At 41.7% G+C, this 110239-nt stretch overlaps 3 protein-coding genes across 5 annotated transcripts; 2 read left to right on the top strand and 1 right to left on the bottom strand.

Annotated features, from left to right (window-relative positions):
- Window positions 1-18080: 18080 nt before the first annotated feature.
- On the top strand, window positions 18081-22300 carry LOC108718728 (gamma-crystallin N). Its single transcript, XM_018267120.2, has 4 exons — window positions 18081-18302; window positions 20367-20615; window positions 21096-21241; window positions 22084-22300. Exons 1-4 carry the CDS (start codon window positions 18282-18284, stop codon window positions 22217-22219), a joined length of 552 nt encoding a protein of 183 aa, XP_018122609.1. The 5' UTR covers window positions 18081-18281; the 3' UTR covers window positions 22220-22300.
- A 15265-nt stretch (window positions 22301-37565) lies between these two features.
- On the top strand, window positions 37566-59619 carry wdr86.L (WD repeat domain 86 L homeolog). The gene is made up of 7 exons (XM_018267118.2): window positions 37566-38765; window positions 40662-40987; window positions 41253-41394; window positions 43045-43465; window positions 55104-55239; window positions 58218-58321; window positions 59140-59619. The coding sequence occupies exons 2-7, from the start codon at window positions 40759-40761 to the stop codon at window positions 59353-59355; spliced, it is 1248 nt and encodes a 415-aa protein (XP_018122607.1). The 5' UTR covers window positions 37566-38765; window positions 40662-40758; the 3' UTR covers window positions 59356-59619.
- A 5179-nt stretch (window positions 59620-64798) lies between these two features.
- On the bottom strand, window positions 64799-106919 carry nub1.L (negative regulator of ubiquitin-like proteins 1 L homeolog). 3 transcript variants are annotated; one of them, XM_018267116.2, is made up of 15 exons: window positions 106772-106919; window positions 103851-103968; window positions 99955-100122; window positions 99762-99820; window positions 98340-98410; window positions 90586-90780; window positions 86250-86338; window positions 84736-84842; window positions 83772-83958; window positions 79746-79853; window positions 76688-76840; window positions 75504-75650; window positions 74091-74180; window positions 66261-66429; window positions 64799-65444 (listed from the first exon to the last, which is right to left on the bottom strand). In XM_018267116.2, the coding sequence occupies exons 2-15, from the start codon at window positions 103965-103967 to the stop codon at window positions 65287-65289; spliced, it is 1818 nt and encodes a 605-aa protein (XP_018122605.1). In that variant the 5' UTR covers window position 103968; window positions 106772-106919; the 3' UTR covers window positions 64799-65286. The 3 variants fall into 3 exon arrangements, with proteins under 3 accessions (XP_018122605.1, XP_018122606.1, XP_041421716.1); XM_018267117.2 differs by having other exon boundaries at window positions 106697-106786; XM_041565782.1 differs by lacking the exon at window positions 106772-106919 and adding an exon at window positions 104044-104174.
- Between the last annotated feature and the right edge of the window lie 3320 nt (window positions 106920-110239).

The following is a 110239-nucleotide window of genomic DNA, read 5'->3' as shown; positions in this document are numbered from 1 at the left end:
AATGTCACATACACGACAGGCTCACGTAGGATCAGGGGGGCACAGGGGGTACAAGTGTACCGGGTCCGGGCCTGAAGGGGGGCTCTGCAGTACTGAACTTTTCGAAATAGCTACGCCCCCCGAAGCCGCACCGCCTCCTTCTGAAGTCCCGAACAGCCGAAATGCGGAAGCGCTGAAAAAGCCGGAGTCCCGAAGCCACAAAAATAGCCAAAATTGAAGTCCTAAAATGCCAAAAAGACCCAAAATAACAGAAACAGCCAAAATTGAAGTCCTAAAATGCCAAAAAGACCCGAAGTAACAGAAACAGCCAAACTTGAAGTCCTGAAGTGGCGAAAAGACCCAAACTCACAAAAGGAGGTCGAAGTTGAAGTCCTGAAGCCACGAGTTCAATTCCTCTGAACACCAATGTGTATTTTTTTTTTTAATCCCCTGGCCACCAATGTATTATTTTAATACTCTAAAGGCCCCTGCCACCAATGTTTTTTTTAAAAAAGATTCTTTGGTGCCCCCAATTGTTTTCTAACTTGTAAGGGCTCCCTGGCACCAATGCTTTTAAAAAAACTTTTATGGGGTGCCCTGGTACCAATGTATTTATTTTAACTTATAGGGGGGCCCTAGTCCCCAATAGCTTTTTATAACTTGTGTGTGGGGGGGGATTACCTTTTTTAGCACTGATGTCTGCGTGGTCTTTTAACTGTGGTGTGGAGTGAGCAGGGTCTGAGGTGGGGCTTGGGGGGCGGGTGGGTTGTAAGGGGCCCCATGATTTCTAACGTCAGCCCTGCGTAGGATCACTAATTGTTGCCATTTGGGGAAAGTCCATGTATTTGCGGGCCAAACAGCATCTGTGTAACTCCCAGTACTGACACATATTCATACAGGTATGGGTCCTGTGATACAGAATGCTCGGGACCTGGGGCTTTACGGATAAGGGATCTTTTCAAAATATGGATCTACACACCTTAAATCTACTAAAAATCATGTAAACATTAAATAAACTCAATAGGCTGGTTTTGCTTCCAATAAGGATTAATTATATATTAGTTGGGATCAAGTACAAAGTATTGTTTTATTATTACACAGAAAAAGGAAATAATTATTAAAAAATATGGATTACTTGGATAAAATGGAGTCTATGGGAGACAGCCTTTCCATAATTCAGAGCTTTCTGGATAACAGCTTTGTGGATAACGGATCCCATATCTGTACAAGGAGGCAGGGTAGAGAAGAATGTGTGGATAATAATGACGGGCATCATGGAGGGTTTGTGGGTTTATGGAGAACTGGACTGTGCTGTAGGCATAAGCTTCACCCAGGCCTGGATTGTGGGCTGGCAATAAAGGCCCAGGCTTGGGGTGGCAGAAGTCCGTGGGTGGCATGCCACTGGCCACAACTGTAATATGGACTGGAAGAGAGATTCTGACAGACATTTACATTTCCTGCTTGCCCAGTTCCTAGTGAAGAAGATCATGTAGGAGTGAGTGGCAGCAGTGGTGGTTGGAGGGTGGTGCGAGCAGTGGAATTGGGGGGTAAGGTTGCAACCTTTTAGTTCTGGCCCTACCAGCCAGTGATGTAGAGGGTGGAGGCGGGCCAGAGAGGGGTGGGGTTCTGACGTTTTGGGGGTAGAGTCAAGAAGTTTTGATGCCGATTTGGCCAAAAAAGGGACTGCAGCGCTTGGATAAGGTGAGTAGCGGAGCTGAGAGGGGCAGATCTGAGGCAGTCCAGGGGCGGAACAATAGGGATTACAAATTTACTGGCTAATACATTGATGGTGAAACACCGGCCCCAGCCTTGGCTGCTATTGTACCAGCTAGGCCAGTGAAATACTGGCCAGGTGGCAACCCTAGGTGGCAAATAACAAAGATACCGGCACACAAGGCTTATTTGCAGGGGAAACCCTTGCTTTAATTCAAAGTGCGGATGTGCAACGTTTCGGGGCCACGCCCCAAGGGACTGCAGACGCACTAAATAATCTGCACTTAGAGACAGAATGTTTGTTCTACCTGCTCTCACTTCCCCGTCTCATGGAGGATCATCTGCCAGGCCTGGGCTCAGACACCATCATACGGCATAGGAAATAATGAGTCAGAGTTTCCCAAAGTATCAGCCTGAGGGGTATCTGCCTCCCCTCATACACTCACTTATACACACTCACTTATACACACTCACTTATACTCACTCACACTCACTTATACACACTCATTTATACACACTCACTTATACACACTCACACTCACTTATACACACTCACACTCACTTATACACACTCACTTATACACACTCACTTATACACACTCACTTATACTCACTCACACTCACTTATACACACTCATTTATACACACTCACTTATACACACTCACACTCACTTATACACACTCACTTATACTCACTCACTTATACTCACTCACACTCACTTATACACACTCATTTATACACACTCACTTATACACACTCACACTCACTTATACACACTCACTTATACACACTCACTTATACTCACTCACACTCACTTATACACACTCACTTACTTATACACACTCACACTCACTTATACACATTCACACTCATGTATACACACTCACTTATACACACTCACTTATACACACTCACTTATACTCACTCACTTATACTCACTCACTTATTCATTTATACACACTCACACTCACTTATACTCACTTGTACAGTTGTACACACTCACTTATACACACTCACACTCACTTATACACACTCACTTATACTCACTCACTTATACTCACTCACTTATACACACTCACTTATACACACTCACACTCACTTATACACACTCACTTACTTATACACACTCACTTAAACACACTCACACTCACTTATACACACTCACTTATACACACTCACACTCACTTATACACACTCACTTATACACACTCACTTATACACACTCACTTATACACACTCACTTATACTCACTTATACTCACTCACTTATACTCACTCACACTCACTTATACACACTCATTTATACACACTCACACTCACTTATACACACTCACTTATACTCACTCACACTCACTTATACAGACTCATTTATACACACTCACACTCACTTATACTCACTTGTACACACTCACTTATACACACTCACACTCACTTATACACACTCACTTATACACACTCACTCACTTATACTCACTCACTTATACACACTCACTTATACACACTCACACTCACTTATACACACTCACTTATACACACTCACTTACTTATACACACTCACACTCATGTATACACATTCACACTCACTTATACACACTCACTTATACACACTCACACTCACTTATACACACTCACTTATACACACTCACTTATACACACTCACATTCACTTATACACACTCACTTATACACACTCACTTATACACACTCACACTCACTTATACTCACTCACTTATACACACTCACACTCACTTATACGCACTGACTTATACACACTCACTTATACACACTCACACTCACTTATACACACTCACTTATACACAATCACTTATACACACTCACTTATACACACTCACTTATACACACTCACTTATACTCACTCACACTCACTTATACACACTCATTTATACACACTCACTTATACACACTCACACTCACTTATACACACTCACTTATACACACTCACTTATACTCACTCACACTCACTTATACACACTCACTTATACACACTCACTTATACACACTCACTTATACACACTCACTTATACACACTCACTTATACTCACTCACTTATACACACTCACTTATACACACTCACTTATACTCACTCACACTCACTTATACACACTCACTTATACACACTCACTTATACACACTCACTTATACACACTCACTTATACTCACTCACTTATACACACTCACTTATACACACTCACTTATACACACTCACACTCACTTATACACACTCACTTATACATACTCACACTCACTTATACACACTCACTTATACACACTCACACTCACTTATACACACTCACTTATACACACTCACTTATACTCACTCACACTCACGTATACACAATCACTTATACACACTCACTTATACACACTCACTTACTTATACACACTTACTTATACACACTCACTTATACACACTCACACTCAATCACACATATTCACACTGGCTTCATTTGCCTATGCACACACTGATCTTCCACTCATTCACCAGAAAGGAAAAGGCTTTTATTCTGTTTATTAACACAACATACATTTGCCAGTTAGACACAGACATTGCAGCTTCGGTAATGACAAGAAGTGGGATTGGCAGGTACACAGTGATGGTAGTTGCATGTTTCAGGGGGTATAGGAATGCAATTTTGGGCACACTGCAGGCAATAGTCATAGTCACAGTGACTTCTAATATCCTTATCATTTACAGTAGGGGGTACATTATCCCTTATAATACATGAGTGATACTCAGAGTTCCCTGTATAACTCAGCCTGCAGCCTTGTGCCTTTATATGGTCACAGAATAACCCCTCAGTGACTTCTAATATCCTTATCAATTACAGTAGGGGTACATTATCCCTTATAATACATGAGTGATAATCAGAGTTCCCTTTATAACTCAGCCTGCAGCCTTGTGCCTTTATATGGTCACAGAACAACCCCTCAGTGACTTCTAATATCCTTATCATTTACAGTAGGGGGTACATTATCCCTTATAATACATGAGTGAAACTCAGAGTTCCCTGTATAACTCAGCCTGCAGCCTTGTGTCTTTATATGGTCACAGAACAACCCCTCAGTGACTTCTAATATCCTTATCATTTACAGTAGGGGGTACATTATCCCTTATAATACATGAGTGATACTCAGAGTTCCCTGTATAACTCAGCCTGCAGCCTTGTGCCTTTATATGGTCACAGGACCCCTCAGTGACTTCTAATATCCTTATCATTTACAGTAGGGGGTACATTATCCCTTATAGATAACCTCTCAGTGACTTCCAATATCTTAGTCCTGAGACATTAGACCCTATTACAAGGTACGAGGAGCAGTGAAGAATTCCGGGGAAGGGAAGACAATAGGTTAATATCTGGACACAGTCTCAGGCCTGAAATCTTGTGGCTCAGCACAAAAATGCTTTATTATGTCAGATGAACGGCAGCTTTGTTGGCGGCTGTTCCAAAGCAGCACAGGGGTTGGCAGCTAAATAGGAGATTGTAGAGATTGCTGGTAAATGTTTGGAAGGGTGGGCAGGTTTTGGAATCGGTTTCCTTTTCTACTAAAACACTTTTAAAGGTGAATACATGAAAAAGACCAACTTCCCTTACTCTGACATGAAGGTTCCATTTATTACTGACATGTTCCAGAGTTCCACAGCGCTGTCCCTTTAATCACAGGCCTGTTATACAGAGGGATATATATATAGTTGCAAAATGGACTGGCTCCAATTTTGTGCAATTTTATCTTTTATTTATCTTTTTCTGTGCATCACAGTGTATCCAACGTTTCGTTCAGGTCCATCTTGCAACTATATACTCACAATTGACCGAGCACCCTGAAACAAATTTATCGTTGAGTCACATTGAGTGTGAATAATTGGGGCTGTTTTATATACACAGTAAATATATATATGGTGCAGGCTGGACTGTTTATAGAACACATTTCTGATCTGTACAAATATGGGGTGACACTCACTGTCGCATGTTGTTGCCTTTACACATGACAAAAGGGCGAATCGCGTGCCAAAAGCCATTATGTTCTATGGTAGAGATAATGCAGAGAGCTGCAGTGTATATATTGTACTGTATATAGTGAATAAAGTACCCCCTATTGTAAAATGTAAGGATATTATAAGTCACCGAGGAGTTTCAGCTGTTTTTATACAGGTCATGGAACTCCGAGGTGACTTCTAATTTCCTCATACTTTGCAACAAGGGGAACTTTATTTATTATAATACACAAGTTTCAGCGAGACAATGTGACAAAAATGACATCACTACTCACCGTTTATAAGGATATAATTTATAGGATATTTCTGGCTTTTGTGTATTATATAGTGAATAAAGTACCCCCTTTTGTAAAATATAAGGATATTATACGTTTCCGAGGGGTTTCATGACCTTGTTTTTATACAGGTCATGGAACTCTGAGGTAACTTCTAATATCCTCATATTTTGCAACTGGGGCTACTTTATTTATTATAATACACAAATTTCAGTGAGTCATGTGACAGAAATGACATCAGAACTCACCGTTTATAACTGATGACATCAGAACTCACCGTTTATAAGGATATAATTTACAAGATATTCGTGACTTTTGTGTATTTAATATATATCCTCTCCCACCAGATTCCTTGCTAATGGGGGGTCTCTTTCAGGGTCAGATTGGGGGGGGCCCACGGCCCACTGGGACTGCTGCCTTGGGCCCCTTTGCCCCCCCCGACCACAAAGCCCCCTCTGGGCCCCTTGCCTGCCTCCCCCTACGCCCATACCTTTTTTCTTTCATGACTGGTCCAGGAGAGGGAGGTTCAGGGCAGGGGTGACAGGTTTGAGCAGGGAGCGGGTCTGGGCCCACGGGTTTTTTTCCTGGTGTCCTTCTGGCTCAGTCTGACCCTGGTCTCTTCTTCCCATCAGGGGATTAGTATTGCAACACTTTAATTATCTTTATTTGGTAACAAACCATAGGATAGAGCATAATTCCTTGAGATGTCTAATATCTGCTAGTAATACTATTGGAACGTCTCATTATTTCCATTAAAGGGGTAGTTCACTAACTTTTAGTATGTTATAGGATGGCTAATACTATGCAACTTTTCAATTGCTCTTCATTTTTTTTTATAGTTTTTGTATTATTAGCCTTCTTCTGACTCTTTGTAACTTTCAAATGGGGGTCACTGATCCCATTGCTAAACATTTATTGTTATTGCTCCTTTTTATTACTCATCTTTCTATTCAGGCCTCACCTATTCATATTCCACTCTCTTATTCATATCAATGCATGGTTGCTAGGGTAATGTGGACCTTAGCAACTAGCTGAAATTGTAAACCAGAGATGAATAAAAAGCTATGTATCCACAAATAATAAAAAATGAAAACCAATTGCAAATTGTCTCAGAATACCTCTCACTACACCATACTAAAAGTTAATTTAAAGGTGAACAACCCCGTTCATTTTTTTTTGCATATTTCTCACTGCTACTAAAATGAATGTGAAACAACAGCGCCACCTCCTGTTCGTTGTGGCCAGCTGGATACAGTGGGTAGAAAATTAAGTTCGCTAGAAAAGGTAAGTTATGTCGCTCTGCACACACAATAACACGTGACTTTAGATCGACTGCATTCAGACAGCCAAAATGAACAGCAGGTGGCGCCGTTGTTTCAAATTCATTAAATTAGCAGTGAAAAAACTGCTCATATCTTGAAACCGTTTTACCTACAGCAAATTGAGAAAAAATGCTATGCAGGACACGCTGGGTGATTTCTCCTTTGTTAATATTGAGGGTTTATATATTAGTGAGCTCTGATCTCAGCACCTAATTCCAAGCTCACCCAAACAAGACCAATGACTTGTGGCCAGACGCAGGACAGGGGGTGAGTCAGATACATTTGTGTGTTTCCATACACCCCTATTGCTTGGGATTTATTTCCCTAATGACACAGAGGTGTTTAACGTGTCTTGGTTGTTATGTGGGTGATGATGCTTCGGTTACTCCGGCTGCAGCCACATTTCCTGCTGGCCCAGCTTCATTTATTAACATTTCTCCTGCCTCATTGCTTTATTGACTCCCCACCAGATAAGCCGTAGAACTTAATGGAACAGAACGTAATGCAATATGTTAATAGTTTTATTGTGCCAAGCAGCTCCCTGCTGGATGAACCTCAAGCCATTGCTCCCCAGATTGCGCCATTCTCCCTAGAAACGCACACAGATAGCCTAAAGCACCCCACTTCAACTGTAACGAAGGAGGTTTCTATTAGGGCACGAGAGATGGATTTTGTTGGCAAGAAGCAGTTTGTTTGTAAGAAAGATTGGCAGGCTTTGTGCTCTTTGCAGCTGATTAAAGGGTAAATAAAATACATGCTTCCCAACAATTCACATTGAAAATACAGGCATGGGGCCTGGGCCTTTCTGGATAATGGATCTTTCCATAATTTGAATCTTCACAACTAGAAGATAAATAAAGCCAATAGGCTGGTTTTGCTTCCAATAAGGATTAATTATATCTTAGTTGGGATCAAGTACAAGCTACTGTTTTATTATTACAGGGAAAAAGGCAATTGTTTTTGACAATTTGAATTATTTGGATAAAAAAAGAGTCTATGGCAAACTTTTCCATAATTTGGAGCTTTCTGGATAACAGGTTTCCTGGACATTTTAGGGCTCATTCCAGAACCAGTCAAGAATTAAATGGACGAGGCTTATGAATACATTATACTAAATGACAGGCTCCTACAAGGCAGGCAGTGCCAGCTAATTAATATGGGGCCCCATCATTTCCAGTGGCAGATGTTATTCTAATATACAGCAGTACATAGAATGCAGCTTTAGCCTGGGTCATTGGGGGCCCACAGGGGCTGCAAAAGAAAGGGCCCTCCTCATAGCCATCAGGGCCCATCCTCTCAACTTCCAAACTGCCGCTGCATGAGCATACCTTCCAACTGTCCCGATTTTCATGGGAAATGTGTTCGAACTTTCATAACCTGCCAAATTTTGCAAAATGAACATGGTAGTTAGGGGTGTGGCTACAAAATGAGCGTGGTAACACCCCCTAATGCTACGCGCGCCAAATGTTTTTGTCCCTCTTTCTATTTCCAATATGTTGGGAGGTAGGTATGTAAGTATACTCTGCATCATGATGCAACACCTTGGGTACCGCTCAAACCTTCTGTATAACAAGGGGCAGCCGATTGGGGGGAGTGGGCCTGGGGCCCACTGGGTTTATGCCAATGTTTTTCCAATTTTCCAACCCCATTAGAATTTATATATATACCAGTGTTGGATCAGGGTGGCCAGGCACCCTAAGAAACCCAGCTGCCAGCATCGCCCCCCCACCCCCTCGAACACGCACAAAGGACCGTGCAAACAGGCACTTGCTTGGACTATGGGGCAGTGAGGGGACATGGGCCGAGACTAGGGGTAGGAGACAGAGAAGGTACATGCCTGGTGTCCTCCCAGCTTTGCACCGTGGCACATCCCTGTTCTGCCTTCCCCTAGTTTTGGCTCTGTATCTATGTTTGTTTGACATGTAACCCTTTCAACGACCCTTTTTCGGTGTTACCCTCCACATGTGGCGCTTACCTGATGGCACGGGACAAATCTGAGCCAGTGGTATTGGGAGAGACTGGGTACCTGGTACTTACCAGCACAGTGCCTCCACCTAGTGGGATCCAGGAATGCACCTACGGATGGCCCCACTAGGAACAAAATAGTAATAATGCCCACACAGTATTGGTTAAACTGAATAACTCTATATCTAAAACAAATGGCCAACTAATACATGCAGCACTACTAACCAGTGGCAATAGGGCCTCACTAACTAACTTAGCTAGTCCAGCACATTCAGACATACAGTGCGACAATTGCTAATAAATAAATACACAAAAAACATATCACTAGAGTAGATCATTGTTCCTCACCAGGTGAGGCGTAAGTCTGCCTGTAGGTGGCAGCAGAGTGCAACCTGAACACCATCATCTCATTGTCCCTTTATTTTCCGAGTCTTTTGCTGCCAGAATCAATAGACTAATGAAGCAAAAAAGACACTGTCCAATGCTCACCAAACTCTAAGGGACTTTATAGGCCTTCAGCCATAGAGAACAGTGATATTGGAACCAACAGTTCTATTGAAGAGATGAGATTTGGTTCTAGTGCCGCAGGGGTTAATAAATTAACACTCGAGCACCAGGTTCGGATTCAGCTAGTTTCCATGGAGATGCAGTTTATCCCTCCTGAGAACCGAAAAAAAAGGAAGGCAATAAGTACAGGGAAGCAGTAAAATTGGGTGCTATTCATACACACTGCAGATGCCTAAATTTCTATCCTTTTCCCTATTAAAGGGCAAGTCAACCCCAAAATAAAAATTTGCCTATTATAAGAAAGCATTATTCTAAGCAACTTTACAATATAAATTCATTACATATTTTCTATGGTTTTTAATTTATTTGTATATGTATTGCTGTTGAAAGCAGTGTTTGTCTCTTTCTATTCTCTGCACTGGTGGCTCAGACTGTTGATACAATGTAAGACAAGGCAGCAGATTAACAGACCTGACTTTGCTGGGGAACCAAGACGTTTGCAACATTGTTTAAAAGTAACAAGCAGGAGTTAAGCAAATGCTGCTTTTAATAGCAAACGTTTTTACAAATTACTTTGAAAGCACTGAAAATTTTTAATGAATGTATATGGGAAAGTTACTTAGAATTATGCTTTCTTTTATTAGGCAAATTTTTATTTTGGGGTTGACATGCCCTTTAATAACATAGGCATCAAGCATCATTTCGGATCAGGTGGCAGGGGTGTGAACTATAAAAAAAAATTGGTGCTCGATATTTTTGCCCACTATGCACCCTGCCCCCACTTTTTCTCTGCAAAGTGGTGATGTGTGTGCCGGCCCGATACCCGCAGGACCCATGGGTCGGTCAGGTTTGGGCCAACCTCGCATCGCCATTTGCGGGTGTCGTGCAGGTCCGGGTCAAGCTCCTCTTCCTGCTCTCCCCACCCGGCACATTACACTGCCGGCTCCCAACTTCCGGGTTCCGGTTTTTATAGCCACACGCCTGCTTGCCCCGCTCCTTTTGTAACATCATCGGTGGGTCGGCGTGGGTCCATTTTTTGGGACCCGACCCGTACCCGCAATCCGCAACCTGGACCCCCAACCCGCATTCTTACCTGCTTGGACCCGCTACCCGACCCTACCCGCAAGTACCTTATCCGCAACCCGGACCCGTTGACCATCAAGGATCAGGAAGTGCTGTCATTGTAAACCGGAAGTGACATCATCGGAAGTAGACGTGATCAGATAAAGAAAACGTAAAATAGGAAGTGCTGTCATTGTAAACTGGAAATTATGTCATCGGAAGTAGACGTGACCAGAAGAAAGGAGTGAATATCAATATTGAGAAGGCCCACGGCCCGACCCACAACCCGCAGAACCGCCGACCCGCGGGTATACCCGCACCTGGAACTTCTAAACGCAACCCGCAGGTTTTTGCGGATATCCCGCGTGTACCCGACCCGCTGCAGGACTCTACGGCGTGGGTCCCGGAAGTTGGGCTCGGACGGGATTGGTGGTGGGAGGGCGGATATAGGGCGGGTGTGGGGTCGAGAAAAACCAGACCAGCACATCACTACTGCCCAGTAAGGAGTTGCACCCAATTGTAAATGCCACGTTGGAAGGTGCAAGTTGTTCATGGAAGCAGCACAAGAGGACACCAGGTGCAGCACAAACCTTGCTCAAGGCAGTTGTGTTGGAGCCAATATTGAGACAGGAGAGAAAGGAGTGAAAGCATCAAGTTCAGCCAATTCCACTTTGTAATGTTCTCAATTAGTTCCACATCCCGACTGTGTGTGATGAAGCAACAGCGACAGTCCCCAAACACAAACGACAACGCAGCAGCTCTAAACAAACACAAGTCACAGCATCATAAGTGAAAGCAGCTGGATCCCTGGGCAGCGGATATTACATAGAAATAAAGGGTGACATTAACCATTGCCTTATATGTATTTCATTAGCTCTTCTAATAGCCTTATATTTCCTACTGATACCAGTGCAAATAAAACATAACTATATAAATACATTTGCATGGCATTCCTGGCAGTGAGAGAGACAAGAGGCTCCTTTACCGCAAAGCTTACAATTTAGGAGGGTGGCTAAGTTAAGGTGTCGGTACCTGGGCTTATTAAAGTTGCCAACTCAACATCACCAGACCAAATTGGCAGTTTATTGGCCTGTGTATAAGGATGCATCTGGACAGCCCCAAACACAGGCCAATAAGCTGCCAAGTTTCTGCTAGTTTCAGTTCTCCCAAGAGACCTGCTTATCTTAAATAGTTACAATTGTTTCTTTGGTTATCTTAAATTGTTACAAATGTATCTAAGTGCAGTTGCTGAGTGTTCCGGTCTCTCTGCCAAGAAGCCTCTTATTTTGATTACGTTTCAGAAACGTTGTTTCCCTCTAGAGCACTGTGGCGATCTCTAACTTCACTCTTTGATAAATATACCCCTAAATGCTGTACTACCCCCCCCAGTGTGTAGGCTGTATTTACCATTTTTGCAGGAGGGATTGGGAAAATGTGAGATTATACACCCCCACTGCAAATACAATGTCCCATTTTTCTGCACAGGGCTCACTGTTTATTTGGTTTATTCTGAGTTCTCTCAATACCATGTGTATTTATTTATAGATATATATGAGGTTTATTGTTCTTGGACATTGTGCTGGTAACTGACCTTGTATATTTTTGTACCTTCATTAGCCGGTAGCCATTCGGCTGTTTCTCAGACATTCTTGTTTCTTGTTGTTTATAGCGAAGAGCGTGAAATTTCCTCCTATTTTCAAGTAAAGGCACTGAAAAACTTTAATGAATGTATATTGGAAAGTTGCTTAGAATTATGCTTTCTTTTATTAGGCAAATTTTTTCAGCTTAAACCTCAAGGGCTAGGGCTTGAGCATGCTCAGTTTGCTCCTCTCTCCCAATTGGCTGGTGGAATTAAAATTTCAGGTTTTTTATTTTGCAGCTTTTTGTTTGTTTAATTGGGGTTGATTTTTACATGCAGTCCCTGGCGTAATAGTCCAACCATTCTTTAAAGTGACCCCAAAGGGACCAGTTTTCTTGTGATTTAGGCCTTGGCCCATATGACATTTAGACATAATTTCCTCTGTCACCCATAAGCCATATAAAAGATCTGCATAGAGGGGCTGTGGAGGGGGGTTGGGGTACTGGAGGGGTTTCATTGGCCACTTTGTGTCAGACCCAGGGGGTAGACATGGCCAAGCACTGACACTACATTTCTCTATTCTTGGTGCATTTAAGGTGGGTTGAGGGGTGATTTATAAAATCCTTATTGGTTCTTCAGACGCCGTATATGAAAAAAGCTCATTCCCTTTGCTCAGTTTAAGGATGCCATGCTAAATCAAATGAAAAGGGGTCCTCTGGGTTCCCCCTGCTCTCACACTGTGTAAAAGGGTGGAACATACCAAGTTCTTGTGGAACCTCTACCCCTTTGCTGGTTGGTTAGGGAGTCATTATTTGTGGTAGTATGGTGTCTCCATAATATTACTCTACGCCAGTTAATACTGAAGGGTGAGGAAGTCATAGAAAGTCACCAGTGACCCCACAAATAACAAAGGTCATGCTGGGCAGGGTTCAAAGGTAGCCTAGATGGGTTTGATGCCATAGGAAGTCACCAGTGACCCCACAAATCACAAAGGCCATGATGGGCAGGGGTCAAAGGTAGCCTAGATGGGTTTAATATCATAGGAAGTCACCAGACACCCAAAAAATCACAAAAGCCATGATGGGCAGGGGTCAAAAGTAGCCTAGATGGGTTTGATGCCATAGAAAGTCACCAGTGACCCCACAAATCACAAAGGCCATGATGGGCAGGGGTCATTGTTAGCCAGTAGCCTAGATGGGTTTGATGTCATAGGAAGTCACCAGTGACCCCACAAATCACAAAGTCCATTATGATTTTGAAAAAGAAAATGATATTTTCTAAAGAAATAAATGATACTTGCTTGATTAACCAAGGACCCCTGGTTTATAGGTGGTGGGCTGGGTGTGGGTCACTTTCTTAAGGATGTGCTCCCCATGCTCCAGTGTGTATATACTGAGCTGAGAGAATGTTGATGTATCTACATACAATGTGCCGGCCATACAGACATATCCAGACATAGCCTTTCTGTTATCATGTATTGTTTGTCTGATGGATTAACTCTGAGGAAATGTACCAAGTTATCCCTTCTTCTGCATCTGGAATTCCCAGAAAAATGCTGTTATCGTCCGCCTGACTGTATATACATTGCTGTGTCGCAATAAAGAAATATTTAAACTATAATCAATTCTAATTCTGATAGAACCCCCCACCCTCACTCCCTCTGAAAATGAAAAAAATAAAAGGGGAATAACAATTGTAGCAAGAAACAAGAATTGCACATATAAAAAAAATCCCCCAAAACCTGAGCCAAGTCCTGGGGGCTCCTGTGCTAGACACAAACAATAGAGGGGCCTCTTTCCCTTGTTTTAAATACACTGTATATAGGAGGCTTTCCAAGGGCCAATCAACCCATAGGACTGCTCCATAAATGGTATGGTCCATCCCTGGCCAGCGCCATGCTCTAACCAGAGTGACTTGGGTGAGGGACTATTGTAAAACCTCCCTTCCCTTGTTGGACTGTGTTGCCCATGTCCTATTGATGGGTGGAAAGTTCTGGAGATGGTTTGAGATAATCAATGAGCAGATCTTCCCCTGGCACTGGCCATTTCTTTAGATCAAAAGCCCTGGTATTATATGGAATTTGGAGTCTTTTACAGTTTCTACAGAAACCCTGGATATATATATGTATTATATTATAAAGAAACCCATGTGCCATTGTACTAATGGTCTCCTGCATCTCCCATACATGATAATCATTGTTTATATTCTGTAGGTCTCCCCTCCTCCTGTACAAGATGATTTCATATTAATGACATTTTACCATTTGGACTATCTCGTGTCAGATACTGAATTCTCTGCTCTGGCTTATTTCATGAGACACTGTTGTGTAACCTGGGGGTGGTTTACAGTTCAGCTGGGCACAACACAACCCTATGGAACTGCACTGAATGGCTGTGGTTTAAAAAAAACACAAAAACGGATGTAATGTAAATTTAAAGGAGAAGAAAGCTATGGAGGCATTTTATTGCCAATAGATTAGCTGCAATAGTGCAAGCTAGAATGCTATATTTATTCTGTAGAATGTTTTACCATACCAGAGTAAAAAGCTCTCTGTTTGTTTAGGATAGCAGCTGCCATATTAGCTTGTGACATCCCTTCCTGCCTGAGTCTCTCCCTGCTCACTCATAGCTCTGGGCTCGGATTACAGCAGAGAAGGGAGGGGAGAGAGAGGAGCAAACTGAGCATGCTCACGCCCTAGCCCTAGAGGTTCAAGCTGAAAACAGGAAGTCTGATACAGAAGCCCATGAGTACACAATAGAAGGAAAGAAATGTGGTGTTTCTTTTGACAGAGGACTCAGAACAGCATTACTTTACTGGTATATTTAGGTGGACCTTTCTGATAAGACTTACTGAGTTTTAACCTTTCCTTCTTCTTTAAAGGAGAAGGAAAGGTTAAAACTAAGTAAGCCTTATCAGAAAGGTCCATCTACATATACCAGTTAACCCCCAAAGTAGTGCTGCTCTGAGTCCCCTGTCAAAAGAAACACTGCATTTCTTTCCTTCTATTGTGTACACATGGGCTTCTGCATCAGACTTCCTGCCATCAGCTTAAACCTCATTGCCCTGGGCAAGAGCATGCTCAGTTTGCTCCTCTTCCCCACCCCTCTCCCTTTTCTACTGTAATCTGAGCCCAGAGCAGGGAGAGACTCAGGCAGGAAGTGATGTCACACCACATTAATACTGCAGCTCCTATCCTAAACAAACAGAGAGTTTCTAGAGCTTTTTACTCAGGTATGGTAAAACATTCTACAGAATAAATATTGCATTCTAGCTTGCACTATTGCAGCTAATCTATTGGCAATAAAATGCCTCCGTAGCTTTCCTTCTCCTTTAAAGAGAATGAAGAAAGTTTATTTTCCAATGCCGTCTATAGTTGTGGAGGAGTCAAATATATTACTGTGCCCCATTCTTCATATAAAGAGGAATAGCACAAGCCTTGCGGAGAGCTACTCTATGACTCCTGGGCTATGGAATGATGAATGAATTTTTATTTAATATACCCCTGGCGTGCAAATCGCAGACTCCTAGAGTCAGTACCAGAACAGATCAGAACCCAGAAGGGTCAGTACTAGTAAATCTCAGAACCCCAAAGGGTCAGTACTAGTAAAGATCAGAACCCCGAAGGGTCAGTACTAGTAAAGTTCAGAACCCCGAAGGGTCAGTACTAGTAAAGTTTAGAACCCCGAAGGGTCAGTACTAGTAAAGATCAGAACCCCGAAGGGTCAGTACTAGTAAAGATCAGAACCCTGAAGGGTCAGTACTAGTAAAGATCAGAACCCCGAAGGGTCAGTACTAGTAAAGATCAGAACCCTGAAGGGTTAGTACTAGTAAAGATCAGAACCCCGAAGGGTCAGTACTAGTAAAGATCAGAACCCAGAAGGGTCAGTACTAGTAAAGATCAGAACCCAGAAGGGTCAGTACTAGTAAAGATTAGAACCCCGAAGGGTCAGTACTAGTAAAGATTAGAACCCAAAAGGGTCAGTACTAATAAAGATCAGAACCCAAAAGGGTTAGTACTAATAAAGATCAGAACCCCGAAGGGTCAGTACTAGTAAAGATCAGAACCCCGAAGGGTCAGTACTAGTAAAGATTAGAACCCCGAAGGGTCAGTACTAGTAAAGATCAGAACCCCGAAGGGTCAGTACTAGTAAAGATCAGAACCCCAAAGGGTCAGTACTAGTAAAGATCAGAACCCCGAAGGGTCAGTACTAGTAAAGATTAGAACCCCGAAGGGTCAGTACTAGTAAAGATCAGAACCCCGAAGGGTCAGTACTAGTAAAGGTCAGAACCCAGAAGGGTCAGTACTAGTAAAGATCAGAACCCCGAAGGGTCAGTACTAGTAAAGATCAGAACCCAGAAGGGTCAGTACTAGTAAAGATTAGAACCCAAAAGGGTCAGTACTAATAAAGATCAGAACCCAAAAGTGTCAGTACTAATAAAGATCAGAACCCCGAAGGGTCAGTACTAGTAAAGTTTAGAACCCAGAAGGGTCAGTACTAGTAAAGATCAGAACCCCGAAGGGTCAGTACTAGTAAAGATTAGAACCCAAAAGGGTCAGTACTAATAAAGATCAGAACCCCGAAGGGTCAGTACTAGTAAAGTTTAGAACCCAGAAGGGTCAGTACTAGTAAAGATCAGAACCCCGAAGGGTCAGTACTAGTAAAGATTAGAACCCAAAAGGGTCAGTACTAATAAAGATCAGAACCCAAAAGGGTCAGTACTAATAAAGATCAGAACCCCGAAGGGTCGGTACTAGTAAAGATCAGAACCCCGAAGGGTCAGTACTAGTAAAGGTCAGAACCCAGAAGGGTCAATACTAGTAAAGATCAGAACCCCGAAAGGTCAGTACTAGTAAAGATCATAGTCCCGTAGGGTCAGTAGCACAATCCCCCTAGGGTCAGTGGCAGTGCGGATCAGAACTAGTGAAGATCATAGTCCCATAGGGTCAGTAGCAGTGCGGATCAGAACCCCCTGGGGTCAGCATGACTGCACAGTGATGACAAGATTTCCCTGAACTGCTTTAAAAAGTTGAAAACGTATATTGCCTCGTTAAAAAAAAAAGAAGAAGCAATTTCAGACAATCTTAGAATGCACAGCCTGGGGCTTACAAAAGCACATCTATGATTTCCATTTGAACAGCCATAAAATAAATTAGTTTTAATGTAAATATCCCCTTTAAGTTGATCATACAAGGGTAGACCCTGCTTGAGGCCACCAGACAAGCAAAGGCCAAGTAAAGGATAACAGACCTTTATCCCTGTGTTTCTATAAAAAATAGAAACACAGGGATAAAGGTCTGTATGTGACATTAACAGGGAGAATATAATGTTTTTTTTTAGCAGACAGTAAAGAAGATTCTATGCCTATCTGCATTTGTATGTGAGAGCGGGACTGCCATGTTGCTTGCCTCAGCTGTTTCACTGGAAAGCCATTGTTGATGGTGATTCCCTGTTGAGACCTATGGATAATGTATATAATGTAGGACATAACGTAGCAAATACATATATAAGGGACCAATACTTGATTCTGTAGATTAATAGCCTCTCCTATGGGCCTAACATTGACTCTCATTTAACAGAGAATTGGCTGATACAAATAGAGCTTCCCCTTGTCAGCCAAATTCCTGCCGTGCAGATCTTTTGTTTCAGGGTCCCACAGTATATGAAAAACCCGGGATCAGCAGTGCCAGATACAGCACATTTTGCCTACCCAGCAGAAATGTTAAAGCCCCTATAGCTGCTGCATTGTCCCGCCGGCCTCGCGAGAGCAGCCCCTGTCTCAACTGTCATATATATGGGGGCATCCAGATTTTCTCCCCTGTCACTTTAGTCCTGGGTTGGATTGGCCACTGTCCAGCAGGAGAAGATGTCTCAGTATTCAGGAAAGGTAAGTACTACTACTACTAGATGCCAAGGTGATATCATGTTCTGTTATGGTCCTACAGAAGATACAGCAACTATAACTATACTATATCTATTACTTTAACTGTATACTGTTCACATAGAGACTGCTCTTATCATTCAGTGGTGTAGGCTGCCCCTGTGTACGCGTTAAAACCTCCATTTATAACTGGCGCTACAAGAGAGGTGCTAATAGGGGATTCTTTGGCTGGGCTTAAAAATAATGTGAACATCTTTAATAGGATAGCTGTAGTTCAATAGAAACTAGGGATGCACCAAGTCCAGGATTCGGTTTGGGATTCGGCCTTTTTCATCAGGATTCGGCCGAATCCTTCTGTCCGGCCGAACTGAATCCGAATTTGCATATGCAAATTAGGGGCAGGGAGGGAAATCGCGTGACTTTTTGTCACAAAACAAGGAAGTAACAATTTTTCCCCTTCCCATATGCAAATTAGGATTCGGATTCTGTTCGGTATTCGGACAAATCTTTCACTTAGGATTCGGGGGTGCGGCCGAATACAAAATAGTGGATTCGGTGTATCCCTAATAAAAACAGAAGCCAGGGCCAGAGGTTGGACATCCTATTGGGCTGTCATGCCTTACTACAGGTATGGGATCCATTATCAGGAAACCAGTTATCTAGAAAGCTCCGAAGTATGGGAAGGTCGTCTCCCATAGACTCAATTTTTTTCTCAAATTTTTTAAAATTATTTCTTTTTCTCTGTAATAATAAAACAGTAGCTTGTACTTGACCCCAACTAGGATATAGTTAATCCTTATTGGAGGCAAAACCAGCCTATTAGGTTTATTTACTGTTTAAATTATGTTTTAGTAGATTTAAGGTATGGGGATCCAAATTTTGTAAACAGTGGCGTAACTAGATGTTGCTGGGCCCCACAGCAAATTAATTTTAGGGCCCCCAACATGTCCAGTGTTTGTCCTGTTTTACCAATATATGTTCAAATTGCTCATCAATGAGAGCCTCATGGGGCCCCCTGTAACTCCTGGGCCCCCCTGCAGCCGCAGGGTCTGCTTCCTCTGTAGTTACGCCCCTGTTTGTAAAGATCCCTTATCTGGAAAAACCCGAGCATTCTGGATAACAGACCCCATACTTGTATTCTAACAGCAATGCACCGCTCTCCCTACTTACCTTTGTTGTTCTGTTGGGCCCCACTACATGCTCAGCCCCAAGCCCCTATTTGCACCCCTTAAAGACAGCCCTGCTAGAACTGATATATTTCAGTATATTCCCCTGCACCAGTTTATAATGGAAGCTGAGCTCACAATGCAGCAGGGTCTCCCTCATTCCCACTAGAGAGCAGTTACTGGGAACGTGATGAAGCAGCAGAGGATATTAGTTGTGCTCCCAGTACAGCCGAATCAGTGAGTTCTGACTTGTAGCAGGCACCGGGGGTAGTTATAATATCCCTCCCCACAATTCCTTACATTACAGCAGGGATACAAAATCTCAAGCACTCTAGCTGCTCTATTCTACAACCTGATTCTTCAGCTGGTTGGCTAAGCATGCTGGGAAATGTGGTTTCCCTACAGCCAGATGAGCTTTTGGGCAGTCCCTTGTTCTTATATCAATATGACATCCCTTGAGACAAACGGTGAGAACTCTGGCTTGCCCTTATATGTGTTTGCATTTAATTTCTTCATAGGGCATAGTGATCCCCCAAACCAATCCCCCCTAGAGTCCCATGTAAATCCCCCAACATGTGCTAATGCAAGATGTCTCAGTATTCCCCTTTGGGTGCTTTGGCTGGTTCAGTAGCCCTATAACAGTAGGCCTTCGAAGTTGCCCCCAAGCAGCTCCCAGAGTTCTCATCTTGGATCTTGTTAGGCCTCTTTTGTGAGTCAGTGGCACCGCACATGCTCAGTGGGCTGCTGTTGACAAGCTAAGCTTAGAGGGCGTGGGAAATCATTAGAACCTTAGAGGCAATAGGATCTGTTCTAGAAGCTGAAGCTACAGGACCTAGTTTAGTTTAATGAGTCACTTTCTTCCCCAACCTCTATGGCATTGATAATTTCCCTTTTTATCTCTCAGATCATTTTCTACGAAGGAAAATGTTTCACGGGGAGGAAGCTGGAGGTGTTCGGAGACTGCGACAACTTCCAGGATCGGGGCTTCATGAACCGAGTGAACTCTATCCGGGTCGAGACCAGCGCCTGGATCTGCTACGACCATCCTGATTTTAAGGGGCAACAGTACATCCTGGAGCGGGGGGAGTACCCCGAATTTCACCGGTGGAATGGGCACAATGATCACATGGGATCCTGCAGGCCTGTCAGAATGGTTGGTATCATCCTGGCTCATCATGTTACCCTAGGGCGGCTCTTGGCACGGGGGTAGTGATTGCCTGCTGTTAGGCAAGAAAGCTCCAGGAAAGTACCCCAAAAAAACTGACCTAAAAGTAATTAATTCCATGGCTGTTTCTGCTGTGCCAATGGTGCTATGCTCTCTTACAATAAAGGAGTTGAACTATTTGGCTCCTCCCATAGAGGAGCTGCTCGGGGGCAGGGCCATGCTTCTCAGAAGCTCCTCTATGGGAGGAGCCAATAGAGGAAGTTCAACTCCTTTAATACTGGGAATTTTGGGTCAGCTGGGAGGACACTGGTTGGATATACTTGATTAATAGACACAATTAGACAGGGTCATCGTTAGACAATGCATTGTCTCTAATTGCAGCTGTGATTTCATCATGTGCACTTGGCACTTGTAGCGTTGGCACTGTAGGTGATTGAAGTAACTCTGGGTTTCATTTGTTTCCACCAGCATGGCGAGCGCTACAGGATGGAGCTGTTTGAGGGTAACAACTTCACTGGCCAGTGCATGGAGTTCTTTGACGACTGCCCCTTCCTGCAGGGACGTGGCTGGAACAAAAACTGTGTAAATGCCTGCAAAGTCTATGGAGATGGAGCGTAAGTACCGCACAGTGGCATGAAGCAGAGATAAAATGCGATTGCTAAATATCGCCAGCATGGTACCCCAGGGTCAATCTCTCTGGTCTGTAGTACCTACCTGACCTAATGCACAGCAATTACACATGTGAGCAACATTAGGATCAGTAGTAGTTAACTGTGCAACATTTGCAGAGTCAATAGTTACCTATCAGTGCTTAAAACTGTAAGCTGCATTATGTCTCCATTACAGTGACAACAAATTTGCTAGCAGCCGCAAAAAAAATGGCTGTGATTCTGTTCCTGACAGCCAGCTGAATAAGTGTGATCCTGTTGCTATCATTCAGCCAATTAGCTGTTCCTGACAGACAGCTGAATGGGCATGACACTGTTGCTTGTAGTCAGCCAATTGACTTTGATTGTGATCCTGACAGCCAGATGAATGGCAGTGACACTGTTACAAGCAGTCAGCCAATTGACTGTGATTCTGTTCCTGACAGCCAGCTGAATGGGCATGACACTATTGCTAACAATCAGCCAATTGACTGTGATTCTGTTCCTGACAGCCAGCTGAATGGAAGTGACACTGTTGCTTGTAGTCAGCCAATTGACTGTGATTACGTTCCTGACAGCCGGCTGAATGGCTATGACACTGTTGCTAACAGGGAGCTGATTGACTATGACACTGCTGCAAAGAGCCAGCCAATTAAAGGATACTTTCCTCCAATTTACAGGTGTTCAGTAGGAGGAAATGGGAAGGAAAGCTTCAGAAAAACCTGAACTAATTATGAAGATTGATTTTATTCCTCACAAATGTTTCTTTCTGTGTTTCTTACCTTTTCTCCCCATTTCACTGGTTTCAGCTGGGTGCTGTACGAGGAGCCAAACTATCGCGGGCGCATGTACATCGTAGAGAGGGGCGATTACCGCAGCTTTAACGAGTGGCAGAGCCAGAGCGCAAACATTCAGTCCATCAGACGAGTAGTTAATTATTACTAAACATGCAGCAGGGACCTCGGCACACACTCATTTTTACCTCATGTGCCTGAAACAGAATGTCCAATAAACTCTTCAACTGTGTCCCGACTGCTGTTCTTGTATCTCCACTTGTGTCTCCTACACCAAGGCCCTGATTTATATTGCCCATAATCCAGACACATCACTATAAAGAAGCCCCTGTGGCAAATGGGGGGCTCCGGAGGTATTACGGTATCTAGTGGGTCCTGACTATTTCCAAAGTATGTACACACATATATATATATATATATATATATATATAATGTGTGGCTACTGCTCATGCACTGTGTATCCCAGCATGCTCTCTGTCTGTCTCAGCATTACTGGGAATTGCTGCACCACAGGCCTCATATAGTAAATGCCTCACTATGTTGTGTATAAGGATCTGGGTACAAAAAATGTCCCATGGGGGCACAACATCTGACCTTCTGGCTTTGCCCCTTGTGCATTAGGCAGAAAACAATCCAAAGCCTCCTAAAGGACAAGTCAGAACCATCAAATAGCTCCCTGTGTCAGCTTTCAGCCTTGTGCCTTTATATGGTCACAGAACAACCACTCAGTGACTTCTAATATCCTTATCATTTACAGTAGGGGGTACATTATCCCTTATAATACATGAATGATACTCAGAGTTCCCTGTATACTCAGCCTGTAGCCTTGTGTCTTTATATGGTCACAGAACAACCCCTCAGTGACTTCTAATATCCTTATCATTTACAGTAGGGGGTACATTATTCCTTATAATACATGAGTGATACTCAGAGTTCCCTGTATAACTCAGCCTGCAGCCTTGTGCCTTTATATGGTCACAGAACCTCTCAGATACAGAACACTAGCTTTGTTTTTGGGGTCATTGTCTTGCTGAAAGATGAACTGCTGATATTATGTATCCATGTGATATTTATACAGCAAATATTTTATTATATGATGTGTGATTGATTTTCCCTTATAGGTGGTATGATGACTGTGCAGCTGCTCCATTAGAAAGGAAAACACTCTATAGAAGCTGCAGACAAGGGCTGGTCACAGTGTGGGGTGTAAGATAAATGGTGTTTTTGCTGAATTCGGCCCAAATAAAATAAACAGAGAGGCAGGGCTATTTCTGTGCAAGCAGCAGCATGACTGTGCACTAATATTACAGGGGTGGTTCACCTTTAAGTTAACTGCTCGAATGTTATAAAACGTACGATTCTAAGCAACTTTTCAATTGGTCTTCATTATTTATTTAATTTTTTTTTTTTAATTATTTGCCTTCTTCTTCTGACTCTTTCCTGGTAGCTTTCAAATGGGGGTCACTGACCCCATCTAAAAAAACAAATGCTCTGTAAGGCTACAAATGTATTGTTATTGCTACTTTTTATTACTCATCTTTCTCTTCAGGCCTCTCCTATATATTCCAGTCTCTTATTCAAATCAGTGCATGGTTGCTAAGGTAATTAGGACCCTAGCAATCAGACTGCTGAAATTGCAAACTGGAGAGCTGCTGAATAAAAAGCCAAATAACTCATAAACCACAAATAATGAAAAATTAAAACCAGTTGTGAATTGCCTTAGAATATCACTCTCTACATTGTACTAAAAGGAACCACCCCTTTAATGGCTAAAACGGCTAAATAACTTGTATATCAGGGATCCCCAACCTTTTTTTTACCTGAGAGCCACTTTCACATGTAAAATAAGTTGGAGAGCTATTTGGTAGCCCCTATATGGACTGGCAGCCTACAGGAGACTCTGTTTGGCAGGACACCTGGTTTTTATACAACCAAAATTGGCTCCAACCCCAAAATTCAAAAGTAAGCACTTTCTTTGGGGCCACTGGGAGTAACCTCCAATGGGTTGGTGAGTAACATGTTGCTCGCAAGCTACTGGTTGGGGATCACTGTTGTATATATTAAATGCTCCCCAGGTGATGGGGGTAAGTGCCCTCTAAGTCCCCAGAGGAGAATCATTTGGTCACACTCTCCCTCCTGGTGGAAGGAGTGATAATAAACTGTTTAGTTGACATGTTAATGAAGGCAGAACAGATTTCTTTATTAGTTACTAGAGTTACTAGATGTTACTGGGCCCCACAGCAAAATAATCTTAGGCCCCCCAGAATATCCAGAGGTTGTCCTGTTTCACCAATATATATTAACATTACTCATTATATTGGGCCTCATGGGTCATTATACCTCCTGGGCTTCTTAAACCCTCGTGGGCACCTTATACCTTGTGGGCCCCCTATACCCTCTGCCCTAAACCTCCTGGGCCCCCTATACCTCCTTGCCTATACCTCCTGGGGGCCCCTATAACTCCTGGCCTATACATACTGGGGCCCCTATAGCTCCTGGCCTATACATCCTGGGGCCCCCTATACCTCCTGGCCTATATCTCCTGGCCTATACTTCCTGGGGCCCCTATACCTCCTGGGCCCCTATACCTCCTGGGCCCCTATATTTCCTGGCCTATACCTCCTGGGGCCCCTATATCTTCTGGCCTATACCTCCTGGACCCCTATACCTCCTGGGGCCCCTATATCTCCTGGCCTATACCTCCTGGGGCCCCTATAACTCCTGGGGCCCCCTATACCTCCTGGGGCCCCAATACCTCCTGGGGCCCCTTATACCTCCTGGGGCCCCTGTAACTTCTGGCCTATACTTCCTGGGGCCCCTTATACCTCCTGGGGGCCCTTACACCTCCTGGGCCCCCTATAACTTCTGGCTTATACCTCTCGGGCCCTCCTGCAGCCACAGGGTCTGCTTCCTCTGTAGTTACGCCCCTGTGTATAGGGGACTTTCAGAATGATCAATAAACTCAGTGGAAGGAGGATATAACTATCAGTAGAAAAGCCCAGATGGGGAATCTGGAAGTAATAAGAGGTGAGAATTGCCGGGCAAACAATAGACAAAGACTTCCCGTGGGAAATGAGTTATGATATACTGATATACTGAACTACTGATATACTGATACACTGATACATTGAAATACTGATATACTGAAATACTGATATACTGATCCAATGATCCACTGATCCACTGATCCACTGATACATTGATATACTGATAAACTAATATACTGATATACTGATACACTGATATACTGATATACTGATACACTGATATACTGATATACTGATATACTGATACACTGATATACTGATATACTGATACACTGATATACATCAGTATATCAGTGTATCAGTGATATACAGTGTATCAGGGTATATACTGATATACTGATAAACTAATATACTGATATACTGATACACTGATACATATACTACTAATATACGGACCAGTTCTAGAAGCAGCAGGATACAGATCTTGGGTTAAGAGGTTCCTTACTTGATAAGCTGCTCATTAATGTTGCTCCTCATCAATGTATTAATATGTTCTGCACAAGGATTAACATGAAAGTGAAGTTATTTATCAGACTGTCAGATGTTTGTCCCCATGTGTGTTCATTGCCCTGAGCCTGGCCCATAGAGCTGGTTTCTATTACATGGGATGAGATATAGAATATTTCCTGTCCCACTGCAAGTCTGCCAGAGATGACAGTGTGTGCAGGGAGGATGCTGGGAGTTGCAGTTTAGCTGCACATGGGATATGCCTTACTAAGGGCAATGGCACATACTATCTGGATATGTCCAGGTAACTATTCTGTGACAAGTCTAGGTGGTTTACTTAAAGGGGTGGTTCCTCTATGCAACTTTTCAAGTGATCTTAATTATTTTTTTTTTTTTATAATGTTTCCATTATTTGCTCTCTTAGTCTGTTTTAGATTCTTTCCAGATTTCACTGACCCCATCTAAAAAAAACAAATGCTCTGTAAGGCTCCAAATGTATTGTTATTGTTACTTTTTATTAGTCATCTTTCTATTCAGGCCTCTCCTATTCATATTCCATAGGGATGTAGCGAACGTCGGAAAAAAAGTTTGCGAACATATTCGCGAACTTGCGTCAAAAATGCGAACGGTTCACGAACGTCGCGAACCCCATAGACTTCAATGGGAAGGCGAATTTTAAAAGCTAGAAAAGACATTTCTGGCCAGAAAAATGATTTTAAAGTTGTTTAAAGGGTGCAAAGAGCTGGACAGTGCCATGCCAGAGGGGGATCAAGGGCAAAAATGTTTCTAAAAAATCCATTGTTGACACAGCGCTGCGTTTTGTGCTGTAAAGGGCAGAAATCACACTACGTCACTCAGGTGATGTTTCTGGAGACGGTATTATTATTGATATTTAGACAGAATGTGAACAAGCTCACACAGCTAGATGGGAGTTGTTTGAAAATGAAGAAGAAGAAGAACACACTGGGCAAACAAGGCCTACAAGGTCAACGTATACACTACTACAGCAGTGGATACGGAATATATTATTGCTGCCTGAAAAACGTCACTCAGGTGGTGTTTCTGGAGACGGTATTATTATTGATATTTAGACAGAATGTGAACAAGCTCACACAGCTAAGTGGCAGTGGTTTGAAAATGAAGAACACACTGGGCAAATAATGCCTACAAGGTCAACGTATACACTACAGCAGTGGTGGATACGGAATATATTATTGCTGCTTGAAAAACGTCACTCAGGTGGTGTTTCTGGAGACGGTATTATTATTGATATTTAGACAGAATGTGAACAAGCTCACACAGCTAAGTGGCAGTGGTTTGAAAATGAAGAACACACTGGGCAAATAATGCCTGCAAGGTCAACGTATACACTACAGCAGTGGTGGATACGGAATATATTATTGCTGCTTGAAAAACGTCACTCAGGTGGTGTTTCTGGAGACGGTATTATTATTGATATTTAGACAGAATGTGAACAAGCTCACACAGCTAAGTGGCAGTGGTTTGAAAATGAAGAACACACTGGGCAAATAATGCCTACAAGGTCAACGTATACACTACAGCAGTGGTGGATACGGAATATATTATTGCTGCTTGAAAAACGTCACTCAGGTGGTGTTTCTGGAGACGGTATTATTATTGATATTTAGACAGAATGTGAACAAGCTCACACAGCTAGATGGCCACTGGGCAAATAATGCCTGCAAGTGCACTACTATTGGTGCACTACTATGAAGAACAGCAAACAGCACTGGACACCTTAAAGAACAGTAAGATAAGTAAAATAAAAAAAAAATTATATGTATATTAAAAAAAAAAAATATTCTCGGGTTGGTGCTGCTGAACTACTAGGAGCAGCACAGTAGCACACCAGTCCCACTCCCCAACACTGCTAGACTAATAGCACTTGGCTGTTAAAGTAGCAAAGTAAAACAACAAAAAAGAAAATAAAAGCAGTCCTTACAAGGACTATTGGGTTATTACAGCAGTCAGCAGATGAGATCAGAAGAGATCAGTGCCCACAGCAGCTACATACAGAGCACTGCAGTAGAAGGTAGATTACTAGCCAGCAAAGCTACCTAACCTAAAATGTCCCTCAAATCCCTGCAGACTTCTGTCCCTCCAATACAGAGCAGTATCAAGTAGATTACTAGCCAGCAAACTTACTATCAACTGTCCCTCAAATCAGTGAAATCACTAGCAGCTCTCTCCCTACACTAGCTCTTCCAAGCACACACAGGCAGAATGAAAAAACGCTGCAGGGCTTCAGTTTATATATGGAAGGGGAGTGGTCCAGGGGGTGTGGGGGTGGTCCAGGAGGGAGAGCTTCCTGATTGGCTGCCATGTATCTGCTGGTCTGGGGTGAGAGGTCAAAAAAAAGCGCCAGGTAAGGCGAACCCAAAATGGCGAACGTCGCGCGACGTTCGCGAACTTGCGGCGGACGCGAACAGCCGATGTTCGCGCGAACAAGTTCGCCGGCGAACAGTCCGCGACATCCCTAATATTCCAGTCTCTTATTCAAATCAATGCATGAAGAGCTGCTGAATAAAAAGCTAAATACCTCAAAAACCACGAATAATAAAAAATGAAAACCAATTGCAAATCATCTCAGAATATCGCTCTCTACATCAAATTAAAACTTAATGCAAAGGTAAATAACCCCTTTAAAATTCCCAAATGTTCCCCTGTGTGCCATTGGCTGTTCCTGCAGAGCTGTGCTCAGTACAGGGGACTACCTAATGGGTGGGATCAGAGCATGACTTGGGGTCTTTGGACCTGGGTGTCACCTCCGAGCAGATTTCCTATCATATACATATATATGTAGAACTTGCACAGTGAGTGGCAGAATTTTTAAGACTTATATTGAATCCTGGCTAAAAAGCAGGATAAAAATTAGAGCCCTGGATAATGGCAAAGATACAGGCCAATGTTTTCTAGGGATTAGACCATAAAGCTGACGCTCAGTCAGTAACGTGCCTGTTGCACAGAAGTGAATAAACCATTAGTACATCCCATCCACCCAGGAGAGGAAATTGCAGCTCGGGGTTAAATCCAGTGACATGGGGTCTGGCTGCAGTTGAGACAAAAAACTTAAAATCATTTCAGTGATCACTAATAGATGGAATAGTTTGTGTGTGTGTCTCACATCCGGACATACCAGAAGGTTGAAGGGAAGAATGAAAGGGGGTCTGGCTTTATTCATGCAGGAACAAGCCAAGCCCCTGGGAGAAATGTACATGGATCAGCCATGGAAGGGGTCAAAGGAAAAGCTGTGCGGTGCATTCCAACACACTTATCTGGAATGGCTCTGTCTGACTCATCAATATGATAGAGCCAAGTTCCCTTGTAAAGTCATTGTCTCTTAGTGCTTGCGTTGTACTCACTACCTACCCATGGCCTGCATGTGTGGCTACTGCCCAGGGCCTTGCAGAGCAGAAGTTTAGGCAGGAAGTTTAGTAGGACACAATGGCAACAGAAGGTTCTGCAGGACAAGATAGAGTAGGTTTGGACTGACCCACCAGGATACTGGGAAGAATCTTGGTAGCCCCAGTTGGGTAGGTACATTTGAGTACTGCCCAGGGCTTTGAAAAGTAAAAGGTAGAAAGTAAAGGGGCATAGAAAGTATAGTGGGACACAAATGTTCTGCAGAACAAGATAGAGCAGGCTTGGACTGGCCCACCAAGATACTGGGAACAATCCTGGTTGGGTTGGTACATGTGGGTACTGACCAGGGCTTGGCAGAGCAGCAGTTTAGGTAGAAAGTAAAGGGGCATACAAAGTATAGTGGGACATGATGGCAACAGAATGTTCTGCAGAACAAGATAGAGCAGGGTTGGACTAGCCCACCAGGATACTGGGAAAAATCCTGGTAGGTCCAGTTGGGTTGGTACATGTGGGTACTGCCCAGGGCCTTGAAGAGCAGAAGTTTAGGTAGAAAGTAAAGGGGCATAGAAAGTATAGTGAGACACAATGGCAACAGAAGGTTCTGCAGAACAAGATAGAGGGGAAAATCCTGGTGGGCCCAGTTAGGCCATGTTAGGCCTTAGCCCTCTAGGCTTGTCCTGGCCTCTGGTGAGCACTGGGATCCACTTCTTATGGCCCATAAGCATTACTATAAGCTTGGGCAGAAGAGCAGATTGATGCTCCATTAGTACAGGAATGCCAGTTGGTTTCCCCTAGTATGTATTAAAGTGAGGGAATGGTAGGGAAGCAATATTTTTTCTTTAGATACCCTACGATGGAGGAGAGTGGATGTGCAATTGGATTATGGGGTGGCAGAAGGTCCCAGTCAACATGTGTTTAATGGGCCACTTTTAGGAGAAGGGCCAATTATAAGAAAGATAGCCAAATGAGGGTTAGATCTTATCTGTAACCATTCTAGCAGTGGATGTTTAGTCACCAATGAGTAGTGGGGTTGTACCACTGATGTGAGTTTCACCAGCCAAGGGAACCGATCAAGAATAAAGGAGAATCCCTTGGTAGATCCACCTTGGAAGGCCTTGATAGTGAGGTTTGCTATAGGCAAAGTTGGATTATGAATGTATAGGCTCATTTGCTGGATATATGAACTCATTGTATTGGTTGGCAGTATCTGAAGGTAGGAAGAGTGGAGGATAGTCAGTTAGGCAGAACAAGATGGCAGCAATATCACTCGTGTGTGTGATTTATGTGTAAGCTGCGGGGCTCTGTGGAGTTGCAAGGCCTTAGGGAGGCAGCCCTATATTTAACAGCACTAAGCACTGGGGATGGGCAATAAAATTGCTGTAAATAGTAACCTGGGGAGGGGGGACTTCAAGCAGGAGATGCGATCAGAGTGTCTAGCCAGGCAGAACAGCAGACACAAGTTACTGATGCAGGAGGCGTCCCCTGATGCTTCTCTTCTCAGCTCTGTTGCTCAATGTGACAGCAGTAGCTTCTACTATTCTGTTTCAGCAGTGTAAGGGTGGTGGCACACGGGGAGATTAGTCTCCAAGCAACAAATCTTCTCAACTACAGGCAACTCTCAATTCTCAACTCTCCGCAAATGCCTTCCTGCCGTCAAGAATGCCAATCCCCAGCGGGATGGCATACTTATCGAATTCTTTTCCAAAGTCGCCCGAAGTTTCCTCATGAGGCAACTTCGGGTAACTTTGGAAAATCAAAACTATAATTTGCCATCCCGTCGGTGATTCACATTCTTGGCAGCGGGAAGGCATTTGGGGAGAGTAGTCGCCCGCAGTTGAGATGATTTGTTGCTTGTGTAAATGAGATTAGGTTGTTTGGGTGGTTATATTGCCTTATAATTGTAAGGTGAAGGACCCATTTAATACGGTCCCCAGCTGCTGTCCTTCTGTGGGTAGGCTTTGAGTGTTTGAGCCTAGGAAGCTAGCGGAACATATTGATCTGTACGCTGCATAAGGAGATAGTTGAAATTCTTTGTGGGAAGCAGAAATCTCTGGGGCCTGTGTTACAGACTGACTTCCTAGACACAGCTCTGATGTGTTCCAGTTATTCTGAATGTTTACTATTATTGATGGAGTCTTGTGTTTAGTCTGTGACCCTGGTAGGGATCAGCTGGCCATACACATAAATGTTGCAACTTGTCAGCCCATGTAGGGGGCGCTGTCAGGCTGAAAATGAGGCAGTTCTTGATCTGGCAGGTCTGAAAGTCCTTCCATGCGAGGACTACATCTTCACGTTGATGTATTCCTCTCCTAAAGGGTTTCGCTAGGTCTCCATTAGAACTGGATTGTTGGCCAAGGGGGAAACTGATCAGATCATCCTGATTTGGCTCACCATCCCAAATTTGGAAAGTATCCTCTCATCAAACAAGTGCAGTTTTCCAGCTTTCCCCGATTACTGTCAACTACTCATTCAACAGCACATTCATTGTTTGGGGGTGTTCTCATTGGCCACAAGATGGACAAAAAGGAAACAATGAACAGCCCACCTAAAATTAGCCATAACCCAATACCCAAATAAACCTGGATATGTCCCTCTGGACCCCTAGTCCACACACTCTTCTAGGTTATTGTAAGGCCATTAAAACACAATAGGAAGGTTATGGGAGCTTAGGCAAGACGGAAACTGCAAGCTGTAGGGATATACTAGTGGTTGAACACACAAAGGCAACAATAGATGTACAATGTTCTCTGACCTACTATTAACCATCTTGGACACTGGAAGAATATGTCTTTGGTGCTCCTTCACTGCTTGGTTACTAACTGGTTACTAACAGGGCAACTGTTATACCTCAGTAGTGAAATCAGGCTGTTATCACTTCACCATTTTTATTTCACATGCAGAGAGACTAGCTCCTCCCACTATTTCCAAGGCTGCAACATTCTAACATCCTTCAAAGGTAATTAACTTTATAAAACTTAACACAGCTTATGCAAATACACAACAGCAACCACCCTTGATATTGGATGAAGATGATCTTTGTGCTCTCATATTACTGTGATGCCAACTTGGTGACCATCTTGTCTACTGGAGAAGTACTTGAGGCTCTATCATTGCTTGGATATTAACTGGGAGGACCATTTTAGATACTGGGAAAACTTGCTCTTGATGCTCTTGCACCACCCTACTTTCAACTAGACGGCACTCATTAGTGGAAGAAGATGCATTAGGTTCTATTTCATTGTTTGGAAATCAACTGGAAAGACCATTCTGGATACCACTGGTTGGCCAACCTGGATACTAAGAAAAGTTGCTCTTGGTGCTCCTTCAATACTCAACATAACATGACCACCATCAGTCCATTCAAGCTGACTTTAGAAGACATCATAGTACTGGTACAAACCTACTAAATTACTAAATTATAGATGGAAATAACACACACATATTCCTGATGCCTGTAGTCATTAATGATTTTCATAAAGGAAATGAATGGGCAATTGTATTATCTTGTGTGGCTGAATGATTCACTTGGCCTCACTCCATCCACTGACCTCCCTCCTTGACTCACCCAACTGTCCTTTAGCTTGATTTGCAGCCATATTTGTCCTGTGTGTTCTTCTTCTGGTAAATTCCTACACACTTATCCATGTCTCACTCAGAGACACTGCCCAAGGCTTTGGGGGTCACGGCTCTCTAGATTTCCCTTCCTCATGCTGTTTATATAGTGAGTCTGAGATGTTCTCAACAGGAAACCAGAAAGGCAAAGTAGGATAATAAACCATCAATCATGTTATTCCCTGTGATAAATGGTTCCCTACAAACTCCTGCTGTCCCTCTCCTCTCATCTCCAGAAGACAAGTCCAGGCAGGTTCTTGTTCACAGCACTGTATAGAGAGGAGCTCCTAATTGATATATTAATGGGAAGATGAATGTTGGCCTTCTGTCCGGAAATGAATGGTGACTGACAACGAGCTACATAAAAAGATACAGTTAGTTAGATATAGATGATAGATACTATAGTATTGTATGTATTATAAGGGATAATGTACCCTATGTACTGTAAATGATAAGGATATTAGAAGTCACTGAGGGGTTGTTCTGTGACCATAGAAAGGCACAAGGCTGCAGGCTGAGTTATACAGGGAACTCTGAGTACCACTCATGTATTATAAGGGATAATGTACCCCCTACTGTAAATGATAAGGATATTATAAGTCACTGACGGTTCTGTGACCATATAAAGGCACAAGGCTGCAGGCTGAGTTATACAAGGAACTCTGAGTACCACTCATGTATTATAAGGGATAATGTACCCCCTACTGTAAATGATAAGGATATTATAAGTCACTGACGGTTCTGTGACCATATAAAGGCACAAGGCTGCAGGCTGAGTTATACAGGGAACTCTGAGTATCTATCACTCATGTATTATAAGGAATAATGTACCCCCTACTGTAAATGATAAGGATATTAGAAGTCACATAAGGGATAATGTACCCCCTACTGTAAATGATAAGGATATTAGAAGTCACTGAGGGGTTGTTCTGTGACCATATAAAGGCACAAGGCTGCAGGCTGAGTTATACAGGGAACTCTGAGTATCACTCATGTATTATAAGGAATAATGTACCCCCTACTGTAAATGATAAGGATATTAGAAGTCACTGAGGGTTCTGTGACCATATAAAGGCACAAGGCTGCAGGCTGAGTTATACAGGGAACTCTGAGTATCACTCATGTATTATAAGGGATAATGTACCCCCTACTGTAAATGATAAGGATATTAGAAGTCACTGAGGGGTTATTCTGTGACCATATAAAGGCACAAGGCTGCAGGCTGAGTTATACAGGGAACTCTGAGTATCACTCATGTATTATAAGGGATAATGTACCCATTCTGTGACCATATAAAGGCACAAGGCAAGATTCACTAGTAAGTTGTTATGTCATGATGGTTTCAATTGATCCTTAAAGATTTTGTAATTTATCATGGAGAATAACGAATCTGATTAAATTACACTGAATGAGAATAACTGCTCCTGAGCTGATCTAATTCTTCTAGGAAGGGATCGATGTGATCAAGATTCAAACTAAATGAAAGAAAAAAAAAACATTGCCCCCGTCCTATAATGGGATTTAATAGCTCAGTCCTTTGAATATTTTAGGGATAGAAATATTAAATATGTGAAGGAGTGGAGGAGAGATAACGAGTAGTTGCTAATGATGTTTTGGGATTGGCTGTTACTGGAGAGGAAGGATCACCCCTTTCCTGAGTGACAGGTGTGAGCTGATTCTGTGACTGGGGTGAGATGCGAGACAGAGAGGTGCTACTTTGTGCCTACAGTATAACGGCAACAGTGCAGTGATAAATGTCTCCTGCCGTGTTATTGCTCTACTCACAGGAAATCATATCAACAAAGAAAATATTTTTACCCCCCCCCCCCATACAACTGAAAGTGTCAGCAGCTTCAGCCTTACCTAAACTCTCATTGTTTCCCAAGGTTTCTGCCTATAACCCTCCCTATCAAACCCCATAGATACTACTGGGATAAGCTTTTTACAATCAACCAGAAGTAAAGGGAAAGTGAGAAACCTTATTTCCTGCTCTCAGAGCATTATGGGTATGTCCAGCACTGTTGTTAGAACTCTCCATAGCCACAATAACTAAACTAATCTCCAACTAATCTCTAAGCTTTTTAAAAGCCTGCACAGAAAACCCTGTACTAAGCACAATTCAGCAGGAACAGTCCCCTAAGTTTGCTCATAGTCTGTACAGAGAGATCCCATAAAACGATGTCAACATAGGTTTCCCTGTACTAAGCACAATTCAGCAGGAACAGCCCCCTAAATTTGCTCATAATCTGTACAGAGAGATCCCATAAAACTATGGCAGCATAGGTATTCCCTGTACTAAGCACAATTCAGCAGGAACAGCCCCCTAAGTTTGCTCATAGTCTGTACAGAGAGATCCCATAAAACGATGGCAGCATAGGTATTCCCCTGTACTAAGCACAATTCAGCAGGAACAGCCCCCTAAGTTTGCTCATAGTCTGTACAGAGAGATCCCATAAAACGATGGCAGCATAGGTATTCCCCTGTACTAAGCACAATTCAGCAGGAACAGCCCCCTAAGTTTGCTCATAGTCGGTACAGAGAGATCCCATAAAACTATGGCAGTATAGGTATTCCCCTGTACTAAGCACAATTCAGCAGGAACAGCCCCCTAAGTTTGCTCATAGTCTGTACAGAGAGATCCCATAAAACGATGGCAACATAGGTATTCCCCTGTACTAAGCACAATTCAGCAGGAACAGCCCCCTAAGTTTGCTCATAGTCTGTACAGAGAGATCCCATAAAACTATGGCAGCATAGGTATTCCCTGTACTAAGCACAATTCAGCAGGAACAGTCCCCTAAGTTTGCTCATAGTCTGTACAGAGAGATCCCATAAAACTATGGCAGCATAGGTATTCCCCTGTGTACTAAGCACAATTCAGCAGGAACAGCCCCCTAAGTTTGCTCATAGTCTGTACAGAGAGATCCCATAAAACTATGGCAGCATAGGTATTCCCCTGTACTAAGCACAATTCAGCAGGACCGGCCCCCTAAATTTGCTCATAGTCTGTACAGAGAGATCCAATAAAACTATGGCAGCATAGGTATTTCCCCTGTACTAAGCACAATTCAGCAGGAACAGCCCATACATTTGCTCAAAGTCTGTACAGAGAGATCCAATAAAACTATATCAGCATAGGTATTCCCTGTACTAAGCACAATTCAGCAGGAACAGCCCCCTAAGTTTGCTCATAGTCTGTACAGAGAGATCCCATAAAACTATGGCAGCATAGGTATTCCTCTGTACTAAGCACAATTCAGCAGGAACAGTCCCCCAAGTTTGCTCATAGTCTGTACAGAGAGATCCCATAAAACTATGGCAGCATAGGTATTCCCTGTACTAAGCACAATTCAGCAGGAACCAGGCCCCGACTGGCAATCTGTGGGTTCTGGCAAAAGCCAAAGGGGCTGCTATAAGGTCCCATAGAAAGTCAGTATTTAGTGGGCTGGTGGGGGCTGTTTGGGCCTCTATGTGGGCTGATTGGGCCTCTGTGTACCTGAAATGCCAGGGCCTATTTTAATTCTCAGTTCGGACCTGGCAGGAACAGTCCCCTAAGTTTGCTCATAGTCTGTACAGAGAGATCCTATAAAACTATGGCAGCATAGGTATTCAGCTGTACTAAGCACAATTCAGCAAGAACAGCCCTTAGGTTTGCTCAAAGTCTCTACAGAAAGATACCATAAAACTATGGCAGCATAGGTATTCCCTGTACTAAGCACAATTCAGCAGGAACAGCCCATACATTTGCTCAAAGTCTGTACAGAGAGATCCAATAAAACTATATCAGCATAGGTATTCCCCTGTACTAAGCACAATTCAGCAGGAACAGTCCCCTAAGTTTGCTCATAGTCTGTACAGAGAGATCCCATAAAACTATGGCAGTATAGGTATTCCTCTGTACTAAGCACAATTCAGCAGGAACAGTCCCCTAAGTTTGCTCATAGTCTGTACAGAGAGATCCCATAAAACTATGGCAGTTAATCCTTCAGTGGATAATAACATACATGGAGGTAGACTGCATGCTCTCACGCTGTCACCCAGGCCTCTGCTTAGTGTCATGGAGACCTGAGTTGTGTATGTGTTTGTCAGTTTGCACTCCTCTGCTGTTCAGATAAATAGCAAGTGACAGAGACACTGTGCAGAGTCCTGAAATAGCAGCCACTTGTGCTGTTAAACTCTTTCCATAGACTCAGATCTGTGATTTACCCAATGGTGACTGCCCCTATATTCTTAATTAACTGTCAGTCATGAGAGTGGACACAGTGACACTAAATTGACATCAACATTGTGTTATCCAGTAACGCAGCAGTCCTGTCCTGCTTTATGGCAGCTGAGATTCTAGATATCTGAATAACAGACATTCTGTCTCAGTGGCTGAACAGATCTTATCTGATCCCCATTGGAAGCAGCAGTCCTGCCCTGCTTTATGGCAGTTGAGATTAAAGTAGATGTTTTCAAACTGGGAAGGGGCTGACCAAAGTTTAACCCTCGAGTTTCAAGGTGGGCTTGAACAGAAAAAGCCAAATGATAGAAGATGCTGCCAGTTACCAGTAAATTCTTTTCGGTAAGCACCAAACATTTCTTACAATTATTAACCAAGAAATATATGCTTTGCTCTTTTTTTAACAATTTTGCACCCAAGGGGCCCTTAAAATTGTAGGGACATAGGGGGAAAAAATCTCTCCCTGCCTTACTCTGAAACCAGCCCTGTATTTATTACTGTTTATGTGACAATGTATTTGTTATTCACTTTCACTCCCAGTGTTTGTTTGGCGCCTCCCTGCACTTCCAGGAGTGATTTATAGTTTGGCGTTACTTCTCCTTTAAGAGCGGAGTTGCAGGTTGGTGTTATATTCCCTAAGAATCCATCATGCAGTGTATATATGTATATATGCCATTGTTCAGCCTGCTGGGGGTCAGCCCATAATGAGGGCTGTGGAATTCTCTCTGGCAGAGTCAGTAATGAGAAGCAGTGTCAGTTTGGGAGAGTGGGGAGGTATTTGCTGGGGGGGGGGGTGAGACTGAGGGGTCATGTTATAGAGCCTGGAGCGCTTGCAGGGATCTCTCCCACTCCTCTGCTCAGGATACAAAGCAGCTCCCAGACACAAGCCCCTACAGCTGCACCAATCCTGCTGCTCCTCAGGGGTAACTCCAGGACTCCCACATTTCTCAACCAAGAAGCCCCCACGTGAACTCAACTTTCTCAGGGGGTGCCAGATGCAGTACAGCACTGCTAGGATACAATATTCCTTCTATATTCCTGATCATCTGGCTGTATTCCTGATCCTCTGGGTGTATTCCTGATCTTCCTGATCCTCTGGGTGTATTCCTGATCCTCTGGGTGTATTCCTGATCTTCCTGATCATCTGGGTGTATTCCTGATCTTCCTGATCATCTGGGTGTATTCCTGATCCTCTGGGTGTATTCCTGATCTTCCTGATCCTCTGGGTGTATTCCTGATCCTCTGGGTGTATTCCTGATCATCTGGGTGTATTCCTGATCCTCTGGGTGTATTCCTGATTTTCCTGATCATCTGGGTGTATTCCTGATCCTCTGGGTTTATTCCTGATCATCTGGGTGTATTCCTGATCATCTGGGGGTATTTCTGATCCTCTGGGTTTATTCCTGATCATCTGGGTGTATTCCTGATCATCTGGGGGTATTCCTGATCCTCTGGGTTTATTCCTGATCATCTGGGTGTATTCCTGATCATTTGGGCATATTCCTGATCACTTGGGTGTAATCCTGATCAACTGAGTGTATTCCTGATCCTCTGGGTGTGTTTCTGATCATTTGTGTGTATTCCTGATCATCTGGGTGTATTTCTGATCCTCTGGGTGTATTCCTGATCTTCCTGATCATCTGGGTGTATCATCTGGGTGTATTCCTGATCAATCATCTGGGTGTATTCCTGATCATCTGGGTGTGCACCAGGAGCCTGGATTCTGGGGGACCTATCACCCCATGACTGGGTCATAGAGGAACCCCTAAAAGTTGCTGCTTTAATGGTGCCAAGAACCAGACTCAGCAGGGCACCCTCTGGATGGTATTTGCAGTGACTTGCCCCCCTGCAGCTGATTAATAGGTCACATGTGGAACTCATCTGAGCAGGGCTGGGGTGGAACCTGAACAAAAGCGAGGATGTTCCCCTCAATAGACTGACTTCAAAGACAACAGGCAGGACGAGCTATTGCTGAGCTGGGCAAGGTAGGCATCTGGGTTCTGTTAGCGCATGATGGAACGAGAGTGGGCAGACTATCATGGCACATGGTTAACTTAACCTTTAACTAGTGAATAGAAAGCCTAGAGTATTCTTCCCGTCTGTAGAAGAATTATGTTCTAGACTACAACTCCCAGCATGCTCTCCTGCAGGGTGGCACAGCCCAAGATTAGCCCTATCTGCCTCTGAAGTGGGGACACATCACTGTCAAATGCCCCTTGTGGGGCCCCTAGGGGACACCTTTGAAAAATAACATGCTATTGTGTGAATTATAGTTCGTTTTGCTGCTGTAAGTATATAATATAGCTTCTCTGTCCAGCAACAATGTCTTAGCCCCCAGCTAATTCATTCATTTATCCTGGAATGCTGCTTCATTTACTGGCTCCTCTTTATCCAATGGCAAAACTGCTGTCAGAGCTGTATATTTTATATATTTATATGTGTTTATATATTTACATGTGTTTATATATTTACATGTGTTTATATATTTATATGTTAAGAGCAGCTCAGTGGCCTCCTAGGTGAGCCCTGTCCCTACTGCTTTATGTACAGGACTATTCATACATAATTGAAATGAAGGAGCTGCCATATCGTGTGCTCCACCATTGTGATTTCCAGGAGCCCAGGGTGCTGTGTGTGTGTCTCCCCCCATTGCTGAGTCTGGAGGAGTGGATGGAATGTTTTGCTGAGCTTGCAGAGGTGCAGAGATATCCCACTGTAGGCCCCCCGCGCTGCATTGTTCAGCTCTGCATGGATTCCCTGTGCTGTGGTGCATTCATCACATGATCAGCGCTGGCCCAAAGAAAACTTGCTGGGGGCTGGTTTAGGGTCCCTAAGGCATATACACCAGGGCCCTCACAGAATCACATATAGAGGATAAACAATCATTGCATTTTCAGTATATTCTGCAGCACTTTTTATTTATTATGAATCTACAACTCCCAGCAGCCTCTGCCAGGTTCTGTATAAAAGAAACACCTTTATGGGACATATAAAGCATGTAATGGTAACGGCACACATGGGCTGCATAAAGCCCTGCCTATGGCACAGCTCACCCACTGACACTACTACTAGTATCTGCCATAGGCAGACCATTTTCCCCATAACTGCCAGTTTGGGGTGATCTGACAGCTGCGGTTCTCCTTAAAGGACAACTAAACCCTAACAATGAATATGGCTGAAAATTTCATATTTTATATAGTGAACTTATTGCACGAGGCTAAAGTTTGAGCTTGTCAATAGCAGCAATGATCCAGGACTTCAAACTTGTCACAGGGGGTCACCATCTTGGAAAGTGTCTGTGACACTCACATGCTCAGTGGGCTCTGATTGGCTGTTGAGAAGCTAAGCTTAGGGCTCGTCACTAATTATCCAGCAGAAAATGAGCTTCCCCTGTAATATAAACTGATGCTACAGGTTTGCTGATTATTAAATTCTGATGCTAATTGCACTGGTTTCTGTGCTGCCATGTAGTAATTATCTGTATTAATTACTAATCAGCCTTATATTGTGACATTTCTATTCTATGTGTACTGTATATTGTGAGTGGGTCCCTAAGCTCAGTAAGTGACAGCAACACAGAGCATGTGCAGTGAATCAGCAGAAAAGAAGATGGGGAGCTACTGGGGCATCTTTGGAGACACATATCTTTACTGCTAAAGGGCTGTGGTTGCCTTGGGCTGGTACAGAAGCACAAAACATAATGTACAACATTTCTAGCTACTACTTTAGTTAGGCTTTACTTCTCCTTTAGGAGCACCATGGTGGTTAAAACAGCATAGGTATCATTAGCCTGATGTAAAGCAATGTAATATAAGAATGTTATGGCAGCACCCACAAAGCACTGTTCTGATTTACTGCTAAATGCACCCTTTGTTTCTAAGGTATCGTAAGGTTATTTGTCAGTGGAGATAATGTGAAGTCCAACAGAGGGTTGTGCCTGGCGTTGCTGAGCTTTCCCACACCTGAGAGGGTGACCCCATGAGTCCAACCCTAACTGAAACTGCCCATGCTGGGCTCCGGAGGATGGGGAGCACTGGCTCCACTTGTGGCACATCCAGTTCTTTGGTAAAAGTCTGCACTGATCACAAGGGAGGAATTAATTGGGTGAGTCTGAGCCCGGACGGGTGCCACCTGCTGACTGCCAGCGAGGACTGTACTGGCCGACTCTGGAGGACATCAGACAACCAGTGCTGCAAGGTGCTGTGTGGTAAGTACTATCCCTTCCATGGGCTTGGTCTTTAGCCCAAGTACCTCTACTCACCCTCTAGGGGCAATATACATACATCTTACCTCTATTCACTTACTAGGGGACATTATACTCATATAGTTAGTATATCATTCTGACCGCTACCATTAGCAGTTAAAAAAAACATTCACACCCTGCCTGATGCGTTTCGCACCTGTACTGGGCATAACATGTGTGCACCTTCTGACCATCTCACTTTCCTTTCCTGGGCAACAATGGTTTCCAGGGCACGGGAGTTACATTACTTTCTGTCACCTGGAGAACGAGGCGGCTTTCACATGCAGTGCCGACCAAACCGTGAGAAAGTGGGAGGTGTCCACAGGCGAGTGTCTGATGGTTTATACGGGACACACCTCTATTGTGAACAGGTGGGTTTCTCTCTGTGTCTCTATGGTAATGGGGTATTCAAGCTTACTTTCTCTGGAGGGGTTCTATGACCATATAAAGGCACAAGGCTGCGGGCTGAGTTATACAGGGAACTCTGAGTATCACTCATGTATTATAAGGGATAATGTACCCCCTACTGTAAATGATAAGGATTTTAGAAGTCACTAAGGGGTTCTGTGACCATATAAAGGCACAAGGCTGCAGGCTGAGTTATACAGGGAACTCTGAGTATCACTCATGTATTATAAGGGATAATGTACCCCCTACTGTAAATGATAAGGATATTAGAAGTCACTGAGGGGTTGTTCTGTGACCATATAAAGACACAAGGCTGCAGGCTGAGTTATACAGGGAACTCTGAGTATCACTCATGTATTATAAGGGATAATGTACCCCCTACTGTAAATGATAAGGATATTAGAAGTCACTGAGGGGTTGTTCTGTGACCATATAAAGACACAAGGCTGCAGGCTGAGTTATACAGGGAACTCTGAGTATCACTCATGTATTATAAGGGATAATGTACCCCCTACTGTAAATGATAAGGATTTTAGAAGTCACTAAGGGGTTCTGTGACCATATAAAGGCACAAGGCTGCAGGCTGAGTTATACAGGGAACTCTGAGTATCACTCATGTATTATAAGGGATAATGTACCCCCTACTGTAAATGATAAGGATATTAGAAGTCACTGAGGGGTTGTTCTGTGACCATATAAAGACACAAGGCTGCAGGCTGAGTTATACAGGGAACTCTGAGTATCACTCATGTATTATAAGGGATAATGTACCCCCTACTGTAAATGATAAGGATATTAGAAGTCACTGAGGGGTTGTTCTGTGACCATATAAAGACACAAGGCTGCAGGCTGAGTTATACAGGGAACTCTGAGTATCACTCATGTATTATAAGGGATAATGTACCCCCTACTGTAAATGATAAGGATATTAGAAGTCGCTAAGGGGGTGACCATGTAAAAGGACTCTCAGTGTCAACAGCAAACTCCGCAGTGTATCTGACGAAGAACAGTTGGGGTAGGAGCAGAAGTTGCAACTCCAGAACTAATTCAGTACAATTTACTTAAATGGGAAGGGGGGGGGGGGCAGGGAAGTGCCGGGACACAGCCGAGTAGATTAGGGGATAGGCAGGAATGGTACTTGGTGTTTGGAAATAAAGTGGTTGGAATGAGCAGATAATGGCACGTGGGTTTGGAATGAGGACTGAATGCACAAGGCTGGGAATCGAGAAGAACATGGGATCTGAGATTTTTTTTTTCATGTGTTATTTTTTTCCTCTTCTGCATTTTACATATTTAAAATCTCCCTGTTTTCACATCTCTATGTTCTATTATTTATATATTTGCCACTTTGCCTTTTACTCCTGGTTCGTCCTCTCTCTGTCTATTGTCCCAGGTATCTGTAATTCTACCATGTTCTGCCTGTGACCTTTATTGTACTTTCCAATTCTGTTTCCATTTTTCTCACGCCTTTAACTTTCTTTTGAGCTTTAGATCTGTTGGAGCATGGTGGTTGTAGTTCAGCAACAGTAGGACGCTGCAGTCTTACAGCTGATGAAGCAGAATAAACGTGTAATTACTTGGGAAGGGCTTTACTATAGACTCTATTCCTACAGGATTCTGGTGTCCAAGGGCTACATCTTCAGTGGATCGTACGACAGAACCGCTCGCAGCTGGAATGTAGACACTGGCCAAAGCCTTCAGGAGTTTCAGGGTCATCGGAACTGCGTCCTGACTCTGTCTCACTTCTCCTCCTACGATGTACTGGAAGCCTTAGACATGGAAGAGAAAGAGGTGAAAGAATTCCTTGTGACTGGAAGCACAGACTGTACCATTAAAATATGGGAGGTGTCCAGTGGGTGCTGCTATCAGACACTGAGGGGCCACGTGGGGGCCATTCTGTGTGTCGTCTTGGATACGTCCAATGGGGAGCTGTATTCTGGCAGCATGGACTGCACCATCCGTCGGTGGAATATGGTCACTGGGGACCAACTCACTGTATTCAGGCACCATCAAGGCTCCATCATCTGCTTAGAGGTAAGGGGTCGTCTTCTTTCCACATCTCTTTGGGCAAAACCAATTCATATTTAATGTTCTTGGTTTATCTATTGAGCTTAAGGAGAAGTTGAACTTCATACTAACCTTTAGTACTTTACAACTTTCCATTGGTCTTCAGTTTACATTTCTTCAAAATTATTTTCTTTTGTGTTTGGCTTTCTTCTAAAGTGAAATGTAAAATGTTATCCAGGGCTTAAACCACGTGCCTTGGGCCAAATGGTGGGAGAGGGCTGGGCATGTATCTCTTTTCCATGTATTCTCTTAGTTTTGAGTGTCTGAATATCCAGGATGAAGTGTGTAGGGAGCTTGCCTTGGGTCCCATAAACCTCAGGCCCGGTGCTAATGGTATGTGGCCCTTAAGCTTTCAATTTATGCCGGGTAGTTGATCTGAAACCCTCGGTGACCTGGGGTTGACCATTTGTTGGGAGGGGTTGGATTGAAATTTGAATTTGAAATTCAAATTTGAAATTTTATATAATAAAAAATGGTAATTGAAATTGTCATCTAACTGGCTCTAACCCAATTTGTGGGTTGCCAACCTATTTGGGTCCCTTGAGACCTGCAAATCGGACAGAGGGGGATAATTAATGACCATACGAGTTAAACTGCATCGGTACAGCTTCCCATAGCAACCAATCAAATATTTGCTTTTGTTTTCTGACTTGTAATAGACTGTTCAAAGCTAATTGCTGATTGGCTGCTGTGCAACAAGCAGAACATGAAGATGAGGAATGGGTATCTGGCACAGATTTATACACAATAATTTACTTTGTCTTTTTGGCAATATGTATATGATTCTCAGCATTATTAGAGGCCCACTAGCTCATAAAACAAGTCATTTAAATTCTTGAGTGCATTATATTAAAAAAAAAAGAATCACACACAATTATTTCCTTAGCCTTGTGCCATAAATCAGTGAGTGAAATGCATCCACCATCTGTTAGTGTTATATAGTGTGTGCAACTTGCTCACTCCATTCTCAGTAAATCCTTTCAACAAGCTCATGTTATAAATACCCGGCTCTATGTTTCCATTGGAAGAAAATACTGGCTTTAAAAGATATTTACAGTAATTAAGGTTTAAATGTTTAAACAGGGTAATAAATATATTTTATATATATATATATATATATATATATATATATATATATATATATATATATATATATATATATATATATAGACTAAAAATAGAGTAAAATGACAAACGAATACTAGAAATAGACAAATACAGGCACAAATAATGTTCTAGAGGCATACGTAGTGCTCCATTTTAAATAAGGGCAATCCCACTTAGCCACGCCCCACCTCTACGGATAGAAAATAAGTTCAGTCTCTGCAACCCCCAGTGGTCCTGAGTCCATCCCCCATTGGGTTGGACCCTGTTGATTCCCATTAGGACCCCCATCTTATCCCAGTGTTGAGCGTTCCTCTCCTAGCAATACAACAAATTCCAATTGGATGTCCAATGGAGGAGCTGAATGATGGGCATATCTGTCAATCAATGGAGCAGGGGAATTGGATAAACAATGCACAGGGACATTTGCAACTTTACAGGATCAGGCAGGGACATTTACAGAGGGCCAAGTTTTTGAAACGGGGATGGTCCCCGGGAAAAGGGGACAGATAGAAATTTGTGTTCATATATTAGTGTGGGAGCTGTCACACTGTTAACCTTGATAGAAAAAAGTTCCTAGATGAAGTAGTTGACAGCCCATTTCTCAGCAGTCTGGGCCCCCTGCATTCACAGGGGTTCTGATACACCCCCCGATAGTGTCTTGAATTAGAAATAAGGGTGGGAGTTGTATAGATTACTGGCTGCATTGCTTGTCCTATCTCTGCTTAGTTGTACAATGAAACCTCAATTTTACATACCATTTACACCATTTTTTGGGTTCCACCAATGTATAATATATAATGTATTTCTTCGAACGTAAATATTCCTGGATTTAGGGTTGTCAGCTGCCCAGTTATGACCCAGACAGCCCAGTTTTTGGGAGGACTGTCTGTTTTTCCAAATTCGGGAAACCAGGCAGGACATGATGTGGCGATTCTCAAATCACCGACCGTCAAGTCATAACCTTGCCCTGACATCATTGGACACACCTCAGTCATCATCTGCCCCACGCTCCGTGATGTCACAGCCCAGCCCAGGTTTCCTACAGTCGGAAGGTGGCAACGCTACCTGGATTTGATGCAATTTTTTTCTAGTCCCTCGAAAAATATAAAATTGGGGTTCTACTGTACTGTATTTTTATGTTCTACTGTGTGTGAGCTGCCATGTTGCTTTTCTCACTGTTTGTTCTATATATCCCCACCATCAAAGGCATGAAATAAATGACCCAAATTGTGCGGCATCCAATAAGTTGCCTGGCTTTATTTTATAACAGCTCAATATATGCAAAAATTAACTATAATGAATTAGTTAAAATAAATATAACAATTAAAAGGAGAACCCTCTGAAAGATAATGATTATTTATTGATTAGAATGAGTAATGAAGCAGTTACTGCACCTCCCAGCAATCCCAACAGACGTGCTGAAATATTGCGGCTATAGTTCCAAGTGAAAAATTCTATTAAAGTATGTTCTACTCTGCTGGTTCCCCCCACATGGACATCCTTAATTAAAAATCGAATTTTTGGATAGTGATAAGTGTCCTGCGTTTCTTGTCCTTTAATCTCCTTGTACAGGAAGTTACAAATCATTAACTCAGAGGCTTCCCGGATTCACTAATATGAATATACATCCCCATTAACTCTTTGTTGTATCTCAGTGGGATGCCATACAGTCTGTTTTTGAATGCTGGGAAGAAACTTTTAGAGAAACCCAAAGACATGGGAAAAACAAACTCACGGTGGGGATCAAATACAAACACCCCTTTTAATTAGCACTAGTTACTATTGCTACTGCGGCAGGTCCCCAATTTCCAAAGTGCGCTTCCCTTGAATACAAGATGGCCGAGAACATCAGTTGTAGGGAATACATGAGCTGAATAACAAGCGTGGAAGTTCCCACATGAATCTTGTGAAATCTGACGAGTTTTGGTAAACTTATCATATACATTGGACTTTATTTGAGTGGAATATACTCAAGTCCAGCTCTTTCTTTAGAGGGCAAATATCTTGTTCTGAATTAATAGCCTAGTCCTGGTGGACCAGGTGCAATATACACTTGCCCAGCTCTTTCGTTAGATGGCAGATGTTTTATTCTGATTTATTTGCCTAGTCCTGTTGGACCTTGTGGAACAGACTTGTGTCCAGCTCCTTCTCTAGAGGCTAAATATCTTGTTCTGAATTAAAAAAAAAAAACCTGACTCTAGTGGACCTGGTGGAATATATTTTTATCCAGCTCTCTCTCTGTAAAGGGCAAATATATTGTTCTGATTTAATAATATTGACTTGGTGGAATAACCTTTAATAGTTTAGTTTCATCAACAAGAATAGAGTGTCTGAACTTTATTGTCCAGCTCCTTCTCAATCCTTGTTCAGGATTAATAACTGAGCTCTGGTGGACCTGATGGAATATCATTTTGTCCAGCTCTTACTGTGAAGGGCAAATATCTTGTTTTGATTTAATAATCTTGTCCTGGTGGACTTGGTGCAATAACCTTAAATAGTTTCATCAACTAGAATAGAGTTTCTGAATTTTATTGTCCAGCTCCTTCTCTAGAGGGTAAATATCTTGTTCTGAATTAATAACCTATCTCTAGTGGACCTGGTAGAATATATTGTTATCCAGCTCCTTCTCTTGAAGCTATAGATCTTGTTTTAAATTAATAACCAACCTCTAGTAGACCAGGTGGAATGTACGCTTGTCCAGCTGTTTCTATAAAAGACAAATATCTTGTTCTGATTTAATAATCTTGTCTTGGTGGATTTAGTGGAATAGTTTCATTTCATCAACTAGAATAGAGTTGTTGAACTTAATTTATTGTCCAGCTCGTTCTCTAGAGGGTAAATATCTTGTTATAAATTAATAATCTACTTCTAGTAGACCTGGTGAAATGTACTATTTTCCAGCTCTGTCTGTAAAGGGCAAATATATTATTGGGATTAAATAACCTAGTCCTGATAGATTTGGTGGATTAATTTTAAATTGTTTGTTTTAATCCACTAGAACAGTGTTTCTGGTTTGTTCTGATTAAATAACAACATATCATATATCTATCTATCTATCTATCTATCTATCTATCTATCTATCTATCTATCTATCTATCTATCTATCTATCTATCTATCTATCATCTATCTATATCTATTCTCTCTCTCTCTCTCTCTCTCTATTATCCATCTATCCATCCATCTCTCTCTCTCTCTCTCTCTCTCTCTCTCTCTCTCTCTCTCTCTCTCTCTCTCTCTCTCTCTCCATACAAATAGCACAGCCTAGAATTACTGTATAATGTATCAGCTACGGCCCCCCCTCCCTCTGTAGTCTATAAGTTTTAGGCATCTGCTCCCCTTCTGGTGCTGCTGGGTCAGCAGAAAGGTTAAAATTTCTAAAACTCTTTGGCCATATCAGTTCCCTGCTAGGCTTTTATGTGCACGGCTGTGTCCCTATTGTATGTGGGGATGTGTTTATTTATATAAAATCTGTATGTAATTCCATCGGCTGTTCCACTCGGCCCATCTGGGACGTAGATACGGGAAGCCCAGGACTTTCTTACTGAAACAAATGATGGTGCTGAGTGACAGCGAGAATGTTGGCACATAATGTGAAATGTTCCCGGGAAGGAAAAAAACACAAAGGTGCATTGAGATTAGTGTGCCCAGTGCCAAAAAGGGAGGGGGGTCATTCCCATTTGTTCCTATGGGGTGAGAGATTGCAAGTGGAAATATAAAGGGAAACTATAAATGTCTCCTTGTCTGTTTAATGCATGTTTATGGACCATATATACCTCTTTTGCTCACTTTTCTCATCAGACAGCAACAAAATAGGCAAATACAAGACACTAGTCCTCAGTTGGCTGTATTGTAGGTGGGATAGTCCTGATTTGCACACCCACCAAACTGGGCAAGGCTTAGCCCAACTGGGCAGGTTGGGGGCATTCCTGGGTCCCCCTGCAACGTATTAAGGTTGAGACCAGCAATCCCTGGATTTAATATTTGCCTGGTTTGAAATGGGCGAGTTGGCCCACTTGGGTCTGAATAAGTTCATTGTTTCTCAATTAATTAAATGAAAACAATGAGAGATGAAAACCTCAGCCTTGACATATCTGGAGTTTGTTTGTGAATGAGACAGTGGTGAGTGGTAGAACTAAACTCGCCTGAGCCGTGGGGTAGGGATATGAGTGAGGCAAATCCCACGTGGATATGTTTGGCAGAACCAGTGCCAGATCAAACATCATTAGGATTACCAGTGCCTAAAATCACATGCTGTACATACTGGAAGCTGCTTCTTGGCTAAACTAACCAAGCAGAACAGCATGTATAGTATATAGTAGTTACCGGCCCAAACCTATAGCTAGTCTGAAGATCAGTTAGGCAACCTCAAACATCTTTTCATTTATGCCCAGTTTTTGGAGGTTATCTTGGGAAGGAACAAGATAAAATTACAAATTATATTTTCAGTTATATATTCAGATACTACGATACAGTCTTGCAGTGGGTTGGGGACCTGCGGTTTACACGCAAAAACCTGTGGTACCCTGCGGGTTGCAGGTAGAAGTTTTGGGAGCAGGTATAGACGCAGGTCGGCGGTTCTACGGGTTTGCGGTCGTGGGTCGGGTCACGGGTCTTCTCAATAGCGAGTTTTACTCCTTTTTTCTGATCACGCCTACTTTTAATGATGTCACTTCCGGTTCACAATGACAACCCTTCCTGTTTCTTGATGGTCAGCAGGTCGCGGATCGGGTTGTGGATAAGGTACTTACGAGTTGAGTCCCGTAGCGGGTAAGTGTACGGGTTGCAGGTCCTGGTGCGGGTCGGGTTTGGGTTTAACAAATTGGTTCTACGCAGGACTCTAGTCTACGAGGGGTTAAAGGGAACATAAACCTGATCTCTTTCTTGTTCTGTCGGCACTGGTAGAACTGTCCTTGAAATTCAACCTCCAGACCATTTTTAAAAAGAAATATTATTTGCCTCCCCCACATGTAAGTGCATCGGGGCCAGGGGTGTAACTACAAGAGGAAGCAGACCCTGCAGCTGCAGGGGGGCCCAGGAGGTATAAGGGCTCCATCAGGCCCTAATTCATATACAATTTTAATAATTATTAGTAAAACAAGTCTAAGCATTTTGGGGGCCTGAAAAATAATTTGCTACTGGGCCCAGTAATAACTAGTTAGGCCACTGATTGGGGCACAGCTGTTATTTAGGGTAAAGAAGGGAAACAAGCTGAAACCAATGACAGCACATCCGGTCGTCTTTGATGGCGGAATATTTACACAAGCCGAGCAGGAATAGCTCTGTGCTGATTGCAGGGAGTTGAAAGATGAACTGAGGATATTTGTATCCATTATACATTCACTAATGGTTTTACTGTGGTGCAGGGGATCAGCAATGGGGTCCCGGGTTCCCACGTGAGCAACAAAATGTTCAGTTTCCATTGCAAACCACGGGAATCGCCATAGATAAAATACTTGAATTGTGTAATAGAAAAGTATTTTTGTCACTTTCCGGCAAGACGACCAAATGTCCCAAGTGATATTCCCCATAAAGGGAAGAAAAGGAACAAAACTAAGGACAGTAAAATGCAATAAAACCCATAGCAACCAATGAATTGCTGAATTGTTTTTTATGAGTTACTAGACCAGCAACTTGGACTGGTTGGCCTATAACTGGCAGGTGGCTAGTGCCTCAAACTGGCAGAGTGATGGATTCAAGGAAAGTGACAGTGAAGTAAAGAATGTGAGAATATAGGGGCGTAGTAATGAAATAATGGGCAGACCCGGGTGGATTCTGGATTGATCAGGGAAGGGAAGTGTAGGAAATGCTATAAAAAGTGGATTTCCCAAACTATATAATAACATATACATAATAACTAACCCAGGGACTCAGTGACTCTCCAAAGAGGAGTATAAAAAGGCAATATATGCCCAATTTAGTTTTCCTTTAAAGGAGAAGGAAAGCTACAGAGGTATTTTATTGCCAATAGATTAACCACAGTGGTGCAAGCTATAACACTATATTTATTCTGTAGAATGTTTTACCATACCTGAGTAAACAGCTCTAGAAGCTGTCTCTGTTGGTTTAGGATAGCGGCTGCCATATTAGCTTGTGACATCACTTCCTGCCTGAGTCTCTCCCTGCTCACTCATAGCTCTGAGCTCAGATTACAACAGGGAGAGGAGCAAACTGAGCATGCTCAAGCCCTAGCCCTGGAGGTTTAAGCTGAAAACAGGAAGTCTGATACAGAAGCCCATGAGTACACAATAGAAAAAAAGAAATTCTGTGTTTCTTTTGACAGAGGACTCAGAGCAGCATTACTTTGAGGGTTTACTGGTGTATTGATATAGACCTTTCTGATAAGGCTTATTTAGTTTTAACCTTTCCTTCTCCTTTAAGGAGCCACGTCTATGGCATCTTTAGTAATCTTTAGTAATCTCAGACAGACCAGGCAGGGGTGGAACTACCGGGGGAAATGCTGGAGGGTGAAATTTGACCTTCCCTCCCAGTTTATCCAATCATCATGCGGCTCTACCGGGAAACAACCAATAGTTTAGAAGCTGGGGAGGGGAATAGAAAAAGCTCCGCCCTCCCACCCGTTTCTACAGCTTCATGACAGCAGTGGGGGCCCGGCTACAGAGTGAGTACAGCAGCCGGGCCACCCTAAGACCCAAAAATCACCAGGCCCGATACAACTGTCCCCCTAGTCCCGCCCTGATGGCAGCCCTGGATATACTGTAACTTCCCCTCTTTGAGGCACATTTATCAAAGGCTGAAATAAACAATTTGCTGGAGAAAAATGTCACAGTCCTCTATTTGCTCCTATTGGGTTTATTTATTAAACGTCAATGTGAAATATAAATACTATATAGAAATAAAGAGATGAAATGAATAAAGAGAATTTATTACAGCAGTAGATGGATCCACATGGCCTTACGGGGAAAGAAATCCCTTAATCATCGGTTTTGATTAAGGGCCTATGATTAAGGGATTTCTTTCCAGAAACGCGTAAGGCTATGTGGATCCATCTACTGCTGGAATAAATTCTCTTTATTCATTTTATCTGGAGTGCCGCCTATCTGTTTCTGTAATTATAAGGCACAGCTGGTGGAGGAGGAAAAGAGTCTGGAGCGCCTATCAATTTTGACTGTGATAAATACTATATAAGTGAATAGAGAACCTTAGTTTTCTCCTCTCTGTGCTGAACCCTATATAAGGGTTATAATAAACAGAATTTATTAATTAGTTACTCAGCTCAATTCTGTGCTCTTGTGTATCTCGGTAAATCCCACGTTGGTCGGTTTTCTCAGCTCAGAAAACGCTGGCGTGTAAAGCCGTAGTGGGCAAGTCAATAAGCCATACTGATATTTCTCTTTATCCCCCATACACGGTGCTGAGTGATTAACATGAAACATCTGGACTCTGCACCCGGGATCCGGTGCTTGTGTTTAGGCAACGGATAATGTTTATGTATCTTTCCCCGTAATGCTGAGAAAGATGGTTCTATACTAATAGATTGTTGCTTTAGCTGGTCCCAGGCTGTGGGCTGATTAAGGCTCAAGCTGCAGGTTCAGTTCAATAAAGCAGCTTTTAGCTGTGCAGGTTCAGACTTGCTTAGGCTGCCATTGTCTCTGTGTTTGGCAATAACCAATCATTGGCTTTTTATGGTGCTTCTATCCTAGCAGGGGGTGTGGTTTAGTGACCAAGGGGTGGGCTATCACCCTGGAAGGCTGCTCATAGCCAATCCCTGCAATAAAAGCCAAATTGGCAGTTCTCCTCCCCGCTGTCTGATCAGCTCCATCAATCAACACGTCAGAAAGTAAACTGTTGCACACATCTGCTTTTTGGCAGGGATTATGTATCCCACGTTCTGTATTGTTATTCATTTTCTCCGAATATTGCACAAAGCCAAACAAATTCTTTGCAAATTAACTAGAATTAATGACAGAGCCGGAATTAGTAAGGAGGGGGCCCTGGAGAAGGATGGGGCTCCGGAACCAAATCAGAGATGGAGAGTGGCTCATTGAAACAGTGATTATATAGTGAATAAAGTGACCCCTACTGTAAAATATAAGGATATTATAAGTTACCCAGGAGTCCCATGACTCCCATGTTGAGTGTTTTTATACAGGTCATGGAACTCCGAGGTGACTTCTAATATCCTCATATTTTACAACTGGGGGTACTTTATTTATTATAATACACAAGTTTCAGTGAGTCATGTGACAAATGACATCACGAAGCTCCAATTATATCTGATGACATCGCTAAGCACCGCTGTATATAATTTACAGGATATTCATGTCTCTTGTGTATTATATAGGTTTATTTCCCCTTTTGAGAGCTCTAAACTTTCAGGTTATGGTGCACCACCCCAACATGGAAAATCATGCATTTTTCAGATAATTGGGGATCCACCCAAATGACACTAATCTGCCTCAATCTCACCCAATTACTGGAAAATGTCTTGTCCCTTTTCAAGGGAGCAGATTGGTGTGTGTATAGGTTTTTAGGGTGCAGGGCTCCTCAGCTGGGCGGAACCAATTTCTAAGACCCGGACCGAATCCGAACTCCCAACCTGACTCGCAGACCCATGACCCACATCTATACCCGCACCTGAAAATCCTCCTCTCATTCCGCAGGGTGCTCGTTTTTTTTGCGGGTAACCCGCTGCAGGACTCTACTCTGTGATATCGCTAGAGTAGAGATTGTCAAATAGCTGGGCTTGCCCCTCGTGGGATCCAAAGCAATGGAGGGGCAAACCACTTTAGTCAGCTACTCGAAATTTGGGTTACTAAAAACGAACATTTTTAAGGAAAAAAACTGTAATTTTTCGAGGTTCATTTATTAAAGGCAGAGTTTTTCTCAATAAAAAATCATCTATTCTTTTTACTAAAAACTAAAATTTTTAAGGAAAAAAAATTAAAATTTTCAAGATTTATTTATTAAAGGTGGAGTTTTATTTTCTATAAAAAAATCAATTTTTTTTACTAAAAACTAACATTTTTAAGGAAAAAAAATTAAATTTTTCATGATTTATTTATTAAAGGTGGAGTTTTGTTTTCTATAAAAAATCCATTTTTTTTACTAAAAACTAACATTTTTAAGGAAAAACAAATTAAAATTTTCAAGATTTATTTATTAAAGGTGGAGTTTTGTTTTCTATAAAAAATCAATTTTTTTTACTAAAAATTAACATTTTTAAAGAAAAAAACTGGAATTATTTTGAGATTTATTATGCCCCCAAGATGCAAAATAACCAAGTCTGAAAATAACATTTTTAAGAAAAAAAACTGAAATTTTTCAAGATTTATTTATTAAAGGCAGAGTTTTTTTTCTCAAAAAAAAATCTATTCTTTTTACTAAAAACTAACATTTTTAAGGAAAAAAAATACATTTTTCAAGATTTATTTATTAAAGGTGGAGTTTTGTTTTCTAAAAAAAATCCTTTTTTTTTTTTACTAAAAATTAACATTTTTAAGGAAAAAAACTGGAATTATTTTGAGATTTATTATACCCCCAAGCTGCAAAAAGTCCAAGTCTGAAAATACTTCAGCTAAAACCTGTTAAATTCATGTAAATATCAATGGCAGAGGTCCCTTTATAACCATTTGAAGATGTTTTTTGCCATCACAATTTTGGGGTGTTTTATGCTGGGTTTTGCTCAAAAACGTCATGAATTCAAGGTATTCGAATTTTTTCCTGATTCCATTCAATCAAGTTTATAACATCCGAATTTTTTCAGAAATAAGAAAATATTTCAGGTAGATCCTGCCAATGGTAAATTATTAAACTGGCTTGAGTTTATATGTCACAACAACCTGAAGCCGGAAGATCACTTTAAATACATGTTCATCAAGAGTGGATGGGTTGGAGCCCTAAATAAGGAATCTTATGCTCTTCAGAAACACTGGCTAGCAAAGTCAGTGGAAAATTTTCATGAGAATCCTAATTTGATGAACATTGATCTCATTTCCCAAAAATTTTCAGGAAACAAGGAAAAACATCCTTTTATGAAAGTGGCTAAAAAAAGGTCTGACTACTTACATACCACAATTACTCCTTCCCAACTCTCATATTCCATTAGTAAGTATAACAAGTACTTGTCGCCTCTTCTTGGGGCAATCTAAACTGCCCGGCAGGATGACACCCGGAGTTCTTCGTTTTCCGAAGTCGCCTGAAGTTGCCTCACAAGGAAACTTTAGGGGAACTTTGGAAACTGAAGCGATCCGAGTGCCATCCCGCCGACGATTCTAGCCGGTTGGAAGGCCATTCGGAGAGATTAATCGCCCGTAAAAGAGTTGATTTGTCGCTGGGCGACTAATCTCCCCAAATCTCCACGTGTGTCTCTGTCCTAAATTGGCTGTCTGGAACATTTCCCTCTATCACTATATGATTGTCATTATAATCTGACTCTATATCTCTGATGGGAATTGGAAGAGGAGATGGTTACACAGATGTTGAGTGTTGGCATGACAAGAAGTAATTCGGTCCTTGTTAATGTATTTCTTTTTGCAGATAGTGGGCCGCCATTTGTATTCAGGGAGCGTGGACAGAACAGTGAAATGCTGGTTAACGGATACCGGGGACTGTGTCAGAACCTACAAGACGCACAAACACAGCGTTAGCACACTGAAATATCACGCTGGAATCTGTAAGTTTCATTGCAGGGCCCAACATTACTGCTGCCCAATGGGGTTTTTCCCTTAAAGTCAATGGGTTATTACAGTCACAGATAATAATACAATGGGACAGCAGAAATGCCAAACTCCTAGAGGTGATTTCAGAGAGGTTTTGGCCATTACCCAGGACACAGAACACTTCATGTTATAACCTGGCCACACATAGTTCTGATGAGACCATGGCCCCCTGGTTTTGCCTCTACTTGGGGAGTAAATCTGGGGGACTCCTAGAAAATCAGGTAATTTACAACTCTGTACAGGGACACTGAAACCACATTTAGCTGAAATATCCCAAAGATGTAGCCAGAGTTTTACCAATTTTATTTTAGACTATCCTGGGCAATACAAAGAGATATTCCTCAATCTCATTCATCTGAGATATCTTACAGATGTAGCCAGAGTCATGCCAAGGTGTTATTGCAGATTAAATCTATCCTGGGCAATATGAAGAGGTGTTCCTCAATCTCCTTCACCTGAGAGATCCCACAGATGTAGCCAGAGTCATCCCAACGTTTTATTTCAGAATATCCCAAAATAACATGTTCCACAACTGACTACACTTAATATACAAATGTATGTAGTCCAAGTTATCCCAAAGTGCTATTGATGACTATCCTGGGCTATCCACAAGCTGACCTGAAATACCCCACTGGTGTAGTCAGAGCTATTCAAAAGTGTTATTTTTTTTTATTCTATCCCAAGAGGTGCTCGACAGTCTCATTCACCTAAATTATTCCACGGGTATAGTGACGACAGTGGTCAGAAATTGTCTGTAGCATCACCTCAGTGCAATTGTATAGCAAGCGAGATATACAGAATTTATATTATAATGAGACTTAAAATAAATTAACAAAGAGTTGTAAGTGGGATTAGAGGCTACACACTTCTATTCAAACCACTGTAGGTTTCTGAGCTCATAAGAGAAGAGGTTGAAATAATCAAGTTTGGCAAAGAAAAGGGACAATTTAAAATATGTAGTTTTTTTATGAAAAACTCAGTAGAAAAAGGGAAATATTAGAACAGATTTGAGGATATTTGAATCAAATATATATGAAGGCCAGAGATATCCCACAGATGTAGCTAGTCATCCCACGGTGGTGTTGCAGATTATACAGTAACTATCCTGGGCAATAAAAGGAGGTGTTCCTCAATCTCATTCACCTGAAATATCCCACAGATGTAGCTAGAGTCATCCCACGGTGGCGTTGCAGATTATTACTATCCTGGGCACTACAAGGAGGTGTTCCACAATCTCATTCACCTGAGATATCCCACAGATGTAGCTAGAGTCATCCCAAGGTGGTGTTGCAGATTATACAGTAACTATCCTGGGCAATAAAAGGAGGTGTTCCTCAATCTCATTCACCTGAGATATCCCACAGATGTAGCTAGAGTCATCCCAAAGTGTTAATGCAGTCTATCCTGGACAATACATGATACGTGAAGGCCAGAGTTATATACACATTGATATATTGGATCCCCGTGTATTTGTCTAGTCATGCAGGGAGTGTGGTCTATTAACAAACAATCCTGGGGAATAGTGATCACCCAGCGCTGAACTGCTACACGTGGTTGGCTAGAGAGAATGGATTGCCAGGCAACTGTCAGTTGGGTGCACATCAAGTTGGGTGCACATCAGCGGAACCTTGACGTTAATGAACTTGATAACGAGACAGGGTCATACAGATGACTGACTTGGGTTTTGCTTTAGCAACCAATGTAGAAGTTCTAAAAAAACTATAGTAGTTTCAGATGGAGAGGGTTTCACTTATACATCCTATGGGAGTAAAGGGATCCATATGATTTGGCAGCCTATTGGCCTGCAAATGAACCCCATCTGACCAATGCGGAAGAAGCACCATCCCTTGTGCCCTCCTACATTAAAAAGCAGAATTCCCAATAAAAATTTGCAGCTCAGTATTGATTTTGTAATTAATTCTAAACTGGCATCTCCAGGATATAAATCATTTTTGACCTGAAAACCTGCCCTTTCCCGACTCAGTCCCACCTGACTCAGACCACTATGGTTGGCACCAAATAGGGCGCACTTTAATAAAGAAAAGTGGCAAGAAGTTGTAGTGGTTAGAGAAACAGGTTATGACATGGTTAGGGAAGGATGGAGTGGCTGGGCTGGTGGTGAGTCAAACAGACATACCTGATTCCACTTCCACAGACTAAGAAGAATCCATGATAGTCTGACTTGTAGGAACCACTTCCCAACCCCCCTTAGGCTCAACGTGTCATTCAACCCCTCCCTCACCTTTGTTCCGTTGTGAAATTATGAATTCTGGACTGGTGGTGAGTCAGACATGCCTGTTTCTACAGATTGAGAATAATCCATGATAGTCTGCCTCTGACTTGTAGGAACCATTGCCCAATCCCTCTTAGGCTCAACGTGTCATTCAACCCCTCCCTCACCATTGCTCCGTTGTGAAATTATGAATTCTGGGCTGGTGGTGAGTCAAACGGTCATACCTGATTCTGCAGATTGAGAAGAATCCATGATAGTCTGCCTCTGACTTGTAGGAACCATTTCCCAACCCCCCCATAGGCTCAAAGTGTCATTCAACCCCTCCCTCACCTTTGTTCCATTGTGAAATTATGAATTCTGTGCTGGTGGTGAGTCAAACAGACGTACTTGATTCTACAGATTGAGAAGAATCCATGGATTCAAGGAACCATTTCCAGTGTCATTCAACCCCTCCCTCACCTTTGTTCCATTGCGAAATTATAAATTGTGGGGCTTGAATTGAATTTCCCTCTGAGAATATGTGCACCACCCACTATGGAGAGCAGAGAGAATTCAAGTTCTAGACATGAAACACTATGAGGGACGAGGTGCCATGAATTTACACGTTATTACAAGCTCCACCCAGTTGAATACTCCATATGCAGTGAATCAGTTAAGGAGCTTATTTCCAAATCAACATATCAGTGTCTTTTTCCACAGTGTTTACGGGAAGTGGTGATGCCTGCGCCAGAGCCTTTAATACAAAATCTGGAACCCTGCAACGAGTTTTTCAAGGCCACTCATTTATCATCAACTGCATTCAGGTTGGTTATTTGTGTTAATAAGAACTTGCCCTCCATGTATCAACCAGTGAGTATTTGTTGAGGCTCCCAGGAACCCAACAACTAACTTAGGTTTATATAGAGATTCATTTTATATTAAAGGGGTTGTTCACCTTCAAACAACTAGTTGTTATCAGATAGATCACCAGAAATAACGACTTTTTCCAATGACTTTCTATTTTCTATGTGTCACGGTTTTTCTAATATTGAAGTGTAAAGTGTCATTTCTCTCCTTCTGAAGCAGCTCTGGGAGGGGGGGTCGCCGATCCTGTAAACTGTTCTAAATTGATACATTTAGTTGATACATTTCTTATCTTTGTCCCTGCTGAGCAGAATCTCTGGGTTTCATTACAGGCAGCTGTTAGAATTGATACAATTGTTGCTAATACTCCAGAGATGCTGCTGAGAAATGTATCAACTAAATGTTGCAAAATTGTAACAGTTTAGAGTCTGCACCTGGATCACTGAGCTGTCAGACTCAAACACCAGAGACAGGAACATTCAACTTTAAACTTAGATTTTGGAAAAAACTTAAAAAATAAATAATGGAAAGTAATTGGAAAAAGTCATTATTTCTAGGGAACAATCTAAAAACAACTAAATTGAAAAAAGTGTTTGGAAGGTGAACAACCCCTTTAATGTTGGGCAAATTGTTAGTTAGTTGGTTGGTTATTCAATACAGAGCAGGAACTAGAGTTTATTTCATGTAGGAGGCACTATACAATGGGAAGCTTCAGATGCCTACTCAAATTAAAGTCATAAGATTGATATCATTCAATGTCCTTAATTTTTATTTTCAGATCCATGACAATTTTTTGTACACGGCCTCTCATGACGGTGCCCTCCGAGTGTGGGACATCAAAGATCTTTGCCAGCAGAACAAGCCACCCATTAAGAAGGAGAGGTCCTTGAAGAGCAAGACTTCTCATAAGGGAAGCCTCTCTCACATCTTCAATAATAAAGTTGGCTGCTCGCTAGAAGTCAGTGGGCAGAGCGATCCTGCAGAACTTGTCTAAATTCACTTCTAACCTGGGACATCTCCTGACATGGACATCTGGAATAAACTATGAACTAAGGCTTTACCCATAAGGAAAGGTTTAGCTGAACAGTTATGACATCCATGTTTTGCCAGAAGTGGAGCTGCTCTCTTGAACTTTGACTCATTATTGTATCTAACGGACACCCTAGTAGACTTATGATAACAAGATATCTTATGGATCTACTGCCAAGGCCTAACTGGTGTATGGTGGGAACATCTAATAAACTGTCAGTGTGCTAAACCCATAGCATTCGCTCTTTGCACCCAGATCCATCTCATTGGCTCAGACTGTTTTAGTTGCATTCAGAGGCCATATAGTGTTACCACATGCAACTATATGTTAATCTGAGTTGTGCAAGTCCTGGTTATTATGCAATTAGATAATCTCTCACTTGATGTTTCCTGAAAAGCTTCAGTGTTAGACATAACCCTAGCCTACCAAATCCAGTGTACAGGTTGGTCTCGCCCTGTGATCATTCTAATGCTCTGATTGGATACAGGTTGGTCTAGGCCTGTGATCATTCTAATGCTCTGATTGGATACAGGTTGGTCTCGCCCTGTGATCATTCTAATGCTCTGATTGGATACAGGTTGGTTTAGCCCTGTGATCATTCTAATGATCTGATTGGATACAGGTTGGTCTAGCCCTGTGATCATTCTAATGCTCTGATTGGATATAGGTTGGTCTAGCCCTGTGATCATTCTAATGCTCTGATTGGATACAGGTTGGTCTAGCCCTGTGATCATTCTAATGCTCTGATTGGATGCACAGAACCCATTATCTGAAAGAGTATTGGGTTTGATCAGCCCTCAACCTGGAGATGGTTTAGCATAAGATGTGGAATGCCAAAGATTTGGTGGTTGGGGGGTGGAACGTAGACAAACAAAAGTAGTTTTTAGTGGGGTGCTGCCTAGGCACCTCTTGACTAGCCTGGTACAAGGGCAGATTTAAGAGAAATGTGGATATTAGTTTAAGACCCAAGGAAGACGTGACTTCCATGAACATGTTGTCATCCTAATGCTTTGTGCTGACAATCCAAAAGTGGTTCAAATCAAGCAGAAAATAAATATGTTTATCTAATAAGAATGTACAAGACAATACGGACTTACTCAATGCACATTTGTTTTGGCTTAAAGTAGAACAAAAGGTAGAGTCACTGGGAGTACCACAATGTCAGACACCCGTGATTACTTCAAACCCTGGGCCAGTGCTCATCTTGTTCAACAAATAAACAGGTTGGGGGCAGCTTTTCTGTAAGCACCGTGACTCCATATTGTTGCAGCATCACAGGCATCCCCTGCGCCAATTTATAATGGACACATGTGCAGTACAGGTATCAGTAAAGATATGTACTATGCATGAATGCGACAGCGGTCGCACAAGGGGTGTCTAGGACACTAACACGACAATCAAAGGAAAAGTACCCCTGGCCAGTGCAATTTTTTGCCCCGTTGCTCTGTGGTTGGGTAAGTGACCGTCCCTTCTGCTCAGGGCGAGTCTCTATTTGAAAGCATTTCTTTATGGACTATGTATCCGACTGGTCATGCCTTGCAGGTTCCATTGATCCAGAATCACTGTTATTGGTTAATGTTTAACTTGTGTTTATAAAGGCAATGTTGTGCTGTAGCAGAGGATTAACATGGAGATGTTCATTAAAAACACATTGCGATGAACTCATAACAAAAGCACCGGAGAGCTCGTCCTTATAATGGGAATGAAGGCGGCTGTTAATAGGAGCTTTCCGTCGCCCCATTGATTGCTCTTCTTTTTTAAGAAGTGATTTCATTCCATACATTAGTGTATTTCTCATAACTGGTGCCCCTGTTCTGCTGCTGCCAATGGAACTGACCAACCACTGGCACAACAGGTGAGGAGTGGTAATACTGGTGAATACTGGTGCACCGCCATTGCTGAAAAACCAAACGGGCCCTATTTATAAAGGATCACAGAAGGAGCAATGATCCTGATCAGATTGGCCAGATTTACAGTGTCCAACTGAACTAAAGCTGAACCCTGTGTCATGTGACTTTAAAGCCCTGGATGGGATCAGATATGGGACGTGTTATCCAAAATGCTCAGGACCTGGGGTTTTCCAGATAAGGGAGCTTTCTGTAATTTGGATCTCCATTGCTAAAAAAATGATGTAAACATTAAATAAACCCAACAGGCTGGTTTTGCTTCCAATAAGGATTAATTATATCTTAGTTGGAATCAAGTAGAAACTACTGTTTTATTATTACAGAGAAAAAGGAAATCATTTTAAAAACTTTTAGAGGCACATTTATCAAAGGTCAAATTTCAAATTCATGTATTTTTTTAAAAAAAACTCCCCTAAACTCCCATTAATTCGAAATTCAACCAATCAAAATGTATTAAAATGATTGAATTTCTCAAACTCGGATAGATTACAATCGACCCGAAAACTCGAATTTGATTCGAGTTTTTTCCACGAAAAAAAACCTTGAATATCAGGAAGGCTGCAAACAACTCTAAATTGATCTACCATTGACTTAAAGAGCAATTAAGACTGGTTTTAGGTGGTCGAATAGTCAAATTAGTGTTCTTAAAGGGCCACGGTATAATAAATCTCGAAAATCTAATTCAAAATTTCTTTTGGACAGTTTTGACCATAAAAAATATAGAAAATTAAAATTTTCAATTCGACGCTTGATAAATCTGCCCCGTAATAATTTGATTAAAATGGAGTCCATGGGAAATGGCCTTCCTGTAATTCTGAGCTTTCTGGATAACAGACACCATAATGCATTTTGGGAGATTTTGCAATGCAATAATGCACATGAATATACAGAATCGTTTGTGGAGGATTCAGTATTCAGGCAGAAAAAATGGAGTCTGTGCATCCCTAAAAAAAACAAAACGCATGAAGACGTACCTTAACTGTGGATAAGTGGGAGCCACTGTACTAGTTCACCTTTAAGTATGCAGCAGACAGTTTGCAATTGGTCTCCATTTTTTTTTTTATATGTTGTGGTTTTTATATACTTTTTGTTCAGCAGCTGCAAGGAGGAGACTAAGTCATGGGACAGGTTTATTTCATGGCAGATGCCATAGTATTTCATCAGACCTGTGGCCCTAGAACTGCAGGAAATACAGATAAATACACAGAAAAGAGTAAAACGCTACAAACAATGCAAAGAGGAGAAATCAAAGTGACTAAGGCACTTAATGTACCCCTAACCTGTGCCTAAGCCCACTTTCAGTACAGTCATGTGCCACTGCCAGGACACTGTATATACCCCGCACCTCTAATGTATGAGCAGGAGTAATTATTAGATATACTGACCAGTTCTTTCTTGTCTCACTTTCCATCAGTCCAGCCCAATGCCTGTTACTGTCCTCCGAACTACAACTCCCAGCATTCACAGGCAGCCAAAGCCTTCTTTACGAGATACCAGGAGTTGCAGCTAAATAGCAGCTGATGGATTTTGTATAAACACAAAGAAAGGTTTAGGCTCAGAATGCATGGGATACTGAATTTCTACATATCAGTAAAATCTATTAACCATTAAAAACCCAATAACGGTAAATTGCCTTCAGCGTGGGTTTATGATGGGTCAGTTTCCATCAGTTAAAGGCACTGCGAGAGGAAGAGGACGTCAGAAAAGGGTGAAGAATGGGTTATTTAAAGGGGAACTAACTGTCAAAGCTTAAAAAACCTCCAGTGACCAATAAAATAAAAGTGCTGAACTCACATTTTCTATTATTTTTTCTTACTGAATTTGAGATAGAAATGAATGGTATATGACTGCAGTCCTTCTATTTGTGCTGCCTGGCATTCTGAACCCCTTACATATGCTGGTATAAGTTTATTAGAATCAGGGAAATCTCTGCATGACACTTTAGGGTTCAGTTCCCAAAGCCATGGGTGCAAGTACTGAACTGTTACCAGGTGCAACTTAGTCCCACCATGGCCGACATGAACCCATAGCACTGGGTTGTGCAAACTGCATCCTGCGCTCATTGTTTTACTTTGCTCCATATTCTCATTAATAAAAACAATACAGTGGGGCTCATTTATCAACACTGGGCAAATTTGCCAGTGGGCAGTAACCAATAGCAACCAATCAGTGCTTGGCTTTATTCAGGCAGCTGCAGGTAGAACAAGGAATGCAACAATTTGATTGGTTGCCATAGGTAACTGCCATGGGCAACTGTGCCCAGTGTTCATTAGGGAAGCACCGAGTCCAGGATTCGGTTCGGGATTTGACCAGGTTTATGACTTTTTCAGCAGGATTCGGATTCGGCCAAATCCTTCTGCCGGGCCTAACCGAATCCGAATTTGCATATGCAAATTAGGGGCAGGGAGGGAAATCGCGGGACTTTTTGTCACAAAACAAGGAAGTAAAAAATGTTTTCCCTTTCCCAGTGGCGTAACTATAATACAGCAGACCCCGCGGTTGAGGGGGGGCCCGGGGGACAGAGGGGCCCAGACCAAGGGGTCTGCTGAACTGAAACACTGTGTGCGGCGACCAAGATTGCCGCTTGCCACAAGTAATTTAGCGGCGGATCTGAGGCTTTCCGACGGGGCAGGAGATGTGCGAGCGCAGAAGGTCAGCGGATGCGTGTATGCGCATGCAGGTGTACGTGCGTGCGTGCAGCTAAGCCGGGGCCCCTGAAGATTTTTTTGCAGGGGGGCCCGGTTAGCTGTAGTTACGCCGCTGCCCTTTCCCACCCCTAATTTACATAAGCAAATTAGGATTCGGTTCGGTATTTGGCCAAATCTTTTCAGAAGAATTCGGGGGTTCGGCCGAATCCAAAATAGTGGATTCGGTGCATCCCTAGTGTTCATAAATGACCCCCGCTGTGTGCACACACAAGCGTAGCCCTTAAAATACTGTTGGACCACAACTCACAGTCATCTGCTGGGGATGACTGGGATTGTAGTTCTAACACAACTTGTGTTTGTTGTATTGAGTGTATTGGTTATGCCCAGTCTCTCCAACAGCTGCTTAACTGCCAAGCCAAGGGAATACTGGGAGTGGGGGTGAATATCACTTTAAATGGGTGGTTCACCTTTAAGTTAACTTTTAGTATAATGTCTAATTCTAAGCAACCTTTAAATTGGTCTTTATTATTTATGTTTCATAGTTTTTTTAATGATTTGCCTTTTTGTTTTGACTCTTTCCTGCTTTCAAATGGGGGTCACTCACCCCATATAAAAACAAATGCTCTGTAAGGCTACACATTTATTGTTATTGCTACTTTTTACTACTCATCTTTCTATTCAGTCCCTCTCCTATTCATATTCCAGTCTCTTATTCAAATTATTGCATGGTTGCTAGGGGAATTTGGACCCTGGCAATCAGACTACTGAATTGCAAACTGGAGAGCTGCTGAATAAAAAGCTTAATAACTCAAAAATCACAAATAATAAAAAATTAAAACCAATTGCAAATTGTCTCAGAATATCCCTCTCTACAGCATATCAACAGTTTATTTAAAGGAGAACAACCCATTTAAAGGGGAAATATCCCCAATCAGATGTGTTCGCTTAAAAGCAGCAGTAGATGCTGCAGTACCTGCTGATTGGTGCTCATACATTACTCCGCAAAAGTTTTAATGGTTCCACCCCTTGAAGGGGCAAGATGCAGAAGAAGGGAAGCCATGTTTTTCTGTTTGGCTGGTGAAACTAGAATTTTCTCCTAGCTATATTTTGGCTTCTGGAAATGATCCTTTGTGCTGATCTTGTGTCTCGGAGTTACAGCACATCCTAATGGACGGGCAGAGAGAAGCACAAGGGCAATATGTAAGGTACCTTCTTGCTGGATACAGGAGAGACCCAATATCCGGGCAGAGATGAAGGGGTTAAGGGCTGGTAGAAAAGCTGGTATAAAAGAGATGGTATGAAGGTTTCATTAGAAAACAGAGCCATGTTGCAGGCATGGGCTACAGCTTCTCTAAGTAAGACAGATACTCATTGAGCACAACTCCTTCCTCCTCTAATGTCAGATCCAGATAATCCTCCTCATGTTCCGGTATATCATCCAAGATTTCCTTCACCGGATCAATTTCTGATTCCTCGGCGCATGAGCTGGAACTCGACCCTTAAAAACAAATTGAATGCGTTACAAATTGGAATCGCCCGGGGCTTTAAGTCTTTGTAAAGGACATTTACCCCTTTTAGTGCTGGTGGCCCTTTGATGTTTGCAATGTGTGACATAGCTCATCATCATTCACCTTTAAGTTCACTTTTAGTATGCCTAATTCTGAGCAACTTCTCGATTGGTCTTCATTATTTATCTTTTATAGGTTCTGAATTATTTCCCTTCTTCTTCTGACTCTTTACAGCTTTCAAATGGGGGTCACTGACCCCATCTAAAAATCAAAAGCTCTCTAAGGCTACAAAAGTATTGTTATTGTTACTTTTTATTACTCATCTTTCTATTCAGTCCTTTTGATACTCCAGTCTCTTATTCAAATCTTAACTCAAAAAATGGAAAGGCGGCACTCCGGTTAAATAAGAAAGGTGGTTTATACCAACAGGTCACTGACCAACACGGTCAAATCAATGCATGGTTGCTAGGGTAATTTGGTCCCTAGCAACCAGACTGCTGAAATTGCAAACTGGAGAGCTGCTGAATAAAAAGCTAAATAACTCAAAAAGCACGAATAATAAAAAATGAAAACCAAATTGTCTCAGAATATCTCTCTCTACATCATACTAAAAGATAATTTAAAGGTGAATAACCCCTTTAATAAATCTGGTACACATACAATGTATTTTCACCTTTTTCTTTATGACATAATTAAAGGAAAACTAAAGCCTAAACAAGAATCTAAAAAGAAATCCTGTATTTTATATACCAAGCCCAGAGGTGCACCCTATAATAGTAATTGTTGCTAGAAACCCATTGCTGTACCTGCAGCCTCGGAAGATGAGGGTAGAGATGATTTTTCCAGTTCTTGCACCAGCTGAGGTGGGAGAGTTCCCTGGTGATGTGCCAGGACCTGGGATGCCAGCTCTGTGTTACCCTGGAAGATTCTGAGCGCCGCTTCTGCTGCTTCCCGGGGAAAGCCAATATATACCAACTGCAGGAGATACAACACAATGGGTTACACATGTAGATTAGCAGTGTTAGGGCAGAGACACACGGGAAGATTCGGGGAGATTAGTTAACCGGCGACAAATCTTCTCTTCTTCGGGCGATTAATCTCCCCTAACTTACTTCCCTCCGGCTAGAATGACAATCGTTGGCGGGGATGGCGCTCTCTTTATTTTCCGAAGGCGCCCGAAGTTTCCTCGTGAGGCAACTTCGGAAAACGAAGCGCTCCCAGCGCCATCCCGCCGTCGATTTTCATTCTAGCCGGCAGGGAGGCAGTTTGGGGAGATTAGTCGCCCTGAAGAAGAGAAGATTTGTCACCGGGTGACTAATCTCCCCGAATCTGCCCGTGTGTCTCTGCCCTTACAGTCTTACAGCAGGGGGTATTGTGTGTGATGTGCTCAATAACTAACTGTAAGCAGCACTTACCTTATATCTCAGCCATGGGTAACAGTGGGGCTTACAGATGCTGCTGAACTCCCGGCATCCCACGGTGCTGCTAAAAGTTGCAGTTCATCAACATCTGAAGGACCAAAGGTTGCCCAGCTATTCTCCATGGCTGCTAGATAGCAATGAACGATTAAAGGGGTGGTTCACCTTCAAGTTAACGTTTAGTATGTTTTCGACTAATTCTAAGCAACTTTTCTTTTTTTATAGTTATTGAATAATTTTCCTTCTTCTTCTGATTCTTTCCAGCTTTCAAATGGGGGGTCACTGACCCCATCTAAAAACAAATACTCTGTAAAGCAACAATTGTTTTGTTATTGTAACTTTTTATTACTGATCTTTCTATTCAGGCCTCTCCAGTCTGTTATAAAATGGCCAATTCTAAGCATCTTTTCAATTGGTCGTCATTATTTTTTTTATATAGTTTTTTTGTAATTATTTGCCTTTTTCTTATGACCCTTTCCTGACAGCTTTCAAATGAGGGGGGTCACTGACCCCATCTAAAAACAAATGCTCTGTAAGGCTACACATTTGTTGTTATTGCTACTTTTTATTTCTCATCTTTCTATTCAGGCCTCTCCTATTCATATTCCAGTCTCTTATTCAAATCAATGCATGGTTGCTAGGGTAATTTGGACCCTAGCAACTGGATTGCTGAAATTACAAACTGGAGAGCTGATAAATAAAAAGCTAAATAACTCAAAAACCACAAATAATAAAAAATGAAAAACAATCGCAAATTGTCTCAGAATATCTCTCACTACATCCTACTAAAAGTTACATACAATGTATTTCCACCTCTTTCTTTATGACATAATTAAAGGAGAACTAAAGCCTAAAGAAGAATCTGGGAAGAAATCCTGTATTTTATATACTGAACTTACTGTACCAGCCCAGAGGTGCACCCTATAATAGTAATTGTTGCTAGAAACCCATTGCTGTACCTGTGGCCTTGGAAGATGAAGGAAGACTAAAAGTTAAATGTTAAATTAAAGGTGATCAACCCCTTTAAGGGCCCAGTGGGTGTCCTGTGCTATACACGGGTGCCTATGGGATCATTACTGCCAAGGCTTGAGGGGACGGGAGGCCTAAATAAACTTTTACTGTGGGGTCCGGAAGTGTCTCGTTACATCGGTGAATAGCAAAGATCCAGCTAGAAAACTGCCAGCCTGCCGGCGGTTACTACATGAACTCAGCATGAAACGCATTAATATCCAGGGACTCGCCGAAGCTTCACCCCTGCCGGTTCTACTGTCCCCATCACATTATAGTATTCATGGGATTTATATGAGCATTTCTGCTTTCAGCGCTAGCAAATGAAGGGTGTACCATAAGGAGAATAAACTGTCATATTTCAGGAACAATATAAACCAGTTGTTGGGGGTCGGTGAGAGCAAAATACACAATCTACAGAGAATTTGGCCGGAAAATGTTAACCTTTGAGCTGTGGGTAATAAATCCTTTGGCTACGACTCCCGAAACGAGGAGGAACCACACTGGGACTGGGCTTTTATTGTCTCCTTATGTGTATGTAGCATGCCCCGTGTAACAGGGATTTGTCTCTCTCTAACAGCTGCAAGCTCAGCATTTCCCCCAACATCTACATATTCTGCTATGGGATTAAACCAAAACCCAAAAGTGCTCATGTGAAAACACGTCTGAACTATGTCCTGCCCCATGGGCCCTGGGATTGCTGCAAACTGTCACTCTCTACCATCATGCTGTACCATGGGGAATAAGGGATATAGACTAATATTTATGTATAAGCCATAACTCCATGAATATATTAGGGGAGCAAATAAGTTTTCCACCCTAATATACCTTCAGGCTGGGCATTCTGGGAGAGCAAATAAGCACTTTACTCAAACCTTACCCTAAGGGGCCTTCAGGCTGACCCCCTTCTGTTGCTCTAAGTCTTCCTTGGAAGTCCAGCCCCACAGTTTGGGAACTGCTTCCTTAAAGGAGAACTACAGAATGGCTGTCTCACATAGACTCCATTTTATCCAAATAATCCAAATTTTTAAAAATGATTTCCTTTTTCTCTGTAATAATAAAACAGTAGCTTGTACTTGATCCCAACTAAGATATAATTAATCCTTATTGGAAGCAAAACCAGCCTATTGCCTTTATTTAATGTTTAAATGAATTTCTAGTAGACTTAAGGCATGAAGACCCAGATTACGGAAAGATCCATTATCCGGAAAACCCCAGGTCCCGAGCATTCTGGATAACCGGTCCCATACCTGTATACAGATCTGGTTGCTAGGGTCCAAATTATACTAGTGACCATGCATTGATTTGAATGAGAGACTGGAGTATGAATAGAAGAGGCCTGAATAGAAAGAGGAGTAATAACAATATGCAAAAACAGTAAATATGTAACCTTACAGAGCATTTGTTTTTAGATGGGGTCAGTAGAAAGAGTAGAAAGCTGGAAAGAGTCAGAAGAAGAAAGCAAATAATTCAAAATCATAAAACCAGTGAAAAATTGCTTAGAAGTGACCATTCTACAACATACTAAAAGTTAACATAAAGGTGAACCACCCCTTTAAGGCATTTAGGAGGGCTCTGGGAAGTGACAGTGTAAAAAGTGGCAGTATCACCATCCCAGATATTACAGGACCAGCAACATCATAAAGTAAGTATGATTCCTTTAATAAGGCCTATTTATTTGTATTTTGTATATGAAGAATCCTCCTCCTCCTCCTGAGGAGCCCAAGCCTTCAGGTCTAAGAGGTTCTCACTGTGGAAGGGCTAAATATTGATATTCTAATGAAGACTGGGCTGAGAAATATCAAATAGTGATATCATAGCCCATGTCACTCTGGGGAGAACTGCACCTCCCTGCCGCATCCCTGTAATTGACAACAGTCTCATGCGCAGACAGAACGGAGATAAGAATGTCTCAGGGGTCCACGAGTGAATGGAAACAATTACAATTATTCCTGGAAAGGGCACATTATGTTTTAGCGCATCTTATACGAGTCGGGGGGAAACAGTTAGGGAAGAAAGGATGGATGTTTGATCCCTCTGCCTCTAATGATAAATCTACTCTGCCCGCTGTGCCAGGCTTTGGTTTGTGGCAGTTGGAGAAAATTCTCTCTTGAAGAATAGACTGTGCTCCGGCACTGAAAATACCCTGATGTTGGAGAACTACACATCTCAGGAATGCTGGGAACGGTCTCACGATTTAAAGGGCTGCAGTTTGCCCCCTCCCCTATAAATAGCTCATATTATTTGCCACCATGCCAACAATTTGATGAAGGTGGCCATACATAGGCCGATAATACCTGCAACAGACCGAGTCGGCAAATTATTTGCCTGTGTATGGGGTCCTCCGACGGGTTTCCCTGATCGATATCTGTCTGAAAGCGGCCAGATATTGAATGGGCAGGGCTAAAAATCCCATTGAATTGCGCACTAGAGTCCTGCGCGGGTCCATTTTTTGGAACCCAAACCTGACCCGTACCCGCAACCTGCAATCCGCAACCTGGACCCAGATTCTTACCCGATTGGACCCGCTACCTGACCTGCAAAAACCTTATCCGCAACCCGGACCCGCTGACCATCAAGAATCAGAAAGTGCTGTCATTGTAAACCAGAAGTAGGTCAGAAAAAAGGAGTAAAAATCGCTATTGAGAAGACCTGCGGCCCGACCTGCAGAACCGCCGACCCGCGTCTATACCTGCAACCCACAGGGTATCACAGATTTTTGTGGGAAACCCACAGGTACCCGACCCACTGCAGGACTATATCGCGGACTACATCTGTTCGCTGATGCGGTCCCGCAATCCGACCTCTCGTATTCCTTTCATTCTGATCCGATCGTTGGGCCCTAGGGTCCACAATCGGATCAACCCGATATTGCCGGCCTCAAGGTGGGAATTTCAGGGAGAGATTAGCTCATTTAGCCAAAAAGTGGATCTCTATGTGTATGGCCACCTTTAGGCTACAAATGTATTGTTAGTGACTTTCTAATACTCATTTCTATTCAGACCCTCCCCTAGTTATATTCCAGCCCCTAACTTACATCTGTGCACAGTTGCTAGGGTAATTTGGACCCTAGCAACCAGATTGCTGAAATTGCAAACTGGAGAGCTGCTGAATAAAAAGCTAAATAACTCAAAAGCCACAAATAATAAAAAATGAAAACCAACTGCAAATTGTCTCAGAATATCCCTCTATACATGATACTAAAAGTTAATTTAAAGGTGAACAACCCCTTTTATATCTGGTCAGCACCCAAGTAGACATCCACCAGACAGGCAGTGGGTTGAAGGCTGGACTGGCCACCTCTGGGTTCTGGAAAATGGCAGAGGGGCTGCTGAAAGATGCCATAGACTGTCACTATATTTAGTGGGCTGATGGGGGGATATTTGGGTCTCTATGTACTTGAAATGCCAGGGCCTGTTTTGGATTCCAGTCCAGAGCTGGTGGTCCATACATTGGTCAATGCTATCAACAGAGCCTGGCAGTCACAACTGCCCATACACAGGGCCCTCAAGGGATCAAAGACCCATACAGTATACCGTATATACTCGAGTATAAGCCGAGGTACCTAATTTTACCTACAAAAACTGGGAAAACGTATTGACTCGAGTATAAGCCTAGACACAACTACAGCCCTGTCTCCCAGCAGCGCACATTCCGCCAAAGCGACCCCCCCAGCGATCAACCGGACTTCTTTGCAAAGTTGATGGTGACAGAGAATTGCCAAACGGATTACTGTGTGCATTGTCCCACTGTCCCACTACCATGTGCAGAGGGTGTTGTGTGATATTGCCATCACTGTTAATCTTTCGTATAACCAACAGAGGGCGCTGTGTGATATTGCAGTCACTGTTATTCTTTCATATAACCAACAGAGGGTGCTGTGTGATATTGCAGTCACTGTTATTCTTTCATATAACCAACAGAGGGCACTGTGTGATATTGCAGTCACTGTTATTCTTTGATATAACCAACAGAGGGCACTGTGTGATATTGCAGTCACTGTTATTCTTTGATATAACCAACAGATGGCGCTGTGTGATATTGCAGTCACTGTTATTCTTTCATATAACCAACAGAGGGCTGAAAAACTTAACTTATCGAGTATATACGGTACTTAAAATATGATCCTGCATGGAGGCACATTTGGGTGAATAGAGGGAGTGGCATCAATAAATGGAAAATAATTGGGTTTAATCTAGTGGCAAATTTTGCACTGGAGCCTTTGGGCCTCTAGCCCCGCCTCTAGGTGATTTGCAAATAGATTTTAACATTGGATCATGGTCTTCTACAAATGAATCTGCCGTTCTGCCTCCCACCGTTCCGTTGGTTATTTGTAATAAGCACTAATTCACTGCAGAACACTGTAATGAATGGAAGGACTTGTTCCAAAGAGTAGATAAGTCATTTCTGCTGAATGAACTAAAAGCAAAGAAATCTGTTCTGAATTTGTTACTTGAATGTTTTTTTGCTGATGCACAAATTCCTCGGCAGCATAGATTCTGCTCAGTTTGCTCTCTCTGAATTGATGGCATCGCTGTGAAACTGGTGGTGCATTATGGGAAGCTGTAGGTGCACATAGTACACGGCAGTTACAGTTATAATGGAACATTCTATTGAGCTAAGGTGACCATATGCAGGTAGATTAAAGCTGCAGATATCAGTCCTTAGACCGATTCGGCAGCTTGTCTGCTTTGTGTGAGGGTTCCCGACAGGTCCTCACGATCGATATCAGGCCAAAAATTGGCCAGATATCAATCTGTCAAGTTGGATTTTTTTCTGCAATCCAAGACTGAATCGACTAGTCCGAACATTCTGATTCACTTGATATCGCCCAGCCATTAGTGGGCATATCGGGTTAAGATCCAACGAGCGGATCTGAAGGTGGCCATACACAGGGAGATCTGCTCGTTTGGCGATGTTGCCAAACGAGCGGATCTCTCCCCTATATGCCTGATTGAGGTAGGTGATATCGGGCTGGTCCGATCGTGGGCCGTGCATCAACTGACAGATGCGCCCATGATCAGACGGGATTTTTTAACCTGCCCTCCCCGATCGATATCTGCCCAAAAGTCAGCCAGATCTCAATCGGGGAAGCCTGTCGGAGGGCCCCACACACGGTCCAATAAGCTGCCGACTCGGTCGGTCTGCAGCTTTTATTGACCCCTGTATGGGGGCCTTAATAGTGTATGGCCACCTTTACACAAGAGCAGTTACACAAGAGGAGGATCCTCTTCTTTCTGTTCAGTTCTAAGCAGAGCCATGTCTCAAAACCTTTTATTCCCCCCCGTCGGGAAAATAATTTTCAGCTGACATGATTAGTAGGTGGGGCTCTTGTATCCAATTCATTATTATGATTACTACTACTGAAATCTTGAAAACTAGAAAAAAAAGCAGATGCAAAAGTGCTCAGAAGACAGCTCTTAACAACTTTACATTAATATGCGGGAAGTACAGAAAAACTTTTCCCCCGTCTGGGGTAAGGGAAGGTTTAAATAAATCAGGAAAAGTCAAACTTGAAGGCCTTCAACTGCAACAACTTCTGTCCTGGAGGGAGCATTTTAACACAATATAATAGGAGACATTCTTGCATTTCACACAATGTATCCCTACTATGAAAAATGACAGCAAGGTTCTGCATCCTTTTTGGAGCACATAGACCCAGGGTCAGACTGGGCCTGTGGGACACCAGGAAAAAACCCAGTGGGCCTCTCTGACACAGACCCCCTACCTACATAAAACTTGCCTGCCTAATGACCTACCCCCTGGCCCCAATCACGGCCACAAGGAGAGAATGTATGTAATGTGTGGTTGTTCAGTGCCGGAGAGAGTTGGGGGTCCTGATGTGTAAGCCTAGTGGGCCCCTGCCCCCCATTACGACTCTGAATAGACCTATGTAGTACTAACTCTGTTAGTCTCCGCTATACTCATGAGGCGCAGGAAGGGGGGTAACAGAGCCCAATTGCAGATGGTAAGGACAGGGCTGGAATGCAACCACTAATGCTAAAGCATTCCTCATAGTGCAAGAGCTAGTTATGTGAGCTCTAAGGTGTGTGCTCTTGCACCAAGAAGAAAAGTTATTGGCACCCAATATGTCCTCTGTACATTTACCAATCGCTTCCCTACCAAAGGGCCCCTGTAATCCTGGGGACCCCGATCAACTGCCCTTCCCTAACAGCGGCCCTGGGTATTTAGATAAACATTGTGTTTCACCTGATCAATACTCTCAGGTGGAACCTGGTAGGAGCTGGTGCTCGCTGGATTATCACTTGGAATTAAACGTTCCGGGGCATCAAGAAGAAGCTGTTGAAGAGAAATGACAGTTATCAGAAAGACTCATTGTATATTGCACATACTGTCCTTAGGCAAAAAAACTAAAGTCTGTGTTTGGCCAAATATGTTAAGAATACACTTATTATAGAGGCATGCCTCAGAATGCCTCTTTCACCCCTGCCCCCGGCATTCTCTTATTAATTCTCTCTGACATTCTTTGGGAACATTTAAATATTCATAAGGAGATATCACATAACATTATATTGCTTATCAATTAGCAATTCATTGTAAGTCTAGTTACAGACTTTGCAAACGTTCTTCAGTTTAGATTAAAGGTGAACCAGCCCTTTAGGGTCAGGGCACACACTCAAATTCGGGGAGATTAGTAGCCCCCCCGGTGACAAATCTCCTCTTCTCCGGTGCGACTAATCTCCCCGAACTGCCTCCCACAAGCTAGATTGTAAATCACCGGCAGGATGGCACTCGGAGTGCTTCGCCAAAAGTTTCCTTGTGAGGCAACTTTGGGCAACTAATTTCTCCGAATCGGAGCGTGTGCCGTGACCCTTAAAGTGGTTTAACCTTCAAATTAACCTTTAGCAAGATGGAATCAAAAATGGCCAATTATAAGCAACTTTTCAATTGGTCTTCATTATTTATAGTATTTGAATTATTTGCCGTTTTCTTCTGACTCTTTCCTGCTTTGGGGGGGGGGTCACTGACCCATCTAAAAACAAATGCTCTGTAAGGCTACAAATGTAATGTTATTGGTACTTTTTATTATTCATCTTTATATTCAGGCCTCTCTTATTCATATTCCAGTCACTTATTCAAATCAATGTATGGTTGCTAGGATAATTTGGACCATAGAGACCAGATGGCTGAAATTGCAAACTAGAGCTGCTGAATAAAAAGCTAAATAACTTTTAGTATGTTATGTCTAATTCTAAGCAACTTCCAATTGGTCTTAATTTTTTTCTTTATAGTTTTTTAGTTATTTGCCTTCTTCTGACTATTTTCAGCTTCCAACTGGGGGATGACTGACCCCTTCTAAAAAACAAATGCTTGTCTTTTTTATTCAGGCCTCTCGTATTCATATTCCAGTCTCTTATTCAAATCAATGCATGGTTGCTAGGGTAATTTGGACCCTAGCAACCAGATTGCCAAAATTGCAAACTAGAGAGCTGCTGAATAAAAAGCTAAATAACTTACAAGTAATAAAAAATGGAAACTAATTGCAAATTGTCTCAGAATATCACTCTCTACATCATACTAAAAGTTAATTTAAAGGTGAAGAACCCCTTTAAGAAATATTTTATATCATTGTCTGTGGTGTTTAGTCCCTAAATAAATTACCTGAACGGCCCGGTCAATATTTCCTCCAGTCTGACTCAGGGCCTCTGCTGCGGCTCGTTCCGAATACCCCATGCCTCTCAGGATATTTATCTTGTCCAGTCTCTTCCTTCTCTTTTCCTTCTCTTCCTTTTTAAGTTTTGCTTTATGCTTGAAGTGAATGGGAAAAAAACTCATTACTGAACAGCAACATAAAAAACATGCAACAATGCAGCATAAAACCAGTATATCAGTTTGACACCCACTATCCCTCACCAAAGATTAAAGGAGAACTAAAGCTCAACAAAGAATGTGTCTAGAAATGCTGCACATTAGGGGTCAAATTTATACCAGAATGCTGTGTGCAGAGTGTATATAAACAGACTCTGCCCATTTATATTGCACTTTGCAAACTGAGTTCTGGTATTTATGAACCGCCACAGGTCTCTGTGCTCTGAACCCGTCGCTCCACATACAAAGCATTTATTGTGATCTTCTTTCCCTGCCAGACTCTATACCTATTCTCTTAAATGGGTGGTTCACCTTTTAGTTAACATTTAGTATGGTATAGAATGGCTAAGCTAGATTTCAGTTGGCCTTCATTTTTTTAAAAATAATTTCCCTTCTTCTTCTGACTCTTTCCAGCTTTAAATGGGGTTCATTGACCCCATCTAAAAAAACAATTGCTCTGTAAAGCTGGCCATACATATGGAGATCTGCTCGTTTGACCTTGAGGAGGGCGATATAGGGCTGACCCGATCATGGGATCATAATGAGGAGAAAACGAGCGGTCGGATCGAGTACCGCGTCAACGAATCAATGTGGTCCTCATCCAACCAGATTTATTTCCGGCCAGATATAGATCGGGTAAGCCCGTTGGAGGGCCCCATACACTGGGCAATAAGCTGCCGATCACATTTTTGCTGCTTTTATTAAAACCCTCTCCTGTTCATTTTCCGGTCTCTTACTCAAATTCAATGGTTGCTAGGGTAATATGGACTCTAGCAACCAGATTGCTGAAATTGCAAACTGGAGAGCTGCTAAATAAAAAGCTAAATAACTTAAAAACTACCAATAATAAAAAATGAAAACCAATTGCAAATTCGCTCAGAATATCAATCTCTGCATCATTCTTAAAAGTTTATTTAAAGGTGAACAATCCCTTTTGACAAATAAGAGTGTGAGTTAAAGGCAGAGTATTTCAGTACCTCTCTTTTGCTTTCAATGTGGTTTGCTGCGTGTTCCACGTTGCCGTCACATGCTCTGAGTGCCAGACGAGACTCCTGTGCAGAGAACCCCAGTTGTAATAAGGTCTCAACTTTTGTGGGGTCTATAGAGAGCTCATTGTATAAACCTTGTGCCTGCAAAAGAACCAAAAGGAAAGCATTCAGCTGCAAATAATATAAACATTATTTCTATGGTCATATTTTCTACCAAAGCCCCCCAAGCACACCACTTCGAATAACATTGCTACTAATGTTTGTGCAGCTTTGTAGCATACAATGATACATTTTGCATATGTAATATAACTGGGACAGAGCAACAAAAATCTCAACTGACTTTTTAAATGCAGGAATAATGGGGCTCATTTTTAAATTTGCACCCAGGCAGTAACCCACAGCGACCAATCAGTGACTGGCTTTTTCACCTGCACGTTGAACAATGAAAGCAAACCTTTAAATGGTTGCCATGGATTACTGCCCAGGTGCAAATTAGCCCAGTGTTTATAAATAAGCCTCAATGACTTCTGCAGGACATATAAGCTAAGACATCTGGGAATCTTTATGTAACTAGAAAAAGTGAGACCCGGACTACATATTATTAAGCCGCATACATGTTAATTTATTTATATATGGGATCTATCACAGAAAACACTTGGAACCTGAGGTTTTTTTGGGATATGGGGAATTTTGTCTGTCATTGGTCCAACTGGGACATTATCTAATGGACAGCTGAACCACTGCCAACCTAAAAACTCAATACTACTGGGGGAATGTAATAAAAGTCGCAAAGAGCAAAACAATTCGCAATGTAAATACGAAACTGTTATTACATTGCAAATTTTAATTGCGCATAAGAAGTGCTTGAAGGTGTCGTAATCTTTTGGAGCAAACATACGTTTTTCAGTAAGAAGTTTTATTACATTCACTGAGCACTGGCGCTAACTATAAAATTCGTAAACCTTCTTCCATTGTCGGAAGTGGTCACTAAACTGTTTCCGGGTTCGCAAAAGCTATATTAGATTCGCGCAAAGGAAAATTTGTTTGCAAAGAGGCATAACTTTTCGAATTGCGAATATTTTTTCAGTTACAGACTTTTATTATATTCCCTGATATGATTGCTCTACGATAGATCCCTATCAGCACTTTACTGAAACACTATTGTTATTTTTCATATTAAACACTACATAATGGGCTATTTTTCTTCTTCTCCAAAACCATGGAGAGTCAACGTTGGAGAAAGGGGACTGCTTAGATACTTCCATTGTAGGAAATAAAATATTATGCTCAAGAGAACATAAAACAGAGAGCAAGAGGAGGCAGAGCCCAGTATTCAGTGCACATTCTCCATTTCCCTAGATGGGACTAAAAGTGGCCACACATGGGTCAATAAAATCTGTGGATTTGGCCTCTACAAACCAATTTGGCAGATTATTGGTAAATATATGGGGGTCTTCTGACAACCTGCCTGATTGATCAGTATCTATCTGAAAATCTCACTGGGCGAGTAAAACATTGTCTGGTTGGTCAAGTCCTCCCTGAAGGGTGTCTGCAGGCCCCTATTATAAAACGATCATTGGCATGAGGGGTCAATGTATAAAAATATGTTTTCATATTTTTCAGTGTTTCTACTGATGTATACTCATTTTACTCTTGAACTATAAAATTTGTGAAATATTGTGGATACTTGGGCTGTGTTTGACCGGTAAGTGACCGGCTAATGTGGCTAATTGCTTTGATTGGCCAGCTTGCAAATCTTGCAAATGTAAAATGGACATTTTAAAGGGGTTGTTCACCTTTTGGACAATAAAGCTAATTTAACAGCCCATGTCATAAAAAAATCCCTGCAAAAACTCTCTCAGTTCTCTTCTCTGTTATGGGTTCGCCGATAAGCTCTGTGTAAGGGTAGGACTACACGGACGTTTTCAGCACAATCCGATGCGACAAAACGCCCGTCGAATGCGACGGAAATAAGGTAAGGGATAGAAATGTCTGCATCCGTCATGTTGCGTCGGATCAACGCTGCGACTTCAGACATTTCTTATCTTATTTCCTCTTACCTTAATTCCGTTACATGCGACTTGTCGAGGGCATTTTGTCACAGCGCGTTGGATCGCGCCGAAAACGTCCATGTAGTCCTACCCTAAGAGATCCAGGTAAATAAGGAAGTTCACGACTGAATCTGCACTGCGCTTGCTTCATTTGCATATCTTTGATCCAATTGGCTGAATCTTGGCAGCTGATGGAATTGAAGATATGCAAATGAAGCAGGAGAGAGAAAGCATGCGCAGTGCAGATTCAGTCGTGAGCTTCCTTATTTACCAACCTGCATCTCTTACACAGAGCCTGTCCCACGATAACAGATCACAGAGGAGAGAGTTTTTGCAGAGAGATGATCCACTTCTATGGTATGTATCTCTGAAAGCAAACATTTTAAGTTATAAAGATAAATTACAAAAACATTTTTTACGACATGGGCTGTTAAATTAGCTTTATTAAAATGTTTGCTTTCAGAGATACATACCATAGAAGTGGATCATCTCTCTGCAAAAACTCTCTCCTCTGTGATCTGTTATCGTGGGACAGGCTCTGTGTAAGATATATATATATATATATATATATATATATATATATATATATATATATATATATATATATATATATATATATATATATATATATATATATATATATATACACACATACATACATATATATATATGAACACCACTAGGGGTCGCAGTTTGTTTGCCTATAAATTTGCACAGTCTCTCTGGTTCATTATCACTGAGGAAGGGCCATGTGGTCCCGAAACGTTTGATCTGTCTACAGCACCATGAAATAAATTTTGGGAACACCCCGATTGCAGCAAAATAAGGTATAGGCATTGTTTTTTCTTATTGCAGATTGTGTAAAACGGGCACAAAGGACAAGGCTGAATACGATTGGCTTTGACACCTTATTATCCATGTTGCTATATAACAAGAAACAGAAAATAAGGGACAAGTAGACATGGTCTGATCATGGGTGTGAGGCAATGTATTACCCTGGCCAGCTTTTCTGCTGCCTGTTTGGCTCTTCCGCTGTGATAACTTATTATTCCCTGGAGCAGATACAGTCTCAGGAACAGCACTTTCTCTCGGCCGTAACTTCCCTGCAGAGAAATAGAAAAATAAAAGCATTTGCAGCAGAATTCACAGGCAAGAGGTATCAAGAAGTGGGAAGATATGGGAAAAAAAGCCTTGGAATAAAATTCACAGCCATTGGGGGAAGCGGACTAATGTTTATCAGCTTCAACCTTTCCCACAACCCATCGGCTGTTAGGGGGTTGCTGATCCCTGATTCTGAAAACTGTTCCACTTTCTTTATTGCCAAGTGTACTCCCCTCTGCCAGACGTGCTGGAAAGGCTTATTGAGATCCCAGCACATTACAGAGACTATAAAGTCTTTACTGGGGATTTTATAGACAATTTATCAACTCACAGGCTTAGTAAGCAGAGAGTCTGAGGCAGGTTGTGTACATCTCCATGGTATAAAAAGCCCCCCAGTTCATAGATTCATAAACACCCCACAAATTCATGACTCATATAGTCACATAGCAGCATTATGTTATCACTACCTGTGGATTTTCAGCTGTTGCTGATCTAGAGCCCCAGAACAAGGAACATTTCTTACAGTTACACACTGAACTGTGAGTGATTTTACATAGACAGACAGACACTGCACAGATAAATGGACAATACGTAGAAAGATCAATAAACAGAGAAGCGGATAGACCATTTCTAGAGGAGAGTAAAGGTGGCCATAGACGCACAGATAATAACGTACGAAACAAATTATCATACGATATTTTCGGTGGGAAAAAAGTCGACCAATATCGTCAGAAGACTTGGATATCAGTCGGCTCGGCGATCGGGCTGGACGGAAAATTTTGATCGGGTGCCTTTGAAGGCACCAAACATCGCCCATTGTTAGTGCTGAATCGTCAGATACAGGTATAATTCTATTGTTTCCACCTGTATATCTGACCATTCAGATCTACACGTGTGTATTGAAACAAACAATCTTTCTTGGAAAGATCTTTTCCAAGAAAGATCGTAATTGTTACGTTTATGGCCACCTTAAAGGGCACCTATCGCAGCCAAAATCAAACACATATTAACAATCTGACCAGTACAACATAAACACATTTAATCAAACTACATATATAGTTTTTTGAAAAAAAACTGCAGGTTTTAAAAAATCCCTTACTTTGTCAAATGGGTTCTTTCACTGAGGGAGGCCATACTGAGACTATAACAGAGACTATAATATGCAAATTTCAGGAGCATGCTCAGATTGTAACACTGCTTTGAGTATTCTACCCAGAATGCCTTGTTTTAGTAAACTCCTCCACTAGAAGTATCAGGAGATTTCCCTATCTTGTCCCCTGCTGGTGATGTTATTATGCAAATGAAGGGCACACAGTAACTTCCAGCAGGTGGCAGCACTACTGTACAGCAGCTAACACACAGGTTTGGCTGATTTGAAAATAGCTTAGAAGGGTTGATAAGCAACAAGGAATTTCAACTGAGCATGTGCGAGATTTCAGAGCTGCAGTTGGCTGGGAAGATATAGGTAGGAGGAGCCAGTGAAATCCAAGATGGCTGCCTCAGATAGAACTGCAGTGGAGATAGGGGAGATCTTGCAGAAGGAATAATGAGCTGATCATTTACATTATACAAACAATTCTAACTGTTTTAAAAATCTGATTTCTTGAACTTCCACAAAGTGTATTTACTTAGGAAATGATTTTACTTATGATTGGTGCCCTTTAAGGTTTATGTATTGGACTATCTCCCCTCATTTATGGCCTCCCACAGAATGAAATATCTGGTGGAAGTCTGATGAAAGGGGACAGGTGCCATTCAAGAAGTCTGGGAGGAGAACAGACTGCCGCCCACTGCATTACATTCACATTGGAAATGAAATGTGAGAAATCCAGGTTTTTACAGGCAAGCAGAGATTCTGAAAATGCACCAGAGCTGGAGGATTTATATCCAGGAAGCAGAATGCGAATGCAAGTGATTTGTAAGAGGCCAAATTACGTTGTTACAGTCTTGGGAACAATACCGGATGTGTGTCATTGTGACATTCCTCTATGACCATTCATGAAAAAATAAATCAGACCTTGTGAGATCTATCCAAACAAACTTGGCGGATTTCAGCAAAGAACCCAGAGTCTCTGCATTTTGAGCCGAAATCTACAGAAGTCTGTTTGTGTTACTTACAATTCAAATAGGGATGCACCGAATCCAGGACTCAGTTCGGGATGTGGGCTTTATCAGCAGGATTTGGATTTGGCCGAATCCTTTTGCCCAGCTGAACCGAATCTTAATTTGCATATGCAAATTAGAGGCGGGAGGGAAACAAAACAAGGAAGTAAAAAATTTTTTCCCCTTCCCATCCCTAATTTGCATATGCAAATTAAGATTTGGTTCGGTATTTGCCCGAATCGTTCGCAAAGGATCCTGGAGTTCGGGCCGAACCCAAAATAGTCGATTCGGTACATCCCTAGATTCATCACTTCTGAATGCTGAAGAGAGAGGAGGTTACTGCCCGTGGTAGGGTTGAAATCAGTCAGTGTATTCCAGCTACCTCATTTTGGCCCCAGTGTGGTCTTTCCTCAGGTCCTGGGTGCTTGATATGTGCGTGTGTTCACTGAAAATAGGCATGCATGTGCCCTGACAAGGTTCAGTCATTTCTGTATTAGTCACTGTGGAATGTTTTCACCAGTTAAAAAGCCCATAGAGTCCTGGGTTACACTACCCTTAAACTCATGGCTCAATCAGCAGCAGCAATTTCCAACAAGCAGAACAATGCCTGAATCAGTCAAGGAGTCTGTCTTTTGTATTAAAAGAAACCTTAAAGGGGACCCGTCACTCAAAAAAAATTATTCATAATCCTATTTTATCACATCAGTCAAGCAAAATGAACTTTAATTACACTATATAAATTATTTGAATCTTGTTTACATCAGTCTGGGAATTCATAATTATAACAAGCAGGCAGGAGCCACTGTTATTAAGACAAGCCTTGTATCAACTCAGAATCTTGTTTGTGCAACAGAATGGGGGACCTGATGTCCATCCCCACGCACTGGCTAAACTAAAATAAAACTGGGGGAATGTGGGGAGAGCAGTGACCTCTAGGAAGTGCTGAATGGAAAGTGAAAGTAATTATCTGCCCCGCCTCTATGTCTAAGGCATAGAGGAGGGGCAGACAATATTTGATTGACAGCTGAGATTTTTAAACGAGCTTGCAACAGCTATGAATGCTTTAATAAAAAATAGAAATTGGATTTCATATTCAATTTGAAAAGGACTTTTATTATACAGGTTTTTGTGTCTGGATGACAGGTCCACTTTAATTATCGGTTTGATTTACTAAAATCAGAGTCTTAAGGTCAGAACAGAGAGGTTTGGAAAAAGTTTTTATCCTCAGGTAGACGTCTTAATCATGATATGCCACCACAATCTTTTTTTTTCGTCTTTTTTAAATTATTTTAATACTAAGAAATCTATTAATATTTATTTTTCTTTCTTTTTTTGGATATTTTAGATGTTGTTAACCTCTGGTTTTGTTAATTATACGGCACATTGCACTTTAGTAAATATCTAGTGACAGATTGATTTGGGCCAGAAAATGTTCATTTGAAAAACAGAAACAGTGCTCTCTGAATTTACTTAATGTAACATTTCACTACAGGTTGTACTTGTATAAATTTGTATGTGACAAATTAAGGAATCTCTGTCTATCTATCTATCTATCTATCTATCTATCTATCTATCTATCTATCTATCTATCTATCTATCTATCTATCCATATAGTGACAGGGCCAGAAAATGTTCATATGAAAAACATAGTGAATAGTGTAACAGTGCTCTCTGAATTTATTAAATGTTTAATAGAATTTACTGCAGCGTTTGGTAGAAGGCTTGGGTGCACAAATTGTCTAAAGCACTGCAAGGTTTTCACTGGATGGAGGGGAGGTCGATGAAAGACAGGTCGCAGCAAAACAGGTGGAACTTACTTTGATATGGACCAGTCGTTCATGGTTTTCCCCGTAGCATTTATTGAAGCACTTCTGGGCTATGTCGAGCTTGCCATCTGCATCGTCCAAGCAGTCCAGCTGCTCCAGACAGAGGTAGCACCACACGACATCAAGCTGCAGGACAGCATAGTTATCGACCATATTCAGCAGCTCGCTGCCACACTCACTAGAGAGGAAGGTAGAGGCACGGTTTAAATTTCAGTTGGAAGGAGCACATTACAGGTGTACCATTGCCATGGGAATGGACCACTGCTGAAATCTCACCAAGAGACTGTTTGCCTTGTTAGCCTAATTTGGCGATGTCGCCAAACGAGCGGATCTCCCTCCGATATGCCCACCTTGAGGTGGGCAATATCGGGCTGATCCGATCGTGGGCCCTAGGGCCCAACGATCGGATCCTAGCAAACGCAAAGGGCGGTTGGATCGCGGGACCGCATTAACGAACAGATGCGGCCGCGATCCGACGGGATTTTTAATCCCATCCAATCGAGATCTGCCCGACTTTCGGCCAGATCTCGATCGGGGAAGCCCGTCGGGGGCCCCCATACACGGGCCAATAAGCTGCCGACTCGGTCTCTCGGCAGCTTTTATTGGCCCGTGTATGGCCACCTTAAGCTGCCATGTTCTCTGATAGAGTGGAATAGTCCATGTATAGCTTTAGCTAGCATATATAATGAGATGGTAAATATTCTGCTGTACTAAACACAATTCTCTCGGAATGTCCAGGGGTATATCGGCTCTCTGGGGGCAGTCATTGGTTATTGAGAAAAATTAGTTCATACTGAGGCAGCAAGTACGGACTCTAAACTCCTGCCTCTTTCTGATCTGAACTTCCTGCACTCAGACCCTAAAGGTATTAAGGCATTTCACTTACCGGTAAAAAGAGAATGAACCCCCCAAAAAAGGTGGAATCACAACCAGATAAGGTTGAATCAGCCCTTACCAGAAATGTTTATCGGCGTCCAGAAGAAATGGCAGCGCTAAGGCATATTCTGTTCTCTTCAGGAATGCTCTCCCCCTTTCGTGATAGCCCATGGCAAGCATCAGCGCCTACAGAAAGGAAGCCAATGCGTTGGAACAGTCAGAACCATTTGGGGTTAGACAAGAAGGTTTGTGGCAAAAGAAAATGTTGCAACACACCAGACAGGAAACAACAATTAAACAAAATAATAGGGTACAGCAAACAAGTGATACAGAGGCATCAATCAATGGACACGTCTAGGCAGATATGTGTAACCCTTTAAGTGACGGAGCACATTGCATCCACCATAACACAGAAACAAAGGATTATCCATATAAGGGCTGACCAAGTGATGGTCGTGGTCAGATGAGGCCCTCCAAATAATTCTTATGGCTCCACAGAAAGCTCCACAAACTTCAGTGTATGGCATCATTGTTTTCATTTAATTTGGCCCTCCAACATGCTATATGAAAATGAATTGGTGCACTATATGTAACAAGTTGGACAGCCCTGATCTATATAATGAGATTAATACGTCTGGATTGCCAGCACCTGTTATTGTATAAATGTAGCATAAATTAAAATGGCTGCTCTGTTATTGTGAAATAATTAGTGGCATCATTCTGTGATTATGGAATCCCACAATACCACTATTTAATATTAATATTACAGGTTATTACGTGAAACATTTTTTACCTCCTTGTTTTATGATGAAAAGTCACGTGACTTTCCACCCCGCCATTAAATTGCATATGCAAACTAGGATTCGGCTCAGCCGGGCAGAAGGATTTCGCCGAATCCGAATCCTGCTGAAAAAGGCAGAATCCCGAATCCTGGATCCGGTGCATACCTAATTATTTCAGAAACAGTTCAGAATTTTTAATTGATTATATTTTAAAAGTTTCTTTCAGTATGCTGAAGCTAATATTAAATTTTGCATTTTCGCGATAGTTCCCCTTTAAAAAAATATGCCTGCCCGATATAATCAAGCAAAAATGCTTGATTTTCCCACTGCCACATGCAGCAGACAGGCCAATAAGCACAGGCTGCCAGCTTAAAGGAGTAACAACGTAATCCCTTTAAACAAATGACATTTTTTTTTGTTATCCCTGGCAAAGCAAAGCCTGCCAAGCTCTGTGGCTCTGGTGGTCCAATTTAAAGGAAGTTCCTCCAATAGACCCTTTGTCAATTCTGGGAAATCCCATTCTTTTAAAATTTACTCCCATTTGCAGGGAGCTGGAGGGGTTAACCCATTAAGTGGGCATGCTGCCGAATCTACAGTGTCGGTATTAAAGTACCAAAGCAGTCGATTCTACAGTTTTGGTGCACTCATGGTTGCCTTGCCATGCTTTAACTGGAAATACTCGGTGAGGCATGATGAAGGGGACCTTGGGTTGTACTAGTTTGCACACGGCTCTGGAGGAGATAAAGCTGTTAAAACAATTATCCAGGTGCCAGTTGCCCACAAATGAAATGGCAATTCCGTGCAGTCTTGCCTTTTTTGCAGCTTGAGGAATGTTGAGCGGCTTTCCTGTTTGATTGGCTATCTCAAGGTATGGAGTTCTTTCTGGGTCATACGATTCACCTATGGGAGAGACAAAACCATAAATAGATTAGCACATGAACATGTGATCACTGTCTGTGGGTGTTGCCCTGTTTTTTTTAAAAACCTTTAAGGAACAGTAACATCAAAAAATTAAAGTGTTTTAAAGGAAAGAGAATGTAATGTAATGTTGCTCTACACTGGTACAACTGGTGTGTCTGCTTCAGAAAAACAACTATAGTTTATATAAACAAGCTGCTGTGTAGCCATGGGGGCAGCCATGCTTGAATGGCTGCCTCCATGGCTACACAGCAGCTTGTTTATATAAACTATAGTAGTACTTATCTGTTATCTACCGTGTATCCTGTGCTTGAATGGCTGCCCCATGGCTACACAACAGCTTGTTTATATAAACTATAGTAGTACTTATCTGTTATCTACTGTGTATCCTGGAATTGAATGGCTGCCCCCATGGCTACACAGCAGCTTTTTTATATAAACTATAGTAGTACTTATCTGTTATCTACTGTGTATCCTGTGCTTGAATGGCTGCCCCCATGGCTACACGGCAGCTTGTTTATATAAACTATAGTAGTACTTATCTGTTATCTACTGTGTATCCTGTGCTTGAATGGCTGCCCCCATGGCTACACATCAGCTTGTTTATATAAACTATAGTTGTACTTATCTGTTATCTACTGTGTATCATGTGCTTGAATGGCTGCCCCCATGGCTACACAACAGCTTGTTTATATAAACTATAGTAGTACTTATCTGTTATCTACTGTGTATCCTGTGCTTGAATGGCTGCCCCCATGGCTACACAACAGCTTGTTTATATAAACTATAGTAGTACTTATCTGTTATCTACTGTGTATCATGTGCTTGAATGGCTGCCCCCATGGCTACACAACAGCTTGTTTATATAAACTATAGTAGTACTTATCTGTTATCTACTGTGTATCCTGTGCTTGAATGGCTGCCCCCATGGCTACACAACAGCTTGTTTATATAAACTATAGTAGTACTTATCTGTTATCTACTGTGTATCATGTGCTTGAATGGCTGCCCCCATGGCTACACAACAGCTTGTTTATATAAACTATAGTAGTACTTATCTGTTATCTACTGTGTATCCTGTGCTTGAATGGCTGCCCCCATGGCTACACAACAGCTTGTTTATATAAACTATAGTAGTACTTATCTGTTACTTATCTGGACTTAGAAAAATAAATTGTTGTAAACACCGATTACAACTGATGTTTAATTAAGAAATGTCACCCCACTATCGACCACTTCTACCTATGGGCCAGTCCAAGGAGTTGTATTAGCATACTGTCATAACTACATACATACAGCTTTACATAAACTATAATATCATTTCTGAAGCACAACACACCAGTTGTACCAGTGCAGCACAACAGTACATTACATTGCCATTCCTTTAAAACAGTTTAATGTTTTTGGTGTTACTGTTCCTTTAACAGCTAAAAACACATAAGAAACACATAGAAGTTAAAGCAAAGGAGTTAAAGTTAACTGGTTGGACATTTGCTTTAAGTCTAATAACCCACAGCAACCAATCAATCACCGGTCTAATGGTTGCTAGGGCTAACTAGACCAGGCACAAACTATATGCATTTTATTATTTCACTAAAGACATTAGAGTAAAAGGGAAAAAAGCGTTACTGTCCCTATAACTCAATGCTAACACAAAGGAACAGGGTGTAGCTTCCATTAAATGAAGACAGGCATATCTGTTATATATAAACGCAACACCATGGGGCCACTATTTCCAAGTATAACGGAATGGGAAGGAAGTGCTGCGGAAGATCTGTGTGTGTGTGTGGGTGGAGAAACTCAAACATGTTGAGGAGTTGAAGGGCTTCATAAATGATGTATTGTACTTTACAAGAAAAGCCTGCTGTGCCAGAGTGCTCTGTGATATTCAACATGGGTTATAGCTCGTATAAAGCCAACACTAATTGTTTCCCACTTAACTTGTAAAAGCAATGGAAGCCAAAAACATGGCAGCCGATTAAGTGGTTCATGAGAAACAGAAATGAATGAAGTGCAAGATGTAAGTGCCGCAGTCACAGAATTCTCCAGATTAAAAAAATATTATAAATATATACATGTATGGGACCTATTATCCAGAATGCTGGGGTTTTTCGGAAAACTGATCTTTCCGTAATTTGGATCTTCATACCTTAAGTCTACTAGAAAATCATGTAAACATTAAATAAACCCAATAGGCTGGTTTTGCCTCCAATAAGGATTAGTTATATCTTAGTTGGGATCAAGTACAAGCTACTGATTTATTATTACAGAGAAAAAGGAAATCATTTTTAAAAATTTGATTATTTGGATGAAATGTAATGTATGGGAGATGTTCTGGGGGTTCTGGATAACGGATCCCATACCTGTATTTGTTTGAGAGAATGTCACTGCCTCCATTCAAGGGGAAGTTCACTGTACAGCTAACTTTTAGTATGCTATTGTATGTTCTATTCTATTCCAATTCTTCATGTAATCTTAGTTTTAAATGATATGCCTTCCTCTCCTGCCTCTTGCTAGCTCTCAAATAGGAGTCGCTGACCCCAGCAGCAAAATAACTATTGCTCTGAGAAGCCACATATTTATTTTATTTCTTATTTTTTTATTCAGTCCCTCTCCTATTTATCTTCCAGTCTCTCATTCTAACCACTACCCATTTGCTGGGGTAAATTGGACCCTAGCGAGCAGATAGCTGCTGAAATTCCAAACTGGAATGCTGATAAACAAAAAAGCTAAATAATTAAAAAAAAAAAAACACAAAACGACTAATTGCAAACTATTTCCGAATAACACGGTCTGCATCATACTAAAAAATTAATTTAAATCTAAACTACTACTATAAAATAATTGTGATGTTTCTAAGGGTTTATAGCACATGGGGAGAATTAATCTCTTGCCTATTAAAAGGGGTTGTTCACCTTTGAGTTAACTTTAATTAGTAGAGAGTGATATTCTGGGACAATTTGCTATTATTTTTTATTATTTGTGGTTTTTGAGATATTTGGTTTTTTATTCAGCAGTTTTCATTGTTTAGCAATCTGGTTGCTAGGGTCCAAATGACCCTAGCAATCATGCATTGGACTGGAATATGAATAGGAGAGGCCTGAATAGAAAGACGCATAATAAAAAGTAGTAATAACAATAAATTTTTAGCCTTACAGAGCATTTGTTTTTTTGAAAGCTGGAAAGGCAAATAATTCAAAAACTATAAAAAAAATAAAATAATGAAGACCAATTAAAAAATTGCTTAGAACTGCCCATTCTACAACATACTAAAAGTTAATGTAAAGGTGAACCACCCCTTTAAGGCTTCCTGAGCATGTCCACCATAATATGAAAGCCAGGAGTGGGTCTGTTTTGGGATTCCTTTCCACAACTAGGGTTGCCACCTTTTCTGGAAAAAAATACCGGCCTTCCTATGTAATCTATCCTTTTTCTCTATTAATAACATTGGAATCAACCATCATTTTTACCGGCCAGGCCGGTAAAATACCAGCCAGGCGCAACCCTATCCACAACACACAAGGCAGCATCCCGCCATGAAGTAATGATTTACTGGAGTGCACCACGCTCATGGATTAAACAGTGTATTAAGTACCCCCTACTGTAAAATATAAGGATATTATAAGTCACAGAGGAGTTCAATGACCATATAAAAGCGTGAGGCCGAAGGCCGTGTGCTTTAATACAGGTCATGGAACTCCGAGATGACTTTTAATATCCTCATATATTCCATCAAAATATTTCCTACTTTATTTATTATAATACCCAAGTTTTAGTGAGTCACAGAAATGACATCACTACTCACCGTTTTTAACTGATGACATCACTAGTCACAGTTTATAAGAATATATTACAAGATATTCATGGCTTTTGTGTATAATATAGTGAATAAAGTACCCCCTCTTGGAAAATATAAGGTTATTATAAGTTACCGAGGAGTTTCATGACCATATAAAAACACAAGGCCAAAGGTTGAGTGTTTTTATACAGGTCATGGAACTCCGAGGTAACTTCTAATATCCTCATATTTTGCAACAGGGGGTACTTTATTTATTATAATACACAAATTTCAGTGAGTCATGTGACAGAAATGACATCAGAACTCACCGTTTATAACTGATGACATCAGAACCCACCGTTTATAAGGATATAATTTACAAGATATTCATGGCTTTTGTGTATTATATAAATGCACATATTGTAATGTAATATTTTCAGAAAAAAATGACCTCTCTCGGCTAGGATCTCCAGACCCTTCTTGGTGCGCATCATCTTCTTTTTTATACTCTCGTCTCTTTTCTCTGCATTCTCTCTTTCTTTTTCTTCTTCGTGCGTTCGCTTTTTAGCCTCCTCCTCGCTGTACTGCAACTCAAGCACAAGCACTTTGACGTTGTGGCCGACGCCTTGCTCTTGAAGCATTTTGTCTGAGCGACAAGGAACAGAAAATCTACTTTACAGTTCAAATGGTGATGATTCTGAGGGGTTTAGTAATTTAGTAATTAGCCTTATATATATCTATCTATATATGTATTTGTGCTTATGCATGTTGGAGGGAACAGCAGTGATTGAAATGCAATCTGGTGTCTGAATTAACAGGAAAAGTGGAAGAACATTTGATACAAAGCAATAACCTTTCAATAACTGTTCATTTGTGACCTCATCAAATCCTACCTAGACTACAGGTACTTACTGCCTCCCTGATGCTAGTAGAATCCTTTAAGGAACAGTAACATGAAAAATATAAAAGTGTTTTAAAGTAATGAAAATATAATATAGTGATGCCCTGCACTGGTAAAACTGATGTGTTTGCTTCAGAAACTCTACTATAGTTTATATAAACAAGCTGCTGTGTAGCAATGGCGGAAACTGAAAAAAGACTATATGGCACAGGTTAAATAGTGGATAACAAATAACACCATTATGTTCTACAGAGCTTTTCAGCTATCTGCTGTGTAACCTGAGCCTTTGAGCTTTGAACAGTCCTTTAATTTCAATGTTAAAAATGTTTAGCCCTGCACTGCTCTTGTTTTCCCTTCCCTAATTTGCATATGCAAATCAGGATTTGGATAGGTAATCGGCTTAATCCTAAAGTTTCAGGGGTTCAGCTGATCCCAAAATAGTGGATTTGGTGCATCCCTACATCTCTTAAGGGGGAAGTCTAAAATAGAATAAGGCTAGAAATGCTGTATTTTGTATACTAAACATAAACATGAACTCACTGCACCACAAGCCTAATCAAATAAATGATTTATTCTTTCAAAGTTGGCCACGGGGAGTCACCATCTTGTAACTTTGTTAAAACATCTTTGCAAGACCAAGACTGTGCACATGCTCAGTGTGGTCTGTGCTGCTTAGGGATCATAATAAACCATTAAAACTGCACAAGTCAAATAATATCTGCCAGAAGCCGATACAGCAAGACTGATTAATAATCAGAATATACTAGGGATGCACCGAATCCAGGATTCGGTTTGGGATTCGGCATTTTTCAGCAGGATTCGGCCGAATCCTTCTGCCCAGCCGAACCCGAATTTGCATATGCAAATTAGGGGCGAGGAGGGAAATCTCGCAACTTTTTGTCAGAAAACATATGCAAATTAGGGTTCGGTTTCGGTTCGGTATTCGGCCAAATCTTTCACAAAGGATTCGGGGGTTCGGCCGAATCCAAAATAGTGGATTCGGTGCATCCCTAGAATATACAGACTGCACTGGGTCATATGTTGTCATATAATTTAATGTGGATTTTATAGTTTTTGTATTGTTTATTACAAACTTTCTCCAAAATAATTCTCCAAATAGAATCCCAGTTTATCTGTTTAAATCTGGCTCCATGATCTTTGTCCCTGCAGCTGGAGTTGGAAACAGTAAAGGGGATGTAAAGGCAAAGATAAAATCCAATACAAATCTCTACACAGTCGCCGACTACTCTACAGGGAAACAAACAAAGCTGCTTGAGTTCTGCACGGCTGGGAAGTAAGGCGGGGGCTCCCCCTGCTGTTCATTAGTATGATTGTTTCCCTACTCAGCAGTTAGGGACCGTCTGACAATTCCTATCCACAGCAGTAAATGAAGGGATAATGTCACTGCATAAAGTCAGGTTTCTTATAAAAACGGTACACATTTTTAAATTAAATTATATTGGACAAAGGTTTCTTTTTCATTACAGAAAGTAAAAATGGGATTTTATTTTTTTGCCTTTACATGCCCTTTAAGGAGCCCAAAACTGTACTGCATACTCCAAGTAAGGCCTTACCAGAGAACAATAAAGAGCCAAAATTATGTTTTCATCCCTTAAGTTAATGCCCTTTTTTTTATACAAGACAGAACTTTTTTTGCTTTAGTAGCCACAGAATGACACAACTTGTTATCTTGTTGTCATTTAGTGTATAATTATATTACTTCTGCCAAAGTGCATTTATCAAAATTGAACCTCATTTTCCAGTTTGCTGCATAAAGGACTGCGGGAACAGAGGGAGAGTGCAGCATGTGCTCAAGCACAGCTCTCCATGAAACATAGGCTCAGCAAAATCAGCAAGTAAAGAGTCCCTTCTCTGCTTCTACTGCTACTTGTTGTGGGAGACTGTGCCCAGAGCAATCTGTTATCATATAATCCATAATCATTCTATTAAATGCAACAAAACAAACGGCCCAGAAGCCATATTGAAAGTGTAACGAGGCATCCCGCAGAGTGGCCACAGAGAGGAAGCCGCTTCACATCTGCAAGGCATTAAAGCTCCCCAAGAGAAAAGCCAAAGTGGCTCACGTATCAGTTCCAGAGCTCTCGGCCAGAAGCCTGTCCCTTGCTCCACAGCACTAATGAGTAATGTGTATGTATGGGACAGATTAAATAATGAGAAGGGAGCTCAGCTGGAATAGATCGAGGTTTCTCCCTTATACCGGACTGGAACCATAAGGGAACATTGTAGAGACAACTGGACAGTGTTCTGTATGTTCCGAAACCTATTTGCTTTGGTTACATCTGTATCGGTCTTGATTTCCTTGGAGATAGGGATGCACCAAATCCATTATTTTGGAGTTTCCAAACTTAATCCGAACTGAATCGGAACCCGTATGCAAATTAGGGCAAGGGAAGATTAAGAATAATAAAAAAATCGCAACTTCAAAAAGTGACACGATTTTAAGGATTCAGTTTGGCCAGGCACTTGAAGCCCTGAAATGGGTGGATCTTTTATCCAGAATGCTCGGGACCTGAGGTTTTCTGGGTAACAGATCTTTCCGTAATTTGGATCTTCATACCTTAAAGGGGTGGTTCACTTTTAAGTTAACTTTTAGGGGCACATTTACTATTGATCGAATATCAAGGGTTAATTAACCCTCGATATTCGACCCTTGAAGTTAAATCTTTCGACTTCAATATCGAAGTCAAAGGATTTGGCGCAATTCATTTGATCGAACAAAAAATCGTTCGATCAAACTACTAAATCCTTTGAATCGAACGATTTTCCTTCGATCCCAAATTGCCTAGAAAGCCTATGGGGACCTTCCCCAGTAGGTTTTAGGTGGTCGAAGTTTTTTTTAAAGAGACAGTACTTCGACTATCGAATGGTCGAATAGTCAAACGATTTTTAGTTCGAAACGTTCAAGTCGAAGTCGTAGTTGAAGGTCGAAGTAGCCAAAAAAAATACTTCAAAACTCAAAATATTTTTTATTCTAATCATTCACTCGAGCTAAGTAAATGTGCCCCTTAGTATTTTATAGAATGGTTAATTCTAAACAACTTTTCAACTGGACTTCATTATTTATTTTTTATAATTTTTAAATTATTTGTCTTTTCCTTCTGACTCTTTCCAACTTTCAAATGGGGGTCACTGAACCCATCTAAAAACAAATGCTCTGTAAGGCAACACATGTATTGTTATTGCTACTTTTTATTTCTTATCTTTACATTCAGGTCCTCTCCTATTCATATTCCATATTTAAATCAGTGCATGGTTGCTAGGGTAATTTGGACCCTAGCAACCAGATAATTGAAACTGCAAACTGGAGAACTGCTGAATAAAAAGCTAAATAACTCAAAACCCACAAATAATAAAAAAGGAAAACCAGTTGCAAATTGTCTCAGAATATCGCTCTCTACATCATACTAAAAGTTAACTTAAAGGTGAACAACCCCTACTAGAAAATTATTTAAACATTAAATAAACAGGCTGGTTTTGCTTCCAATAATGATTAATTATATCTTAATTAGGATCAGGTACAGGTATGGGGCCCATTATCAGGAAAGCTCTGAATTACAACAGCATAGACTCCAGTTTATCCAAATTGTAAAAATTTCTCTGTAATAATAAAACAGTATCTTGATCCCAACTATGATATAATTAATCCTTATTGGAAGCAAAACCAGCCTATTTGGTTTATTTAATGTTTACATGATTTTCTAGTGGACTTAAGGTATTAAGATCCATATTATCCGGAAACCCCAGGTCCTGAGCATTGTGGATAATATGTCCCATACCTGTACAAGGTACTGGCTTATTTTTACAGAGAACATTTTTTAAAAAATGGATTATATGGATGAAATGGAGTCTAAGGGAAATGGCTATCATGCAATTCTTCGCTTTCTGGATAACGGGTTTTCAGATAATGGATACCTGTACCGAGATGGTTTGGAACTTGAAATCAGATGATCCCCTCATTGGGAATTTTGTTCTAGAATCAGTGCATCATTTTTCTGTTTTAGTTCAATCTGACCAGACTGTTTTCAATACCCTCACTGCTGCTGAGAGGCGTCAGTTTATCAGAAAGCCTGAAATGCGTGAGGACACTAAACACGTAAATTAGGGTTGACTGAAAGCAGGCTACATTATTTACTATAAACATAATGCGTGTGATTGCATAAATATAGTGTCCTCGATAGATAGAAATGTTGAGTCTTTCCATCTGTTTCTAACTACAGCCTCCTGATGAAAGTGTTGGAGGATGCCTGTCCCTGCAATGTACATGGCTCGTTAAAGCTTGACAACCAAGAAATGGAATAGACCCAACCGTCCTCTCATAAAATATACCATGTTTATAAGCAGACTGAGCCTGAATTGAAGAAGAAAGAGAAGTCCAAAGAAAAAGGAGGCCTTTAAAGGAATTGTTCAGAATAAAAATAAAAACTGGGTAAATAGATAGGCTGTGCAAAATAAAAAATGTTTCTAATATAGTTAGTTAGCCAAAAATGTAATGTATAAAGACTGGAGTGACTGGATGTGTAACATAATAGCCAGAACACTACTTCCTGCTTTTCAGCTCTCTTGCTTTCCACTGATTGGTTACCAGGCAGTAACCAATCAGTGGTCATACCTGTTGCTTTTGAATCTGAGCTGAATGCTGAGGATAAATTGCAAACTCACTGAACAGTTATGTCCCATGTGGCCCCCTTTATAGTCACTGACTAACTCAGAGTTAGAGAGCTGAAAAGCAGGATGTAGTGTTCTGGCTATTATGTTACACATCCAGTCACTCCAGCCTTTATACATTACATTTTTGGCTAACTAATTATATTAGAAACATTTTTTATTTTGCACAGTCTATCTATTTACCTAGCTTTTATTTTTACACTGAACTGTTCCTTTAACTCTTTAAGTATCTACCGTAGTGTCCACAATAGGGACTGCTCATTGCTAGGTACTCAAGTACTTCAGTATCTGTGCTGTATGTTCTAGTCTTTATGGAACTTTAAAGGAGAACTAAACCCTAAAAATGAATATGGCTAAAAATGCCATATTTTACATACTGAAGTTATTTCACCAGCCTAAAGTTTCAGCTTGTCAATGGCAGCAATGATCCAGGACTTCAAACGTGTCACAGGGGGTCACCATCTTGGAAAGTGTCTGTGACACTCACATGCTCAGTGGGCTCTGAGCAGCTGTTGAGAAGCTAAGCTTAGGGCTCGTCGCTAATTATCCAGCAGAAAATGAGCTTCCCCTGTAATATAAGCTAATGCTACAGGTTTGCTGATTATTAAATTCTGATGCTAATTGCACTGGTTTCTGTGCTGCCATGTAGTAATTATGTGTATTAATTACTAATCAGCCTTATATTGTGACATTTCTATTCTATGTGTACTGTATATTGTGAGTGGGTCCCTAAGCTCAGTAAATGACAGCAGCACAGAGAACATGCAGTGAATCAGCAGAAAAGAAGATGGGGAGCTACTGGGGCATCTTTGGAGACACAGATCTTTGCTGCTAAAGGGCTGTGGTTGCCTTGGGCTGGTACAGAAGCACAAAACCTAATGTACAACATTTCTAGCTTCTTTAGTTAGGCTTTAGTTCTCCTTTAAATCGCTGGGAATCTCCTACTTCTTGTAGCACCTGTGACCCCAAAATCATTTCCCCCAGAAGAGGAAAAAACAATAGTTTTATTTTTTTTAAAAATTCACTGTACAACAACTATACCGTGGGACCTACGTTCATCACATTCAAGGTGGTGGTAGCTCCAGGGCTACCTTTACTTAAGCTTTAGTTTTCCTTTAAGGGTTAAACTGCATAACTAATTAATAAAAAGCATCAATACTAATATTACCCTCATTCTGCTATTGTGTTCATACAGGTATGGTACCTGTTATCCAGAATGCACAGCACCTGGCGTTTAATGGAAAAGGGGTCTTTAAATATTATATAGGATAATAGGACAAAAGGATTGTTTTGTCTCCAATAAGGATTAATTATATCTTAGTTGGGATCAAGTACAAGCTACTGTTTTATTATTACAGAGAAAAAGGAAATCATTTTTATAAAAATCGAATTATTTGATTAAAAATTGAGTCTATGGGTGATGGCCTTCCTATAAATTTCTAGATAACAGTTTTCTGGATCCCGTGTCTGTAACAGCAAAGTAGCATTCACTTTAAGGCTAATGGCTCATGCAGCAAGCAAAGAAGGCATATGCATGATGCAATTAACCCTAAGCTCATCCAAATTGCTGTGCATGTTGAGCTGCTGGTTGGGTTTTAGAGTTGAACTTTAACAACAACAATTTTGTTGTGCTGTATGTGGGGTAATGATGATGCCACCTTTTATCCTACAGCCACGGTCTCTTCTCAGAGACTATTATCTGCACTGCTACTATAGGCACCATCTCTCCCTACAATCCCACAGTCACACTCCCTTCCCATAGACTATTATCCCACTGTTACTATAGGCACCATCTCTCCCTACTATACCTGCTATCCCACAGTCACATTCCCTTCTCAGAGACTATTATCCACTGTTACTATAGGCACCATCTCTCCCTACTATACCTGCTATCCCACAGTCACACTCCCTTCCCAGAGACTATTATCCCACTGTTACTATAGGCACCATCTCTCCCTACTATACCTGCTATCCCACAGTCACACTCCCTTCCCATAGACTATTATCCCACTGTTACTATAGGCACCATCTCTCCCTACTATACCTGCTATCCCACAGTCACACTCCCTTCCCAGAGACTATTATCCACTGTTACTATAGGCACCATCTCTCCCTACTATACCTGCTATCCCACAGTCACACTCCCTTCCCAGAGACTATTATCCCACTGTTACTATAGGCACCATCTCTCCCTACTATACCTGCTATCCCACAGTCACACTCCCTTCCCAGAGACTATTATCCCACTGTTACTATAGACACCATCTCTCCCTACTATACCTGCTATCCCACAGTCACAGTCCCTTCCCAGAGACTATTATCTACTGTTACTATAGGCACCATCTCTCCCTACTATACCTGCTATCCCACAGTCACACTCCCTTCCCAGAGACTATTATCCACTGTTACTATAGGCACCATCTCTCCCTACTATACCTGCTATCTCACAGTCACACTCCCTTCCCAGAGACTATTATCCACTGTTACTATAGACACCATCTCTCCCTACTATACCTGCTATCCCACAGTCACAGTCCCTTCCCAGAGACTATTATCCACTGTTACTATAGGCACCATCTCTCCCTACTATACCTACTAAAACAATGAACTGTACATACCCATTTCAAGCTGTTTCTTGTTAATGATAATTTTTATGTAATCTTCTTGAAATCCATATGTTTGTGCTATCCTGTGAGCAAAAATGAAAACAATGACATATCATTTTATCAGATTTTTAAAGCAACAGTAAAGTAGAAACAATGCTCCTTTCTCCAGCTTGCCCAACCCTGCTTCCATGAATGAAATTATTTTGTAACAAACTCACATGGGACCTCTGAACTCCAAAATGAGGAAACAGCGGATGAATTATATTCAATCCATAATTATTTAATAAAATACACTGGGGGTGGAGCATATTGGGCCTTTAGGTTCCAGCTAGTCAGACCTGGCTTAATTAATAGACAGTTTGTACTCCAACAATAGTGTGTCATCTATTGGAAAATTACTGAACACATTTTTCTGGTTTATTCAGAATCCCCAGTGGGGGTTGTTGACCAGTGAGGTTGCACTTTTGCATCAGCTTAGTAACCAAAAGCAACCAATCAATCGTTTTTCAGAAGTGAACCAGTACACTGTAACTTAAGTGATTGCAATGTGTTACGAGATGAGAAGAACCGATATCTAATGTAACTACATAAACCCAGTATTGGTTATATGAGTATTTGTATAAACACCAACATCAACAATTCAGGTTAAGTGGCTTTAAGAACAGAATCAACATTTATGATATCCACTCTCCCCTCTGCTGTTCATCCTGCTTGTATTTTAAATCCCTTCGGGACGGGATAAGGATTGATTTTATGGCCAGGAGAGACCGTTTCATGCATTTATTTTGTGGTGTTTTATTAAAAATAGGACCCTTTAGTCATTGAGAGCATCATTATGGAATGCAAGCTCCCTCTGCAGCACCAAAGAAATTACTGCAGCTACAAGGATCAATTTCTAGGCATTTGGCTCCCTAAATGTAAGGGGCACATTCACCAAGCTCGGGTGAATGAATAGAGGGAAAATAACTAGAATTTCGAGTAGTTTTTTGTGCTCCTCGACTATCAAATTGGCGTAAATTCGCCTGAGTAGAATGATTCGAATAGATCGAGCGAAAAAACGCTGCAACTATTCGCCCATTCGATAGTCGAAGTACTGCCTCTTTTAAAAATCATTCGACTGCCTACTTCGCCAGATTATACCTACCGAATTGCTTTAAAAGCCTATGGGAAAGTCCCATAGGCTTGTTTTCTAAGTTTTTGATCGAATGAAAATCCTTCGATCGAATATTCGATCGTGCGACTATTCGCCGGGCAAATATTCGCCCATTTGTCTATTCGCCAGCGCGTAAATTCTCCTGAATTGCCTATTCGATTCTATTCCGCAGTCGAATTTCGAGGGATTTAATCCTTGATACATCTGCCCCTAAATGTTGATGGGCACCAAGGTGCCTGTGACTGACAATCCCAATACAATGCATGTAAAACGGTACTTACTGACTCCTCAGCTCCTTTCCAGTGACATTTAAGGAAGTCTCAATGAAGTTTCTGGAACCCTTTGAGGAATAAAACAATATATTCATGTTTCATTTTTAAAAATATTTCACAGCAAGTATTATTAATTATATTTGCAGCCAAAAATAGTAAACAGTGACCCTGTGGTTGTTGCCGAATTAAGATGGACTCTCACTTTATTCTGCTTTCTCGGCAGGAAGACTTGCAGAGTGGCCACTCCCTTTGTCTTGAATGTTTGGTTTCCAGCTCCACGCTGGATTGCGGAACAGCGAATTTCTTCCAGAGCGCTGGTGATGTCCTCCATATTGTATTTCAGTTGGTCAGAGTATCTTTGTGAAAGCTCCTATTGAAAGAATATACAAACAGCATGAGGTAAGCACTAACTGAAATGAGTCATTAAACTAGTTTTAAGAGCTTGGATGTCGACGAAGACCCAAAGCTGCGAACGAAGCCGAAGAATCTAAGCTGCAAACTAAGCCAAAGAATCTAAGCTGTGGACACAGCCGAAGACCCGAAGCCGCAAATGGTATAGAAGACCCAAAGCCTCGAATGCAGTTGAATTCCGAAGTGGCAACAGGAGCCAAAAAGCCGAAGAACCTAAGCAGCTGAAGAACCTAAGCCATAATCAAAGCCGTGAACGAAGCCGAAGACCTGAAGCCGTGAATGAAGCGGAAGACCCGAAGTCGCGAACTGAGTTAAAGACTTGAAGCCGTGAACGGAGCCAAAGAACCTTAGCTGCAAACGAAGTTGAACACCCGAAGCCGTGAACGGAGCCGAAGACCTGGAGTCGCAAACGGAGCCAAAGACCCAAAGTCGCAAAAAGAGCCGAAGATGAGAACAGAGCCGAAGACCCGAACAGAGCCAAAGACCCAAAGGCGCCGAAGACCTGAACACGAGAACTGAGCCGAAGACCCGAAGCCATGAACAGAATGGTAGACCCGAAGCCGTGAACAGAATGGAAGACCTGAAGTTGCGAAAGGAGTCGAAGACCCGAAGTCGCAAAAGGAGTCAAAGACCCAAAGTCACAAAAGGAGTCAAAGACCCAAAGTCGAAAAAGCAGGCAAAGACCCAAAGCCACGAATGGAACCGAAAGCCACAAAATGATCCGAAAAGCCGCCAATTAGACCCGAAGAAGAGGAGAATGAAGAAGACTTTGAAAGTTAAGTTCCAATGAACACCAATGATCTTTTTTTTTTTTAAAAAAAAAAAAGCTTTAATGGGAGACCCTGGCTGCAAATTTTTTTTTTAACTTGTAGGGGGGCCCTGACCACCAACTGCTTTTTATAACTTGTGTGTTTGTTTACTGTTACTATGTCTGTGTGGCCTTTTTACTGTGGTATGGACTGGGTGGGATCTGCGATGGGGTTTGGCTGTGGTGGGCGGGGACCAGGGGGCCCAGAAAATGTCTTTGTACTGGGCACCATAATTTCTGATGGCGGCCCTGAGTAAGGATGATATAGGATATGGTCCTCTCTAGATGGGTCCCCATGACCAGACTTTTGAACTGGGGGGGGGGTCAAATAATTGGACCAACCAAACAACAAACATTTACATGATTGGAGATCTCTCTAAACAATCCTAGCAATTATAGAAACCTTAGCTTTTCCCTTCATCATTTATCAGAATTAATGTAAGAGAACTTCCCTTAACCAACACCCCCACTGACTGAAAGATAGTGAGCCTGGACAATGCTTTAGATAAGACTTTTTTTTTTTGAATATACATACGAAGGGGAAGTTTACGTTAAAGGTAATTTCAATATTGAATAAAGTCAAAAGATACAGTCAGTTGTATCAGTGTCAGGCCAATATGTCAATGAAGCCCAGCAGCTTTCTTATAAACACCACCGTCCCACCGACTGCCTACTTCCACCGTCTGCCTACTCCCACCGTCTGCGCCTACTCCCACCGACTGCCTACTCCCACCGACTGCCTACTCCCACCGTCTGCCTACTCCCACCGTCTGCCTACTCCCACCGTCTGCCTTCTCCCACCGACTGCCTACTCCCACCGACTGCCTACTCCCACCGACTGCCTACTCCCACCGACTGCCTACTCCCACCGACTGCCTACTCCCACCGACTGCCTACGCCCACCGACTGCCTACTCCCACCGTCTGCCTACTCCCACCGTCTGCCTACTCCCACCGATTGCCTACTCCCACCGACTGCCTACTCCAACCGACTGCCCACTCCCACCGACTGCCCACTCCCACCGTCTGCCCACTCCCACCGTCTGCCCACTCCCACCGTCTGCCCTCTCCCACCGACTGCCTACTCCCACCGACTGCCTACGCCCACCGACTGCCTACGCCCACCGACTGCCTACTCCCACCGTCTGCCTACTCCCACCGTCTGCCTACTCCCACCGATTGCCTACTCCCACCGACTGCCTACTCCCACCGACTGCCTACTCCCACCGACTGCCTACTCCCACCGTCTGCCTACTCCCACCGTCTGCCTACTCCCACCGACTGCCTACTCCCACCGACTGCCTACTCCCACCGTCTGCCTACTCCCACCGACTGCCTACTCCCACCAATTGCCTACTCATAGCAATCGCTTGTCAAATACAGTAGTGAACTGAAATTTGTCCGGGCAAAAGTCTGACCCGGATGTCATCTCTTCACAGTGCAGACATTTCAATTCATTGCTGTATTTAACAAACAGTCGATGTGAGTAGACAATTGTATATTATATTCTATTTATGCAAACTGCTGCTTGGTTGCTAGGTTACACTGAAGCCTAGCAACCAGAAAGCTGCTGTCATTTCAAACTTAAAAGCTGATGAACAAAAACCTATATCATTTAAAAAAACAAATACATGAAAATATGCCTGTCTACACTAACTCCTTTTTTGTAGATCTTTGGTTGTACTTTCATATTGAGGGGATGAAAGATACCTATGGTCACAATTATTTCAGTATTCGACAAACTCAGCAATTTTTTGTAGTATTCTGTTGGACCATATTTGTAGCTTTTAAGCTCTGAATGATGATGGTCCTTAATTAATAATTTGGTGCTTTAATTAACAATATGGTACGTGCAAGGCTGCATGTGGTTGTTAAAGGGGACCTGTCACCTAGACATAAGAATCTGTATAATAAAAGTCCTTTTAAAACTAAATACAAAACCCAAATTATTATTTTTTAATTAAAACATCCATACCTGTTATAAACTCTTTTAAAAGTCTCTATGCCATAGGCATAGAGGCGGGGCAGGCAATTACTTTCACTTTTCATTCTGCACTTCCAAGATTTCACTGCCCTCCTTACATTACCCCTTCTTCCTCACCATCTAACAGTGTAATCAGTGCATGGTCACGGGCATCACGAGCCTCATTCTGGCACATAAACATGATGCAAAGCCTGTCTTAATAGTCTTTACAAAATGGCTGCTGCCTACTTGCTGTGATCGAGAATGCCAAGACTGAAGTAAACAAGATTTTAAATAATTGACATAGTGTAAATAAAGTTTATTTTGCATGACTAACATGATAAAATAGGATTTGGAATTATTTCTTAGTATGAAAGGTCCCCTTTAATTAAGATAAATGAGTATACTGTTTTCACATTTTTAGATCTAGGGAGGAACACATTTGAGAGGTGCCATTTTGCTAGAGGGTGTTGTAGGTACCCAGAGGGCTACAGTGAAGTCCAGCTAGTTTACTTATAGCTCAAAAACAGCTCCTAACACCTATTAAAACTAATACACTTCAGTGATGTAATTTTACCAGACACCAATCACATTATGATACAATATAAGAATTGTGCCATTTATATTTGAAGAAAACCAGTTCTGAATTGATAGTGGCACTGATCCAGCTTATTCAGGGTGTAGCCTGATCATAATCACAGAAAGGCTGTTTTGTTTGCCAGGGGAATATTCCAAAGGCCTCCAAGTACTTTCACTTTCGAATTACAACTGAAAGAGGCGGCCCAGCAAAGAAAACAGCACTGACTTCTGGTGAAGCACACAGAATGACTGTGTATATATTGAATCATAATAATTGAATATCTTCTCTAAGGCCTAACTCATAGAGACAAACCACTTCTTAATATCGTTCTGCTTACCTTGAGCTCAGGACCCGCCTCCTGTGTTTCGGTGGTATACGGAGCTTTCCATAGCTGTATCCGATCTTCTCTTAAAAATGTTGTCAGCTGGGCAACCAAAAACTTCTGCTCCGCCATCCTAAAAGTAAATGATAAATGGCAATGGAGATTGGGAAAATGCTTCACTTGAATAAACTGATTCCTTAAATCATACCCTTCGGGAGCCTTGAAGTGATCGGCCATGTTTAGCTTCCTACCAACAGTCGTATCCCACCAGTCCCTCTCAGTCGATGTATGTGATGCTCTCCCTGTGTCTGCCTTTCTAAAGTGTCAGCTGCTTTCAGTTAGAGCTGCTGCCTGGCACTGAGCACACATTGAGCTCACACCAAGTACACACCCACAATGAGCAATGATAGAAGTTTAGGGAAATTCAGGCCATGGGAAGTAAAGGTAAAACTACAGTATCAATAGTAGGATTGATTTTATGACAGAGCATCAGAAGGACACCTTGGCGGGGTGGGGAGTAGGTAGATAAATCTTTATATTTTAATATTTGGATCGTGTACAACTCTAATACCATTCCTTTTTTTTGCTGTGCCATGTTTTTACTCACTATTCATTGTATAATAAGATCAACAACACATGTGATATTAATATGCTAAATAATTACTCACACTGAAACCATATCCCAGACTCTGATCTCCATATTAAACTCAACCCACCAGTCTTAAACTCATACCGAGTAATGTGGTCTATGCTGAGGAGTGCACGGATCTATACATTGGGGAGAATAAACAACGGCTGAGTTAAGCTGGCCATAGACGCAAAGATACTGTCGTACAAAACGGAGATTTGTACGATTTTCGGACAGTGTGGGGAGTGTCCCGACATTTTTCGTACCATGGTGATCGTCGTTCAGTTGATCGGAACAGATTGAAAGATTTATATTGGCTACTGGTGATATCTCTGCATTTATTGCTTGTCAATGGGAGACTGTCACTACTATTTGTCGGACATAACTTTCATACGATTGCCGTCTATCAATAAATGACCAGAGAAATGTGTGATTTCTTCTCTTTACTACTTTATATTTTCTGAATGGTTAGTTGCAGGTGGGAAGATTGGCATGGATGATCATTCATCCGACTTTAGGCTATCATCTGCACGTCTATGGCCAGTTTAAGAGAATGGCCCAACACAGGAGGGCAAACTCCTCATGACAAGACTCAACAGTCTAACTACATCCAAAGGAAAAGTGACACTCCTTTGAGGACAGAAGTGTGCATATATTAGACAAAGAAGACAGATGGTTTGAAAGAGGTGTGAAGGAGGCCATTTATTCCAACCTGAAAAACCATCCCTGATTATAAGAGGGGGCAAGATTATAAAATTAGGGACTAATTGTCATCAACATACAATGGCGTTTTAATATCCATACCCCGGCGGGTTTAACAAAAATTTCTAATTTCAGTTCTGCACATTGAACAATTAACTCAGGCCTCAATGGAATAATGGTACCGTTGTAACAGGTTCACACCTCTGTGAGTTTCAGCAGACACCTAATATAAATTCAATGGAGCCATTGTGATTGGATGTCTGTGACTTTACTACCCTTACGGGTTTAAATGCCAGGGAAATCCCTCAGTTGAACTGAAGAAGCCACTCGGGTGAGTGGTGAAGAATTTCCAAGAAAACTCAGAAAGTCCAGTTGTTTAAGACTTATTTCTACTAGATACCACTGAAAGATGCTCAGTTGAGTGGTTCACCTTTGAGTTAACTTTTGGAACATTATAGAACAGCTAATTCTAAGCAACTTTTTAATTGCCCTTAATTTTATCTTTATTTTTTTTTTAAATTATTTCCAGCTTTCAAATGGGGGTCACCCATCTAAAAAGCAAATGCTCTGTAAGGCTACACATTTGTTGTTATTGCTTTTTATTGCTCATCTTTCTTTTCAGTCCCTTTCCTATACATATTCCAGTCTCTTTTTCAGATTAATGCCTGGTTGCTAGGGTTAGGTGAAGAACCCCTTTAAAACAGGGCTGCACAATATGTTGGTACTCTAAAAATACATGTTAATAATAATAATAATAACAATAATAATAAAGCTGACTGCTACCAAGTTCATTGGGACACAAACAACTCTGGCATTTAACCTAAGAACATGGGAACAGTAACACAACTCAAGGCAAAAATGTCAATCTTGTGGCCTTTTATGTGTAGTAAATCACCACCCCTGACAGGTATATTGGCCTTAAGCGGGAGGCTGCAATTTTTGGTTGCCCTGTGAATTGATCAAGTCTAAGGGTGGTGGCAGACGGGGAGATTATTCGTCAAGCGACAAATCTTCTCAATTGCGGGCGACTAATCACCCCAAATGCCTTCCCGCCAGCAAGAATATGAATCGCCGGCAAGATACGTATCTCTTAGTTTTTCCAAAATCGCCCTAAATTGCCTCACGAGGAACTTCGGGTGACTTCAGAAATCCGAAGGTATACGTATACCATCCCGCCCACGATTCGTATTCTTGGCGGTGGGAAGGCATTTTGGGGAGATTAGTCCCCTGAAGAAAAGAAGATTTGTCGCTTGGCGACTAATCTCCCCATATGCCACCATCCTTAGGGTAATGATACACTGGGAGATTTGGTAGCAAAGGGGTGGTTCCCCTTTAAGTAAAATAATATCTCCCATAGCAACCAATCAGGTGTTTGTTTTCAACATGCTAACCAGTTGTGCTACCTTCTGATTGGTTGCTAGCAAACTCCGGACTTTTTATTTACATTACTCCCATAAGAGGCAAAAGTCGCCCAGGGACTTGATTAAATAGTTCTTGACATCCATGACCCTGAAAATTGGACGGTACGTACTAGAAACAACCCCCAGTCGCCCCGTGCCACTATTCTCTGCTCACAAGATCGCCCTGTGCAGCTGTTCGCACTTACTGGACTAAAGCTGCTGTTCCTCTGCTGCTGTGTAATACGATCAGTCGTCTTCCTGGTATGTCATGTGACTCCTCTATGGGTACCTCAGAGGAACAAAATATTTCCAAACGCGTTCTCCCAGCAAGACGAAATGAAAAGCAGGTAATCCTAAGAAGGCAATGAATATAAATATATAAAACTGACATTAGGTTAGTGATCATCTTCTCCTCACGATGTGACACCTTGTATGTACAACATATTCTTCCTAATTCTTCATTTAATCTGTCCCTGGGGGCACGTTTTGAAACTTTCTTCCCTGTTAATAACAATGACATCAAGTATCTCTTCAGTCCCTCTCCTATTCATATCCCAGACTCTTATTCAAATCAGTGCATGGTTGCTAGGGTAATTTGGACCCTAGCAACCAGACTGCTGAAACTGGAAAACTACTGAATAAAAAGTTAAATAACTCAAAAAAAAAAAAAATTATAACAAATGAAAACCAATTGCAAATTGTCTCAGAATATCACTCTTTGAGTGTTAATTTGAAGGTGAAGAACAACCCCTTTTAAACGAACAGTTCAGTGTGAAAATAAAAACTGGGTAAATAGATAGGCTGTGCAAAATAAAAAATGTGTCTAATATAGTTAGTTAGCCAAAAATGTAATGTATAAAGGCTGGAATGACTGGATGTGTAACATAATAGCCAGAACACTACTTCCTGCTTTTCAGCTCTCTAACTCTGAGTTAGTTAGCGACTATAAGGGGGGCCACATGGGACATATCTGTTCAGTGAGTTTGTAATTGATCCTCAGCATTCAGCTCAGATTCAAAAGCAACAGTTATGACCATATGACCCCCCTCAAGTCTCTGATTGGTTACTGCCTGGTAACCAATCAGTGTAAACCAAGAGAGCTGAAAAGCAGGAAGTAGTGTTCTGGCTATTATGTTAGACATCCAGTCACTCCAGCCTTTATACATTACATTTTTGGCTAACTAACTATATAAGACACATTTTTTATTTTGCACAGCCTATCTATTTACCCAGTTTTTATTTTTACGCTGAACAATTCCTTTAAGTCATTCTTGTGAGATTTTGCACTTTGTCCATGGAACTCAGTGTGCAAAGAGCGGCAAGCATTTAGTTTTGTCTGGCGGTGCTTGTGATTTCATCAGCGGGGGTAAACAGATGGCAGAATCAATTTTATCACCCTTGGAAAGCAAACTCTTTGCCATCAACAACTGCCTGGTTGCTAGGGTCAGTAATGTCTTGGTAACCAAATAGCACTTTACATTCCTTTTGCAAGAATAATTCTGTGAATGGAATCCCGTAGAACATCATGTAACAAATACTATGCACAAATAAACAATGTAAACACATGTACTCACACTGTGATCCAGCATAATCTCTATTTCACACAATTTTTAGCATTTAATTGCTGAGATTAAAGTGGTACCAAAACACATGCCATTGGCCAATAGTAACTGGAGATTTAACCACTAAATGGCAGGATGAGATTTGTAATAATCTGATGGAGATAGTAGTTCTTAACACGTATTTTATGAAATGGTCAAGTCAACAGATTCCAGGATATATAGCAGGACTGTCCATCTGGAGATCTGTGGGCTGCAACTGGCTCTCCAAGGGATTTTATGGCCCCTGATGTGTCCAAGGGTTCCACACATTTCTATTATACAATACGGAATTCTCTTTTTAATTACTAGTATGGTGGGTTATTTATAAAGCCATTTTATTTTAAAGGGTTTTAGTCCTAAACTCAATGACTGTGCAAGTTGCCGAGTTCATTTTTAAACTATAAAAATAAAGAGACACATACTGTCAGGCTTAACACACAAGTTTATTGCACATAAATGCTGCTACTGCCATTATGCACTGATACAACCAACAATAAATTGTATATAAAACTATACAGCCTTACAAATTCCTCTCCATATCGAAGCGCTGAGATGGTGCACGTTCCACCCCTGAAACCTAAACCTACTCACCCTATTTACGTACAGGTATGGGACCTGTTATCCAGAATGCTCGGAACATGGGATTTTTCCGGATAACCTATCTTTCCATAATTTGGATCTTTATATATTAAGTCTACTAGAAAATCATGTAAACATTAAATAAACCCAATAGGCTGGTTTTGCTTCCAATAAGGATTAATGAAATCTTATTTGGGATCAAGTACAAGCTACTCTTTTATTGTTACAGAAAAAAGGAAATAATTTTTTTAAAATTTCTGTGATTCACAGGTTTCTGGATAACGGATCTCATACCCGTACAAGCAGACTATTGCTTTACAGTAACAGCTAAAAGGCACACTGATATCACAATTTAAAGCTACATTTTATAAACTCTCAATGCGATGTATTTGGTTTTTCCAGGGAAGTTTGGTGTGTATAAAGGCCCCTTTTATTCTTCTCCCGTTAGTCATTGGGATTTTGAAACAGAAAAGTTCTTCCATCACAGAAACAGACAGGCAGTTTTATTAACCATTCTACCTTCCATCGACGCCAATGGATCTCCGAATAGTAAGTCCCATTCCATTGGTTTCCCAAAGTGCAGGACAGTCACAGGGACACCAGGGCAGCTGGCAAGTATACTATGATGTAGACTCTGTGTTGAGTAATTTGACTTGATACCCCAATATTAATATAACGAGAGTCATGATGATTACAGTTATTTTAACTAATCATAAAACAGATTTTTTTATTTTGGATTTCATCCATTAATAGTTCTATCTTACCTCTGTGAACATTTGGAGCTGGTCCACTTGGCAGAATTGCCTTCTCCTAGTAGACCACCAGTAACAAACCTTAATCCGTCCCAATGGAAATTAACTGCAGAGGTGGGCAGATCCTTCGCTCTAACTTCTTCAACTTTTTGTGCTATATCTACACTTAGAAAGTACAGGGAAATATCAGGCCAATCGGCAAGTATGACCATCCATCTTTCCAATAAATCTGGTAACAAGTAAAGGCTGAAGCACTGAGGGTCCCTGTCTGAGACTCTACTTATGGACATGGGCGTCCGCAGATAATTTTCAAGGGGGAGCGGCAAATAAGCTAATGTCATATAGGCTAGAATCCCACAGAAGATGAACCTATCGATGACAATGCATCAATGACAATAATTAAGGCCTACCTTGGGGTGGGAAGTATAAAAAACATATTGTGTTGTTGGGAATTGAATTTACAAAAATTTCTTGGAACTAACTGGAAAAGTCAGCATGGGGCAACTTCCCCCTGTTGCCCTCTTCTGCAGACACCATATGCTGACCAGCTTAGTTACTCTTACCAGACCTACCTCACAAGCATAAGAATAAAGGTTACTTTATACGTATATATTAATGAATACTGTGGTTCATCTGACTCCAGCTTGGACAATGATCTCATGCACAAGCCATGGGAATCAAAGGCCAACCAGATGTCCTATTTTGGTCAATCAATTTGATTGACAGTAACAAGGTGGATCCT

This window comes from Xenopus laevis, chromosome 6L, assembly GCF_017654675.1.
Source record: "Xenopus laevis strain J_2021 chromosome 6L, Xenopus_laevis_v10.1, whole genome shotgun sequence".
In the NCBI taxonomy this organism is placed as follows: domain Eukaryota; kingdom Metazoa; phylum Chordata; class Amphibia; order Anura; family Pipidae; genus Xenopus; species Xenopus laevis.
This window is presented reverse-complemented; position numbering and strand designations above follow the sequence as displayed.

Coding starts and splice junctions, on each gene's coding strand:
- LOC108718728 (XM_018267120.2), top strand. CDS start 18,282: ATGTCTCAGTATTCAGGAAAG. Junction 20,616..21,095: donor CCTGCAGGCCTGTCAGAATG/GTTGGTATCATC, acceptor TGTTTCCACCAG/CATGGCGAGCGCTACAGGAT. Junction 21,242..22,083: donor AAAGTCTATGGAGATGGAGC/GTAAGTACCGCA, acceptor CACTGGTTTCAG/CTGGGTGCTGTACGAGGAGC.
- wdr86.L (XM_018267118.2), top strand. CDS start 40,759: ATGAGTCCAACCCTAACTGAAACTGCCCATGCTGGGCTCCGGAGGATG. Junction 41,395..43,044: donor CACACCTCTATTGTGAACAG/GTGGGTTTCTCT, acceptor CTATTCCTACAG/GATTCTGGTGTCCAAGGGCT. Junction 55,240..58,217: donor GAAATATCACGCTGGAATCT/GTAAGTTTCATT, acceptor CTTTTTCCACAG/TGTTTACGGGAAGTGGTGAT.
- nub1.L (XM_041565782.1), bottom strand. CDS start 104,072: ATGGCCGATCACTTCAAGGCTCCCGAAGG. Junction 98,411..99,761: donor GGAAAGGAGCTGAGGAGTCA/GTAAGTACCGTT, acceptor TTTTGCTCACAG/GATAGCACAAACATATGGAT. Junction 66,430..74,090: donor CACCTGAGAGTATTGATCAG/GTGAAACACAAT, acceptor TATCTCCTGCAG/TTGGTATATATTGGCTTTCC.